We start from the raw sequence: 144,179 nt of genomic DNA on the forward strand, positions 1-144,179 counted from the left end.
AAGCTGTGGGTGGAGGAGAAGGAGGAGAAGCTGTGGGTGAAGGAGGAGGTGGAGGAGGAGAAGCTGTGGGTGGAGGTGGAGGAGGAGAAGCTGTGGGTGGAGGAGGAGGAGGAGAAGCTGTGGGTGAAGGTAGAGGAGGAGAAGCTGTGGGTGGAGGAGGAGGAGGAGAAGCTGTGGGTGGAGGTGAAGGAGGAGAAGCTGTGGGTGAAGGTAGAGGAGGAGAAGCTGTGGGTGGAGGAGGAGGAGGAGAAGCTGTGGGTGGAGGTGGAGGAGAAGAAGCTGTGGGTGGAGGTGAAGGAGGAGAAGCTGTGGGTGAAGGAGGAGGTGGAGGAGGAGAAGCTGTGGGTGAAGGAGGAGGAGGAGAAGCTGTGGGTGGAGGTGGAGGTGGAGGAGGAGAAGCTGTGGGTGGAGGAGGAGGAGAAGCTGTGGGTGGAGGAGGAGGAGAAGCTGTGGGTGAAGGTAGAGGAGGAGAAGCTGTGGGTGGAGGAGGAGGAGGAGGAGGAAAAGCTGTGGGTGAAGGTGGAGGAGGAGGAGAAGCTGTGGGTGGAGGAGGAAGAGAAGCTGTGGGTGAAGGTGGAGGAGGAGAAGCTGTGGGTGGAGGAGGAGGAGAAGCTGTGGGTGGAGGTGAAGGAGGAGAAGTTGTGGGTGGAGGTGGAGGAGGAGGAGGAGAAGCTGTGGGTGAAGGTGGAGGAGGAGGAGAAGCTGTGGGTGAAGGTGGAGGAGGAGGAGAAGCTGTGGGTGGAGGAGGAGGAGAAGTTGTGGGTGGAGGTGGAGGTGAAGGAGGAGAAGCTGTGGGTGAAGGTGAAGGAGGAGAAGCTGTGGGTGGAGGAGGAGGAGAAGCTGTGGGTGGAGGTGAAGGAGGAGAAGTTGTGGGTGGAGGTGGAGGAGGAGGAGGAGAAGCTGTGGGTGAAGGTGGAGGAGGAGGAGAAGCTGTGGGTGGAGGAGGAGGAGAAGTTGTGGGTGGAGGTGGAGGTGAAGGAGGAGAAGCTGTGGGTGAAGGTGGAGGAGGAGGAGAAGCTGTGGGTGGAGGAGGAGGAGAAGCTGTGGGTGGAGGTGAAGGAGGAGAAGTTGTGGGTGGAGGTGGAGGAGGAGAAGCTGTGGGTGAAGGTGGAGGAGGAGGAGAAGCTGTGGGTGGAGGAGGAGGAGAAGTTGTGGGTGGAGGTGGAGGTGAAGGAGGAGAAGCTGTGGGTGAAGGTGGAGGAGGAGGAGAAGCTGTGGGTGGAGGTGAAGGAGGAGAAGCTGTGGGTGGAGGTGGAGGTGAAGGAGGAGAAGCTGTGGGTGGAGGTGGAGGTGAAGGAGGAGAAGCTGTGGGTGGAGGTGGAGGTGAAGGAGGAGAAGCTGTGGGTGGAGGAGGAGGTAGAGGAGGAGAAGCTGTGGGTGGAGGTGAAGGAGGAGAAGCTGTGGGTGGAGGTGGAGGAGAAGAAGCTGTGGGTGGAGGAGGAGGTAGAGGAGGAGAAGCTGTGGGTGGAGGTGGAGGAGGAGAAGCTGTGGGTGGAGGTGAAGGAGGAGAAGCTGTGGGTGGAGGTGGAGGTGAAGGAGGAGAAGCTGTGGGTGGAGGTGGAGGTGAAGGAGGAGAAGCTGTGGGTGGAGGTGGACTTCTCATAGACTTCTAAACTAAGCATCCAGAGGAGTCGCCCCCTGGTGGCCGCCACAATAAATGCATGTGAAGCCGTCATGGAGGCTGTGGTGGATCAACCCTCACTTCAGGACATGGTGTGCTTACATGGCACAAGATAATGACTAATTGATGGATTATTGGCTCCAGGTATTTCATCAGTTCATCAGGATCAGACATGTGTTCTAAGAGATGACTGGTTCTTTGTTTTTTAGGTTGTCATTTTGCATGTGTACCTCTTAGAGACGAGTGTGTAGCAGACACAGATAAGGACAGAGTGAGGCGCCTTTTACTAAAACCACACAGACATTGCAGAAGTGAAAGTACAGTCAGAGCAGAGAGCAGAAAGTCCTCCTGTGAAGCAACGAGCAGCAGCACCATGAACACACACACTTCCATGCGCACATGCTCAGCCTGCAATCCACAAAAAAATACACACAATACACAATACAACATTATATGGGGGGAGATGAACACACAATACAAAGCTACAGCACAGCACATTAAAAATAAGTAATACAAATCGTTAAAAGTAAGTGAGACAAACCATAAGAATGCATGAACAAGGACTTCAGCCAAAGAGTGCTCTGCTGTGCTCAGAAGAGTGAAGTATGAGAAGAGAGAAGTGGGGAAACCCGTAAAGCTCTGAGAGCCAGTGAGAATGTGACAGAATGCTCATGCCACCATGTTGAGCGTGTTCACGCTACGAGAGCCAAGGAACAAAACCACAGCGACTAGTGTACACCGGGTTTAGTATTTATTCCAAAAAGACAATATTCCTGATATGCTGTTTACATGCCTGATGCAAATAAATATGCTCCTTGTATTGCTGTTTACATGCAGCGTTCATATTTAGATTATGGTAAAACGACCCCATGCCGCCTGTGATGACGGTTAGTGTATCTCTCTAAAATAGCAACACTATTAATAGTATAGTCCTGCATTCAAATGTTTACTTCCAGTGCAGGACGCTATCAGTACAATGTACTCCAATGTACGCAATGTCTGCTCAAGATGTAATGCTGAATAATAATACTTCAGATATGATTCTGTATTTTGTGAGTAAAATCATGTAAGCAGTCTTTCTGTCAGGTAAATGTAGTACAACAATGTTTTCCTCTGAAGACACTTCTAGGCACACTTAGTAGTAAACAGATGAGTTGCATATTTCTAGGCGCTTTTGGGCCTTTTGTAAGAGTCAACATGTTTCACACTGAACATCATAAATCTATAACTGTTCGAGGCCTTTCAGTGGGGGACGGATTCAATGTGTGTGTGTCTCTCTCTCTCTCTCTCTCTCTCTCTCTCTCTCTCTCTCTTTCTCTCTCTCTCTCTCTCTCTCTCTCTCTCCCTCTCTTTCTCTCTCTCTATCTCTCTCTCCCTCTCTGTCTCTCTCTCTCTCTCTCTCTCTCTCTCTCTCTCTCTCTCTCTCTCTCTAACTGGGAATGTTGATATCGGCAGTAGAAGTAAACTAAGAAACTAAAAGTACATTGTGCATTATCAGCAGTTGGTGGAGCTTCAATTTGAATATGATACTGACTAGTTTGATGAATAATAATGCATCATACTTCCCAGCTGTCATTGGGCGGAGGCAGTGTGAGCCGGAGACCCTGGACCGGTGTCCCGTTCCTCTCAGGGCTCACACTGAGACACACAACCGTTCTCGCTCACATTCACACCTACGGGACATTTAGAGCCTCCTGAACCTGCGCTGCATATCTCTTGCTGTGAGGGGGCAGTGATGGCCGCTACACCACATCAGACTTTGTTTCTTATTTTTTATTGAGCAAATATCTGAATCTGCAATGTAAACCTATCTCTTTCAGCTAAAAGTAGTACTGCAAAGTTTTCCTCTGAGGTGGAATGATACAGTTATAGTTGTAGAATACAGTTCAGTTGTATTTCGTTTCCTAAGTGTTTTGGGGGTATAATGAGAGAGAATAGTTATGCTTTTCATTTATAAATCTAATAATAGTTCTATAGTTGTTTGGGCCTTTAGCTGTTGTCTACTGGTGTTCCTTTCCCGTGATGAGGCTGTAGGTCGACTACAGCTGTGATGGCGGGGCAGATGTCCTGCTGAGGACCAGAGGAAACTCAGTGGGAACTCGACTGGCTCTCCAGAAAACTGCAAGCAGCAACACCACAGGCCAAACATTGTTAATGGCCACTGTGCTAGTAATTATAATTGGTCATCATTGTAACTCCCAGAAATGTCATCCTAAAATGCTAAGCTGATGAACCACTCATCATGACCCATCATGGGACGAGGAGCCCTCACCACGAGTCCTCCTCGTCCCATGATGGGTCATGGGGGTCATCTCAGCCTCTGATGAAGCTGCAGCTGTGGAGTTTGACAGACGTGGGCTTTAACAGTCAAAACAGATTCTAGCTGCTTCACGCAGTGCAGTGTTTTCCCAACTTGACCCGGACTAAAAGTCAGGATCTCATGTGTCTTGTGAGTCCGCCATCTTCTCAGGGCAAGATGGCGGACTCACAAGACACATGAGATCCTGACTTTTAGTCCGGGAGGATGAAGGGATGTAGGGTAAAGGATGAAGGGATGTAGGGTAAAGGATGAAGGGATGAAGGGATGTAGGGTAAAGGATGAAGGGGTGTAGGGTAAAGGATGAAGGGATGTAGGGTAAAGGATGAAGGGATGAAGGGATGTAGGGTAAAGGATGAAGGGGTGTAGGGTAAAGGATGAAGGGGTGTAGGGTAAAGGATGAAAGGGTATAGGGTAAAGGATGAAGGGATGTAGAGTAAAGGATGAAGGGATGAAGGGATGTAGGGTAAAGGATGAAGGGGTGTAGGGTAAAGGATGAAGGGATGTAGGGTAAGGGATGAAGGGATGAAGGGATGTAGGGTAAAGGATGAAGGGATGTAGGGTAAAGGATGAAGGGATGTAGGGTAAAGGATGTAGGGATGTAGTGTAAAGGATGAAAGGGTGTAGGGTAAAGGATGAAGGGATGTAGGGATGTAGGGTAAGGGATGAAGGGATGTAGGGTAAAGGATGAAGGTATGTAGGGTAAAGGATGAAGGGATGTAGGGTAAGGGATGAAGGGATGTAGGGTAAAGGATGAAGGGATGTAGGGTAAGGGATGAAGGGATGTAGGGTAAAGGATGAAGGGATGTAGGGTAAAGGATGAAAGGGTGTAGGGTAAGGAATGAAGGGATGGGCGGTAAGGGAACGAGGAGGGTAAAGAAGGTCATGGAATGATGACCCGCTGACGTCCGGTGGCTGGTGGGAACTGGAAGTGAAGACGCATTAGTGGGGCGGTCTCTTCAGAAGTCCCCCATGGTTCCTGTAATCAAGTGAGAGAGATGGAGAGAAAGAGGGAGGAAGAAATATAGGAAAAGGAGTCGGGGGGAGGGATGTTGAAGCTGAGTCGAAGAGGAAAACTGTGTCAGTTTTGCTAAAAGTACTTTGTGCAGAGTACAAGGACAATATGGTCCTTGTTTCCAAACTAAGAACATGATGTTTAAATGATAGTATCATTGAATATATTTAATTTCCTGTTAGCAACACAGTTCACCAGAGACCGACAGCCTCTGACCTCCTGGTGGAAGAGGAGTCATTGACACTGACAGTTCACACTGTATTTATTTATTTTCACTCAATCCCTCACACACAAATACTCTCAAGAGCACCTGATGTGGATTCATTTGGTGCCGAAAATTGTCCCCAACACACTGATAAAACATGACAGTGACCAGCTGTTTTAGGTCCTTTTGAGCCCGAAGCTTGGATGTGTCATCTTTCAGGTCTAAGAACCTTCTGGCTTTAAATGAAGCATCACTTTCTCTCTTAAACAGCAGTTGAAAAAGAGTACTGAGTATGTCTTTGGTTAGAAGGGATTCTCATTTTCTGCTTAAGTTGTTCCTTCACTTGGTATTTATTTTGGATAGCTTCAGTGGACATTGACAGAAAACTTGGAGATGTAAAGTGGGCCACAGGTCAGTGTGTATTATGTTGCTATAATGCACCTTGTGCTCTCCTTGTTCTGAGCAGTGTTACATTAACCTGACACAACACACTCTTGTGTTTGCTGTGTGTGTGTGTGTGTGTGTGTGTGTGTGTGTGTGTGTGTGTGTGTGTGTGTGTGTGTGTGTGTGTGTGTGTGTGTGTGTGTAGAGAGCACTCTACCCTACACCCCTTCATCCTTTACCCTTCATCCCTTACCTCCCATCACTTCATCCCTTACCCCCCATCCCACCTGTAAGAATTCACTTCCCATTAATTCACATTACCAACTTTGCTTCTTCTATGGAGTTTTTCCCATCCTACTACTCTCATTATATTAATAATTGCTGTCATATTTAAAGATAGTGCTGTAACTCTGTTATGTTGTTCATTCTGGTCACATGACATATGTTGTACTTCTGTCCATCCTGATAGAGGGATCCTCCTCTGTTGCTCTCCCAAAGGTTTCTTCCTTCTTTTTAGCCGTGAAAGAGTTTTTTGGTGGGAGTTTTTCTTTTGAGGGTCCTGGGACAGAGGATGTCTTTATGTGTACTGATCGTAAAGCCGTCTGATGCAATTAGTGATTTGTGATTTTGGGCTATACTAAATAAATTGAATTGAATCCTTTCATCCAACGAACTGTCAACCACAGCCAATACTTGTTAGTACATACATGAATTGTTGTGTTAGCTCTGCATATGGGCTTTAGTGACATGAGGAAACATAGAATATAACTAGACGGACCATTGAAAATGAAAGGCCTCCTTTAATACTATGATGTCAATATACGCTATGGCCTTCACAGATGGCGTGATGTGTTTAGACAGCACTCTTCCCCACCATCATTTGCAACATTAGACAAGGTAATGTCTATATATCTATATTTGGAAGAATGCTTCAGTAGAGTTTGACACACTCTGGTAATCTATGTCAAGGAGCACTGATGTTGTTGTGGAAGAAACACATTTTCATTGTTTTCATTGTTCTCAAATACAATGAAAAGTTCAGTTAAATAATCTGATAGAATGGCAGTGACACTCATCAATTTTGTATTTTATTTTTATTGCAAGACAAACACCCGGAATACAAAAACAAAGACGATTTAAAAAAATCAATAATGATTCAATCATTCTTAATAATTCAAATGTCCTGTTGCATCTGTTACGTGGTGTTGTTTTGTTCTAATGAGAAAGCAAAGTCATGGAAAACTGAGGATCAGTTTCACAGCCATGTTATTCTTTCTTGGAAATGAGAAGCTGTTCCATGCACATGTCAGTCAGACAGACACTGGGCGTTTCACTTGTTGACACTTGCCCCTACATGTGAGCGCACCGCCCCTCACCCGTGACACCACACTTCTACACAATCACATGTTGCTTCATCCCAGATTTCTGCACCTGTTTTTGTTCATATGTATGTTCTATTATTATGTATATATGTATTTCATTTGGGACACAAAACTAAGTGGAAATATGAAGTTTAGCTGCTGGTGAAAATTCACAGTTGAGAATAAAAGTGTGTTCTACATGGCTATAGTAAGAACTCCTGCTGAAAGCATCACACCTTGTGATCCTCTGCATCCCACCGACAGCGTTAAGCAACAAGGTCAAGACCCCTCAAGGGCTTCCTCTTGCTAGTATCACTGCCAATTGTATAAACACACAACAAGGCCAGGAAGCAATACATAAATATGTCTGCATTGTGGGTGCAGACTGGGCCGCTTCTATCCTCCTCATTCTTCTCATTCTCGTTCAGTGCTGGCACACCCGTCTCTCTCTCCCCAGTTCCAGTCTCTACACTGTCAAATAACGGCAAACAAACTCACACAGGCTCACACAGCATGGATTCGGCCACTGGAAGCCTAGCCGGCCAACCTGGACGTGCCTTATTGCTGGATCGGATCTTCTGGACAGCTGGAGTACACAGAAAGCAGTGTTACGATAATGTAACCCTAGCTATTTAAGCACAAGCACACCAAGGGGCCCTGCCACTGCTGCCGTGCTTCAGGAAGAGGGTTTGAGAGCTTAGTAGCAGGGTCTGCACATATTCAAGAAGAAACTTCCACAAATGTTCACATTTAATGTTCATGTTACTAATTATTAGGAACACTCTACGAAGTTAGAGGGGGAGGCGGCAGCGATTGGACTGTTGGAAATGTTTTGCTTCGTTGGGATAAAACAAGGTTAAAGCCTGTTATGGTTATTGCAGCCACTGTATGCTGATGCAATAAACAACATACTGGTCATCTTGTATTCTTAGAATCTAATCAGTACGTATATGTAAATGCTGTGCTAGGGTTCATCCTCTGGGGAGCAGGAATGTGCTAAGTATGGCCTCTGAGGATCATAAATACTACACTCACTTTTCTCATAAAGTCCCATGAATATCCATATTAATTTTCTTTGTAAAACTACCATAAATACCCACACTAACATCCATTGTAAACTACCATAAATATCCACACTAACATCCATTGTAAACTACCATAAATATCCACACTAACATCCATTGTAAACTACCATAAATATCCACACTAACATCCATTGTAAACTACCATAAACATCCACACTAACTTCCCTCGTAAACTACCATAAATATCCACACTAACTTCCATTGTAAACTACCATAAATATCCACACTAACATCCATTGTAAACTACCATAAACATCCACACTAACATCCATTGTAAACTACCATAAATATCCACACTAACATCCATTGTAAACTACCATAAATATCCACACTAACATCCATTGTAAACTACCATAAATATCCACACTAACATCCATTGTAAACTACCATAAATATCCACACTAACATCCATTGTAAACTACCATAAACATCCACACTAACATCCATTGTAAACTACCATAAATATCCACACTAACATCCATTGTAAACTACCATAAATATCCACACTAACATCCATTGTAAACTACCATAAATATCCACACTAACTTCCCTCGTAAACTACCATAAATATCCACACTAACTTCCCTCGTAAACTACCATAAATATCCACACTAACTTCCCTCGTAAACTACCATAAATATCCACACTAACTTCCATTGTAAACTACCATAAATATCCACACTAACATCCATTGTAAACTACCATAAACATCCACACTAACATCCATTGTAAACTACCATAAATATCCACACTAACTTCCCTCGTAAACTACCATAAATATCCACACTAACTTCCCTCGTAAACTACCATAAATATCCACACTAACTTCCCTCGTAAACTACCATAAATATCCACACTAACTTCCATTGTAAACTACCATAAATATCCACACTAACATCCATTGTAAACTACAATAAACATCCACACTAACATCCATTGTAAACTACCATAAATATCCACACTAACATCCATTGTAAACTACCATAAATACCCACACTAACATCCATTGTAAGCTACCATAAATATCCACACTAACTTCCCTCGTAAACTACCATAAAGTCCACACTAACGTTCCTCATGCCCATGCTTGGCTGTGAGCAGAAGTCCAGCTCCCTGCAGGCCTGGAGCAGCAGCCCTCACAGTGACTCACGGTAAACAGTTTCCTTATCGGTGGCTCTCAGTCGTTGCCAGACGTCAGCAGCACAGAGAACGTACTCTGAAAAGGAGAAAGAAAAGCATGCATTCCTCTGGCTGCACGGCCACAGCAGGAACACTGGCTGTAACTATCCTATAGTACGGCGTCCACTGTGACTACACAACCAAGAACATGTAGCACACACACACTGGCAGGATGATGTAACATCATACAAGAGAGGAAGAATATCCAACATTTACTAGCTTTTTAAAACACATTTTAAATCCACTCTATGACAGACGAATGAAGCGAATCATTCAAACGGTGTGATGCGTTCTCTCCTGTTGGACCTGGCAGCCTAGCGTTTCAGATCAGCTTCAGTTTAGAGGTTTGGTTGTGTGAAATGCAGCATCCATACCTGGAAGAAAACAATGCATGAAGTTCTTGTCAGTTATCTGTCAAGAACTTCATGACGAAAGTAACGGAGCGGCTTATTTATATCTTCTTAATTATAAAATAACAGAATTAGACGAGCTGGTCTAAGAAGGCTCTTGAATGTCACACCGTAATAAGAGCTTGTGCGTTGGTCAGCAATGGAGCGAGTCATAGAAGGTCTGCTGTGTGCAGAGGGATAGCTTCATGTCCAGCTGGTGACTCGGTTCTGGAGAAAACATTGTGTGGCGGGCAACATGTTTAACATGGCCGTCAGCTGGGTAAAAACCTGGATTGAGTCTACAATTTAAAAAAATTCCCACTGGTAAATGTTCTTGTCTTCTGACCAGTCAAAGTGTTTTAACACGAGTCATCACTCACACACGGATGACTGAGGTCACCATGTGGCTACCACCAGGACTATCTGACATCCACACACAGTAGGAGCAGCTACCGAGTCATGTGGGGTAAAGGACACAGCAACATGGAGTATTCAGCTGGGGATCGAACCTCCGATCCTCTGATTGAAGGACGACACAGCTCTCCACTGAGCCAGAACCTTGATGAACCGACCACTGATAAGTTACACAGCAGACACGCTCAATATTTTTCAACATTTCTTTAATAAAAAACAAACCCATAGGGTTTCATAAAAAAACAAATACTCCTTAAAAGTATCCAGAATCCATAGCAAACATACTTTCTCATAGATCAGTCTTTAACAGTGATTTTCTTAATGAGCAGAAGTTGGGAAGCCTCCCCAGTGGAGATCTCAGTGGTTTAACGTCGTCTTTGAGATCCCATGATTCTCCTCACTTAAGGTGCCTCCCAGTGAAGGAGGGTGTGTGATGGTTGGCACCCTTCAGCAAACCCACAACTGGGGTTTGGAGATCAGGGTGAGGTTCCAAAAAGTTTAGAGTTTTACCAACAGGAAATCCACATCACAAACATTCATCAAATAAAACATGGAAGTCTCGTAGGCAGTAGAAGAGCAAAATGCATCAGTCACAAAGTGCAATAAAATACAGGAATAACAAACTTTTTTTTCAAACACCAGTAGATAAGAAAATATAAATGCTGCATTAAGTTCTATTAGCAGCCAAGGAAGAGTATTTTAAATGCTGTAATTCTCAAAAGGCAACAATATTCCTGACGAATTCTTTACGACGACACAAACTGACTGATTCCTGGAGTGAGATCCCTTAAAGACACCGGGGTGGACAGGAATGTCACCGCATCACGAGGAAAAGACAAACCCACACAATGCAAAGCGGTGGCAGCGGGCTGGGGGTCGACTCGCTGGCCCCCGACTCAAAGTCTTAAAGTGGCTGGGAAGGGAAGTGAGACCCTGAAAGTTCTGAGTATGTGAAGCTTATTCAGAAGTGGAGCGCACCACAGTCTTGTAGCTGGACCTCCAGGTCCCCAACCTGAAGAGCACCAGCCGGAAGACCCAAGATCAGCGTGGGTGACGAAGCGCGGGGAAGACGGCTGACGGACCAGCGAGCCTCTTTCCAGAGTCCTGGCTCCACTTCTCCATCCATCACAACTCCTCTGGAGTTTGGACTTTCTGCTCCTTTTTCAAGTGTTTAAGAAGAACGGTCCCTGAGAGCTGGACCGTAGTGGTCGAGTTCAGCAGACCGGCAACATGCGAGCGTTGCCATTGAACTCCTCCTCGGCCTGGAAGAAAAGATTACATTAGATAAGCCCTTTCTTATCAGTTTGACAGAGAGCGTTGTGTAAAAACAACTCGTCCAGACCCCTACCTCTGTGTACGCCGGGAGCGGTGGGAACTGGAAGGTCGGGGAGTTCATGAAGATGGGGCTGTCGTCCCCGTCAAAGTCGTCCAGGAGCGGCGTGAGCGGCTGGTCCAGGCGGCAGTCGCGGGCGATGTCGCAGTAGCTGGGCGGCTCGGAGGGCATCCGGAGGGACACCCAGCTCTGGGACGCGCTGCTGCTGACCGACCCGTCCTGGCTGCTCACGCTGTTGCTGCGGCTGCCCAGACCGGAGGTACCAATGACCAGCGGCAGCTCCAGGATCAGCTTCTCACTGCCAGGGATGTGGATGTAAATCTAGCAAAGAAAGCATCACATACACATGCGTCAACTTTGACTTTCAACTCTCAAAATGCAACGACCGGAGAATTGTGCGGCTACTAAGCTCACCATGAGAGCGTATTCCACACGGATTATGTTGCAGCCCAGCATGGATGGTTTGATCTTTGGCACCCGGATGGTCTTTCCCTGCCAGGCGTCGCACATGCCAGAGATGATGTGGTTGCCGCGCACCGAAGACAGCTTCTGGCGGAAGACCTTGGTGCGGCCGTTGGCCTGGTAGGTGTGCTTGGCGATGATGGCGGCCTTGGGAACCACGATGCGGGAGCACGTGTTCTCAAACTTGGCGTTGATGCAGATGTCTTCGCCTTCGCAGAAGCCACGCCGGTCAATTTTTGCATTCAGTGACACCTGGCCATCAGGGATGAACATGCAGGTGACCTTCTTCTCCTTCATGCCGCCTGTGGGAGACTGAGGAGACACAGGAAGGTGAGACTCTACCGCATGTGCAGACTCTTTATTGGAACTATACACAAACATTTAGTGAAATCTGGGTGTAAACAGTAAAAAGTGAGTAAATGTAGTATTTAAACTAACAATGAGAATACAAAGCATACAGTAAACCTTACATGACACAAATGAATGAGACAATAGTTTGATTAAAAGAATAAACATTTATATAGATGCCTGTATGTATGCCTGCTTATATTTTGAGTCTTTCTTTTAAAAGCATATTCATTATTTCAAACTCAGCGTAAATGAACGTCATGAACACATGAAAATAACACATTTACATGACTTTTACTACACTTTTCCAGGCCTGGAAATAACCATTTTAAAATTCCATAACTGTCCCATGTTTTCCATGAGCGTAAAAGAACCCTGAATATAACTGCAGTGTGGGGACTCACCAGCAGGTCTGGGGTGTTGACATCCAGGGGCTCCTCCACCTCGAAGGGCTTCTTAGCCTCCAGAGTGGGCTGGTGGGGCCGCTCCAGCAGGGCCTTCACATAGTACTGGACGAAGCCAAACTTCCCCTTGTATGACGAGACAAGCTGCCTGTGGAAACACGCATGGAGCAAATTAAAGCCAACAGTATTCTGCAAAGTACACCACAGTGACACCCAACGATGACGTCATCGTGTTAGGAGTAAGGAGCACCTCTTACCCTTGCTGGGGCAGCTCAAACCCAAACATGTACTCGTATTTGTTGCCGGGCCTCAAGACGACGGATCCATCAGAGTCTGGAGAGGGAAGAGTGCACAAGATCAATAAAGGAAAGCAGATGTCTCCTCTTACTGATAGCACGTTGTAGTTTAACTTTATTCAAGAAATTGTACTTTCTTGATTCTTGTTGTTCTGAGTTTGTCCTCAGGGTTGAATGAATGCATTTATTGTAAGTCTCTTTGGATAAAAGCGTCAGCTAAATGTAATGTAAAAGATCAAACAGGTGTTTAGGCTGGACTCCACTAGGCTGGACTCCACTAGGCTGGACTCCACTAGACTGGACTCCACTAGGCTGGACTCCACTAGGCTGGACTCCACCAGACTGGACTCCACTAGGCTGGTGACACCAGCAGCTGTTCAGGGGATTCCCTTTCTATGTTTTTAACCCTTTCTATGTTTTTAACCCTTTCTATGTTTTTAACCCTTTCTATGTTTTTAACCCTTTCTATGTTTTTAAGTGTGGATACACACAGGAGAACTGTTTCCTAATGCATTAAAACGCGACATTGTGACAGAAAAGAACAACGTTGGACAGCAGAGTGAGGTGACAAGGAGACAAGGAGCCCAGGTGGCCGTACCTGTGGGGTGGTCGTCCAGCAGCAGCACCTCTTCGTAGCGCAGGTACTCGGCCTCCTGGCGGCAGCGCTGCTTGCCTTTCGCGTACTCCACCTTGGCGCAGCCCAGACCCACAACCCTCAGCGCGGACACGCGCGTCACCTCGTTCACCTCCACCTCCACGCGGCCAGACACCTTGTCCCCGCCGCAGTAAAACGTCTTGCTCGGGTCCGAGAAGACAATCTGGAAGCATTTCACTCGCTTCGCCATGGCCACCATGATGAGGATATCCAACACGGAGAGAAGAAGCGCGCTGTCTGTGCTCGGTCTCGTTCACTCTGCTGTCAACAAAGGCGGCGAGGCGGTTTTAAGGGACGGACCTCGCTCGGGACATGAGCGGCCCGGGTGAACGGCGTGGCTCAGCGCGTGCACAGCGCTCCCATTGGTGGAAAAGCTTTGTTTGTGTCGGCTCCAGCCAATCAGCGCCCAGAAGCGACGCGTGGACACCGCGTGGCCGCGAGAACGCAGAGCGTGCTCAGCAGATGTGTGGCAGGAAGCGTGAGCAGGCAGGGAGCAGTCCATTTGTAGTAAACAGACCTGGAGCTGGGAACAGAGTGTTATATATGAGTCTGAACAACGAGCCGTTAATGGAAGTGTTAACCAACATGAGATTACACAGCAACAACAATACAGCGTACATATATATGTAGACAGTTATAATACACTACATTATAATCAATAACTTGGCCGTTTTGGTTGCTTTATTAAGATGTGACAGGAGCAGAGGAGAGAGAGATGGAAAGGGTTTTTAAAAACAAAGAGGTTTTACACGGTTAGCATTACAATACCAAGCTAGTGCATGTGTTAACCTTCTGCACACGCAGTTTATCGGACAAAGAAGAGACGAATAAGTCAAGTGACGCTACCTAAAGGATCTCCTCGTTTACATTGCTGAATACAGTAAAGTTGTCTTGGTTGCCTGAAGTTGTTGTATTGTGACTGGGGTCTTCCTCCTCTGCAGGTTGTTGCTCAGGCCTTGAACCGTGCTCAACAAGGCCTTTTGGGGAATCTTGATCAAATTATGCTCAGATCATGCTAGATGTTCATAGTTATGATCAAAATATGGTATAAAAGTTTCATGTTTGGAAATATAAATTGTATATAAATTAACAAACGTAGTATAACTAATTTGGGGTTCATACGACTACTTGCAGAATGGGTACAGGGATCCCCAGACCCCACATGATTTATTATGGCTGCCTGTTATCACAGTGACTCTCACATCAACACAAGCTTATCCAGAGGACCGAGTGGTGTTCATATGCAGCCATAGATTGGTCCTGGAAATGCTATACTGCAGAGTTTTGGGCACTCCCAATATCCAGACAAGACCACTGATGTGGAAGCGATATAGTCCATCCTTATCTGGTTGGTTAAGAATATAACTGTGAAGTTTGGTTGAAAGACAGAAATGTCCAGCTTGACAGTTGATTCCTGAGCTTGATGAAACAAAGCTCCAGTTACTGACATGTCCTGGAGCTTCTGACTCAGTGAGGCACACACGTGAACCTTAGGAGCCCAAAGAGCTGCTCACTGTTTCTGTTATTGACAGGTTCATTGAATGCTTCTCTGGGAGTATGAACTGCTGAAGCACAATAATAGCTGGCATGATAAGCGGTTGTCTTCCACACAGCTAACCGGGGCCAGGCATAGAAAATCAGTCCTCACTGCAGAGAGGGGCCGGGATATCAGTGTTAACAATGTTAATACGGACATAGCAGCACATTTCTTCGTAAAGGACGAAGTAAAAAGATATGCATGTACATCACACACAGTATACAACCACGTAGATAGCAATCATTTAAGGTGCTAGCTTTATGTGAGTATATGCTACATCATGTGTGAGCTGAACATTTCAAAAGGTATTATATATATATATTATATAAAAGAATCCCTCTCAATCATCGCAGATACTAGAAGTGTGTGGCGATGTATCTGCAGTAACCCCGCCGTCTTCATGCGTTTCCTTTTTTCCTCCTTTCTTGCTGTGTGTGTGCATTGCTGGGCAGAGAGCATGTGGACCCCATGTGGTGAGGGTACCTGCACCCCAGTCTCTTCCCAGTCAAACATCCCTCCTGGATCAAGCTCTTTAGCGCCTGGTACACATGTTGAATGTTTACAAACAGCAGCGAACAATTCAACGACATATTATACCTTTAAGTTCCACCAAGGTATTTGAGGACGGGCTGTTTCATCAGGATGTATTATAGACACATGTATACAAGGATGGACAGATTGTAGCCGAACAAATACCAACTTCTGTTTCATTAGTAAAGCTCTGAAGCTACTGAAGCTACGACCCAACATGGAGCCTCATTCATTCCAGGAAAAGTTCTGGATCGAGACAACTGAGAACATCAGTCCCTCGACGGCTCCCTGTGGCACAACAATAACCCCAAAGTAAGCCTGCTTGTTGATGAGACTGTGTGTGTGTCACACTCAGGACATGTACTTTCTAGTTCCACAGTGGTTTCCTTTGTAATGTGGGCGTATGGTGTCATGTGACCTGCTCCGCCCTGCTGCTGGGGGCTTGGTCTAGAAGCTGTTTTTGATCTGATGAGATCACATTGTTCCCGACTGTGAACCTTCACCTACTTATTTTAGAAGTCATTATAACATTCAACTCTGAAAGCAATACTCCACCCAAATACTTAGTATTGAGGATGAATGTTCCTGCCCTCCTTAATGGAGCATACCTGGGCAAGAGCTTGTGTATGAAGTAAATATCTTTTGTTGGAAATTCAGTTGAAAAAGTAGAAATATACATAAACACAAGTTCATTGGGATGTACAACAGCCATACAATTACCCCAAAATATGTATATTTAAAAGGATTTTAAATGTTCATCAAAATCCTTTTTGGATGTTACTATCTAACATTCAAACACCGTAAGCACAGCCACGGAAGCCATTTGGGGTGAGGCGTCTTGCCCAAAGACACATCGACAGCCGGGGATCGAACTGCCGATCCTCTGAAGGACAACCCTGCTCTCCACTGATCCAGTCGACCCTTTACACACACCTGTCATGCGTGAAATTTATTGCATTTGTGTGTGTGTGTTTTAGATCTGCCCCACGAGGGTATGTCTTACGTCATGGGGAACAGAGTGGAAATAGAAAGGAGGAAACATCAACATCGGTAGCTTTGGGGCCCAAACGTTGGACTTGTGCAACTAACAATATGTTGTGGAACAATGTGTTAGCCATGAGCGCTATGGTGCTGCTAGCCTCAACTTTGACTGAAACCCAAAAGGAAATGTTGTTCACAGTATGCCACACTTCAGCTAACAGAAATATCACCTGGCAAACGAACCTATAGCAAAGCTAACGTTAGCCAATCGCACTTGTTGCCCCTACAGCGTTGACGATTGTTGGCTAATGTTAGCATAGCTTTATGCTGGTTTGCCAGATAAGTCTTTCCACCTATGGCGGGCCATTTTTTGGGGACAGTAGCTTAGGTTACAAAGGATACATTCACACCAGCATATATGGCGTCCACAGTTTTTCAAAATTGGGTAATTTTGTACAATTTGGGAGAGCGTACGCATAAACAAACCAAAGCACATCCAACAGGCTGACTTGAGAGAGAATGGGGTTGAGGTCACTGAGGCTTGCTCAGCTAAAGCAACGTCACATTACAAGGTCATTCATTCATTAATCAGCAGAATCTGTTCCTAAGGGTTTCATGTATCTCACCCACTTGTCCCAGAGTTGAATAAACACGTTTCTCTGAAGGGAAAAAGTGATCCTTTCCATAACATAGATGTTGTTTACCACATCTATCCACTCCTGTACTGTCGGGGCTCAGGAAGCAAAGAGCGCCTTGTGAGCGCTTTTTTACAGTAAACAGGTATTCATCAGGACGCCCTGTTTGGAAATCAAATTTTATTAAGAATAATGTAGAAAATTGCAGGGACAGGTAAGTGTTAATTATGCTTTTTAATGTTTTATGAAACTGCGTAGAAAGCGTGCCTTCTGCTTCAGCGTAATAAAGAAACAGATAACACACTTCCACTTTCATGAGAATTGGTGCATTTCTATTGAAATGTACACACTTCTAACAGTCCTCATATTCAGAGGTTTCCTTCTCTTTCCCATTTGTCCTTAACATATTCTGCAGTGTGTGTTTTGTTGTCAAAAGGCCTTTGTAGGATCTGATAATTCCCTTATTTTAATCATTTTGGTAGGCACTGAGAAAGATTCTCAGTATTGGGCCGTCAAGGTCCAGCCCATGTCCATGTGTCCTTAGGCAAGATGCTTGACCCCAAAATTGCTTCTGTAGCCTCAGTGTGTGAATGTTAGTTAGTCCTGATGGACAGGTGGTTCCTTCATGGTAGCTCCTCCCATCAGTGTGAATGTTAGTTAGTCCTGATGACAGGTGGTCCCTTCATGGTAGCTCCTCCCATCAGTGTATGAATGTTAGTTAGTCCTGATGGACAGGTGGTTCCTTCATGGTAGCTCCTCCCATCAGTGTATGAATGTTAGTTAGTCCTGATGGACAGGTGGTTCCTTCATGGTAGCTCCTCCCATCAGTGTATGAATGTTAGTTAGTCCTGATGGACAGGTGGTTCCTTCATGGTAGCTCCTCCCATCAGTGTATGAATGTTAGTTAGTCCTGATGGACAGGTGGTTCCTTCATGGTAGCTCCTCCCATCAGTGTGAATGTTAGTTAGTCCTGATGGACAGGTGGTTCCTTCATGGTAGCTCCTCCCATCAGTGTATGAATGGGTGAATGATGTCAATCATGTGTTAAAGCGCTTTGAGTGGTCGGAAGACTAGAAAAGCACGATACAAGTCAAAAACTTCATGTCAATAGCAGCTTTAGAAATATATTTACTGAGAAAATGGTGACGTGTTCAATACTTATTTTACCCGCTGTATATGCTTATCAGAACTATAGTTGTGAATCTTATCTTTATGCGTGTGTTCTGTTTATATTTATATATAAAGCAACTAGAAACAACATGGCTGCCTCATTTCAGTCTGGGGATCTTGCCCCTAAGAGGAAGGGGTGGGGATCCATTACATGCACAGTTCAAGCTAGTTGCTTTTGAGACTTCAGAGGACTGAATCCTGAACCCGTCAGCAGTCCTCAGTCATATATACACACACTGCTCACTAGTGGAGGCAATATGCCGCTACAGCTGGGACCTGTGATTTACCAGCTCCCTTCAGGGGTCTGGGGCACTTTAGGCAGATCTAATGACAGCAGCTTCATTCACATTGTGAGTTTGTCGCGCATATTTACGTGCAGACTGTTTTTTGTGTAACATGAACGCCAACTTGTTTTGTGCATGTTGGAATGTACCTTCCTCTTGTGTTAGCTTTCTGTTAGCATCTCTTATGTTAACGGGTCGGTTGACCCATGTCTTAAATCAGCTGTAAAATACACTAAAAACAATTATCTATCATCCAATGTGTTCCTCATCTCTTGGGTACCTTGTTAGGCTTCCTGATCCATGACAATATTGTTGTAGGTTTTAATATTTTTGGTGTGGGCCTCTGGGCCTTTTCTTTGTCCAATTTAAAAAACAAAAATGGTAAAATGAACCTCAAGAGAATCACATACATAAATATAATGTTGTTGTGTTACCTGACTATATTTTTTAATTTAAATATCATTAACTATAGTAACATTTATGGTGTTACAGGTCAATTTCGACCCATATATATTTACTTCAAGAAAAAGTCTAAAAAGTATTTTTTTCAGCAATAGAACTTTAATACAAACACAAAATGAAAAGCAGAACAAGTCATAACACAAAATATAGATTTGCAAGGTCAAACAAACAACAACAACCAATCAAATCTTATTTTTATAACTGGGTCGAAACCGACCCTAACAACACAAAGTTCATCATTTCAACCAGAGCATTTTATAATTTAGTGAAAAAAAAGTTTTTGTTTTTATTTTGTTGAAATAGAGGTTCATGACAAAGTCAAAAAGCCTTAATGCAATAAACATTTATGTGGTTATTTTATGAATTTAAAAACCTAAAACGGGTCGGTGCCGACCCGAACACAAGAGGAAGGTTAAACAGTGTATGGAAAAAATACAGCCCTTATAATTGTTGCAGTTTGAATATGATATCATATTATATTCAATATAATTATAATATAATACTAATCCTGTTGTGCTTGGGCTGGCAAGAACCTTTTGAGGCCCCTATTTTGTGAAACTCCTCAGTATACGCGTTAAACTTTTTCTAACAATGCACAAAGAGTGGGGAAAGCTTGTGAAACATACGCCTATAGAAAGGGTTTTAATAGAAATACAGGGAGGGAGCGTCAGTCATTAACAGAAATGTCTTTCAATATATTTTACATATAGTTCCTACACAATGAGCATCATTCCAAAAGTAAATTATTAATATTCCTGAAATTCCAATTAACCAATATATACATATCTGGCCCCTAATGGTTAAGCTTGAAGATTAAACCATTACCAAACAACTTATATTCAAAAAGCCATCAACTGAATCAAACATCAAACTAAACAAATATTCATAAACACAGCAAATCTAAGTCTTGTTTAACAATATTCTTCTCCAGATTTCTTCATCATCGGATCTTCTTGTGTTTACATTGCTTCTTGCTGTAAGCGCGGTTTATTTACAGGTCTCTCCAGTGTGCTGGTTTTGGTCTGCAGCTTCACTCTGCGTACAGTTCCACTGGAGTCGGTATGGTTTGGGCGATCCTTCCCATTCTCCATGTGTTTCGTGGTGACAAACTGTCAACTACTAGCACCACATCTCCATGCTTGAAGTCAGGGGCAGCTGGTGGGTTTTTTTTCCCGGTAGGGCCATCTAATCAATTTCAGCAAACATCCCAGTATGATGCAATGCAAAAAAGGTGTTAAACACGCATTACTATTTTGCAGTTAAATATTTAACATTTATTCCAACACTTTGACATAATAAAGACATCTTAATCATACAATTCAAAATATATATAGCATGTAGCATAGCCCTCCGAAAAATGGTCCTGCACTTGACTGATGATTTTAAATGTATTGATAAATTACCAAAACCAACATAAGAGCTGTGTACAAAGGCACAAAAACGATAAATGTTAGCTTACTCCTCGTTTGCATTAATACGGTAGTTAAGAAAAATGTTTATGCCCCACCGTCCCAACAAAATTGTAGCAAAATGGTCCATGCTGAATTTTATTGAAATCACTTTTTGTGACTCCTCAATCTGTGCTTTTTCAAATAATAGAATAAAGGAAAAATTGCAATCACTTTTAAGTAATCCGGATTGCTCCATCAAACAAAACAAATCAAATGTGCAATCACTTTGTTGGAACAATTTGACAAAAGAAATATCTTATTGTGGCTGCAATTAACCTGTTTCATACTGAATTGTGCCAGAGGTATTCTCGCTGGCATCAGAAAAATGATGCAACATGCCTCCTGCCATGGCGGCCCTCCTGATGCCCCTCCTCTACCTCCTTCTGCTGACATGGATCATGGTCCATGCCTACTACTCATTATTTGAATAATTTATGTAATATTCATGTAATGTGCTGTAACTCTGTTACATTATTCATTCTGTCCACATGACATCTATTGCTTCTGTCCATCCGGGGAGAGGGATCCTCCTCTGTTGCTCTCCCTCAGGTTTCTTCTCTTTTGTCCCTGTGAAAGGGTTTTCTCTATTTTTTGGGGAAGTTTTTCCAGATCCGATGTGAGGTCCCGGGACAGGGATGTTATGTGTACAGATTGTAAAGCCCTCCGAGGCAAACTTGTATGTGATTTTGGGCTATATAAAATAAACTGAATTAAATTGTTCTTTGAAATGACTTCCACACATTTGCATTACAACTATTCTAAGCTCATAATTCAAAACCCTTTACATCTTTTAATTCCAAATGAGCGCGTTGCTTGCAAAATGCTGACTATTCCAATAAGAGTCATAGTAGTCAGGGAAAGAGGTCTCTGTAGTGTTAGGGTGCAGAAATGCTAGTTTGCTAGCATCTCACAGCTTAAGATGTAAATACTAACATTTAGGAGCAAGTAAGGCAGGTGGATGTGATATACTTCAGTCATTTCATTTACATCAGTCATATGGCCCCATACATGAAATTAGGCCACTTCAACATGGAACTATGGGGAGACCAGGGATGGACCCGTGAGCCTTGCGTTGCAGGACGGCCTCCCCCCATGACTCTGGGTGACCAGACGTCCTTCCCTGCCAACGTGCAACAACCCACTTCAGATCATCCTCACCAGGAGACGTCGCCTCCATGAGGGGCGGGTTTGGTGACAGCGCTCCAAGGAGTTCAGCATATTTGATGAAGTTTGTTGGTACACGGTTCTCGGTCATATGTGACTTAATGAAAGAGTCACCTTGGCCAAAGAGCCAGCTCTAAATATTACACGTCAGTAAAACATTTGTTCAGAGACTAAAAGGCAAGAAATTATGGAGAGTTTCATATTTTATTTGTCATTGAGCACACAGTAAACAAAGCATAGGGTAAAGGTGATACAGCAACACAGCTGCCGTTAATAAATATTGGTCCTTGTGAAGGAAGTTGGTTCATCCAGACGACAGCAGCTGCTTCTCAGCCGTCACCAAGGGATCAGGACAACCTGACAGGGAAGGAAAGGTCAGAGGTTAACGCAACAGTAGTGATGTCACCAGACAGTTCATCACTTTGACGTTACAGTCATAGACAAGCAAACATGTTCCCAACAGGTCAACTCAGCAGGCTGCTGGAGAAGCCCAGTGGGATGGGTTTTGATTTCTGGTCAATTCCACAGCAGGTCAGGAATGGAGAGTCCTGAGCGCCTTGGTATATGACCAACACTGAGACACATGACTCACTACTCACAGAGAGGCTCCAGCTCCTCGGGCCACGCCTCCAGGACCGCGTCATTTCTGAAAACATTTAATTAAGTTCATTTCATCCAAAAGTTCTCACTATCAAATCAGAATTTAATGTTAATCGGCAATAGTTAATTACACCGTACACAAGAGGGTGCGTTTCGCTGAATAGTTAATTCATTTGATCACTTATTAGTTCATTTAAATAAATTGTTCTGCAGTAATATCTCATCAAGCTCATGACAGTGAACATGTGGGTAAAGCGAAACTACAGATTTATTCTGCGAGGTATTTCCAACGACACAGCCCTACAGGTAAAGGCCAGTCGGGATAGACCTCAGCTCCACTGAGCGCTCCTCGTGGCTCTGAACTCACCTCATCGTTGAGCCTCTGGAGTCTGGGCCGAGGCGCCGCTGCAGCAGAGACCTGCAGGAACAAGGAGTCAAGTGTTGACACCAACGCGGATGCAGTTTGGGCTCTTCAGTCATACAGCCATGTGGACACTTAACCAGATATGACAAATCTCTATTACACCAGATACAGAAGAAATAAATATATGTTTTCCTGGTTTACCAACTGAAGTGTGAGGAAGATATTTAACATTTCTTTGCTCACGGTGGTCAGACCTAAAGCCACCTGGAAAAGCTTAAGGAGCATTTTTAAAGTTACACAACTTGGCGAGTGTTTCAACAATCAAACCAGGACTCCAAACACAGACTGTATGGAGACCAACGATGCCAGACGATGAGTTGGTCTCGCACTGACTTTAGAACAAACCAGCTGATGAACCAACTGGCTGCAGATACAACAGTGCTGCAGTTATGTACATCAGTCATTGGACAGATACTGAGAGCACAGGAAGAAAAACCAATACACTTACTGCTGCTACAAGTTCAGAGTCCCAGCCTTCTGCCATCACAGCGGACTAAAGACAAAAACCAGTTAAGAAAACAAACATTTACAAAAACAGAAGCGATCAACCTCCTTGACTAGAGTGCATCTCAGAATAAACCATGCGTGTTATTAGCTGTACATTTAACACAGAATGCCATGAAACTGTACCTACATGCATGTATTGTCACAACAGATAGCAGGTGCGTTACTATGAGGCACTGTTCTGCAGTAATATCCCATCAAGCTCATGGCAGTGAACATGTGGGTAAAGCAAAACTACAGATTTATTCTGCGAGGTATTTCCAACGACACGGCCCTACAGTTAAAGGCCAGTCGGGATAGACCTCAGAGGACCACTTGTCCCATCGGCAACAACTTCCAGATCAACACTCACCTCTGTAGCAGGATCCAGCTGAGGTCTGGATGAGGAGCCTCGCTGCAGCAGAAACCTACAACCAGTGAGACATTCGTTTGATGCTATGAGGACAAAACAATGCAGTAGTCTAATATTATTTTGTTTGCAATTCATCGTCACCATTTGTGGTGTAGCTACATGGGACTGTATTCTGCATTTCAAGTTGTACAGCAATAAAATAACCATAATGTTGAATACACAATATAAGAAATGCATGTTTATGTCCTCTTTTAAAAAAGGAAACTACTTATTGCAGCCTCATGTTAGCATGCATATGAAGTACAGATGACAGGAAGAGAGACTCCATTACATGGTACTCTGCATCATCACAGTGCAGGTACTGATTTAGGAAGAGTGGCATCTGTGTGGACACCTTCAGTTTGTCAACACTACAACTATGAAGTCACTGCTTAACCCTGTATGCTAAGAATAAGTACATTGCTTTACAAGTGTTGTAGTGTTTCAACGATCAACCAGGACTCCAAACACAGACTGTATGAAGACCAACGATGCCAGATGTTGAGTTAGTCTAGCACTGACTTTAGAACAGACTAGCTGATGGACCAGCTGGCTGCAGATACAACAGTGCTTCGGTCAAGTCCTCGTTTATTCTCCTCAGTGTTTGGTGATGAGCGCACGGCCTCTGTACTTACAGCATGTTGCATCGGTGCAGAAGCCCCGGGCCGTGAGGAAACCTGCAGGAGGCAGAAGGATGGTGACAATGTGTTGCAGGCCCAGCCATGCTCTCCATTAGCAGGGAGACATGTCGTTCAGAGAGGCAGCTATCACTCACACATCAGAGCAGTTGAACATTTAGCCAATCATCATGACACTGGTAAAGACTACATTTATTCTGGAACACTACTTACAGAGTTGGTCTGAGATGCACAGCACCTGCCAGAGAGAAAGCACCGGTTACCGTCAACATTAACCAACAGCGACTTAAAAACACTACTAAAGTGAACATGTCAGTTCTCATAAGTAACACTGCTACAGAGCGCAGCAGTGGGTTGCAAGAGAAACAATTGCTCTGTGCACTGTATGAGCGCTACGGCCCACCTGCCAGGACCAGAGCTCACACTGTGCAACAAAGAGGGACTGCTATGTGCATTTTATGTCATGCTTCTCTTTGTGGACGAGTTCCTGGAACCAATGTCATGCAACTACCAATCTGAAGTCCTTAAGAGACGCCATCGCCTAACATTCAATGCTGGATCGAATTGTATCATTGATTTAAGTCAAAGCAATGAGTTGATATTTATTTTTTTAAGAACCGTGACACCGACAATTAAGTTTACAAAGAACTAAAAGATTAAATAAATAACTTACCTCACGTCCCAGAAGGGCAGCCCAAACAGTAGGATAAGGATCCCTCCATCACTTGCAGCAGCAACGTCATATCCTGCAGGGAGATGAATTTAATATAAAACGTTTCAAAATCTACAAGTAAAGCAGCTTGTAGAGGGAGTACTGAAGTACTTAATATAAATGCATTCCATGCAGAGTATTTTATTAACCAGCCAGTAGTGTGAATGTGCCAGGCCTCATTGTCACAATTCAGCAACGGACAGTGCAGAGGTGAAAGCAAAACCTGACATTAACGATATAGCCACAGTGGTGTTGGGATCAGCCACTGCACAGGACCATCCCACCGTATGGACTGTGGCCGTAGGACATACTCATCAAGATGGCTGGCTCAATGAGTTTCCATTTGTACTTCGTATTTTAAATAACGTACTCATTCCCCATATTTGTCAGACACCTGCAAACATACAGAAGCTCCATAGAACAACGCGGCTGGCTAAACACGTGATTCAGCACCGTGCTAACAGGTAAAAGCGTCACGACGTCACTGAACGCGCATGGTGACAACCTGGTTGTCTCCCACGTGCACTGACTAGTGGAGCATCTTTAACAACTTCCAAACTATGAAGGCTGTTTAGTCATCAGGAGTTGGCACACTACTCGCCAAATGTGACTTTATTTGTACTAGTACTTAGGAACGACCAGTGACCGTTCTTAGTCCAGTGTAAACCTTTTACGTCAGCTTTACGTCACCTTGTGGTTAGTTTTTTGCATAGTTACTTTTTTCTAGTCCATGTGATTTCAATCCTGCTCAACTTGAGGCAGAATATAAGTTTGAATCATGTAACAAGGCCTTAAATGCAGGTGGGAAACAGTGCATGCCGGTGCGCACGAGCAGCTTACGGTCCGGCCTCGGACCCACCGGTATCCCATCAGTCACTGCGCGACCTCGTGTCGTCAGTCGTTAACAAACAACGCTTAAGTGCTTGTTTATTAACGTTACGCTCAAAGCAAGTGAAACCATAACCCTATGAACTTGCTTTGAGTGTAACACGTATTATAGTCACATGAGGAAGCCATTTGCTACTTTAGCGACACGCTAGCTACCAGCTAGCTTGTTCGGTATCAAGAAGCTAGCGAAGTACAACGCGGTGCGCAAAATGAGAGTCCGGCCCGTTTCAAACAAAAGCTAAACACAAGCACGTGAAGCTTAAGGTATTTTAAGGTTTGTGTCGAGCCTGTTAGAGATTAAATTTAGTCACTCGCGTTTACCTGAAGGCAGTGGAGTCTCCGGTGCGGACTTCCAGTCAGAGAACCGCGGTAAGAGGGACATACGGCGTGACGCAAGCCTTTTTATAGGGGCAGTTACGTCAGTTAAAACCATTTTCGGCATCCGCCCATGCGTTCAGGGCAGCTCGGAAATTCTAATACCGTAAATTGTGTTGGGCCGAATATCAAATCTGTTGGACATCCAGGTCCGTGAACGTTTTATTGTATTGTTTTTCTTCTCGAATGAACCATAAAACAAACGTACACGGACCTACTTGGCATACTCATTGTTGGAGCCCTGGGGAAATAGGATCTGCCTTATTATTATGATGTCAGTCTATGTTGTGTTTCGTGGTGAATATTCCTAAACAAAGTTACAATTAATCAAAGTGCCACAAACAAATAGGGGTCAGTTTTGCCCAGCTAGTTAGTAATCATAGTTTTTGTGGTGCAGTCTATTGCATTTCCTTTATTTGCTATTAAATAATAATAATAAACTGTCACATGACATCTATTGCCTCTGTCCATCCAGGGAAAGGGATCCTCCTCTGTTGCTCTTCCCTTTTTTCCCTGTGAACGATTTTTTTTTCTGTTTTTTGGAGTTTTTCCTGATCCGATGTGAGGTCCCGGGACAGGGTTGTTATGTGTATGTACAGATTGTAAAGCCCGCTGAGGCAAATTTGTATTTGTGATGTTGGGCTATATAAAATACATTGGATTGAATTATACAGCACTTTTCAAAACAAAGGAAAAATGTTTGTTTTTAAGTTTAGTAGTGGTTAGACAGATGACGTGTTCACCACTTTAACAGCAGATATTCTTTCAACAGATATATGGTACTGTATGTCACTGTTCCAACATATATACTGTATGTAACTGTATGTAACTGTTCTAACAGATATACTGTATATAACTGTTCTAACAGATATACTGTATGTAACTGTTCTAACAGATATACTGTATGTAACTGTTCTAACAGATATACTGTATATAACTGTTCTAACAGATATACTGTATGTAACTGTTCTAACAGATATACTGTATGTAACTGTATGTAACTGTTCTAACAGATATACTGTATGTAACTGTTCTAACAGATATACTGTATGTAACTGTTCCAACAGATATACTGTATGTATCTGTATGTAACAGATATACTGTATGTAACTGTTCCAACAGATATACTGTATGTAACTGTTCCAACAGATATACTGTATGTAACTGTTCTAACAGATATACTGTATGTATCTGTATGTAACAGATATACTGTATATAACTGTTCCAACGGATATACTGTATGTAACTGTATGTAACTGATATACTGTATGTAACTGTATGTAACAGATATACTGTATGTAACTGTTCCAACAGATATACTGTATGTAACTGTTCTAACAGATATACTGTATGTAACTGTATGTAACTGTTCCAACAGATATACTGTATTTAACTGTATGTAACTGTTCTAACAGATATACTGTATGTAACTGTATGTAACTGTTCCAACATATATACTGTATTTAACTGTATGTAACTGTTCTAACAGATATACTGTATGTAACTGTATGTAACTGTTCCAACATATATACTGTATGTAACTGTATGTAACTGTTCCAACAGATATACTGTATTTAACTGTATGTAACTGTTCTAACAGATATACTGTATGTAACTGTATGTAACTGTTCCAACATATATACTGTATGTATCTGTATGTAACAGATATACTGTATGTAACTGTTCCAACAGATATACTGTATGTAACTGTTCCAACAGATATACTGTATGTATCTGTATGTAACAGATATACTGTATGTAACTGTTCCAACAGATATACTGTATGTAACTGTTCCAACAGATATACTGTATGTAACTGTTCCAACAGATATACTGTATGTATCTGTATGTAACAGATATACTGTATGTAACTGTTCCAACAGATATACTGTATGTAACTGTTCCAACAGATATACTGTATGTATCTGTATGTAACAGATATACTGTATGTAACTGTTCCAACAGATATACTGTATGTAACTGTTCTAACAGATATACTGTATGTAACTGTTCCAACAGATATACTGTATATAACTGTTCTAACAGATGTACTGTATGTAACTGTATGTAACTGTTCCAACAGATATACTGTATGTAACTGTTCCAACAGATATACTGTATGTAACTGTTCCAACAGATATACTTTATGTAACTGTATGTAACTGTATGTAACTGTTCCAACAGATATACTGTATGTAACTGTTCCAACAGATATACTGTATGTAACTGTTCCAACAGATATACTGTATGTAACTGTATGTAACTGTTCCAACAGATATACTGTATATAACTGTTCTAACAGATATACTGTATGTAACTGTATGTAACTGTTCCAACAGATATACTGTATATAACTGTTCTAACAGATGTACTGTATGTAACTGTTCTAACAGATATACTGTATGTAACTGTATGTAACAGATATACTGTGTATAACTGTATGTAACTGTTCTAACTGATATACTGTATGTAACTGTATGTAACAGATATACTGTATGTAACTGTATGTAACAGATATACTGCATGTTAGTGATGTGTCCTTTCGTGTCGAGGTATCGATGCGCGTGTCGAGTAATCCAGATAGATTTTGGTGAAGCGCATATCGAGGCTTGTGTCGATGACGTATGCGGTGACGTTCGAAGCCTCGCGAGCCGGCCGTACCACGTGACTGATTCAGAAAATAGTTTGTGGGTTTGCCGTGCGATTTGAAATATAAGAGGCAGAGAAACTCAATGGATTTCCCCCCTTCCTCTCTGTACCCAGCTTCATGTGTGCCTGTGAAAGGGTATTTTATAAAGCAGGCGAAATAGTCTCAAAAAGCCCAGCACTGTGGAAAAGTTCTTATTTTTAATTTTAAAAAATTGGACACATCAACAAGCGGAGCTGAGGCTTGAAACACCAATCCTCTGACTGAAAGTCAGATATTCTAACCACTGACCCACAGTCACATCACAACCCTCTCCCAATTTGTTTCGAGTTTTGATTTTGACCCCGCCAATATATCATAAAGATAGACACAATATTAATAAGTTAATAATTGATGTATTGGCGTCACAAACATAATTTATTCCATTTAAAGCTTCACACACCAAAGCCATGGTGTCGTTATGATCACTGTGCCTGTTTTACATCTATTGTCCACTTGGTGGCGCAGTAGATCAAATGAAGCTCCATGAAGCTTCGGTACATGAGCGAACCAATTGGATGGAAAGCTTCAATGCTTCAGGAAGCTTCATCTCGCCATCACTACTGTATGTAACTGTATGTAACAGATATACTGTATGTAACTGTTCTAACAGATGTACTGTATGTAACTGTATGTAACTGTTCTAACAGATGTACTGTATGTAACTGTATGTAACAGATATACTGTATGTAACTGTATGTAACAGATACTGTATATAACTGTTGTAACAAATATACTGTATGTAACTGTTCTAACAGATATACTGTATGTAACTGTTCTAACTGATATACTGTATGTAACTGTTCTAACAGATATACTGTATGTAACTGTTCCAGATATATTGTATGTAACTGTATGTAACTGTTCTAACAGATATACTGTATGTAACTGTTCCAACAGATATACTGTATGTAACTGTTCCAACAGATATACTGTATGTAACTGTTCCAACAGATATACTGTATGTAACTGTTCTAACAGATATATTGTATGTAACTGTTCTAACAGATATACTGTATGTAACTGTATGTAACAGACATACTGTATGTAACTGTTCTAACAGATATATTGTATGTAACTGTTCTAACAGATATACTGTATGTAACTGTTCTAACAGATATATTGTATGTAACTGTATGTAACAGATATACTGTATGTAACTGTTCTAACAGATATATTGTATGTAACTGTTCTAACAGATATATTGTATGTAACTGTTCTAACAGATATACTGTATGTAACTGTATGTAACAGATATACTGTATGTAACTGTATGTAACAGATATACTGTATGTAACTGTTCCAACAGATATACTGTATGTAACAGATATACTGTATGTAACTGTATGTAACAGATATACTGTATGTAACTGTTCCAACAGATATACTGTATGTAACTGTTCCAACAGATATACTGTATGTAACTGTTCCAACAGTCCCAACCAACGGCCCGACAGTGAGCACACAGAGGTGAGCGTGGAAGGAAGAGTGTCTGATCAGCGGGAGATTAAAACCAGAACATCATTGGTTCTATGTCCTGAGCATTGTGGTATTGGTGAGCTCAAAGCATATTACAAGAAATACCCACCCAGCCACAGCTCGTCACCCTGCTGCGACCTGGCAGGCGTTACACAAGTCCTCCACATCGGAGTATTGTTTTGTCTTTTTTATGCATATTTTCTTATGTAGCATAACTGGACAACACTGTTTCAGTACAACCCTGTTGTGCCATGTATTAAACATCTAAGCTCCCCTGAACTAAAGCCGTTGTGTACCAAGGAGCACATTTTTTTGGACTACACCATTACTGGCTAATTTAATAATCGATCACAACATTTTAACTCACTCCATTTTTACTCAATGCCATTAATTCATTCAATTGACACAATTAGGGAAATCCTTTCCATTTAATTAAAACCTATTTCACTTGCTTTGGATAATGTCATACAAATGCTCTCAAGTACAAGTTAAGTGTCAGTCGTCCACTGAAGAATGGCGACAGGTGGAAGATACAGAGGAACAAAATACTTCAAAGTACTACATATTTTAAATACAAAACAATGGCAAATGGAAACCCTTTTGATTACATTCTTTTAACAAATATTTTTAGAAAAGTTTTGCATTGCAAATGTTGCCAAGACAAGCCAATGAATTAATCCTCAAAGGTCGGAGCACACTAGTGCTAAAATCACATGTAAAATAAGTTTTAAAAAAAACAAACAGGTGAAACAGAAGTTTAAAAACAACATCACCGAGATCATTGACCATGAAATATATCCGCCCCAAACGTTCAAATGTTTTTAGGTCATATATATATAAAAAAAAGGGAATAATAATAATAATAATTATAAAAAATGATGTCTACAGATGCAGTTTGTTAATGTTTAAAAAGGTCCCTACACACACGCACACACACACATTCCAGATTTAAAAGGGAGTTTGCAGGAGCAGGCTGATGCAGAATTGAGTAGTGGTCGAAGCACAAACAAGGGAGACCTTGATTTCCTGCTGTTCCAAAGCCAAGAGTCCTGGACTGTCGCCACTCATCTAAATTACAAACATAATAAATTCTGAGCCCATTAATCTGGTGAAAAACTACAATACATGTGCGAGTTCAGTTGTACAGTTCTGCAGTGACTCTACACGCGTCTGCTTCAGAGTCCTTCACGGTCACTCCATACTGTCGGGGTCTGCCTGGGACATGTAGGCGTCCAGCTCGGCGTCCAGGTGACCTTTGGTCTTCGACATGTAGGCGTCCAGCTGGTTGTCTAGTTGTTCACGGGTCACACCTTGTCCGGCAACGCCTCGGCCTCGTCCGCGGCCACGCCCACCTCGGCCAGCAAAACCAGCACGTCCACGCAGCCCACCACGGCCTGTCCAGTAATGATCAAGAGCCGACAATTAAACTCAATGTCTATTGAAGGGAAGTACAATTTGCCCCACTAGTAAGTAAAAGCACTGACCTCTGGCTGCTACTCCTCGCGCCGCTCCTCTGGACAGAGCTCCTCCTCTGCCAGGAGGTCCTCCGCGGTTGCGGCCTCCTCTACGCATCGCCAGACGGCCAGCAGAGCCACGGCCTCGCATGGGTCCACCGGTAGAAAGTACTCGCTTCCCTGTGCAACACAAAGACAAAACGCCGCTCAATGCAAACCCAGGACCAACGGTAAATACCATGAGCCGAGTTCAGATACTGTGACGGCTGTGGATGCACACCTCTCAGGGACAGGGCTCCCCTCATCACTCCTCCTCTGGCTCGGCCCCGGAGGCCGCCCCTGGTCATCCCTCGCATCCCCCCTCTACCGACGACAGCTCCTCCACGCATCAGACTCCCGATAGGCCGGCCCAGCCTGGCCTGGATGTTGCTCTTCCCCAGGCGCTGCTTCAGGCTCTGACACAATTTATTCACAGATGCAATGATGGCAAAACGAAATCAGACAAACGAGGCGGGCAATTCTGAGGAAAGGTCCTACGCGTGGTGGTTACAGGTTCAAACGACAGCAGAAACCAGAGGACAGACGCTCAGAACTCTGTAGATACATGACTAAAACTGTGTACGCATTAACACTGGCATATGCAGACATTTCATTACACCCAATTCTTATTTATAAATCGTAATCATCACAAGCCTCGTTTCCACTCCCACAGTTTGCCATAAACGGATGTTCAAACAACGTTGGTATATCAAAACTTCACTCGCTCATTAGGCCGGTCTATGCTGGCTGTGACTTTGTCCTTTTGTGGCGTACTCGACTTCGAACCTCATGGACATGTTCAGAGTGCATAATTCATCAATATCCAACCACACAACTAAACAATTGTTATGGTAAGAAAAGTCAAACTGTTATTTCTATTTTATTAAACAAGAATTAATCAATTTTGAGTCACTAGGTAGCATAAAAACCCATAGCAGCTGAATAGTCACATATAATATGAAATGGTTTCACCAGACCAATTTCTGTATTTTTCCACTCAGTAACTACCGGGTGACGCTAGGAGCCGTCCGGACATGAGGTAAAGCTGCAGTTTAGCTGAGCTGATGTTGTTTAACTGGGATTGGCACACCTGAGACCAGTTATGTCCCTGGCTGATATTGTATTTAGTAAATCAAGAGGTTAGAAAAGGAAGTGGAAAGATGCCACTCAAGAGTCCCATGATAACTGCCATGTCATGGTGGAATGAGCTCCCCATTGACAGCAGAAAGTCTCTACATATTCCACCGTGAACTAAAAACACTTCTTTTTCAACTATACCTTCAATAAAGAAAGTAGCACCGTAGTAGCCCTTACTTATACCACTTTCTTGATTCTTGTTGTTCCGAGTGTGTACTCATGGTTGAATGCACTTATTGTAAGTCACTTTGGATAAAAGCATCAGCTAATGTAATGTAATTAGCATAAACTTTTTCCTTCTTACTTCAGAGGGTTGAATAATCAAATGGAACCAAATTCCCATCCCTAATCTTAACATTACCGAGTAGTCTTTTCTCAAACGAGTAACTCTTGACAAAAACATAGCAACTGTGCAGGCCAGTCTACATCTTAAAACATGGCTCTCTGCAGTAAAAAGGTCCACTGAAACTCAGCTGGTCTGCTCGTTGCCCTCACCTGCTTGTGATTCAGCGCTGCTTGCACCGAGGGCCGGTTCTCCATCTGCTGGGCCAGGCGGCGATTGCGAGCACTGGCCAAATGCTGCTGTTGCATTGTGGCTCGCAGGCTCACCGCAGTGGGCTGCTTGTTCTTCAGCATGTTAGTGAAGCTTTGGAGTTGGGGAGGAAAAAGAGGGAGGAAGTAAAAGAGGGGGACAGGGGAGGAGGAAGCAGGGTTCCACGTCAAGTAAATGTCTCATAGAATGGATGAAGCCACACAGACTGTGGAGGCTCTTTGGTTATGCAAGACTTCTGTTTCACTTGATGGCACTCACGTTCTCTCTCAATGACATGACCATCCAGAATGATTTAAACTTGAATTTAGCATGTGTTTTTAAACAAGCACAAGAAGAAAGGCAAACTAAAAGAAAAACTCACAGTGACTGAGGGACAGAAGCAGAAAGAAGGTGACAGAAGAAGAGCGCAATGTGCCACTTACAGGCCTCCAGCTGCCTGGCTGGGGTGTCATCATGCGGCAGCAGCAGAGGCCCTGGACCTGAGAGGTGCCTAGCCACCCAGCCACTTACAGCATGGACCGTGACTTGTGGTTAAACCACGAAGAGACTCAGGGATGGAGATGTGAGTCGGGGGATGGGAGCTCTTTGTCACGTCCAAGCTAGGACTGAGTATCAGGTCTTTTATAGACTTAGAGAAGAGAATGAATGACAGAACAGGAGGACAAAAAGGAGCATGTGCTTCACGTTCACTGGTATGAGAGGCAGACAGGATTAAGAGGTGCCCCATCGTCCTGGTTTAGTTTAAGCCTTCCTCTCCCCTTTGGAGGTGTATACTTGATGTATACTGTGCCGTTTAACAGGTAGCAGGCGTGCCAGGGCATTTGTAGGAAAGTGGTCTGGTCCGGCATAAGCCAACCAAGGCTTACCCAGCACGGCACTACCCTCTCCCCTCGTCTATACGTGTGCACTGCTCACACAAGGTATTGGGCCCGGGCCAGCCCCGTCTTCGCCATGGTACAATCACATTTACCTCCGCGGGTGCATCAAAAAACACGGCCGGAAGCAACAAAGTTGAGTGAGCAGTGCACACACTGGGGACAGCCAGAATAGCATCCATGTCGGATCCGGTTCCCCAACAGTAGCCTTCCGTAGGGAGCACAAGAACCTTCACGAGCCAAGGCTGGCCCTTGCATCTGGTGTCTAACTGCTGACAGGGTGCGTGGCGCCTCACCGCTCGTTCAGGGACACTTTGGTGGTACTTTTCAGCACAACTTTTTGGGAGGAGGGTGCGCTCATTTTGGCAGACTTTGCTTGCAGGCTTCTAGAAACAGACGGGACAGAAAATAAGAAGGAAAAGTAAGCAAGACTGCAATAACACGTGGTCATCAGTGAGACATTTGACGTCACGTTGCATTATATGTATGACAGAGTTATGTTAATTGTTGATCTTATGCATTGTGGGCTTTAACTAATGCACTAACAGGGTTGATTCTCACAGCTTCTTCCATTTTGGATACGGAAACTGTTTGAAATATCAGACTTTTCTCAGTTTCATCCGGGGCTAACCCCTGCTGTCACTGGTTGAAATGGAAAATTTTACTGTGCTGCGTTTGTGCTCCGTCGACGAAAGAACATCGCTCTTTAAAACTAAAATCTGATGGACTACATGTTTTTGTAGTACCAAAACCCAGAGAGAGTTTTCATCTCTGGAGAATGATCAGCTGATTGGATCAGTCACGAGTATCCCAGCTAAACTTAAATATATCTTTAATGTTTTAAGCTTATCAACTTCATTATTCTAATGAAGCAGTAGTTGGATCAAATAGCTCACCATGTGTAGGATAAAGGGAGAGAGACACAAACACGATTCAGATCTTTGAGGGTTAGTTATTAATATCCTTAGATTCAATAAGGAATTTAAAAGGGTTTCACATTCAATGAAACACTACTGAAACTGGCTATATGCGGTGTGATTATTACTGAAAATATACATAGTATTACGAATAAAATACTGAATGGTGTAGATACGTCCTTATTCTTCCCAAGAAGATTCCCAAATCCCAAGAAACTAGCTTAAGTTGGCTAACAAAAACAAGTTAAGTTAGCTGGGCAGACGTGGACTTCTTAGGAGCCCAATGTGTCAACTCCACATGCAATAAAGAAGCTCAACTACAATGCAAGTGCCTGTAATAATAATAATAATAATAATAATAATAATAATAATATTGGTTACTTACAGTGAATGATGCGTCGGTGGAGAAAAGCCTGGCCGCCAGCTAGCGTTAGCTTCAGTAGCTAACTGGTAACGTTACCGGCGCGCTGTGTCCGTATAGTCTTGTGTTGAAATATCTCATATAACACGCTACCTTCCTGGATGAGCGCTGTATGAAATGAACAAACTCTAGCTGGATCTGGGTCTTTCTCAGACTAATCACTAAATGCTGGGAACAAATTTTACAACGAGTCTCCCTAAAATGGTGCTGCTAGCTTAATTTACAGACCACCGTAAGAAAATGGAGAGGTCTGCAACGTCACGACTACGTCACGCAGCTTCCGGTCCGGCTGCAGTGTTGTTGGTTTACTAAAATGGCGACGGCGGCTGTAGTAGCGACTTCCTCCGGTAAAGATGCTATGGCCGAGGGGCTGCTGGACCTCCTGAAACCAGCTATCCAGCAGCTAGACCTGCACGTGCACTCAGTCAGGTAGACGTGGCTCCTTTCACCCTGAACTGACGGTTTTTAACCCGAGGCCGGGGTCACATTCCCCCGCTGTCATCCGCGCGCAGCCCCCTTACTGTCTCGTGACTGTCCATCCGGTGCTGTTTATGTTCTCATCATTGAGTTGTTAACGATTTCTATACATGTATTTGTCACGCCTTTATTGTTGAAGCTTTAAAATGTCCCATTTCTCATTATGTATTCAGCTTTTGTGTGTGGTCATTTATCAAAATGTAGCCTAGTTGTGTTTACAAATGATGATAAAAACTGAAGCTGCAGCTTCAGTTTTTATCATCATTTTATCATCAAGCTACACTTGAACCTATATAATGAGTGTATTTGGTTCTTTGGATAATCTGTCCTTCCGCTGGATTAATGGTATTCTTTTCTTCTTCACAGAGAAAGCCAGGTAGAATTAAGAGAACATATAGACAATCTGGCCACAGGTAATTCATTGCATATAATAGTCTCTATTAAATTGGGTATATATATTTCAAGAACAAAATTAGTTTTTAAAGATAAACGTATGAAGTACATAAATAACGTTTTTGTTAACCGTTGGATTGGTCATGTGTGTCTCTTAATGTACATTCTTTGCAGAGTTGTGCCGGATAAATGAACACCAGAAGGTGGCTCTAGACCTGGACCCGTATGTCAAGAAGCTGCTGAATGCCAGACGGAGAGTAGTACTAGTGAACAACATCCTGCAGAATGCTCAGGTCAGTGGGGCTTTTAATGCTGCACTAATCAATATGTCTGCAGAATGTGTCACTCGCAGTGACAAACCCAGAGATTTATACCGACTCTGTAGTCCCCCTCAGCTCTACATGCTTTTTTTAGCAACTTCAACTTCAAAAAAAGCAGAAGCAGAAAACAGCAGACAGACTGTTGTAGACGAGCTGGTGGAGCCTTTAGCAGCTAAAGAGACAGGTATCCCCCCCTCAGCAGCTGGTAGAGACCAAAACGAGAGTTACTTTACCAGAGTAAAAGAGAGTGAATATTGGACCTCCATTCAACAGGTGGACATAAAGACTCCACATGTTCGCCTGGCCTGTTCCACTGTTAATGAAGCTACTGTTACTGCTAAGATAAACACTGCAACCATTGCTAATACCTTTCCCACTATTAGTACTACAACTAAAACTTCCATTCCGGCATGTTTGTGATGTCTAATGTGACACACTAGGAAAAACAAACCCAGACATGCATCCTTGTCTACTGGCAATTGTAAAGGTGTATATTGTCTTTTTTTTTTAGCAGGTTTTCCCATGTTTAAAAAACCTGCATACACTTGCTAATTTAGGGGGTGGGGGGTTGTACTACTGTACTGCTACAACTCCTGCTAATAACTACTGCTATTACCCCTCAATGTTTAAAGTTTAAAAACAGAAAACAATATATGAAACAACCACATCACCGAAACGTTCTTTCCCCAGGAACGTCTGAGGCGACTCAACCACAATGTGGCCAAGGAGACGGCTCGACGGAAGACCATGCTGGAGGCTTCAGGAGTGTTCAGCTCGCGCTCGCCCAGTAAACCCTGAACCGCCTCCTGCTCTGGGAAATGTCTGACTCATCATTACTGGAAACTGAAACGCGAGGAGCACCAGTCTTCCTTTGATTTACTTAGCTGTTTGTCCAGTGACATGCTCACCTGCAATGCTTTGTCCGATGTTGTAATCAAAATAAAAATCCTGGCTGCAATCTGTTCAGCGTGAGGCAGCTGTGAAATGACAAAATCCAACAGAATCAGTGTTACAGTTTCACCAGATCATACATTTGTTCTACAGATACATTAACTACTTAAACCCACAGGTACAATGTTAATAATGGCCGCAGCCTGGGGTAATGTTGTAGACAAAAATAACAGATCCTTGTTTCGCTGCCGGAAGGTTTGTTGTTTTTAATAGTTTAGCTAAACCGGAGAACACCAACACCCCGTAGCACGCTCGTATTAAGATGACTATTATGCATACATAGCTTGATACCCAACAACATTGACACAGCCACAAACAATTAATTCCACTAAATTGTTTTTTGTTGAAACATCTCAAAACATTTACAATGCAAATAAAATGTATTTAGCATGCTCAGCATTCACAATTGGTCAAAGGAAATGACTGTCACCAAAAGAGTACTGGCACAAACTATAGGTGTGTTGTTTGTGTTTTACAACATGTGGGATGCTGTTTCTTTTGTGTTGTTGTTGCTGTTTTTTTTATTATCAAGAGCCGCATGGAGGACTTTACCCTTGAAACACAAGAGGACCACTAACTCAATATGTTTATCTTTCATTTTTTATGTAAATTAAAAATAATACAAACTATGTCATCAATAAAGCAACATTAAAAAACAAATGTACTTTCTTTTTGTGTTGATTTTTGCACTGGGGGAGCAGCGAGTAAAAGCGTGGCCCCTGTCCGGAGGAGGAGGCGGGGCCAGTTCTGGGTCTATCCATGGAGGCATGACTTACTTTGATACAACCTCTATACACCAGATGGACCTTCATGAGTTAATAGCGTTGGTTATAATGAAAGTTTCACAATTTTTTTATTTCAATAAAAAAAAAAACTCAATCACAAATTTTATTTGGACTGATTATAGTTGTCTCCAATCTGAAAATCTCAACTGGTCAGAAGATGTCTACTTTTGATAGTGTAATTAAGCAATATTGTCCTCCAGGAGAGCGCTATTGGTTCCCCAGCTGATGTGACAAGTCAACGTTGATGTTATTGTCACGAAACTGCTTCAGTGACGGCACTCCTGCTGTTATTTGAACCCAAACAACGGGTTTTCCTAAACCTATCAAAGTGGTTTTATAGCCTAAACCTAACTAAGTATTTCCAAATCTTCTCCTCAACCGAATTAAGTCGTTTTATTGACGAAACTGAATTAAGTTTGTTGCCTAAACCTAACTGAGTGTTCTGTGAAGACAGCATTGTGTTGAAAAGACCGTGCACGAGCAAAAATGGACACGCGTATAGGCTTTTGGGGAAAAATGCATGAAAAATGAGAAGTACCTTCTCGTAGATTACCATATGAACCATTGTATGAGGATATGTTGCATTGTTATCTGTATGACTGTTGAATAACAGCGGCCCAAGATCACATGTCATGGCAATCTGGATGTATAGGCACTGCATTCTTACGCTTGTATTTTAAGCTGTAAAATAAATTATAGTACTGCCCCGTGGCTCAACTCGCCATCTACTGTTTTAAATCAGCTCTGAACCGTGCGAGGCCAATACTGAGATAGAGTGGACAGGGTGGGACTTATCTATATCATGAAAGTATAGAAGAAAGTGAATGACCAACTCCTGCCTCAAAATCCATATCCTCTAACGGGCCGCTGCAGTCTACACGTCAAAGTGTCCTTTTGCTGTGAGTGTGCATGTGGATGTGCACGTGAGTGTGCATGTGGATGTGTAATGCTCCTGAGGAACAGGTGGCACCTTGTATGGGAGACTCTTCCACCAGGGTACTGAATGGGTTAATGCTGGCTTGTCTTGTAAAGTGCTTTGAGTGGGTGCTACCACGAGAAAAGCGCTATATAAATGCAGTCCAATTACCACCCCCATAGGTTTGGTTCCTAAAAAGACTAACAAGACACATATAACTATACTATAATCTCTTTCTGTGCTGACATACATTTGTATCACTGCTATGAATAATTTTAATGTCCCCTCTCTGGGGATGAATGTGGTTTGAACATATTTGCCACAGTTAGGGGGACCATGGCTCAATATTAAGGGGCCTACCCTTCTGTCTAGATTAGAACATCCCCTGGTTTAAATTAATCTTCGGTTAAACTGTGTCTGTTACAGGTCTAAGTTAAACTTCATTTAAACTGGTTCTGCAGGGTCTTATTTCCCCTTCCATTGAAAGTGCAGACATGTTCCACACACGTGAAAGCTTTGTTTAAAGCTCTGCTGACGGAAACATGTTGTAAAAGCAACACAAAGCAGAACGAGTGATATTAATCTGGTTTGATATTAGATGATGAAAAGTGTGGCAAACTGCTTGTGCTTTTTGGGGTTTTGTGTGATGTTATTGGCTGTTTCATTATTGTGCTAAACTGTTTCTTACATTACTCGTTTGTCAACGAGCTTTTGAAAATAAGGCAAAAGCTGAAATGTTCATTGTATCCCACAACATGAAGGTATTGGGCAGAATTCATAACACATTGATAATTTCTTGACAAGCAATGCTGTCCTGGAGGATAAGTGCTAGACCAAAGGCCACCATTCAATAGAAAGAGATCAAGAGGAAAGGAAGCATGACCTGACCTGACATGGCTTCATGGCGGAATTTGGAAGATTTGTTTAATTAAAGGTGTTTATTCATTTTTATTATCAGAAATAAACATTCACTCTGAATCACAGTCTGTGCTATTACTGAGCTATTACTAAACCTGAGGAAGTGGTCATGCTAAACGCATTGTTGGTCATACATGTGTACATTTTGAAAGACTGAACTCATACATTTGCTCCATTATCACCTGAATATGGAAGGTCACAGAATATAGCGTAGTGTTCTTGAGTAGGTTAACTGCCCATTATTGAGTGCTCAAGTAACAGTTGCAGTTCGTGTGTGTGTGCATGTGTGTGTGCGTGTGTGTGTGTGTGTGTGCGTGTGTGTGTGTGCGTGTGTGTGTGTGTGTGTGTGTGTTGGGGTGGGGGTGGGGGCTAATCTCAGCGGCGCCACCTTAAAAAAACAGTCTCGCGGACCTGTCAATCTCGACGAACCAGACAGACCCTGGCTCGCGGCCCTGCTGTGAGAGCCGCGCCGCCATTGGTCCACAGCGGGTTCCCCGTGAGAGCTGCCCGCCCATTGGCTGCGGCCCGTCGAGACACTGACGCGCACGACGTCTCCCCTCTATTGTTATTGTGGCGTGCGCGAGGGGAACAGACAGGATGCACGAGTAGACAGTGGGGCTGATAAAAGGATAAAACAACCGAGAAACACCAAGCTAACATCAAGCTAGCACCGCGCAGCCGTACGAGGACCCGTAGCACCCGTAGCTCGCGACGTTACCGGGGTTCGAGACGCAGAGACGGGCTGCTACAAAGGAGTATGAACACAGAGAGCAGCGCGGGGCAACACACACAACACGTACAGCTATCTTGACTACATCAGCGATCTTTTTGTCCAACTTCTTCTCTCAACTCTGGCTGATGTGTAAGTACAAACTATTAATGTCCACCTCGTCTTCCTCCGGCTCTCCAGGGCTGCAGCCAGGCAACACGACGGGAAGTCGGGACATTAGCTAAAGGGTCGCTGACTGTAACCTGCTTTTTATCCGCTGCACATGCAGTGCTGCTCGGTTCTGCTGCCCCGGGTCTCCCGATGATACCGCTCATAACCTCCATCTACACACACGTCTGGTTTCAACTTCAAGCCGCCAGACAGACGAGTCCTCGTCCAGATATATGGTGTGTGTGTGTGTGTGTGTGTGTGTGTGTGTGTGTGTGTGTGTGTGTGTGTGTGTGTGCACTGGTCACATTAGCGGGGTCTGGCCATGCTGAGGACGGGTTCGGGTCCGCCTGTCATCGGTGACGTGAATGCATGGCCTCGGACACCTGCTCAGGTGAAGAGAGTCACGCGACCGCATCTCCGGAGGAGTCCATTGTTGGAAGTTTCATTTGAAGCGTGGGGCCCTCCGGTTACCCGACTGGCTTAGAGGCTAGGGCCCGCACCATACACTGTGTGTGTGTGTGTGTGTGTGTGTGTGTGTGTGTGTGTGTGTGTGTGTGTGTGTGTGTGTGCGTGCGTGTGTGTGTGTGTGTGTGTGGCTTTTTGAAGTATCAATTATATTGAGCTACAATAAAACCGTATATCACTATAACCCAACTGTAACATATAAATATATATGTTACAGTTATAACATATAATATACATATGTTATAACTGTATTATACCTGTAACATATACATATATATGTTATAACTGTATTATAACTGTAACATATATATATACATATATATGTAAATGTTACAATGTGGAAACAACGTAGACAAAGCTTGTAATGTTTAAATGAGGTACATGCATGTGACATGTATGTGGCAAGTACATGTTCACATACTTTAGTCTACTGCACAGGTTTTGAAGTATGCGACTTAAGTATTCCCAGTGACACAATCGTTCTTATTATTCAATTCATTTTTGGAATTATTATGAGTTAGATACATCTTTTAGTCTTTAGAATATCAGAAAAGAAATTCCCTTCACAGGTTCTGAGAGATGTTGTGTTAACTATCATGGAGGTCTAGGACTACATTCACCTGCAAGCTGGATGTGTTTGTGGGAATCTTTTGTTTTGGCTGTTCACATGATTTTTTTAAAATGTGGCCAATATCAGATTCCAGCGTGAACTGGTCACAGTCCTGAAATGACCCGCGTGCGTAAAAGACAACAGCAAAGCAGTCAGTGTAAACACACGGCCTGTGCAGGTCACAATGCCCCCTCACGCTTTGCTGAGACGTCTAACCCGGTTCCTCCAATGCAGCTGCCTTCAAGTCTGTATTCACAGTGACTCCACCAGCGTGGAATTGTGATGAATGCATATGCACATGAAATGGTCTCTGCATTGAACCCATCCTAAGGAGCAGTGTGCTGCCGTGAGGGTTCTTGAAGCAACTGGTGGTTCAGTGTCTTGCTCAAGGACGCTTCCACATGTGAACTATGGGGAGACCAGGGATGGACCCGTGAACCTTGTGGTTGCAGGACGACCTCTCTCCCCGTGAGCCACAGCCTGCGCGGCCTGTGTTGACAGGGTGTTACGTGGTGGTGGCACGTAGTCAATTAGGATCCTTTTTCGTGGCGAAATGAAACACATTCACGTGAATATGCACCGGCCAGAGCTAGTGACGTAGTATGAACAGTGAAAACGGCGACTGACAGTGGGCAGAAGGGGAGGTGAACAAACAAACACAGGACTTTCAACCTTGGATTCACAAAGAGAACTGGATGCAGCATTGGAGCCGGCACCCTGTTCATTCTTATGGAGGTTGCTTGTAGAAAAATGTTGAAATTAAAATGAAACTCGTCAAAGCCCGGCGCTCTTGGTGAAGTTGCGTTCAACCAGGAGGTGTTCATGTGTTGTTGAGTTGGTGCCTTTTGCCCTCAACCTAACTAAGTGGGTTTGTGGCTCCAGCCTAACATGACACAGCTTCTGTACTGTGTCACAATTAAGTTTCAGCAGTAATGTCAAGTGGTCGTGGTCATGTCTCGTATTTCTGTGAGACCACGTAACGTAAAAGTCACATGAATTCTGTTATAACTGTTCAGACCGAGGTCACATTGCAAATAAATCAGACCTGTATCTGATTTAGGATCACAGGACAATGCTTGTGGCCCAAATCAGAATTAATAGATCAGAGTCCATGTGATTTGTGCTGTTAGCACGGTTATGAAAACACGTCTGAGTCACATTATGAAAAGTGATAGTGAGATCATAAAGGAAAGGGTGCAAGTCATTAAATCAAGAAGATAGCAGAAAACTATGAACCGTGTGTGTGTGTGTGTGTGTGTGTGTGTGTGTGTGTGTGTGTGTGTGTGTGTGTGTGTGTGTGTGTGTGTCAGTACCTGGACAGTGGAGGGGTGGTTGTGTATTTAGCTCCTACATCACACACTGAGGATCAAATCAGTAAAGCCAGGCTCATGTTGGATAACTTTCTTGGGCTCGCTGTCCGGGGTTCCCTAACACATGACGCCTTTCTGCCTCCGTTCTCAGGTTCTGGTCAGATTGAAGGCAATTCCGGCTTGTTTCTCAAACCCGACCTTTAAAACAGACGGTCGGTACTGTTATTATCAAGTCATTAGATGGGCTCCGTGTGTCCTGAACTCAGCCAGCTGTCTGCATGGATCCCGTGGGAACATCAGTAACTACGTAGCTACGCTGGTGACGCGACCTTCCAACGCTGAAACACGAGAAGTAAAGGTGAATCATTTCGCCCTCCGAACAATCGCGCTGTAATCACACTCCTCCATTGCACCACAACAAACTCCGGAGCAGAGGGAGCTGCACGTTGTGATGCTCCATGCTGCAGTCATGAAGCCAGAGCTGCGTCCGCTAAGGGGGAGTGGTGCCGATAGGCGGCCTGTTGACCGCTGTGTGTCGTCCAGTAAATCAAAAACTGTGTTGATGATGCTGATACAACCTGCCGGCCTTTTTTATTGCCATCTTTAATTTCCTTTCACTTAGTTGACATTTGATTGTTTTTGTTTTCCTGTTCCATGTCGTGAGATATCCTTAAAACATGTACTGAAGCCCTCCCCGACAACATGCCAGCAAGCTATGTGTTTCAGTGTTCTTACATGTTGTCCTCCAGCACTCTGCCCGTAGCAGCATGGATCCCGGCACTTTCTTCTTTCTGGATTTGACACTTTGAAATCTGATTTGAGGGCCTGGACTGAGACTGAGACTGAGAACTGTAGACATCTGATTGGAATTGCATTCCAAACCACCTCCAAATGTTGCCTGGTTGTGATTGGAGGCAATCGCATTTCATGTGTACTTTTGTGGTCCAGACTTACTCACATCAATCTGGACAGTCCCAAAAATGGATTTGAGCTGGCAGTCTGAACAATGCCTTAGTGTCTCCTCTTCATTTGACTTAGCACCTCTTCAAAGTGAACTGACTTGCCATCGGCCTCTAAATAATCCACGGGATAATTCCCCATTGTGTTTAGTTTGCTCGGGTTTCCTTCAAAGACAGTGTAACCAGTGAGCATCAGGTAAACACACATGTCACGGATGAATATGCAGGGTGATTAGAGCAGTATGTACATCCCCATGCAGTTAGCCATAATGGCTGTTTAAGGGCCATTTAGCGTAGCAAGTACCATTACTTTTGATGGGTTAAGTAGATATTGCGGATAATATAAATGTGCGTTTACTTAAAGGGATAACGTTTTAATTTCACACATAAAGTACAGTGTTATAGTATTATATATAGTCTGTATGTCTGAGAAAAGCCTGAGCGATGTCATTAAGCTTTAACGTCTCCGTTTGGATGTGGAGACTAATGTACAACAAATACATTCATAACTTTGTCAAGTCAAGTGTTTTTGGAGCTTTATTCGAACCGGGGACTAATATAATAAGGCTGTTCTCGTTTTAATGTGGTATGACAACGTTTAATTGAGTAAAGGATTTAATACCACTGATAATTTTCTTTAATCTTTAATCACTGTTGGATTTTCACACCTAACTGACATCCACTAATTGCCGGTCTCCTCACTCTACTAACAGGGTCTGATTCAGAGCTGGGCCACCATGATGCCAGTGAACTTTCTGGTCACTCATTGGCAGACCAACTTAATACCAGGTAAGGAGGACAGCAAACCACTATGACAGCAAGTAATACCATTAAAGGACCAACATGACTAGCAAGGCTGCTACTAGCGATGCCTGTTACACGCTGAGCTTTGGTCTGAATGGATGAATCTACTGGAGCCGTCCTGGCTCCACAAGCCTGTTCCCAACATGGAGGGAACATGGGTGTTTCGTCTGTAGTTTAAAGCTGTGAAATAACTATATGTATTAGAGAATTACTCTATGATATAACTGATTGTGCTGTGAGCTGGTCGACCCGTCATTCCACTGACACTGTAAATATTCACCAAGACACAGGAAGCAGCAGAAATGATATGATGTTGGCAGATAGAGTCCAGTCTCACCCATGCCAGGATCTTCTTCAGAAAATTGTAGATTACAGGTCCATATTTCCTATTTTCTGAGCATTCTGCTGTCCTGGTTCCTGGCCAAGGCTGCCTAGTATATGCAAATATAGACGTTCTTTAGGGAGATTCTTTAACATACAGGTACAGTAGCTTGTTTCCTCCCTGCCCCAGAAGAAACATGATACATCCCCAATTACCATCAATTCCACTCAATATGCTTTATTGGCTGGAGTGTAACAATGACAACACTGCCAACGAGTCATGTAATAATGAGATTAAAACGGTAAAGGTGCAATTCATGTGTTTGTCTGTGAGATAATGTGAAAGTGTGTGTTGATGTGGCCGTCAGACCTACGGTTTAAGAGGAGCTGTCAGGAATGTGTTTTTCCCAAAACTCAAAACTCAAAATGTGTGCCTCAAATGTCAAGTCAATCAGACTCTGTGACGTCACTTTTCTCACATTTGGGGATTTCCCTCGGTAAATATGTGAGTTTCTGGAATCTGTTGTGTTTTGTAGCTGTCTGGCTCAGGAGGGAGAGGGCTGTGATCACATGGCAGAGCGTCCTTGGGGAAATCCCTGATAGGCCGGTTAGCACCTTGTATTTCAGCCTTTGTCATCAGTGTATGAATGTGTGTGTGTGTGTGTGTGTGTGTGTGTGTGTGTGTGTGTGTGTGTGTGTGTGTGTGTGTGTGTGTGTGTGTGTGTGTGAATGAGGACATACATGTCAATGCTCACACATTCATACACTGATGGCAGAGGCTGAACTACAAGGTGCCACCTGCCCATCAGGATCTAAACCAATGCACCTTCACTCATGGACACTTCAACATGCAGACTGGAGGAGCCGGGGATCAAACTGTTGATCTTCTGAAATATAAGCGGGTAAAATAAGTATTGAACACGTCACCATTTTTCTCAGTAAATATATTTCTAAAGGTGCTATTGGCATGAAGTTTTCACCAGATGTCAGTAACAACCCACGTAATCCATACATGCAAAGAAAACCAAACATAAGGTCAGAACTTAAGTTGTGTAATTAAATGGAATGACACACTGACGGAAAAGCCTTTGTTACGACATACTGATAGTATTGGTTATAGGAGGATTTCTAAACTCTTTCCATTTCATTTAGCTGACGCTTTTATCCAAAGCGACTTACATGTTTGCTCTATGCACCGCAGACACAACAACGGGCAGCAATTAGGGGTTATGGGTCTTGCTCAGAGACACAACGACGAGGACTGGCAGAGCCGGGGCGCGAACCACCAACACTGTGATTGAAAGACGGGCATGCTAACCACTTAGCCACAGTCGTCCCTCTGAATGTTCCAGTGAGCATTGTTGGAGCCATAATCCAGAAGTGGAGAGAGCATCGTTTCACCATAAACCGGCCCCGACCAGGGGCTCCTCGCTAGATTTCAGACAGTGAAAATAATGATCAGAAGAGTTGTCCAAGAGCCAAGCACCACTAGTGGAGAGCTTCAGAGAGACCTGCGATTATCAGGTCCAGTTGTTTCAAAGAAAACAAAAAGTAATGCATCAACACGTGGCCTGTGTGCACACTCACCACCAAGACTCCATTGGTTAAAAGTACCAAGACATTCTTGATAAAAAATCTGCTGCCATCTACCAGGCTGATGAAGATGAAACGAGATAATGATTCCAAACACAAGGAAACTCTCACTGGTTCCAGAGAAAGAAAATAAAGTTGCTTGAACGGCCCAGACGATCAGCTGACTGGATCCAAGAGAAGATCTATGCACAGAACTAAAGATCAGAGTTCCCACAGACGCTTCAAGATTTTAAGACTGTTTGTGTTGAAGAATGAGCCAAAATCACACGAGACTAGCTTCTCCATAGAGGAGGCGTCTTGAACCAACAAAGGCTTTTGAAAGTAGTATTAAATACATTTCAATACTGTTTCCCTGTGTCATTCCATTTTATTACACATAACTTAATCTCTGACTTTATGTTTGGCTTTCTTTGCATGTATGGATTACTTGGGTTGTTACCGACATGGCAGGATCCTACCATGCGTTTAGGATAACAGGATAGGCCTGTTTTGTATTTATTAGTTTGAGTATTTAAGTTATTTAATTTGAAATGGACCAAAATAGAAAACCAACCTAATCACAGATTCTATTACTAACATGTAGGCACAGCGTCTTTCATTCACTGTGTGTGTGTGTGTGTGTGTGTGTGTGTGTGTGTGTGTGTGTGTGTGTGTGTGTGTGTGCCACAACCACAGGAATGCAGGGTAGGGGTCATAAACTGGGTCATAAAACTCCAGTCTGTCGCTAAATATTGTTTCAGGGAGTTCGTAAACATGGCGTTGATTCATGTATATTTGAATGGCAAAGTAGTAGTTTATTTTCTGGTCTCCATAAATTCACAGTGGTTTGAAAGAAGAATCAGGGTCCTTAACCAGTAGAAGAGTCATGATTCAATCATCTGGTTTAGGTGGTGTGAATGGTACTTAATCCAGCTGTTGTCCTACATTGAGAGTTTGTCACTCAGCTGGAGTCAGACGAACTGTTGCTAGAAGTTTTAGGATACCCTCATCCTCATCATCACATTTTAATATTCTTCATCTTTCTGTCATCGCCGTCATCATCCGCAACAACATTGACAATGAGGCGAGATGTGGGACAGTTTGTCTGAAGCCAGTATTTAGAAATAGAATGTTTTCTTGATGCCAGCGAGATCTTTAGGAGGGAAGCAGCTCCCATCTCTGTAACACAGGGCTTCGAGGTGATCGGTGCCAGATGGAGGGACGGAGCTGGCACGGCCGGTCCTATGTTAAGGAATCAGAATCATTCTAAATTGACAGACGCAGGCCTGCAGTCAGCATACTGGCACGCCCACACTTCTCTATATGAGCACATACATTTGTCTAGAGGGTTATCTTGGAGAAGGCGGGAAATGTGTTGTCAAAGAGAGCGACATGCCACAACACAAACTAATATTGAAGAAATTGATGCGATGGTGTCTGAGGTGGAGGGCAGAAAGGGAACATCTCAAAGTGTTTCCACAGGGGTGACGTGATGAACAGAGTAACCGAGGTGTGTGTGTGTGTGTTGTGTTCCCTGAGATACAGACTGGCGCTCAGCTTGAATAAAAGAAATGGTTTGAGATTCAAGTTTTTTGTGAAAGAAGAATAAGAGAGCTGATGAAGAAGAAGGTAACGGGTGGAGGAAGACAGGGACATCTGATCTGTCAATAAGTAGAATATTTTCATGAAAAAGGGTGAAAAGTGAAAGTGATGACATCCAGCAAGGACTTTCTCATTTATTTAGAAGCTTCATTCATGAAGTTGACATTGTTCAATCAAATTCTAAATCAACATTTCAATGCCACGCAGTTTCTTTTTGGTTTGCATGTCTATTCATTTTAATGTAATATTTTCTTCACAGTATTTCTTCACAGTTGCAGATAAAGTTAAGGCTATCCTAATATTATTAGTATTATAATATTATTGTATTCTTTTGAATTACATTACGCCTTTCAAAAACTGCATACTCCCGTATTATCGGGGGAATGAGCAGCAATCTAACATCACCATAAATTACAATTATATAACCACAATAATATCAAATCATATGTTCTTTTGTGTGACTGCATCCTGAAATATGACTACAGTGTCAGGTTTGAAAAACCTTAATAGAAGCATTAAAATATGTAATGTATTTTAATTATAACAATAATTGATGAGGATGAAAGGGCATCAATTTCATAGTTATTTATTACATTTGGCCAATGCAATACTAAGCTAACGGTTTTAAATATGTTGTCTTTAACATGCTTTTTAAATAAATACTATAAGCTCTCTGGTGAGGTAATATGGTACTATGAGCTCTCTAGTGGGGTAATATGGTACTGTAATCTCTCTAGTGGGGTAATATGGTACTATGAGCTCTCTAGTGGGGTAATATGGTACTATGAGTTCTCTAGTGGGGTAATATGGTACTATGAGCTCTCTAGTTGGGTAATATGGTACTATGAGCTCTCTAGTTGGGTAATATGGTACTATGAGCTCTCTAGTGGGGTAATATGGTACTATGAGCTCTCTAGTGGGGTAATATGGTACTATGAGCTCTCTAGTGGGGTAATATGGTACTATAAGCTCTCTAGTGGGGTAATATGGTACTATGAGCTCTCTAGTGGGGTAATATGGTACTATGAGCTCTCTAGTGGGGTAATATGGTACTATGAGCACCTTAAGATATGACCCTGCCTGACCAATTAGGGCTTTGTAGATGTAAAGGTGGATATACAATCTTTGTCTTGATTTTACAGGGAGCCGGGGCAGATAAGCAGGGATTAATTTGACCTCTTTGCTGAACATAACAAGCCCTCCTCCTGTGTCTTGTGGCAGCAGCATCATGTCAGTGAACCCTCCGAGCAGCAATGACGCCTGCCTCAGCATCGTCCACAGCCTCATGTGTCACCGGCAGGGCGGAGAGAACGAGGGCTTCGCTAAGCGGGCCATCGAGAGCCTGGTGAAGAAGCTGAAGGAGAAGAAGGACGAGCTGGACTCGCTCATCACCGCCATCACCACCAATGGGGTCCATCCCAGCAAGTGTGTCACCATCCAGAGGACGCTGGACGGGCGGCTGCAGGTCAGTGCGCCTCTAACAGTCAACTTCCACTGTTACACTTGCACTACTTCTAGGTTCCCTTTCTTATCAACGCTGTGCAGTTGCACAAGGATTTCTCTTGACATCTCTTGAATATTGAATAGATCCCTTCCTTTCAGATTTTACAGTGAGGAATTTATCTCACGTTTCTTTTGGGATTGTTGGATTGTCAGTTTTCCATTGAAATTGTATTTAATCTTCATGATCAATGCACAGTGAATTGAAACAGCTGTCAGTTTTTTGATCTGAAGTGTCTTTTTTACATGAATTCAGTCTGACCCTGTTACATTTTGCATGTTTCATATATTTTGAATATATTTTCATTTTCAAACCCAGGGAATAAGACTGGCGCTGTGAGGCAGGGAAGAGTTGCAATTACTGCAGAAGTGGTGAGGCAGACAGGAAAGTACTTGGTGTGTTATCTGGACAGAGGAAGGAAGACACAAGACTTGATGATGGAGTGAGGAAGTGTAGGAAAGTATTCAGAGGAAGAGGTTGGCAAAGAAAAGGATAGTCAGAGAGATGAAGAAAGTAGATATGAGCACAGGGAGAGGCGGCATGAGGTGAGGAGAAAGGTGCTGAAGGCTGAGGAAAGGTTGAGAGTTGTATGATAGTTGGACACTGAGGAAGGATCAGAGGACTTGGCTAGACGGAAGGTGTGCAGCAGCTCAGGCTGAGTAAGGATGGAGATGAATAAGTGCACAAGTTAACAGACTGTACTATTTGGGTGGCTGTTGTTTCAGATCGTAATGCAATCCATATACACAGGGTAAACATGACTGTAAGCATATTGAAGAACACTGCAATAACTGAACGAATTCAAATGGAAATAAACAGAAGTATTAAGAGAAACAATACCGAAGAAATTAGAGTCTTAGGAAGGCCATTAGTGATGACCTCACTACAGAAGAATAAAAATGTGCACAAAATAAATGTGAATACAATGCTGATTTTGATCTTTGAATTTACTTTCCTGCTAAAATGGGACTCAAAAACTATGAACAGCCTTGGTGTGACCTTAACAAAACAACCAACTCATCTATATAGAACTATTTCTAACCAAATACATTTTCAGATTAGAAGAGACATTGAGAGATGGTCCGCTTGCCATTAGACTGCAGCTCAAGAATGATATGGCCTGACAGGATGTTGTCTCTATATGTCACATCAAAGGAAACCAACAAAAGTAGAAAGTCCAGTTGACATTTTCAGGGTTGACACCAGACAGTTCTAGTGTAGAGGCCAAACACTCAGATGCATATTGAATCCTGGGATCCTGTCTGGCTGACTGTAAACACGCTATGATTACATGTTGGTGAGCAAACTTTCTGCCATTCAGACAGCAGGCAGAGCGGAGACACAGAAACATATTCAACGGTATATTGATAACATTTTTATGTAGACAAACAATAATAATTAAAAAAATTGGCATATTTAAACAAAGCCAACAACTATCAACAGCCAACTTTAACAAATGTGTTGTCACTGGTTTCATTGCCAAATGACAACAATGCTAGTTAGAAGTTAGCATTAGTGACTGTCACCGTACCTCCAGTTACACTTCCCTCAATGTAACCTCGTAGGTTATAAAGAAGATGTGCAGCAGAAGGTTTTTGGAAGTGAGTGGCTGACTATAATCAGTGCATATCTATACTGTTACACCAGCCCTTAGATGACAAGCTAAATGTAACTTAAACAAACCATAACTACCATTAATTACGTTGTATGAATCTGGAAACTCGTCCATGAAATATGCTGGTTGTGCAATGAAAACGCCGTTGTTCTCGGTTTATCTCTTTTATGAAGTAACTGTGCCGACTATAGGGTAAGCTACTCTTCAACTCTTTGGCAAACCTATTGTAACCTACATATATATATATATATATATATATATATATATATATATATATATATATATATATATATATATATATATATATATATATAACATTTAATGATCCAATCTGAGCTGAGAACACTCATGGTCTAGGATGCAGGAGCTGTACAGAATACTTAGATCCAGAGGCTATAGTGACGCTGTGCTCTCTCCTCAGGTGGCCGGGAGGAAAGGTTTTCCTCACGTCATTTATGCTCGGCTGTGGCGCTGGCCGGACCTCCACAAAAATGAACTGAAGCATGTCAAGTTCTGCCAATACGCCTTCGACCTGAAGTACGACAACGTATGTGTCAACCCCTACCACTATGAGAGGGTGGTGTCGCCAGGCATCGGTGGGTCAGCTTCATACTTCAGTTTCATTTCAATCACTGATAGATAAACAACGTTGTGTAATCTTTGCTGCTAATGCTTCCTTTCCTGTACGATGTGCTTAGTCAAGTCTTCATCTCATCTTTTTCTTTCTTCTTTTCTTCTCTCACAGTCGGCCTCAGCCTTCAAAATACAGGTGAGTTCCTTTCTACTGCACCATCATGATTTAAGGTTTCTTGTTTCCCATTTGATCAAACTGTGGGACATGTTGACCTCCCTGTAGTTAAGACAAGACTTGTCTGAATCCGACTGTTTGAATGCAGTCATAGTATTTGTCACAGTTAGGGCTCTTTTGTTCTCAGATGCTGTCATTGCTATTAAGAGCTATCACACCAGATTTATGAATGAAAACATGTATAAATACAACATGCTCTTGACCATGGTCAAAAAAGCAAGCAGCAAGTTTGACTACGTCTACTAATATAGTTTGGACCGTCCAGTCTCCAACCATGGAGAACGAGGAGCAGCTGCTAAATGCTAAAGCTTCACTCTGGCACCTTGTTACATACAAGTTATGTGAATAAGCATTGGAGTCAAGTCTAAGCTGAATGTGAATAACATCGTTGTTTTTACTACCTTTCTATTATTTTAATTTCAATTTGTGCATTTACAATTAAAGTGTTGCCACTCCAGACATAAAGGATAGAAGAAGAAAACTTCTGAAGGAGAGCCCAGTTTCACGAAGTTGAGCTGTGTGTTTGTGAAATGCAGTGACTTCCATTCAGAGGTGTTCTGCCAACGATTTATGTCGTTAAGTCGGGTCTCTATTTCCAGTTGAGCAACATTGTTTGCAATGCCAGAGGTGGTGAGTGACTCCTAAGAGGAGTTTTTTTGTTTGTTCCAAAAGTGTAATCTGTTGCTGGCCATGGAGAAGATGTTATTGCAAATCAATATTGCTATATCTTTTGCCCAGTCTGTGAAGAGGACTATTTAGATAGAGTCTTTGGTTAAAGAGCAAGATATTATGTGTGATAGTTTGTTTTTGTCTGCTTGTGTTTTTGAGTTGTAGATATTGCTAAAAATATTCTTGAGCAAAATCAAACTAGCAGGTGTTGAGAGTGAATCCTTTCCCCATGAGTTAAAGGAGAAGCTGCCTTGGTTGATTACAGTCTGGCTTGTTCCAAGTCTTTTTAGGACTTACAGGCAATGACTTGTAGCAGTTATGTATTTTTTATTGTCGCTCAGAGAAATGATAAATCTTTGATGGAGAGATTGTTGCGTTTAATTTCTACGGAACGTGAGCTTTTGAGAGAATCCATTTCATGAAGTATTGTAATTGATTAGGGCATTTAAACCCCAAGCTGTTTGCTTTTCTGTAATGTTTTGAGTAGAATTTAGCGGCTTGAACAAATTGGGTGTTGATTTAATCATCTTTCTATAGATATTCAGATATTCAGAGTCCCCGTGGCCTCGTACAGTCCACCATCAGCTCTGTGTCCCACACTGACATCCCTCCTGCCTCCTGCAGCAGCACCAGGCAGCCTGATCAAAGAGGAGTACATCCACGACTGCATACAGATGGACCTCCCGCCTGGCATGCCTCTGTCGGACCACCAAGCGGCCATGAAGCTTCCTCCTCCAGACCACTACCAGCCCCTGCATCCCCCGCAGCTGTCTGAGCCCCACGGACCCCCGCCGGTCACCAGATACACCAACCTGCCCGTCTCACCCAAAGGTCAGCCGGGATTACTGTTGTATTCAGTACTGAATGGTTAACTAACTCACTCTGGTTCATTCTATGGACATTATTTGGGGCAGGCGGTATTATCAGTCCACTAGAGGAGGGCTTGAAGCACTCCTCCACCTCCGTCACCAGCAGCCATGACTGTTCCTCCTTGGTGTTCCTCGAGGTCGCCTGAGAACAGGACGTTTTGCTGCTGCATCTTGTTGGTGCGTTTTGGGCAGTTTGTCATAAGCTACGAGGAAGGAGGCTTTCCTTAAGAAGACAGGGCTTCATTGTTTGCCTCCATGGTTTCCATGTGCAAGCAGCACCAGCCTCAGGTAGCCAGCCAGCAGACAGGCACAGTATCCTGGGGTTAAAGTGAGAAATAAAAAGACTTAATTTGTTTTTTTTCACGCAATTCAAAGACATTTTTGCAAAATAGACATACCGATTAGAATTCCCGAAGAGGCCCTTCATACAAAACTCTGTAGGTCCATATTATGCATCTAAAGAGAATTATTAACCAATGATGCAGGGCAGAATAGGGGTCTACCTGCTGATATTTAACATGAAAAACAAATTGAGCCCCCAAGACACTGAGATTTCAGGCACCACAAACTCAAGAACTGAACCAAAAACAGTTCCTCTACCAGCTGAGTCTTCTTTCAGACATACAAAGCAGAGACAGACTCAGTGACCACCGTCCACTAGAGAAAGGGCCGCAGGAGAAGTCCAGGCTCCCAACAGAGCACAGAGTCTGTGGTCAGTGAGCTGGAGACAGAGGCACCTCCTCTTAATCATTGACAAACGGGTATAATACCACCAGAGGGGATACTTGCTTTGTTGATCCTAAACTGAGCGAGATGACAGTCCACAACAAAAGATTCTATTAGAGGGAAACAGTTGACCAATTCCCATCATTGGAAACACATGGGAAATGAGAGGAAGTCTTGTGAAATTATTTTAACATCATCCCATTTTCTTGTTTTTTTAATGGAGGTTATCTATCAGAGCTCCAAAACAGATAATATTTCCATCTGAAAGGGCTCAGTCATGTTCAGGCTCAAAATGACGTTCAAATGGTGAGATGACATTACATATATATGAATATTCGTTCGGTTGCTTAAGTTGACACTTGCTAGTTTGTGTTGCCTACGTCTGCAGGTGTGTTTGCATCCTTCTATAATCAATCTGACACAATTTCTAAACATGTAGAGATGAGTTCATAGATTAGTTATAGCCATAGACTGCACATCTTTTAAAGCAGACTTCTTCAGAGAGGAACATACTAGTGGTGAAGTCTGTCTTTCATACCAGCTCGAGCATCACTGAATAGGTCCTGGATGGGTCCTGGAAACGGATCTGGAGGAAAGAGTGGGAACCCTTTAAGAGGAGAGGGACATATGTACTGAGCACAATGTGTGACTGCATGTCACTAACTGAGACCCATTACAACTAAATCACTGAATGTGACTAGTATAGTGTGGGTTATTTTCTCACGTGTTGGAATAATGGTGTTGTTACACCCATCTTCATAAGTGGCGCCGGCTTTGACCCTCAGACTGACAGAGGGACTGAGTCACTGGGGCTCTGCAGCGTCATCAGCCCGTGTAGCCGACCTCCTCCAGGAGCACAGGACCTGCATAAGAGTCCATGAGAGTTACCCCTGATCACTGTTACGGCCTGCCCAGGGGTACACAGGCCTAACACACATTTATAGGGAAATAGCAACAAGGAAGGGAAACAATGAGGCGGGTGAGATATTTAGGCTGCTCAGCTTATCGTTTAACAAAAAGGCAAATCGACTAAAATGGAAGCAGAAGGCCTCAGGGTCTCAAAGGCCAAAACAAACCAAAAACCACACTAGCTAGAACACAAAGTATTTCTTGCCTATTGTTGCAAAAGGAGAAACAATACTGACCTCCCTGTCTAGCCACAAAACAGGAGAAACAGGAATGACAACATAAATGGCAGCTTCCCCCAAAATTATACCAATGTTAGCCTGAAGTCAGAGAGGAAGAGAGGGAGAGCGCTGGGTGCCTGGATCTGGGCGTCTATATCTCCAGCCCACTCCAGCGTCACCTGATGTCTCTCAGGTGACGCTGCTCCAGGTGCACCAGACCTGAAACAAGTAGACAGCAAGAGGGCGGAGTTAAACCAGGGGGCGTAACCATCACACATCAGACCACACCTTCACCCTTATTAACACACATCAACAAGTACAAATATAATCTACTCAAGTTTGTAGAGTTAAAAAAGGCCTTTGTGTTTATATATATATAAGCATATACATCCAAAGGTCTGTGGTCATCCGCCACAAAAGCTCAATCCGCTCTCAGCCACTGCTCTGTGTCTGTCATGTTTCTGTCATGTTTCTGTCATGTGTCTGTCATGTATCTGTCATGTGTCTGTTATGTGTCTGTCATGTGTCTGTCATGTGTCTGTCATGTATCTGTTATGTGTCTGTCATGTGTCTGTCATGTGTCTGTCATGTATCTGTTATGTGTCTGTCATGTGTCTGTCATGTGTCTGTCATGTGTCTGTCATATGTCTGTCATGTATCTGTCATGTGTCTGTCATGTGTCTGTCATGTATCTGTCATATGTCTGTCATGTGTCTGTCATGTATCTGTCATATGTCTGTCATGTATCTGTTATGTGTCTGTCATGTGTCTGTCATGTATCTGTCATGTGTCTGTCATGTGTCTGTCATGTATCTATCATATGTCTGTCATGTATCTGTTATGTGTCTGTCATTTGTCTGTCATGTGTCTGTCATGTGTCTGTCATGTATCTATCATGTGTCTGTCATGTGTCTGTCATGTGTCTGTCATGTATCTGTCATGGGACTTTTTTTGTAATTCTTCTAGGGCTGCAACTAACGATTATTTTAATAATCGCTTAATCTGTTGATTATTTTTTCGATGAATCGGATAAAAAAATGTTTTTATCAAAAAAGCGTTCATTTCCAACCCTTTATTCAAAAACAGAAGTGACAGTGCAAAACATCTTCAGAAAGTGCACAAACAGGTTGCTCCTTGAACATCCCTGAGCTGTTAATTAAAACAATAAAATGGACTAACACTAAAAACATACACATCTATGCTTTACATCTGCCAAATGTGAGCCCTTTTTACTGTAATTGATCCCTCCAGAGGCTGCATTTAGCATGCCCTGCGTTATCAATATGTATGAAATACTGGGACAGAGGGAAGCTGTACTGCTCCATATAGAGCGTCCTCTTCCTTAAACTCTTTCATTCTGGGTCTCTTATGACCACGACGTCACGTTGTTGGCTAAGCCCAAATACGTGATTTGCTTCATTCTACTTTGAGTAAAAAATAATAAAAAAAAAACCTGCAGCCAGATCCTCCGGTGAGCCGGTTTAACGTTAACGAGTGACAGCGTGAACTGAACCAGACCGGGGGGTGACGGCATGTTGCATCACGTTACGGTTTTTTACAAGCAAGACTGAACTGTAACGGAACATAACGGAACTTTAACGACAATACACAACCCAAACACGTTAGCTAACGCGATAGCAAGCTGACTAGCTTCCATTAAAAACAAGTTTGAGGAACATGAAGACGCTGATTGGCCAAGACTCGACTTGTCAAAGATCTTCTATTTTTGAGAAGATCACAACCTCAGCTTTTCTCGTGTCTCACTCCAATCTCAGAAACGCTGGCCGGCCAGTTGCTCTGCTCCGTTCTTTTTCTTCTTCTCCGCGACTAATTGCCCGACGTAATAATCGCGCGACACAACGAATCGATAATGAAATTCATTGCCAACACTTTTGATAATCGATTTTTATCGATTTTATTGATTCGTTGTTGCAGCCCTAAATTCTTCTCATTATTTTGGGGCCAAAAGTGATTGAACTATACTGGTTTTGTCTCTAAAATAGTCATCATTAAAGGAAAGAACAAACATGGACATACCAGGTGACCCCAAACTTTAGACTGGCAGTGTATACATGGGTCTGGTAGGGCAGTGTGGGTCCAGGACCTCCTCACATGGTAAACACACCTGAAGCCCTGCAGTTCACAGACACACAGTCAGTGCATGCAGGGCAGACATTGGCCAATACCCTCCGAAAGTTCAAATTCTATAGCGAGCCATCACATTTTATTAACACCTCCTATCAAGCGACCCCCACTCCTGCCGGTCCCAAGGCCAGCACCTCTGCAGTGGAACACAGATAAGAGTCTGAAGCTCCGCCCACACAGTGTGGCTTCAGGACAGACACCACACCATCTGGCCCAGTGGAGTCCTCTCAGCAGAAGAAAAGAATCAACGATTGGATTGAAACCACCAAATCCCAACACGAATGAGAATTCTCTTTCACCACAAACGGAGAACCTTTCGTTCCATAAGGCAGAACAGACACAGAACAGACACAGAACAGACGCAGAACAGACCACCCAGGCTGTCAAAAGGGAGGCGGAGACACAGCCTCACTTCTTACTGCACTGTAAGAACTATAAGGATTTAAGGGAAACATTCTTTGAGAACATACATTATATATATTCTGAGTTTCCTCAGAAACAGCAGTAGCGATGTGGGCAGAAACAATGTGCTATTTTAACTCCAAACTATGTTGACTATTATCATACTGTAAGAGACGATACAAGCCCTGTAGTAAATGCTTCCAATTGATTCCATCTGTAACACTGTGTGTGTGTGTGTGTGTGTGTGTGTGTGTGTTTAAAGTGTGTTTGTTCTCTTGTTATCTGTTTAGTTTTCTTGTGTAAAACGTAGTTATTCAGGGTTCTTACGGTCAGGGAAAACCTGGAAAAGTCATGGAGTTTTAAAATGGTTATTTCCAGGTCTGGAAAAGTCCTTGAAAAAAATGAAACCCCCAAAAGTTTAGTAAAAGTCATGTAAATGTGTTATATTCATGTGTTCATGTCGTTCATTTACGCTGAGTTTGAAATAATTAATATGCTTTTAAAAGAAAGACGCTCAAAATATAAGCAGGCATACATACAGGCATCTATATAAATGTTTATTCTTTTAATCAAACTATTGTCTCATTCATTTGTGTCATTTAAGGTTTACTGTATGCTTTGTGTTCTCATTGTTAGTTTAAATACTACATTTACTCACTTTTTACTGTTTACACCCAGACTTCACTAAATGTTTGGTTATGGACATTTGGTTTAAAGTCATGGAAAAGTCATGAAACCCATTGGTCAAGATGTGTATAAACCCTGTTATTCAATAATATGTAATTCAGTGTTTTGCAATAATCTAACCTGAACATTCATGCCAATAAAGCGGAGTTTGAATGAATTGACTTGAGCAAGAGAAACGCGAGAGAGAGGATGACACTAAAGGCCTGCCTCTCCCTCTGCATCCTCAGTGTCGGGCTCCGGCTCCATGCTCCCGCTGCAGGGCGGCCTCGGTGACGGCCGTCTGCAGACCGCGTCTCCACAGGCTCAAGTCATGACCTCGGCCCCGCGACCTCCGACCCCGACCCAACCCCCTCCTCAGCAGCAGGCTCAGCAGACCCAACCCTCACAGGCCGCCCACCCACAGCAGCCGGCCCTACCTCCTCCCCACCCGCACGGGCAGAACGGCTACAGCAGCAGCAAACACTCCCAGAGCCAGGCGGCCTTCCACAGTGAGTGGGCTCACGCTCACACACATGCACACTGACATATGCACAGGGATATTCTTTAATACCAATATCTGGTTTTGCTTTCCAGGGGATGGGAAACGTAAGCAATTGTTTGTTGTTTGTGTGTTTTATTCAGTCAATCATTGCAATGCAATACAATATATAATATACAAAACAGAAAGCCTGAAAAGGTATAGGTAGAAGCAAAACATGCTTATATATTCCTATCCTAAATTATTATTATCAATTAAATCTGATAATTAATTTGAAATAAAGAAAAAATTAAATAAATATATACATACATATATATATATATATATATACACATACATCTTCCATATACATGCATTTCATTCACACTTGTAACCCTCAAACATTGTTTTATAAATAATCCTTTTGACAGTTCTTACCTCCATGTATGTATGTTGTTCCATAACTGAACTCCTACAATAGAAATACTTCTTCTTTTAATCCCCTATTTAGCTTTTTGTACAATAAACTTACAAACATCTCTCATTGCCTAATAATGCAGGATAATGTAATTTATTTATGTTGAACATGTAACAAATAACTATAACAGCAAACTCCTTATACAAAAACATTCTCATGAATATTATAAATGAATGCATAAATAAATATTACAAGTCCAAAAAGGTGTAGAAAGAAGAATACACGGTATATGACCGTAACAATGAACTTAATATTCAGTAATATAGTGGAGCCTGATCTTGACAAGAAGCTGCTCACATTCAATATTGAATTAAATGTGAATATCTTAACGTCTCATTCTGCTGCTGGAAGTTGCATCATAGCGTTTGTGTTTTTGTTTTGTTGTTGTGTAAGCTGCGTAGGCTGAAATATGGCTATTTAAAACATATAAGAATAATACACTTATATGACCCGAACAATTAACTTAATTTTCATCATATTATTTATTATGAATCTGTGAGTGTATTATATTATGAATTATGATCAGCCCAAATATCCACCCATTGTCAATCAGATATAACTGTAGCAATCACCTCACGTTCACCCTCCAACCCTTCCTCATCTCAGATCATCATAAGATGATACAAACACATTCATCATGAACATGATAGATAACATGTAAGTAGAATCAACACAGTGGAAACTGATCTACTGTTATGGTGGATCTTCATGACAGCAGTGTTTACTGCAGAGCTGGACTGTTGCACAAGGAAATGCATGTTTAAGCTGAAGTAGCTGAATGATGTCATTGTGTCCTTCTTTACTTCCTGTAACGCAGCAGTGTGGACAGGCAGCAGCACGGCCTCCTACACGCCCTTAGGACCCCAGCAGAACGGGCGCGGTCATCATCCAAACCACCATTGTAAGATATGCTTCAACGTCCACTGACACTGCTCCTGGTGTTGAGGAGCTTCTGTGATGCATTTGATCTTTCTGATAAATAACTTATATCATGTAAATGTAGAAATACATTCTATACTTTATCTGTCCTCCAGGGTGATTTGGTGGTAGATATTATTTTGAGCAGTGTCAACATGCTGAAACAGAGCTTCAACTTGCTATACTTCTTATATTCTGCTATATTATTGCCCTAAGTTATTGAGTTCCAGTAACACTGCCCACACAGTACCATGAGGAGTTACCAACGTCTGAACTCACTCAGTTTCACAGCCACTCTATTAAGTGATGGGTTCAGGTTCAGCTTGGGAAAGTGAGAGTTGGGTCCAGCTTTGTGTTTGTTCTGCTTCAGACTGATGCACAGACAGATGTAGTATCTCATCTTATCTCCTCTTACTCCTCTCTGCTCTCAGGGTCCCAGCATCATGGCTCCGCCTCTTTCCCTCCGTCTGTGTCCAACCATCCAGGTCAGAGATGATGTCACTTGGATCTTAACTGTTATTGCTGACTTCACACACGTTTTTAGACTGGCATTGAACTATTTCCTACTGTTGTTATGATGCATGTGGTGCTGCACAGGGCTCCTATCTTGTTCATCATATCTGTCATTCTTATTTACAATCTGACACAGGTTTGCCCCTGTTTGTATTGATGATGCAGGAGACATCCAACAGGTGTCTGCTTCAGGCACAAGGTGGCAGGAGCTGTGATCCACCGCTCTGTTCTCGTTGCAGGACCAGAGTTCTGGTGCTCTATCTCCTACTTTGAAATGGACGTTCAGGTGGGCGAGATGTTCAAGGTGCCCTCCAGCTGCCCGATCGTGACCGTGGACGGTTACGTCGACCCGTCAGGAGGCGACCGCTTCTGCCTCGGACAGCTGAGTAACGTCCACCGCACGGACGCCAGCGAGAGAGCCAGGTGCGTCTCTTCAGAAGATCCCCCTTGATATGAAACCCCGTAGAACGCTTTCATCCTCGAGTTCATTCATTCATTTACCGACTCGCTCGCTGGTATTCTTCTCTCTGTCGTCAGTGTGTGAGGCGCACGATGATGACTTCACACGATGCACCTCTCCTCTGTTGGAATGTTGTGTGTCCCGCCTGTGAATACAGGGACAAGCCCAATACATGAAGCACTGTAATTTAAACCTTTATTTAACCAGGAGAGTTCCATTGAGATTAAAAATCTCTTTTTGGAGGGAGACCTGGCCAAGACAGGCAGCAGCTTAAGAAACATACACTACAGAAGGAAACACAGAACAAGACAAGTTAAAGAAACTAAAAGCTAAGAGACAATGACGTAACAGAGTCAATTTAAGAAACATTTACATTTTTGGGAACCTGCCTTTATTTCTTCCATTCTAGATGTAAAAGCAGTCATTCTGCAACATGTTCCAGGATGAGAGGGCAGAGTACACAAAGCCCTTTTCACATCTCCCTTCTGGCATTTGGGACAGTAACACTACCAGAGCTTTGAGAATCTGTGTTTCAATTCTAACTGGGTTAGTACGGCTAATTGTTGTTGGCAAACCAATTATGTAGCAGGATGATTGACGGGGTTTACGTTGCATATGTCGGCTCTTTGCCGGTATCCGTTGTAGTTGTCCGGCCAAAATGCCGTTGGGAAATATAAGTAGCCTCATCGGATGCTTGGCGAGATGCAAATAGTGCTTGTTAGTAAAATACTAATAACATAGTGGAGCCTGATCTTGACTATTTAAAACACATGAGTAGTTGTTCTGTATGGAATTGTGTAATGTTCAAGGCCATATTGGTCACTCTCCTCCCACTGCCTCCCTCATCTCTCTCCAAACGCCGTGTCTTGTTTGTCATTGTCACAGAACTGCAGAGCTTCGGGCCTTCATGTAATTGCACTCGGTAGTTCCCATGAAAGCAGTGGTGGGAGCCTCTCTGAATGCTCACTGTTTCTTTGGTCAAGTAGATCGTAGAAGGAAATAGCTTCTGTGTAAAGTCACCGCAAATGTAAAAAACATTAATTTGACCGTGATGAGCAACAACAGGGTACGAAGTTGACCACTCTCCTCCTCTTCGTCACCTCCTGAGGAGCACATCTGAAAATCCCTGTGCTCATCTGGGCCACAGACCTTCTCTGTCGTGTCCCACATGGTGCAAAGAGCAGAGTTATCTTGTGCTGCAGCTTCTCTCCTCACAGAGCGGCGGGTCGCTGATCCCAGATCTGCTACGTCCACAGTTATATTCCAGCTGTGGGGTCGTTGTTGCATGTCACACTCCTCTCTCTCTATGCCCATTTCCAGTCTGCCTTGACACTCATCTTCCAGCAAAAGACACAACTGACAAGTCTAATAATGGTCTTCTGTTTATTTTTGCAATAAATAAAGGGCGGTTCCACGTCTCCTGTGTTGCAGGTTGCACATCGGTAAAGGCGTGCAGCTGGAGTGTCGCGGTGAGGGCGACGTGTGGATGCGCTGTATGAGCGACCATGCTGTGTTTGTGCAGAGCTATTACCTGGACAGGGAGGCGGGCCGAGCTCCAGGAGATGCCGTGCACAAGATCTACCCCGGAGCCTACATCAAGGTCTGAATGCAGCTCACACAAAGAAATCTGAGCCTCTATTTTTAAACAGTCCAACTATTTTTGTTGATTTGAGAACACCAGTGTGTATCTTTGAGCTTCTACGTAGCATGACCCTCATGAATAAGTTGTACATCCATTTGCAATGAGCGAGTGAACCGTTTGAGACCTTATTGAGACGGATGGTGTGTTGGCCAGGTGTTCGACCTGCGGCAGTGCCACAGGCAGATGCAGCAGCAGGCAGCGACGGCTCAGGCTGCAGCCGCTGCGCAGGCCGCCGCCGTGGCCGGAAACATCCCCGGGCCGGGCAGCGTGGGAGGCATCGCTCCAGCAGTCAGTAAGTGCTGCTAACACTAATGGTTTGACGTTGAACAGTACATGTCGAGAGGCCATTTGAAATGCAGAATGTACGGTGGAGTGTTCGAGGGTCAAGGTGGAATTTATTATACATTCATTTAATATATATTAGTATATTTTATGTATTTGTCTGTTTTGATTATTGTAGCATTCATTGCCTATGGTCCTTTGTGTTTACTGATATCTAAGTTACGTCTCCTTTGCTTCTATGTAGAGCACCTTGGGAACTTTGTTTTTAAAGGTGCGATATAAATAAAGTTTTTATAGCAGGATTATTATTATACAATCCTGTGGACCGAGTTAGGTTTAAGAAGCAGCCATGAAGAGAGACTGATTACTGAAATTTCATTTATTCACATTATTAGGAAATAATTATATAATAATATGTAATAGTAAGATGTTGGTATTTAAGCCCACTAAATACCTGTCATTTGTCCTGCATTATCACCTTTCCCCCTGTAGGCAAGAGCCAGATGTTAGTGTTAGTGTCCAGTAGGAAAAGAGGCGTATGGCTTCTATGTAACACGTGCTGCTGCATAGTGGCCGTGTCCCCCTCACTTCCACAGTTCCAGTTTGATTCATTGACTAAAAAGACCTGATAGTCTGAAGCTCTGGTCACAATGTGTGATCACCTGCAGCTTTACCAGCAGCAGCCGGGGATCATCTGCCAAAGGCACAGCAGGACCTGATAGTACCAGTAAAGAAATAGGCCTCCAATGAATACAACATCAACTGTTGTCAATGGATCCCAGTGTGATTGAACAGGGACTGGTAGTGAGCACCAATCAGGGATCCTTTGTCATTTCCCTCTCGCTCCCCAGGTCTGTCTGCAGCGGCGGGGATCGGCGTGGACGACCTGAGGCGCCTGTGCATCCTGCGGCTCAGCTTCGTGAAGGGCTGGGGGCCCGACTACCCGCGGCAGAGCATCAAACACACGCCCTGCTGGGTGGAGGTCCACCTGCACCGCGCGCTGCAGCTCCTGGATGAGGTGTTGCACACCATGCCGTTGGCTGACCCAGGGCCTGCTAACTGAGGACCATGACCAAGTTCAAATTCCAATCTGGATTCTATGAATGTGCACACACAGACACACATGTTGCCAAATATGCTATCTAATTGATACACAAAGCAAATCAATGGGAACCAGGTGTTGATGGTTTTTCCAATGCTTTACTCTACAATCTAAAGTCAAACACAAGGGAGTTGGAGCTCTGAAGGTAAAGATTCTGACCATCTGTCCTAAAGACATTCGTATGCACTGTAGAGATCCAGGGATGTGTTCCAGTATTCCAGCTCCCCTTTATGCAATTTGGATTTATTCTAATAGTAGGAGTGTTCTGCACATTCATTCATGGAATATAATATACACGCGGATGTATACAAAGTTATCCAGGAGTGAAAAACACAGAAAGAGAACTGCATACCTCTGGAAATGCCGTGGGTAAATTCACACTGAACACAAACAGCTTTACAGTTCTCTTGTCATCGAATCAACAACAGAGTGATGTAGAAGTATGGATTTAGGGAACCTATTATGTCATCTCTGTGCTCGTGCTGCGCTCTTCACTGTATGTTGATCTAAACTGTTAGCATTGATAGCTGGTTAGCCCTCTTATTATGCTCAGCTCAAACTATATTATTTTTGTACCAAAAGGCTAAAAAGCCCAAAACATTTAGCTTTAAAGTAGTGTTGTTGTACTTTGTAATGAAACAGTGCTACCCTGTATGTAACCAAATGGTTGGTGTAAATCACCAAAGCCAAAATACCTCATAACTACAGTGCAAAGTCACATTTCGTTTTACGCCTAAAGCGCACACACTTTGTTCATCACTGACAGGCTGAAGTCAATCAATGGAGCCCTCTGATAGGATTGTGGCTACAACACTCCCTACGCTTTGTATTTATTGAGGTTCATAACGTGCCGTGCTGTGATGTGCAGTAGCAGTACTAGATAAGTGGACTGATACGTGTTACTGTGGAACATTAGTTATACTCTACGTGTTACAGCAGACAGACGTTGTAATGATAGTAATGAGGCAGAGCCCTGAGTGCCTGTCGGTGCTCTGGTCTGCCTGCATATCCTCTCCCGCAGTGTGGTCACTCCACAGTTTATTTGAGCTCTGGCTTGTCGGCCCTGGTACCTTCAGAGCCCGGCTCTTCAGATGTGGCTCAACCCATTCAGACTGTAATTGCTGTTATCAGGCAAAATAGTGATGTTTATTCTCATCCAACCAATTCGGTTTGGAAGAAGATGTTGATCCCGGATGAATTTATATTAAGTAAGAGTGCGCTCTTATTTTGAAATAAAGGCTAAATGAGTAGAGCGTTGACACCATGAGCAGCATTAATATGATTGGTTGAGTGCTTCGCATATGATTCCAGTTAAATGATGGGTTGCATAGATGTAAAACAGTAGATGTGACATTACATCATCACTACTGCTATCTTACCTGGGTATCGCTAAATAACTCTACAGAAGGACCAACGAGACCAGGGAGGCTGGCATCACTTTCCAGACGCCAGCACAGAGAAGATGAGAGATTCATGTGTGACATATGAGTCACCACTAAAACTACAGACGCGTTAGTGAACTCAGAGTGATTGTTGATTGCTAACTCTGATAAACAGATAAGTTACAGACAGCTACGCTAACATGTAAGCCCCTCCATGCCAATCAAGTGTAAAGTAGACATATGACATGTCCATGACACAGAGAAGTGCTTGTAATCCCGTTTCATAATGTCTCAAGGCAATCATCAGACGCCGTATTTAGAGGGCGAGTGGTCGAACGTTAACACGTCAATCATCAAATATCAACATCACTTATTCAATAAAGCAAATCAAACATAATCCATGTCTTGAACAGATGAAGTAATCCAGTCGGAGAAAGGATTTAACATTACCTTGAGATGACAGTGGAAGACTGTTTGTGGCGAGGCGATCTAAACTTAGGTTATCGCCTCAAATGAAGCTCCTCAACTTCTCCTCTCATGGTCAAAGCTAGATTGTCTAGAAGTCTAGATTGGTTTGGTTTGAGTTGTCTGGTGTTGGAGATATTGCCCATAGAGATGTCAGCCTTCTCTCAAATACAATGGGACTCAATGGCACTCAGAAAATTCCAGAAATCATGACTCTGTTCTCAAGATAATCCACAGACCGTAAAGCTGCTTCAAACAGGTCTGTGGTTCATGTTGAGTGACATCATGTAGTTAAATTATTTATTCAGAATACCAAAGGCAGTTCTTTCATGTTAAGTTAATGCAAAATATAAGTAATAATAAAGTCATTTTATGCAACACTTTATGTTCCTGAAAATGAACCAAAAATCTCATAATTGTGTCTTTACACTTTTGGTTAATTCTCGACAACTCGCTCAGTTCCTAGAATAGAAAACAATGTTGGTAGAAAAACTCAATATAAAGACAATCAAAGCCTGTTTCAGGTTCCATTTACAGCAAGTTTAAAACTGGACCCAGGTAAGATGGCCGCCATATGGTTTCCTGGAATTGCAAGTCATTTTATCATGTCATCTACTATTTTATACCCAGCATGCACGAGGGAAATCTATTCATGGACATAGGTGCCCCATTTTTCAGGTGTCGTTTTGTTCTCCATCAACAGTAGGAGTTTTCAAGTCTTTCTTAAAGGGCCAGTGTGTAGCATGTCAGGGGATCTACAGGAATGGAATATGATATTCATAATTATGTTTTCATTAGTGTATTATCACCTAAAACTAAGAATCTGCAACCACACCAAGATGCCACCAAATCCTACACACTGTCCCTTTAAGACGATCCTCAGCTGCCTCATGTACATAAAAAGAGAAGAGAGTTGCTGTAAGCATTCCTATTGGCCATGAAACCAGACCTTCGTTCCGTGTAAACATGCAGTCCAAGCTGATATAAGGAGTTAGTCAAATCCAAAGTGGATATCTTCAAAAGTAAGTCTTTGGATTAAAAGTAAACTCCCTCTTGGTGCTTCCACTGACGGTGGTTTCTGGGATGTAACGGAGGGTTAACTTCTAGTAGTTGGTTGTCGGCTTGTAGCCAGAACCAAACCTTCATGGATCTGTCTGACTGGTGAAACCTCAAATTATCTTCAGCCCAACTCGAATGTCTCTCTGCATAGAAAATGGACTGTGGGTATTTTACATCAGAAAGTATTTGTGTTTGGAGGGAAGTATGCCGAGGAGAAGAGATTACAACACAGTCCAGCAACAGTACAGTGTGTGCTGCATAAAGAGAGACATGACCGGGTCCTTTAAAGCCAAACCCAGCACCGACCGCTCACCTCGGACGTACACATCCCTGTGTCATTGTACGTACAGGGACTCACATTGAAGGAGGATACACACCAGAGTTAAGACACCAACCGGCTCTTTGGCAGCACACAGGCTGAGTGTGTAGAGAGAGGTGGCCGACCCAACAACAGGGTGCGCTGTACTTCAAAAGGTACACTCTTGTAGCACAAGAAGGTTTCTGATGTATTTCAGATGTGAGCTGGGAGGTGTCGGGGAACATTTGTCATCTGATTCAGCTGCTTAACGAAGAGCAACCATATGCATATTTTGTGATTTGTGCCTTTTGTTGTGGACCGTAGATGCACCAACACTGGAATGGAAGACAGACACACGTTTGTTTTGCTACTCATGAAGATGGATGTTACACATTGTGATTTGGTTTCCCGCTGTTCAAAATCTGTTTGGTATTCTGTGGTTCCCTCAGGTATCTGTAGTTCATCGACGAGATCGCAATGTGTCAAACTGGTTATTGACGAATCGCTCATCATACCCGAGTAGTATTATTTATTGCCTTAGTCTTTTGTGAGTGTAAAATATGAATGAGTACGCTTTGCACTGTTTTAATATTAGCATGGAACCCAAATAGATGTCATATCTGTTCTCTTCTGCCCATATTCAGGGAGGTACAAGTGTTCAAGTAGGCTTTCGCAGATAAAGAGCAAACTCATCTTCAGCATCATCATCAGAGGTTTATCCCTCTGCAATCACTCACCTCCATGTGTCCAGAAAGGCTTCACACCTCTTTCTGTGTGCACCTCTCTGTGTGTGCACCTCTCTCTGTGTGCACCTCTCTGTGTGTGCACCTCTCTCTGTGTGCACCTCTCTCTGTGTGCACCTCTCTCTGTGTGCACCTCTCTCTGTGTGCACCTCTCTCTGTGTGCACCTCTCTGTGTGTGCACCTCTATATGTGTGCACCTCTCTCTGTGTGCACCTCTCTCTGTGTGCACCTCTCTCTGTGTGCACCTCTCTCTGTGTGCACCTCTCTGTGTGTGCACCTCTATATGTGTGCACCTCTCTCTGTGTGCACCTCTCTCTGTGTGCACCTCTCTGTGTGCACCTCTCTATGTGTGCACCTCTCTCTGTGTGCACCTCTCTCTGTGTGCACCTCTCTCTGTGTGCACCTCTCTGTGTGCACCTCTATGTGTGCACCTCTCTATGTGTGCACCTCTTTCTGTGTGCACCTCTCTCTGTGTGCACCTCTCTGTGTGCACCTCTCTATGTGTGCACCTCTTTCTGTGTGCACCTCTCTCTGTGTGCACCTCTCTGTGTGCACCTCTCTATGTGTGCACCTCTCTCTGTGTGCACCTCTATGTGTGCACCTCTCTCTGTGTGCACCTCTCTCTGTGTGCACCTCTCTATGTGTGCACCTCTCTCTGTGTGCACCTCTCTCTGTGTGCACCTCTATGTGTGCACCTCTCTATGTGTGCACCTCTTTCTGTGTGCACCTCTCTCTGTGTGCACCTCTCTGTGTGCACCTCTCTATGTGTGCACCTCTCTCTGTGTGCACCTCTCTCTGTGTGCACCTCTCTCTGTGTGCACCTCTCTGTGTGCACCTCTCTATGTGTGCACCTCTCTCTGTGTGCACCTCTCTCTGTGTGCACCTCTCTCTGTGTGCACCTCTCTCTGTGTGCACCTCTATGTGTGTGCACCTCTCTCTGTGTGCACCTCTCTCTGTGTGCACCTCTCTCTGTGTGCACCTCTCTCTGTGTGCACCTCTATGTGTGCACCTCTCTATGTGTGCACCTCTTTCTGTGTGCACCTCTCTCTGTGTGCACCTCTATGTGTGCACCTCTTTCTGTGTGCACCTCTCTATGTGTGCACCTCTCTCTGTGTGCACCTCTCTCTGTGTGCACCTCTATGTGTGTGCACCTCTCTATGTGTGCACCTCTATGTGTGCACCTCTCTATGTGTGCATCTCTCTCTGTGTGCACCTCTATGTGTGCACCTCTCTCTGTGTGCACCTCTATGTGTGTGCACCTCTATGTGTGCACCTCTCTCTGTGTGCACCTCTATGTGTGCACCTCTCTCTGTGTGCACCTCTCTCTGTGTGCACCTCTCTATGTGTGCACCTCTTTCTGTGTGCACCTCTCTATGTGTGCACCTCTATATGTGTGCACCTCTTTCTGTGTGCACCTCTCTATGTGTGCACCTCTCTATGTGTGCACCTCTCTCTGTGTGCACCTCTCTCTGTGTGCACCTCTCTCTGTGTGCACCTCTCTCATGTACAGATGTGTAAGCAGCTGGAGCCCAGCTTCAGCTTCAGCTTCAGCTTCAGCTTCAGCGTCGTTGCAGCGCTGCTTCTGAACTCTGCGCTCATGCAGCTGGTTCCATCCGGTTTGTTAGCAGCACTGTGGAAGCCCGTAGGGGAGTTATGATAATGTCAACTTGAAAATGTAATACAACAATAGCGTTATAACTTTCCACATTCATATGTGTTATGAGTAACAATTCAAATGCATTTTAATTGTCACGTTGCTGTGTGGGCGTTCTATGACCGTATTCAAATGAGAACGAAAACACTGTTTGTCATTTAAGTAACAAAGGAAATGACAAAAGCCGTTTTCATTTTCAAATTCTTAGAAAATTACATTTTAATTTTGACAAAAATAATGCTTGCATAAATGGAAAAATTACATTCATTGTATCGCATTTTATTATATCAAATTTTCTATTTGGAATGTTGTCCACTGTAAGCCGAGGTACGACTTTGAAAATGTAATGTCAGCTATTCTATTTTAATATTTTAAATAAAAATGCAAATTAGATTCATTCGATTTTAATTACAGTTTTTACACAACATGTGGAAAATGATAGTGCTATTGTGGAATTACATTTCCAGGTTTACATTTTTGTTTTAGTAAAGTCCCTCATGGGCTTCCATTCTGTAATGCTTTATTTTATGTTTCTGCAATTTCCTAATCGTGTCCAAGGATGTTTCTTAGAAAGTACCGTTTTATTTTATACTAACTAAAGGGAAAGTATCTACAGACATGAGGTCTGATCTGCTAAAGACACCACTGGAATACACCAGCAATTTATTGGACTTCATTCATGAGAAGAGTACCAACCTTCAAGTGTTGTTTTTTTTACGATCACAACTAAATTAAATAATTGTCTCAAGGAAACACCTCATAAATTATAACTCACAGCTTTTTTCACGATTTCTTTCTTCAGGGTTCAAACGTGTCCACACAAAATGTGAAAGCCAACTGCTCCCCACATTGGTTGATCAATATGATTGGTTCTCACATCTTGGTTTGATTGTATCCAGTAAACTATGTATCGGCATAAAACCACATTATAATAATAGACGGATCAATGCAATCTTTGTAACCTGGCGGTGCTCTGAGGCTGCTTTCTGACACGTCGTCGTTTTGAAAAGACCAAAGTTAATTCATCAATATGTGTCTTCTGTGTCATCATATGAGACATTTACCAGTATTTAAGTGTCTTTTGTGTTTAGATAGATAGCTATGGAAAGATAATTTACCAATGTGATTATCTGAATGTAGCCACTGTCTCTTCACCCTTTGAATATATGATCAAATGATAATGATCATAACGCGAACTACATTCATCATAATGCCACACATTGGAATGCCTGACATTGAATTGGGTTGTTAAAGCTGCACTGAACAGTTCAAAATGTTGGAAAATGTAAAATCCAATTTTATAGATTGAAAAAAATCTAAATGGAACAGCAATTTCCAGAACAGGTTTGGGTTAAACATTGTTTATCTCACAAATATAATACAATAAAATCCCATCCTTAAACCACTCAAGATCCATTATCATCCACTAAAGAATTGAGTTTGGCTTCCTTAGAATATTGTTCTTTTACTTTTGTAATTATTTTATTGTAAAAATGTGCTGCTCTTGTAATGTTGACTGTATATTAAAGTATGATGAACAAATGTCATTGTCATAATTATACAACCTTTATTGATGAAGTATTGCTACTAGTAGCCATGCTTCACAATCTCCCTGAAACAAACCTCCAGCTCTCACTTCAACACACTATGACCTCACATGTATAATGATAAGAACTGTATGTATTACAGTAGAAATATTGGAACATATATTTAGAAGTAGATACAGGACATATGCAGACAGTTCAGATATCTTGCTGTGAATGCCATCATTACTTATCACAATCGATGCTGGATCTTATGGTCGCCTGTTGTTTTGGATACATCATGTATGTCCATCAATAATCAATCGCTTTACTAATAAACTCAAGTTGATGAGTCAGTCAATACATAATAGTCAATATTTCATATGAAGACCAGATTAGGCCTATCCTCTTCAGGGCTGAATACTAAATCACAAACACTTCTACTTGTGAACCCTAAAGACCGGTGGTCCGGAGAGATGGCGTCACGTGATGCTGTGGGGAACATTCACCAAGAGACGAGGACAGAAGGAACGCCAGGTGACCCACAAGGAAGGAACCCTACTTTACTGCCACGCCTCTGGGCCGTCCAGTAGGTGGCGGTAGTGTGCGCTTTTATCTGACAGTAAATACAAAGAAGAAATTGAACGGATTAGAATTAAGATTAGGATCATGTCCCCAAACCCAGGAAGAGTGTCCGGGATTTAACACTTTACATGGAATTATAGTGTCTGTGTCCACCATGACACGCCATGTGATGCCATGGGACCCAAATACACTGGTCCCTATAGACATACATTGGGAAAGAGATTTCTGGAAGTGTCTGTAAAACACTGAATTAGCCCTTATTTAATTGATAGGGTCCAAAACGTTGTAAACGGAGTAATAGTCAAATCCAGTTATTTCCCTTCCTCCTTCATGTGAATACGCCTAACAAGGCAGGCCTGCAGGGAGGCGGGGTCAGCTTTTTGGAAAGAGTAGGACCTAAAGAATCACAATAAAACACAGCATTTGGGTGTTCAAAGGAGTTTCAGTCAAAAAACGGTGTCGTTCGGTTCAAAAATTTTAAAATTACTTATTTTATATGAAAAGATTGTCAGAATGGGCCATGCTGGGATTTAAAATGGCCGTCTCCTTCCACACTTCCACACTCCTTCCACGTGGTTCTAGGAACGTAAGCAGAGCAGGAAGCCTTGAGGACGAGAAAACGTGAGACGAAGGAAGAAAAAAAAATACTCCGCCCGTTTTGTGATTGTTCAGGTACTAATAGGGGGTCTGGAAAGCTTATATTTTATATTTAGACTCCCACAAGGGTCTGATGATAGGCACACTGTTTTTAAAGGGTTTTAAAGAGCTCTATGGGCCCAGAGACTCTATAAGTGACCGTCACCATGTTGACTTTTTGCAACCAGTGAACGTAAGTGACCACATTTGGATTGGGGAGGAGTGACAAAGAGACGTCGTATACATTAGTGGGTGACTGTGTATACGGGCAGGGTCGTCCTTCAGTCAGAGGATCGGCGGTTCGATGTGTCCACTTAACCCCAAATGACACTGTTTACTGAGGGAATAAGTCAAGTGAGAAGTAGAGTCCTTTTCTTATAGACTTCTATGCAACCAGACTTATTTTTGCAACCAGAGGAGTCGCCCCCTGGTGGCCATTTGAATGAATGCAAGTTTAAGACAATTCCGCATTGGCTTCACTCTTCAGAATCAGAGGAAGTATGGATCAAGAAGAGTTAACAGGAGGGGTTGTCCCCGGCCCCAGCCCCGTCTGCAGATACCCTCCAACATCACAGCTCCAGTTCTACAAAATTGTAAGGGAAATGCTGCAAAAATAAATGTAGCGAATAATTCCTGACAACAACAAATACATTTGATTCAAAGATCTCTGACGACAAACAAAACCTACATTTCTACCGTGAAAGAGCAACATTACTGGAACGTGCTCTTCAAACACATTGCTCCATGATTGCTGACAATGATATATGATGAGTTCAGAACATATCTGAACATCAAGCGTTTCTCCTGTGGCTATTAAGAAGAGTTGGAACCCGCTGGGCTGTGTGTGTTTGCATGTTCTCTCAGCATTAGCGTGGTTCTTCTTCTTTAGTCCAAAGACATGCAGGTTGGGATCATTGATGACTCTAAATTGCCTGCGGGTGTCGAGGGTGAACCCTGCCGTCGGGGATCGTTGAAGGCATCTCTGACATACAGACACAACATCAAGAATGTGATCAATTCAGAGCTCTTCCAAAGTAAAAGTCTGACATTTCTACTATGAAATAACTACATTTCTTCTCAGATCGAAACCTTTCAGTATGCTTGTAGCCGGAGGTCTGAAAGTTAAATGTATCAGTGATGTGATGTGACAGCACCTCAAGTAAAATAACTCATTTGGGGTTCATACGACTACTTGAACACAGGGAACAAGAGCTACAGAAGGAAAAACGACCCCAATATGGGCCTATGGTACTCACAGACTTTGAGGCGCATTGAGGCGAAATGCAGCTAATTCCCTCAAAATGTGGGACTTTTATTAAAGAAAATATATTCTGTTTGCGCATCATCAGACATTATTATTACTATTACAACCAAACTATTTAGTATTTTTTGTAAAGCTTTCGTAGGTCCCAAAGCATAGTATGTCAAGTATGCACTATGCATCGCCAACACAGCAATGACCAGCTAGCTACGACTTGCTAGCTGGCTAGGTGACCTAGCTATGTTCCAGGCATAACGTCATCTACGGTTTCATCCAGCAATTCCTTTTATCAGCCAGGAAGTGAAAGTACAGCGAAACCCGATGTTCATGTGAGTACATCCCTGTATACGAAACTAACTAGCATCATAGGTCAGCGAGAGACAAGCGGCTTTGGGGCGTGAATACATTAATAATGTTAGGCTTTGGGATGAACCGATTAGCTGGTTAAATTTGTGTGTTTTTTTCAAGGTGTGCATCTTTAACCCTAAACAGAGATACGGTTAGATTTGTGTAAGACTTGATCCCGACTTGCTCACGTGGGCACTGCAGTTGCAGGAATATGTTCTTTTTCTATTATTATTCTGCTATTATGAGTGCTACAAATAATAATAATAACAATAGTAATGCAGGTTATTTTTACAGCACTTATAAGAACCAGCAACAATGACAAATACCAATACATGGCAGAGGACTAACAGATATAAAACAAGACACATATATTTATAATTACAAACTATAACAGGATGTAACTACTTTACTACTACTGTAAATTATTTGACCTGAAGTTATTTTAATCCCTGCTGCTGCCTCTTGTTTCTTGTCATTGACTACCTTAAATTAGTTTTTTTGAAATATGATCCACTAGGATCCATGCAGTGGTCCACTTGAAGAGGCGGGACTTCGCCTCTTTATACAACAGGTGCCTTTAGGCTTCCGTAGTTCTTTACTCGGAGGTTGAACTTATTTTGCTCGCCAACTTTTCCAGTTCTGTATACGTCTGTTACTCACAGTTAGACACATGTGTGAGGACAGCGAGGTGGTAAATAGATAGTTAAGCTCTACTGAGATTAAAGCTCTCCCCCAAATATTGCATTCGACTAGCGTTAGCAGAATCTAGCTAGCTGCTAACCAGTAGCTCAAGAGTTTCGGGCATAAGCAGGTAAGCTAGCAGCGGCCTCAGGCCAAGAAGAACCCGCCAGCATGGACTCCTGGGTTCGGTTTAACGCCCAGAGTCAAGCCAAGGAGAGAGTCATTAGGTACGTGTATGTTAGGTTTGCTACAAATATTCACGTAACCTTTAGTACTTGCTAGCTAGCTAACGCTACATCGCTGCTAGCATAACAATCAGACCGTGGCTAGTCTGTTGTCCTTGCCGTTATGCAGATAAACACAAACATAGAACACGAATTTACACCAAACTTGGTCTGATATTTCTGGACTAATACCGTTACAGATGTGTATTATACTAAACACTCTTTATTTGTGTGGTGACTCAGGGCTGCTCAGTATGCCTGCACTCTGCTGGGCTACACTCTCCAGAGGGGCGGGGCCACGGCGGAGCTTCACGAGACCGTCAGTCAGCTGGAAGCGCACATGAGCATGACCAGGAAGTGTGAGTGAAGCCCGTGGAGCTCCTCCTCTCCCGGCACCAGAGCGCAGGGTTTGTGGCTGATGTGCATTTGTGTCCACAGTGCTGCGTCTGGGGAACTCAGTGGAGGCGCTGCAGGCGGCCAAGAGGGCCATTCACCTTTCTGACAGCGTGCTGCGGCTCTGCCTGACCATCAGCCACCTCAACAGAGCCATGTACTTTGTCTGTGACAATGTCCTGTGGGCTGGGAAAACGGGCCTGATCTCCAAACTGGACCAGAACAAATGGAGTCAGAGATCTTTCAGGTGAGCTGCCTTTTTGTTGTGTATGTTTTAATCTATAACACATGTCAAAGTTTGCTTTGTCAATTCTTCCACATGTGCATAATACAGAAGATTTGAAAGTACGTTCCTCTCCTGTCCAACATATAGATGATAATAATAAAGTGCAAATAGGTAAGAAAAAGAACATATCGACCACATATATTTTCTAACATGTTAGAAGTTTGATAGCGTTGTCTTCATAAAATCATACTTGCTGAAAATGCAGAATTTCATAAATTGATCTGAGCTGCAGAAATCTGATCTGGGACCATGTGATTTTGTTTTCAATTTAATATATATTTTTTTTTTATGGATTTAATCCATAAAATTGATTTAAAAGCATTCAAAGAAATCAAATCAGTTTAAAACATCGTCATTTCTAAATCATGATCGTATGACGTACAACTGTGTGGTTTCCATCTGCAGGTACTACCTGTTTGCTCTGATCCTCAACCTGACTCGAGATGTGTACGAGCTCCGCCTCCTCCTCGAGTGTGAGGAGCGTTACCGAGCCTCCAAAGCCCCGCCCCCCAGCACCCTGTCAGCTGACCACCCATCTGACCCCTCCACACCTGCCACTGCAGCGTGGCTTCGCACACAGCTCCAGCTGCTGGTGACGGTGCTCTACAGCAACCCGCCGCTGCTGTTGGACCTGGCGAAGAACAGTTGTGACATCTTCATCCCCCTAGATCGGCTTGGGATTTACCCTACAGGGCGGGGCTTTGTCGGGGCCTGTGGCCTGGCCTCCTCGGTCCTCTCCATCCTCACCATGGTCCACCCCTGGCTCAAACTCAAGCCATGAAGTGGAGCTGGACCCACAAGGCGGACTAAGTTGAGAATCTAGCAGGCTAGCACACAGATTGTTCTGTAAAGAAAGCGGCTGCTGGTGTTCTGCAGAGCATTGAAAGAGGTTTTTCCACTCTGCTTCCACTAACTATCTGCTCGCAGCTGATTACTGACCTGCATGTTTAAACTGATCAAAGCTTCAGATGAAAGACAAGTTTTGACCCAGCAGTGTAGCGCCGAACCCCCGTATGCATAACGCTCGCCCTCATCCAGGATGTCGTTCTACACTCACACTACTAAGATACAAAGTCCTCTTAGTGGCACACACGGTGGGTGCAAAATAAATTAATAAAACTTGATGAACCCTGCGGTTTCGTCTAGTAAAGTCTGTAACATGCCACAATTTACATCAGGAATGAGGTTATTGTTCCATCTCAACAAACTGTTACTGTATCAGCTACCAAATCACATCTAGGAAGAGGAAAGAAAAATAAATGTGACATCTCCAATGCATCCATCGTGCTCCTGTCATTGCAAAACATGAAAAACACCTACGGAGGCTGCACAATCAAATTTGATAAAAATTACAATACGGCCTAACAATTTAAAAATCAAATTATACCTAGATTTATTTAAATTGTGCAGCTCAAACAAGTACCAACAATAAGAGGTTGGTGAGGGGCAGAACGCTTTTGCCGTCATAGAAAAAGCTCATTTGCATCCGTCCCAATATAATAATTCGTTATCGTGGCATCAAAGCATTCTCTCCACAGCACACTCAACGTGAGACGCCTGTGATATTTCAGATTGAATGTTTCATGCTGTAACATTTGGAATGTAGTCATTGATCACTGCCTGTATTACGTTACCATGCTGACTGGACTCCATGACAGTTTGTTAAATAAAAACATTCCTGTGAGCCATATCCCTTCATCAGTAAGCATGTTGTTGTGTGATGCATGTGATGTCAGACGCTACTCATTCCATTGTCTTGATTATTGCTGCTGACAATAGAGCATTAGAGTGCTGGACTGTTTGATCTACTCTCAGCAGTGACTTGATAATATCGGCTTTCAAGAAAAAGACTCAAGCTAAATAAAAAACAAAAAAGGTTTAATTCAGGATGTTACTATTACAACGAGGAAGTAAAAACCAAACAAAGGGAAAGTAAAAACGACAATAAAAGCAGACGAGTCGGGACCAGAGGCCTTCAGGTGGAACGTTTCCCCTTTTGCTGCTGTTCAGGTGCACACGGCCCAGAGAGGCTTTCTTCAAAGTGGCTTGGTGGTGGTCAGTTCATTGACTGGAAAGAGAGCAGAGCAGGTGTGAGGCCCAATGTCCCCCCAGACCCTGAACCCTCAGGGACGTGTGAGAGGCTTCAGGCCTTGATGGTGTGAATATGAATGACAGCGCTTTGCTGCAACATCACGTGCCTACATACAAAAATATTGTGTACAATTGTCTATTTATTTTATACTTTTTATTCGCTGATTTGAACGTCTTCCTCACGAGATGAGAAGTCATTTTAAATGATCCATTTACTAGTTGTCAAAACAAAATGTTTGATGAATGTTAATAAATAATTTCTGCTTGCATTTCTGATTTCATGTTTTTATGTTCCATCTTTAATCCGTAATGTTGTAGTGTAAATGTATTTTATCACGTGCCTCTTTGTTTGCCGTTTTTTAATTTTACGTCTCCATTCTTAACTGTGTTTAACGTCACATTGCTATGAATTGTGGACAATTCCCTTAGGCAAAGTCAGCATCTAATGCTGACTTACAGAAAGAGATCATAAAGGACTCAAAATGTCTGCCAGAGACTCAAACACTCTACGATGTGACAAGGGGACAGAACTTCACGGGAGCCTCAAAGTCTGAGCCCTTAAGGTGGAGGTTGAGCCCACGTGAACCGGTGACGCTCAGTTTCCTTAAACAGCTGTATTGTGGTTCACAATCTGCACCGCTCAGGCCTATATAGCCTACGTTCATTTGATTTGCATAATAGGAGATGAGACACGCCGGTCATAGACCAGTGCATATTATCCAAAAGCAACTCTAAGAACTCACCGGATCTGCTTGAATCACACGAGTGACCCACACTGCTAGGTGAGTGATGACATATCTGAATTGCTAAAGTGATGTTGGTAGAATGTGGAGATGCTCAAACCTCAAGTCCTCATTCCTGGGTCTCCATGCTCTCATCCTCTACATCTCCATCTCCTCCCTCCTCCAGAGCTTCATCCTCCTCCTCCTTTCTCTCTGGAGGCTTCTCATAGGCCTTCTCTGATGGAGTGACAATCACACCGTCCCATGTGGACATCTCCGTTGCCAAGTCTGCAACCACAGACAAACCGTGTCATTTATTCATTTGTTAGATCACAGAGCAGTTTAGACAACAAGCAAGTGGTCATATTCATTTTTATTTTCCACTTGAACTAACTCAGACTGCTGAAGTCCCATAACAGCTTCAGATGGATAGATGGCTTGAAAGCAATCATTTCACACCAGTGTGGAGTAAAATAAGGATTTAAATGCAAAGTACACGTTTCTGAAAACCTCTGGCTGATTTTTAGTACTCAAATGATTATATAGGGGGCATTTTGAAACGACACCAACATACCGTAAAAGTCAGGTTACACGCCGTTACTACCTTCGGTCAGTGTCCCCGTTTGCTCCCCGCTGTAGCCAGCTGGCGCTCATGCTAGTTCCCCACCAACTTCCGCTAGCTCCCCGACAACCACCGAAGGTAGCGTGACCAGCCCCGGCTCGACACCCAACGTGGGCAAAGGGGACGCGGCAGCAGCGCTAGCTAGCGCTGATCCTAGTTCGCGCTGATCCTAGCTTGCGCTGAGCCTAGCTAGCGCTGAGCCTAGCTAGCGCTGAGCCTAGCTAGCGCTGATCCTAGCTAGCGCTGATCCTAGCTAGCGCTGATCCTAGCTTGCTACAGCGGGACACTGACCGGAGGTAGGAGCGGCTTGTAACCCGACTTTTACGGTAGTCGAAAGGGATACGCGTCAGAGGATAAAGTTAGGAGTCCGTTTGGTCTGAAGACTCCGTGGCACTGTGTGGCAAAGTGGGATGTAGGCTTTCTGTATTTTCCTGGTACTGTGTGCTGACTGATCAACGCTTTGATGGGAGCTGCAGACTGATGGCTGTGGATGGAAAGCGCATCCCTCTGTTATGCTGATAGTTTGATTCTATGCGATAATGCATATTAAGTCATTCATTAATGAGTTAACTTTGTCTGCTAGCTTCTCGTGCTGCAGGCCAACAGCAGGAATGTAATGCCAACATTACTTTTGTATCTTTTACATTACATTTCATTTATCTGACACTTTTATCCAAAGCGACTTACAATAAGTGCATTCAACCATGAGGACAAACTCTGAACAACAAGAGTCAAGAAAGTACAATTTCAATAAAGTTAAACTACAAAGTGCTATCAGTAAGTGCCATCTAAGTGCTACTAAGATGTAGCGACTTCCTGCTGTCCTGATGTCAATGGAGAGCTCATTCCACCACTGAGGAGCCAGGACACACACAGTCGTGACTTCGTTGAGTGTTTAGCTCGCAGTGACGGAGCTACAAGCCGATTGGCAGAGGCCGAGCGGAGCGAACGAGCCGGGGTGTACGGTTTCACCGTGTCCTGGATGTAGACTGGACCCGATCTGTTCGCAGCACGATACGCAAGTACCAATGTTTTGAAGCGGATGCGGGCGACCACCGGTAACCAGTGAAGGGAACGCAGGAGTGGAGTCGTGTGGGTGGATTTCAGGAGGTTAAAGACCAGTCGAGCTGCTGCATTCTGGATGAACTGCAGAGGTCGGAGGGCACTAGCAGGTATCTTCTATACCACTACTTTTTTCTGTACTTTTAACCCGTGCTGCCTGGTTGTATTTTAATTTTTTGGAGAGTTTATCTTTTTCCTGAATCATGAAAATGTTCACAATTATGCTCTTTGTGCTGATGAGTTTGTAAACAGGAAGACAATGAAATGATCTTACAGCTGGCATCTCCCTCCAGCCCAAGGACCTTCCTGTAACCTCCGTGAGAGAGCACCCTCACCAGAGTCTGAGCTGTGAAACACACCATGTCCTGCACACACACACACACACACACACACACACACACACACACACACACACACACACACACACACACACACACACACACACACACACACACACACACACACACACACACACACACAGTTAGTACTTAGAAAGATAGAAGAAGCTCTCCAACAGCTGCCGTCAGACCTACCTGTTGTTCCAGAGTCATGACTGTGTGGACTCGGAAGTTTCCACTCTCACACGGGTCAGTGATGCCCACAGAGCCGGGCAGGAAGAGACCAGCAGCTAGCATCTGCAGGCAGCGCCTTCAAAAACACACAGGAACCAAACCAGATCTCAAAACCATGTCCTCTCTATAGTGACCGTGTCCAGATGACAGCTGCAGGAGCAGGAACCCACCTATAGGCCACGTTCAGGGACAGCGGCTGCCTGGACGGGTTGTTCATCACCGCAGAGTGGCCCTGGAACACAGACATATGACCTCATCATGCAAGTACATGCTTTTGATTTGGTTTGACATCAGGCGGTGTTGTCGGGTCAAACGTCTGGACCCGGGAGTCACGCTGCAGACTTGTGGTCTTACCAGCAGGTCCAGGATCCAGGGGGTGAGGGGATCAAAACCGGGGAAGCGCAGCCGCAGGTCTTTCAGGAGGCGAATCAGCACTTTGACCCTGAAGATTATAAAACATCAAATAACCCAATAAATGCATGCGTATAGCATATTGTGTGGCAATGCTCATGAAGAACAGCAGCCTGACGGGAGCTGAAGGAGACTTGCTCACGTGGACTGAGAGGCATTCTCCTCAAACCAGCGGGCGTGGCGGATGGCAGCAAGAGCACTCTGCAGCACCTTGATGTCCACTGGCGGGAAAGAAGAAACAATTAACCCTCGAATTAATTGTTCACTGTGTTTTTACAGGCTGAATTATGCGCCACACGCTTAGAAAACACCAAGCGTGAGCCGAATGTCCCGAGAGTCTTTAGCACAGCAAAGAGCGAGCCTGCCAATACGAGCACCAAAAAAAGAAGAAGAAGAATCCATCACAAAATAATTAAGGTTGACAAAAACATCATGTAGAGATTGGGAAGATATTGTTAGACAATAACTACTGATTGATTATAAACTTGAAAAGTCTGATACAAATACAGCAACGTTGTCAACACACAGCTGTGATTTTGGTCAAGAAAAACAAATCTCGTTTTATGATTTGCGGGGTCACGATCCCTCAAATCAAACTCGCCCTATCCTCACAAATTCTTCCCTCTCACCCGCAACATGTTTAGCTCATTCTGGGGGATCCCAGGCGCTCCCAAACCAGCTGGGAGATATAATCCCTCCAACGTGTTCTGGGTCTGAACTCATTGACCAACATGTAAAATGACCTGTATAGTAGTGCAGCAATGAGGTCAGATAATATGGCTTCTCTTCAGTTTGAGCTCAAGCTACTGTGAAACACATTGAATACACATAGCAAATCCAAGAGGGTAACCATAACGTGACATGGAAAGAAACCTGCAGCTGTGGGTTCAACATGAATGCGAGAGAGCAGGCGGTTTCCCATTTAAAAAGCACATCCAAAATAGAAGTACATTTAAAAAAAGAGGCATCTTACACCTTTCTCACAGACAGCAGAGAGATGAAGGTAACCGAGAGCCTGACTAGACTCAAGGTGGCGTGTGTGTGTGTGTGTGTGTGTGTTAGGGTGTTGAATGCCATACGTGTGTGTGTTGTGACGTGTGTACTCTTACAGTGCAGCTCAGGGTCCAGCTTGCGCAGGTTGGGCGGGACAGTGGTGATGAGGATCTTGACAGTGGCGTCAGCTGAACTGATCTCAAAGCCCGTCTCATTGGTCAGCATGGACAGCACTGGAAGCAGCAGATACACACAGTCCATCAGCAATGCTACAGAAAGACTTGGATTGGGTTAGCCTCACAGACACTGCAACTAAACCAGGTCTCAGGACCAAGTAATTATCTGGGGCATTGAACCAACAGCAGTGTGGAGCCCACCCTCCGGTTAGCTGCCCGTTAGCACCGTTAGCTTCTAGCCTTTGGCTCAGCTGTCACCAAAAGCCACGTGGAGGCACGAGATACTCTGAATTTAGAAACTTTAAAAGTGCACATCTCTGCATCCAAACCGGCCCTTGTTGAGTATACCTTCAGTAGGGTCCTGTGTCCGAAGGGTCTCCACTACTTTGTTGCCAAGGGCAGCGACTGCCTCCACTGTGGAAGAAAAAAACCCATTACATGAATCACAAATGCTCTGAATAAAGCACCAAGAGCCAAAGAAATCTTCACTGTAATGAACAGGCAACGCGACTAAGGCCGTTACCATCAACAGTAACTCAAGACCGTTTCTTCAGCCATAAGGTTATGTAGTCAATACTTTTGAAACGGGGGGGATTGAAAACTTTCAATTCCTCAAAGCTGGAATTAAATGTCTGGTCAGATTTAGTCGTAACTTTTAGTTACACTTTGGCTGCTTTCATCATTTACGATCTTTGGCTACTTTTGTTAAATGGGGAAAAGCTCTGTAGAAAAATGTGTTTACACTGCATTTCTCAGGTATTGCATCAGCACTAGTACGGAAACATTGTAAGGGATTGGCATGCCATTACACATTAGTCAATTGTGACAGAAAAACAACCCATTGCACGTATATGTGGAGCGTTATGAATCTGAGGCTCTGAACACAACCAGATTCTTTTGCCGGACTATGAATAGTCCTCTCACTGCCAGTACTATACCACATCATCTGAGTCACATCCAAAAGCCTTAAAAACGTATAACCCAATAAGTACATTACCAGCAGAGTTCTTTTAATCTTTCTTTGGATTATTACATTGATAATCTGAGTTTAATTGCTACTGATCACCCACGTGTAGGGAGGATCTTGAGGATGACAACCAGGTCCGCCACGTTGTGTCCAGTCGTCATGGTGCCCTTCTTGTAAGAGCCCACCTGACGCACTTCTTCAATTTGCTATAAAGAAACACGGGACAACATTATTAACATGCAACAGGTGCTAACCCAGTTCATAGGACCTGCAGGCTCCACATCATTCACTCAGAGTTGAAAACGTTAGATTTGGCAACAGAAATCCAACAAGCTAATCTCTAAATACTTGCACTGAACTACATGATATGCTTAATGTCAAATTCAATACGTTTAGCTATATCATGCTTGTAGTTATTAATTTAGTTCACATTGATAAACGCCGGTCTATGTGTTGGACGGTGCAGTGAAAGAAAAAGGACTCACCACTTCAAAGTTGCCTGGAGCAACGATCAGGTTGTCGATGACGTTGTTGATCTTTGTGACCAGAGACAAGATGGAGGACTGAATGCGGGAAGAAACCAATGCACATCAGTTCTGGACCAAACACGGCATGAACAGAGATCGGTGAGACAGACGGGCGTCCCGTCAGCATCGGTTGGTGGACTCACCTGTTCTGCAGGTGTGGGGCTCAGGTCCTGGTTTCTCTTCAGCAGACACTCACTGAAAGCCGTCTCATCGGGTGCAGGCTTCACTCTGGGGAAGGCCATCTCGCACTAGCAATACACAACAGCCCGCTTCAGTACGCACACTATGACACCTTTGGGACATTCGTGTACAACGGAGGGTTGGGACATAGTTTGATTAAACAGAATGACCAAACATTCAGGGGCCTCACACTTGAGTGCCCATCCCACCTAAAGACACAGATATCTTCTTCAAATATAAACAAACAAACATGTCCGTATGTTTGATGCTAAATAAATGCACGTCCAAATAAGATGTTTTGCCTTACATTTAATTAGCAAACAAAAAGCATAAGACAGTACAGTGCTTCAATAAATGTTCACTTCCCCAGAACCTTTGGGCCTCTACCTGGATCTAGGTGGTGTGCGGTTTTGGTTACACACAAATACGTTTTAAACCATTTCAGTCCACACAAGCGTTTCAGAACAGTTTTAGAAAAGATCCAGTTTTTAGAAATGGTCCATCCTGATAGAGGGATGATCCTGTTGCTCTCCTCAAGGTCTTTTTTCTCCCAGTTAAAAGGTTTTTTGGGGGAGTTTTGTCCTGTTCCTGTGCGACAGACAGAGGATGTTGTACGCACAGATGATTGCTCTGCTACGTTACGTTCACAGCTGCATGGAACATCATGGCTGCCGACTCTCCCGGGCGAGCTATGTGAGGATTTCCCTTTGTGCATCAGGTTAGCGTTTCAACTGAGCGGCTTATGAGGCTGAACTGACGACAGGTTAACAGCGTGTTGCCTTCATGGTATCAAGTGTGTTGGATCGGTGCAGTTCTGCGAGTACATGAGCACAGTATCGGTTATCGTGCACCATACTGATACGTTTCCAACACTTATATAGGTTAACATGCAGGAAAACATGTGTTCACTCCAGGACCCTGTGGCGTCACTATAGGATGTGACTACAGGTGCATCAGCGCACACTTCTGACTACACAAAACCACGTCTCAAAAGGGATGCTGGCTGCAGTCAGCGGTGACACTTTCAAGCAGAGAGCGCAGTGAAACACTGCTTTCCAGCCCGATGCAGGGCTGCTCTTTAAAGCATACGCCAGCCACATGTTGAGGCCCACAAGGTTTTTTACTCACCACATAAAAGTCAAATGGGATGTGCGGGACAAATGGACGGTACCTAAACAGGGAAGTAGAAAAGATCAGTCAATCAGTGGCCATAAGAAGAATATCTGATGTAAACAATGTGGGCATTATTTCACACCAAAGTAGTGGTAGTTGATATGGATAAAAGCTGGAGTCATTATTGTCACAACACATCAATATAGACACCATTCGGTTTCATTCAGAGTGCTCACGTTTCCATACGTTCATAATATTGGTGACAGTCTGTGTATGTATCATGACTTCAGACACTTCTTTGTTCCTTCTTATATATTGTTAAGAACTAAATAATGTTACTGCATGAGATTTTTTTTGGGAGAGAACATCCTTTTCTATTGAAATACATCTTAAGGATATTATAAGTCTCCATGATTAAATAAAGGACAGAGCAACTTTGACTAGTTTGTTTACAAACACCAACTGAGAGAAATACCTTTACATCAAGATCTTATTTTTCCAGTCTTTACCTAGACAGCGTGTTCAAGTTACACGTGACAATATTTCGAATTATCTAAATAATGGAACTTCAGCACCATCAGCTTTGTGAAAGATCCTCAATGTAATGGTACATCGTCTAAACTAGCAGTAATGTCAATATATATATATATATAACCGTGAAGTCTGTATTTATTTACTTAAGTGCAAAACGATGGGGTATGGCAGAGCTCATGTTATCCCCACGGAGAGGATAGTCTTTATTGTCCCAGGAAGGACATTTGTTTTCAAAATCACATTGATACAGAAACACTGGGACAGGGCTCCTGGTGGTAGTTTACTGGTTTAACAATGCGTTTAAAATGGACTTCCATACAAAACCAAAGTATTTATTTAATAAAACGAAGCGGGCAGCGGCTCGGTGAGGACTCACCCCTGGACCAGACCTCCACGGGAGCCGAAGCGGCCTCCCCGTCCCCGGCCGCGGTCCCCTCTGATGAAAACATCACAAACACAGGATACGTCGGGACTGCTCACACACATTTACGAATCAAAGCTATTGTTCACAGTACGGATTATGTGGCAACTCATTCGTCACTACTTGATCCCACAGCGTAAATCAATGTTATGCTTCTTTCACACCCACATCTGTATATTTCATTCATTAATGTAGCTTCTTGGCTATGCAGTTTTAGCTGCAGTCAGCCCACTGTCAAGTCATGAAATGTACCTTAACGTTACCTCTGTCAACGCAGGATACATCTCCCGCAGCTCAGGAATGAGCTACACCGCATACACGCCTCAGGGCGACGGCACATAGTGATACATGACGTTTATAACATGGCTAACGTACCTCTCTAGCATGTTAGCTCATGTTAGCACCCAGCGTGCACACAATGCACGCCGCTAGCTTCAAGTTAGCTAGGTATCGATTAGCGACTACGGTTGTAATATACTGTACAACTAAACGGAATGTAATGTTAAAAGCATGGAAATATAATTACCTCATTGCGTACGACGTTTTGATAATATAATGCAGAAAGCCTAAGAGAACTATGGACCGGCTCTCTGTGATGCTACTGCTGCTGCGGCTACACCTGATGATGCTACTGAAGCTAATGCTACTGCTACTGCTGCTGCTGCGGCTTCTTCTTCTCCTTCTCCTTCTTCGGTGCTAATAGTGAATTACCACAAGATGGCGCATTATCGCCACCTACTGTTGCATTAAGGAGTTCTTAGTTTATATTCTTTCCATCAGTCCAGTATCTTTGAGACAAGTGATAGTGTGTTTAAGAACGCCATTCCCAGTAAATCCATGTCCATAATCCCTTTTTGTTCCTATACAGTTTTTAATATGGATCTCTCTCTTGCATATACCAGACACATACAACATACATGCTCTATCGTCTCTGGTTTCAGACAGGCATCACATTTCCCATTTTAATGTTTAATATATAAACAAAGACTTTAGACACATACCTGTCTGTGTAAATGCATACATTAATGCATAAGTAAATGCATAAGTTAACAGCCATATCTGTGGGTGCCTTATCTTATTTTGAATGTTTTTTGGGACAAATATTTGTATTGTCTTTTCCACAATACACAGACAAACACAAGACAGAACAAAGCACATCAAAGTACATATGGTATTTCAGATACAGATATCAGTGGCATTTTCTTTTTGTTAGGCGTAACTGACTGTTCCTCAACAGAAAACAACAACAACAACAACAACAACAATAACAGTAGAGGGTGACAGATATGTACATGCACAGATAGATACATATTATCTTTGTATATTAGTAAAATGCTCCCACATTCCTTAAATGTGACCAGTGAGAGAAGAAAAGAAAGGACCAAACAAGTTTTAGCCCATCTAAATATATAAATACCATTCAAGTACAAGGTTTTAGTGCTTAAATCAGTCTCTGACTTTGGATGACATCGTTATACAAAAGCACAAACAGCAAACAGAGCAATACATGAGCTGAAGAAGACAGGAAGGGCTACACAGGACTACACTCTTGCTGAAGAGCTGGTCATCAGTAACAACAGGGTGGAAGGAGGTCTTCAGACCCTGGGGTGCAGCTCCCAACAGCCACATGTGTACCCGGTATGTATGAATGAGTCAAAGCGTAAAACTACTAGGTTGCTAATACAACACAATTTCTTAGGGGATTTTCACCACACATGTACTGTCTATTACAGAGGTATATGTCATCTGTGGTTTCTGATCACGGATTAAATATAGCATTTACATGTCTCAAAGTTCCCAGGTGGAGGCCCTTGACGATGACAGGGCTATACATTTGGAAAGATCTTTGGGGGAACTCTTTATTCAATTCAATTCAATTCAGTTTATTATGTGTAGCCCAAAATCACAAATTACAGATTTTCCTCGGAGGGCTTTATATTCTGTACACATAGGACATCCCTGTCCTGGGACCTCACATCAGTCAAATGCATCGGCACATCTTTTGAGCTCTTGTCCATTAACCTACTCGCGTTCCACTGAGAGATATAAAATATCCACTTAATAACAATCATAAATCATCATTGTCATAATCATCTTCACTCCTACATCCAGCTCTAGACAACACAATGTATTGTTCTTAACCACATATAAATGCAACTCAAACCGGTTCAAGCACGCCAAAGCCCACATTTTCTCAGCAGCTTGAACCACCTCTCTCACCTCATCTGAATGCTTCTCCTCAATAAATCCAAGACGCTCCCTTTTCTTTATCACACACAATAATTTGGTACTGGTGTCACTTTTGCAGCAGCACCCAGGGATTTGTGGCAGTACTAAAAAAGAAGACAATTTTAAAGTTCTCGAGACAAAAAATGCACACAATTCAGGTGATAGAGATCAATGTTATTCATGTCATCCCTCTCAACGATCAGTAGGTGTCACCATCCTGCTTAATACGTTTCAATAATACATTGTTGAGTTATTCTCTTCAGATGAGGGTAATGGGATAATCCTGTTTTTTGTTTAACGTTTTTTTTGTGTGCCATTTGTATTCAATTCAATTAAGTTTATTTTGTATAGTATCACAAATTACAAATTTGCCTCAGAGGGCTTTACAATCTGTACACATAACATCCCTGTCCCGGTATCTCACATCGGATCAGGAAAAACTCCCCCAAAAAATGAAAAAATAAAAAATCACAGGGAAAAAAGGGTAGAACCCTCCATAGAGCAACAAAGGAGGATCCCTCTCCCTGGATGGACAGAAGCAATAGATGTCATGTGACCAGAATGAATAACATAACAGAGTTACAGCACATTACATGAATATGACAGAAATGATTCATGTAATGAGTAGTAGGCATGGACCATGATCCAGATAACCACGATCCATGAAGCAGAAGGAGATATCATGGCAGGAGGCAGGGCCGAGGAGGCAGGGCCAAGGAGGCAGGGCCAAGGAAGCAGGGCCAAGGAAGCAGGGCCAAGGAGGCAGGGACAAGGAGGCAGGGCCAAGGAAGCAGGGCCAAGGAGGCAGGGCCAAGGAGGCAGGGCCCAGGAGGCAGGATCCATGGAAACTTGAGGCGAGAAAGCACAAAGACTCCGGGGAGGAAGAAGAGTTAGTGATGTGAAGAGACATGAACTCATCGAGGAGAGAGAGAAGAGGAGAGAGGAGCTCAGTGTATCCTAAGACGTCTCCCAGCAGTCTAGGCCTATAGCAGCACTTCTGAAAATTGGAGGGAAAATCTCTCCGACGTCAAATGACGAGGGAAGTCCCACATTTGTGTAGCCATAATAACACAACTAAAGTAATGATTACGTTTACGCAACTTTGTATAAAAGTAGAAGCACTTAAAAAATAACTATAGGAAGCACACATGATCACTGGAGGAGAGTATACTCATTTAAAAACCTGCTCCATTTAACATATTGACTATGAAAATGTAATTTCACTACAGGCAATAAAAAGTGACTGACTCAAAGATAAATGTGTTGTTTTGCTCAAATGCTATTAGAGTAGACAGATGACAATATTAATTATACAATATACTCAAACATAATTAGCATCTTTGTCACAGTATAAATAAGGCAAGTAACTGTCTGGCAAGAGAGATTATAATTCCACCTTCAGTTCTGTGACATTTCTTCAGTAAATGTAACTTGACTTAGTACATGCTCTTACGTGTATATCTCTTTTCTAGTCTTCTAACCACTCAAAGCACTTTTGTGATTTTAATCGTAGTAGTACATACTTATTAAGAAATCTAACTTTTATTTTATTGTCAATGAAATCACCTATCTGAACACATCTTTCTATGTTCGTGTCTTAACTAATATTTTTGTGATGAGTAACATTTACAAACAGAGCTAGATACAGGTTCATACACATAATAGCGTGTTTCAGTACATTCTTTTCCAACAAAAATGAAGCATTCTCCCAGTGCTTTTCTTTTGACGATCAACTCAGGTAACAGCATAGTACAACATGCTCCTGCTACACCCTTTTTGCAATTAAATATAATCATAGTAAAAGTGATAAAAAAAAGTCTGCACATACAAAGATATCGACGCAGGCTAAATTAAACCCTGTGTTCTAGCCAAAGTAAACCTTTGTGTGAGGCAGAATCAGAAACGTAGAGGAGATATCATTCCTTTGTGGACCAGCCTCTAATCCCTGCCCATTCTTATCCTGAATGAATAAAACCCTTGACATGGAAGATAACAACACCATTCATATAATCAACAGCAACGTAGCGCAGATCATCAGAGCAATATTGGACTAATATTCCCTGGCTTGTCTTCACCATGGTCCAACTGAGATGGCTGTGGACCGATGCTCTGTGTTTATTGACCATGGCCAGTTCAGGTAAGAAATACTCACGCATTGCTAACTGATTAGAAGAATGACATGGTTGATATGTGTGTCATCAAAGAAAGTTAGATGTCCTGCTGTTTTGCACATTGGAGCCCATTAACTTTAACACTGGTATGGTTCTCTGAAATGAGAATACTTAATTGAACATGCTCAAAAGACTAATAGATGGCAACATCTGAGTGGTAATATAGACAAGCAGGTATGAATCATGTGTCAGTGGCCTGTCAGAGGCCCTATTGTAATCTGTATAGTTTTTGGCAATCTCAACACAAAGTTCATATAGTATTCAGGAGCTTTCTATCATGTCACACAATCTTTCTCCGAGTTGTCCAGTTGCCATGGACTTGTACATGTCAACAACTCCATTCTTCTGAGCACTTTAAGTGCTAAATGCTGAGACCAGACCCATCAGACAGATTAGAAACATCAGCGTGAGTGATATTCTGGTACATGTTTTTTTCTCATATCAACCAATAATATGTCACATGAAACCTGCAGGTCTCCTGGCTCTTCAGTCTCTTCCCCAGCTTAGCTCTCTGCCAACGGACTTCGCGTTCTCTTTGCCAATGCAGATCACCAACAAAGTTTTCACATCTGCACTGTCCAACCCAGCATCTGAAGAATACCAGAGCATGTATAAAGACGTCAATGACCTGGTAAGATGAATACGAGATAATGACCTTGTTTCAGAGAATTTACAGAGAATTCACTTTTAGTCTCAAGTATATACTTAAAATTGACTTCTTTAAGTCCAAATATTCAGAATTTTTACATTACATTTTGTATTCCTGGTAGTGGGGGCAAATAAAACCTACACAAACTATTGTAAACAATATATAGTTTACAGTGGGAATTTCTCCTGCCCTGAGGACCGCGACCACATCCTATCCTATTGAATATCATTTCACTCGTGTTTGCACAGAACTACATGCCAGGGGAGAATTAAAGCCACTCCTTCTGAGCGAAGCTACATTGACTTACAGAAGGTCTACATTCGGACCTCAAAAGGGAATTTGGAATCTGTGAGATCTATAGGTGTTCCCACAAAGTGAGGGTTTGTTTGCTTGGGGAACCAAGAGCATTTAGTCCTTTGGCCTTAAATTCATTTGGTATGTCATGATAATACTGTTGCTCAGTATATATATATATATATATATATATATATATATATATATATACATATTTAGACTGCTTTAAGCTTCATATCATATGGATCGACTATGTTGTAATTTTATTATGTTGTTCATTTCGTATACATCAGAATCAGCTTTATTGCGCATGTATGCGTACCATACAAGGAATTTGACTCCATATTTTCTGTTGCTCTCAACGTACATACACAGAAATAAACAAATACAAAAGAGGACTACAAAGTAGAACAGAGGAAAGCATTTACATTTGAGCTACTATGTACACATATAAATATAAATGTATCTACAAAAGTAAATATGAACATAAAAACTCAACAACACTGGCAGTGAAATGGAGGTAAAAGTGTAATCACTGATTACTTCAATTAAATTCAGTTTATTTTGTATAGCAGACTGAAGTGTTCACATGACATCTGTTGCACTTCTGGCCATCCTGGTAGGGATTCCTCTGTTTCACTCACAGAGGTTTCTTCTTTATTGTGTGTTTTGGGGGGATTTTTTTCCTTTTCGATGTGAGGGTTGACAGGGGGTGTCATATGTTGTATATATTGTAAAGCTCTCTCAGGCAAATTTGTGATGTTTGCCCCACAGCATCACTTAAAGATTATAGTAGTCTCAGGAATGCACCGATAGAAATACTGTTGCTATACACAGTAAAGGTCAAGCTAGCTCGCTCCCCATTGGCTAGGATTGCTTCGTGATTTGAGTTTTACAAAGTCTGGATGCAATCCAGCTGCAAGGTAGGGCGAGCAGTAATTATATATGTGCTCAACATTACATTATACCGTCCATTGTCACTGCACTGGACTATTACCTCTTTACTTAAGTTAAGGATAAGTTGTTGATTTGTCTATGTTTTTTTCTTCTTCTTTTGCAGTTGAACAGCATCTATAAATGCTCTAACTCAATTACATGTCCTACAAATGACTTCTATGGAGGTGTTACCGAAATGACGTTCAGGTATCATCAATATCATTAATCTCTGAATCATAAAGGTTCAGCATGTGGATGTAAATAGTATGCCAGATGATAGTGGCAGCACAGACTCCACTTCCTGGCCAAACCATAGGCGGAACAGCAGGTTGGAGGCTGGTATTTAGTATTTTTTCTAAAGAACTACTACATTTGCATATTGATATGCAAAAAGATGTACATATTTTCCAAAAGAACATCACAAATGAGGAATATAGATGTGTTCAACTTATTTTTCTCTTACAGCTCTGGATCAGTGATCGCATTGTCAAAGGTTGTCTTTGATAACCAAATCAATGCCTTCATTGTCCAAAACCTTTTTACCAGCTATGTTGAAAATGCCCCAAACCAAACTCTCCAAATAAACTCCACCTATACCGGTAAGATATACTTTTGTGTGTATAATTCCAATTTGTTTCCCTATCTCTAAAAGCAGCGTTCTACATACATAATCAGTGGATTTTTCCTTTTTTCTTTAGTTGGCAACGTAAAGTTCGCAACAACAATGACATTGACCACAGATCCTACAACTACAACACCTACAACTACTACACCTACAACTACCACACCTACAACTACAACACCTACAACTACAACACCTACAACTACCACACCTACAACTACCACACCTACAACTACCACACCTACAACTACCACACCTACAACTACCACACCTACAACTATAACTACAACACCTACAACTACTACACCTACAACTACCACACCTACAACTACCACACCTACAACTACCACACCTACAACTATAACTACAACACCTACAACTACCACACCTACAACTACCACACCTACAACTACAACACCTACAACTACCACACCTACAACTACCACACCTACAACTACCACACCTACAACTACCACACCTACAACTACAACACCTACAACTACCACACCTACAACTACCACACCTACAACTACCACACCTACAACTACCACACCTACAACTATAACTACAACACCTACAACTACTACACCTACAACTACCACACCTACAACTACCACACCTACAACTATAACTACAACACCTACAACTACCACACCTACAACTATAACTACAACACCTACAACTACCACACCTACAACTGCCACACCTACAACTACCACACCTACAACTATAACTACAACACCTACAACTACTACACCTACAACTATAACTACAACACCTACAACTACCACACCTACAACTACAACACCTACAACTACCACACCTACAACTATAACTACAACACCTACAACTATAACTACAACACCTACAACTACCACACCTACAACTATAACTACCACACCTACAACTATAACTACCACACCTACAACTATAACTACCACACCTACAACTATAACTACTACACCTACAACTATAACTACTACACCTACAACTATAACTACTACACCTACAACTATAACTACTACACCTACAACTATAACTACTACACCTACAACTATAACTACTACACCTACAACTATAACTACCACACCTACAACTATAACTACTACACCTACAACTATAACTACTACACCTACAACTATAACTACTACACCTACAACTATAACTACCACACCTACAACTATAACTACTACACCTACAACTATAACTACTACACCTACAACTATAACTACCACACCTACAACTATAACTACTACACCTACAACTATAACTACTACACCTACAACTACCACACCTACAACTACCACACCTACAACTATAACTACAACACCTACAACTACAACTACCACACCTACAACTATAACTACTACACCTACAACTATAACTACTACACCTACAACTACAACTACCACACCTACAACTATAACTACCACACCTACAACTATAACTACAACACCTACAACTATAACTACCACACCTACAACTATAACTACCACACCTACAACTATAACTACCACACCTACAACTATAACTACTACACCTACAACTACCACACCTACAACTACCACACCTACAACTATAACTTCAACACCTACAACTATAACTACCACACCTACAACTACCACACCTACAACTATAACTACCACACCTACAACTATAACTACCACACCTACAACTATAACTACTACACCTACAACTACCACACCTACAACTACCACACCTACAACTATAACTACAACACCTACAACTACCACACCTACAACTATAACTACAACACATACAACTACCACACCTACAATTACAACACCTACAACTACCACACCTACAACTAACACACCTACAACTCACACAACTACTAGAACCATATTGCCTTCAACTACCATTACACCTACAACTGTGACTTCTCACAGTGTTTCAACTGGAAAGTCAATTGCTCCCCAGACATCAGGCGTCGGCAGCGATGGGAAAACTGACTGGGTACCTGGATGGGGTATTGCCCTCTTAGTATTGGCCGCTGCCATCTTGTTGCTAGTCATAATCATCTTCATCATGATGGTGAGTCATCAAGCAGGTACAATGATACAATATCATTTCTCATTTGTTGTGAAACTGTGTGAAACCAAAAGTTCATAACAAAGGTTACAACATTGTAACCTTAGTTCTATAATACAGGAGTAGCCCTCCACTGGACCCTATGGTCACCCATTCTCCTACTAAAGATTTGCATAAGCCTAGCCAGCCAATCAGGATATACCTACCTGAATATTTGCGTATCCCACAGTGTAAAATTCAATTCAACTTATTTTGTAGAGCCCAAAATCACAGACTATTTAGGGCTTTGTAGGTGAGGAGAAGGATTTTAAATGTTATTCTTGATTTTACAAGAAGCCAGTGGAGAGATGCTAATATGGGAGTTATATGATCTCTTTTCTTAGTTTTTGTTACTATACATGCTGCAGCATTCTGGATCAACTGCAGAGATTTAAGAGACTTATTAGAACAGCGTGATAACAAGGAAATGCAGTAATCTAGTCTAGAAGTAATAAACTCATCTTTTTGAGGCAAGATGTGCCTGAGTCCTTGAAATCTGTTTTATTCGGTACTCCTGAACAAAGATAGCTCAGAGATTCTTCACGGTGGTGCTAGATGCCAGGCCAATGCCATCTAGAGTAACTGCATCATTAGATAATAGATTTTTGTAGGTGTTCTGAGCCAATAAGGCAGCACAACCCACTGCTAAGCTCCTATACACACTCTTCAGCGAACGGAGTGGCAGGGCCCCTTCGACAGAAGACTCAGCCTGTATAGAACTAGGTACACGGTCCTGTACTTGTATAGCACTTTTCTAGTCTTCCGACCACTCAAAGCACTTTAACCTGTTGAGCCCTAGAAGCCCTAAAAGCCCTTTTATATCAGGAAAATCAAGAAGAAATCATGGTATAAATCCCTCCCCCCCAAAAAACAAACATGTTAGGTATCAAATTAAACATACAAATCAGGGCTACAATAATATATAATCCCGATATACAACCTCTAAACACAACTCAAACAATAAATAGGATTAGGGGTTAGGGTTATTAGGGTTAGGGTTAGGGCTTAAAGGGCTACCACGTATACACTGCTGGGAGTGGCTAAGGTACCACCTGCCCATCAGGAGTAACTAGCTGTCATACACCGTAGGCACAGCTACGGGAGCAATTTGGGGTTAAGTGTCTTGCCCAAGGACACATTGACATTGAACCACAGTTGCCCCCCTAACTAGGGTTACCATATTGTAACCTTTGGTACAGTCAGACAGTCTGTAAATATTTTACGTGAATATGCAACCCAGTCGCGAGTATAACATGTGGGCTTCCTCAAATATCAGCCTTCTTTTGCTCAAATGTGGAGGTCATAACTTGTGTAGCCTTTGTGGCTTCAAAATCCAGTCAGAGCTGATTTCATTATGGTCTAAGTGTGACCAGAGGCCTGTACTACGAAGCAGGTACGAAGCAGATTTGGGGTTAGCGAAGTAACTTCAGGGTTAACTCTTCTTACAAGGATAGATCACCATAATTGCTCAGGCTTAACACCTAACTTGCTCCAGAGCAGGTTATGTTTGAGATAAGAGATCAACTCGTATAAAAGCACTGCTTACTGACCAATCAAAGTTGCTTCATGGATTGTTAGATATGATTCCTCAAACAGGAAGAAGTTTATGTCATAATGCAATAAAAGACACATGCAAAAGAGACAGCTGGCAAAAAATCACAGACTGTGTAAATAAACATATTTATGATATCGCTGCTTCATCTAGTGCACGATAGATCTGATTATATTCACATGTATGTAATATATTAAGTTATAATGTTGCTTCATATGTGTGTATGACAATATGTTAGCCTCCTTCCTTCAGACGCAACCCTGGCCGTGTGAAACAGACTTGGGATCAAATCAGTATATATTCTCTCAACATATATTCATATCATATAGTCACTACGTGTGTCAGCTTCTTGAGCCGTGAGTTGCAGTGTGACGAGTCGTGTCTTACAGCACAGACTGCATGCCGTGTTAACTTGTTTCATGCTGTGATGATTATGAGTTACGGAAGGAAACCTTTGCACCGCTTTCAATTATGAATAAATATAGTTTTTATTTGCGCCCAAGTCCGTTTCACACCACTGAAGTTGCAGCTGAAAGAATAAGAACACATCTAAGCAACACATTAATTTAACTAAATACACACTTGTGATTATAGTCAGATCTATCGTGCTGTACTTGAAGCAGTGATATTGTAAATCGGTTAATTCACACAGTCTGCAGTTTCTTGCCACATGACCTTCCTGCATTTGGCCGTTGCTTTCAGTCTGAATGATGCATTTGACTTCTTTGTATTTGTCTCATACATTAGTTTTCTCTTTATTTCTAAAATGCGCCGCTCTCCTTACAGCAGACCTGTCCATGGTTGTATAGCTTCCTGGTGTGGTTGTTTACTCTACTTCTACTGTCTGAACTCTGCCTCTATGCTCTGTCGTTTCAGTTGATCCGATGGTGTTGTATGAAAACAGAAAGCAGTCAAATGACCACCACAGAGGATCCGTATTACACTGGAAATAGACCACCGCCTCAGAGCCCTCTGCCTGTGTACTCACCTCAAGCCCCAGTGGCACAGAACCCAGGGTATACCCCTCCCATCATTGTAAGTACTGCAAGTTAGTAAGACCTGTGCAGTGTGTATACATTGCTTATATATTTGTTTCATTCTGTATGTGATACATGCATGTAAACACATTTGGTTCTCTCATGCTTTTCCTACAGGAGGGCACACCCAAGAAGAACCGATCAGGGTTCTATGCAGTAAATCCCTGAAATTATCTGGATGAATGGAAGGCACCAAGCAACAGGTAGCACAACCCTTTTAGATCTGTAATGTCTGCCTGGTCCTTTTTGTCTTATTTATCAATAAATATATCAAAAAATGTCCTTTTGGCAGAATTATTTTACTCATTGATTTCAGGAGAAATGTAGCTTTCCAAATCTGGCAAGTATTTGTCATTATTATATGTCACAAAAGCTTAAAACACGTGTGTAAAAACTAAAAAATATAGAAACATATTTTAATTTTCATCATATTTCTCTTTTAAACAATTGAAAATGAACATGAGCAAAGCTTTTGAGATTACAGAAATGAAATCAAATGTATTTTACATCTCTCAAACTGTTTTGTTTGCATAGAGCATTCAGTGTCCATGATATAGGTTTATATGTGTCCATGTCCAGGCGTTTTAGAGATTTGTTTATCTCCCTGAAGCAGTTCCTGTCCAGAACCCATTATTGCCCTCCTCACACATCCAGGCAGCTTTTACAGGCAGCTAGTACACTGTTTCCTCCCCAAAATGACTTTCTGCCTGTCCTTTTCCCACTGTGCTTCTTTGTGTTCATGGGGACAGGAAAGTGGCCTTTAGTGGGGTTTAGGTGAGCCAGCAAGTGGCAGAACTCTCAGAAACCATACTAATACTATTATTTACAACCCAACATATTATTTCCAAAGAAAACGCCACTCAAAGGCCAGTGAAAAGCAGTGAAAGGCCAGTCAAAGTCTCTCCCCTGCTCTCTGCAGCTGCTCTGCTTTCGTCCACCCCTCCCCCACAGAAAAGCTTGCCGCTGTTTTCTTTTACCATTACCGTGAGTTTACCATTAAACGTTCATGCCGTAAATATTCAAGGAGTTACGGTAACTTTAACTTTGCATCCTGTTTTGGTACGGAGCTGTCACCGGCGACAGAAAGTCTGCTATGGATTGATGCAAAACAGGATGCAAAAAAATCGCCGGTGACAGCTCCGTACCAAAAGGGTAATTCCGTATATATATCGTTTTTTGGGGGAGAGTTTTTCCTGATTCGATGTGAAGTCCCGAGACAGAGGATGTCGTATGTGTACAGATTGCAAAGCCCTCTAAAGGAAAATTGCTCATTTGTGATTTGGGGCTATACAAAATAAATGTAGTTATGTATATATATCAATGATGGGCTGCCAAGGTATTTGGTAACACTCCTTTTGATTCAGAACCAGTGTCCACAAGTACCAACTTTGTTTACAACAGTCACCTCGTTTGCTCGGAGGCTGTAGTCATTTCTGTTTTAAAGAAACATCTAATTGCCTTTGCTTTTTACCTGTATCCATGAAGTACTTAAATGATCAGGTGAAAAAGTTATTGTTTAGTATTTAAACATTTTAAACTAAAGAAAGGCATGTGTATGAAAATGTGTATGGAAATGCTGTTCCTCCATGTTTGGTGTTACTCAGTGAAGCAGCACATTCTCTGTTATGGGTTTAAGGATTGCTCCTCTCTATCAGACTCATGAAGCTAATGCACAACCAGGCATTGTCACTGAGCTAAGAGTTGACATGTTACAAGCTTCTTCTTTTTATCAACATCAACATTATAATGAATGACTAAATAAATAAATGCAGTTAAATTTGGAGTGCATGTTTAGTAACTGCTAGTTATCTAATGCTGTGTTGTAATTGTGTCTCTGACCCCTCCTACTCTCTCAACAGTATAGATCCTAATCACCGCTTACTCATTACAGTATTTGTTTGATACTCACACCAAGGCGCTGTCTCACAATAAAGGAGGCTGGGCATTGTGTGTTCTGCTATGGATTGACCAGTTTATTAAACAAAGGCATGGCTTCTATAAATGCAAATGGCCTAAGAGAGGGTTTAAAGTGCACAGTTCAACCAACACAAGTCCACAACACAGGTGTCACTAAGGGCGCATTCTCACAAGCCTTGTTTAGTGCGGTTGGACCAAACCCCGGAGCGCTTACACTCCTGGTGCAGACTTAATAACTAACAGCGTAACGCTTCATCCATACACTCTTGTCAGAGGGTAGGAAAGCACATTGATGTCACCATAAGAGGGATATGTTTCTGTACGTTAGCACTAAAGCACGGTGGAATTAGAAAGCTAGCTAATTGGCCTTCTGCTAAATTAGTAGAAGTTTACAAAGCACACCAACCTGTATAGGCAACGGTTGAGCTGTATAGGCAACTATGTTGAGCAACATTTACACCACATGGCTTTTGTTTACAATTTTTATACTGTTTGAGTTTTACCTTTGGGAAAGCAAACCGGACGAGTTGGAAAATGTAAACGATGTATCGCCCTCTAGTTTGGTTCGATGGAGGAATCTGACCTTTAGGCGTGAACCCACTGAAACGCTCGCCAGGTTTAAGAAGACAAATGTGTGAGCAGTTATGTCTAAATGAGGGCTATGAATTACACTGTGGGATTTTGCTAGAACACCCAATCAGTCATTTCTGGTAAACTTGTAGGTTTTTTAAGTCTGAAACATAGCTCAGGTCTGTAGTTTTTTAGTTTGTACGTTTAATTTTAATCAGTGTGCAAGGGTATATAATACTGCTATTTGTTAGTATTCATTATTACTATTTATCCACTATGCCTGTATTAGTGACCAAAATAAATGATTAATTAAACACAGACATTTCAAACACACAAAACCACACAATCCCCCTTTCTGTGTCTATATTGATTGCATTCTTCCCAACTGTTAATTGTAATGGCACAACTGGTAACATATATAGCGGTTGTATGCAACAACATTATCAAGGAAATGTTTCACTTGTTTTTGTTCTACAAATGGAAACGGCAAATTGTAGTTTGCATAAATGCCAATACCTTTACACACAAAAGGCATGACTGAGATCAAAAGCATTGACAAGATATTATCTGAGTTCATCAGTTTCACTCTTCTTTTTTTCACAATCAATTCCATTAAATGTTGATTGATTGTTGTTCAGCACATTGTTGTTGTGCACACGTTGTTGAACACAAAGGTCCTTTTTATAACAGCTAGATTCTGCATCCCTCACACAGACCTGGTGGAGCCCTGCACATCATCATGTGACATGCATCATGTGACATGTCCGTGTTCATCCCTCCAACTGAACCCTGTTTGTGCTTCCAGGCAGACTGCAGTGAAGAACCACGACTCCATCAACATGGATTGACAATTATCAAGATGTTATTTATTGCATCGTTTTTCAACAGAAAGCTGATATATTTAATGTTACAGTTTTCCTTAGTTGTTTACGAATACTTGTACAATTATCACAACCTGGAGCTCATTTACCCAAAAACTGAACGGTTTGACATGCTCGTGTTTTACAGTGAGCTCACCACCGTTCAACTGCTTCTCATAAATATCAGTTTCATCACGGTGTGTGCTTTAACCACAACATTTTTGAGAAGACATGACATTGTTTCCTTTTGCAGAAGTTTCCTTTTGCAGAAGATTTATGGAGCTTTGCCTCTTGTGTATGTGTTTTTGGATTTGTGTGAAGAGTTTTGTAAAATATGAGGCATGCTTTTAGAAAACATGTAAAGCTGTACTAATATAAAAAAATGAAAACATTATTTCTCTGCTCAACAATTATTCACGACAAGCCAATGATGAATTAATTCACAAAATAAATTAATAATTGTTAGCATATTTGTTACACATGTCAGATGTTTGTTCAATGTTATATATTGGGAAAAAATAAATAAATCGGTCTCACTATGATTAAAGTAACATGCTGATGTTTGTGTTTTTTTTTTGTTGCCATTTTACTTTTTTTTTTTTTTTTTTTAACATTTTTATACCAGTTGGATTATTTTCATCCAAATATGCATAAATAGAACATAGCAAGACATAAGAAAATCACTAAATAGATTAGAAATCAAGGCTTGGTTCACCAGCAAGGATTAGTCAGTTCATGTTTTGTTGTAAACCAAAGTTTAGATTTAGTTTAGATTAATTTCTATTGCAATTTTTTAATTAAAATTACACTTGAGATGGTTTCACTTTAAAAAATGCTGCCTGGGTGGATTAAGCAAAAAGAACCAAGTTAAGGACAGAACAAAGTGAGTTTTGAAAACTATTCAATAAATTGTTCACAAAATGTCACATGCATGGTTCATGTGATCTGATATTTCGTAAGTCATTTTTTGGGATCGTAACGCTCCTCCATTATCCCCGAGAGTCTCGGGCAGCACAAAGGAATTTGCTGGAACGCTGGAATTTGCGGTTATTCAATTCAATTCAATTCAGTTTATTTTGTATAGCCCAACATCACAAATACAAGTTTGCCTCGCAGGGCTTTACAATCTGTACACATGCCATCCCTGTCCCGGGACCTCACATCTGATCAGGAAAAACTCCCCCAATAGAGATAGTAAAAACCCTTTCACAGGGAAAACAGGGAAGAAACCTGAGGGAGAGCAACAGAGGAGGATCCCTCTCCCCGGATGGACAGAAGCAATAGATGTCATGTGACCAGAATGAACAACGTAAGTTACAGCACATTACATGAATATGACAGAAATTATTCATATAATGAGTAGTAGGCATGGACCATGATCCAGATAACCACGACCCATTAAGCAGAAAGAAGTAGAGAGGAGGGGCATCAGCAGGGCCATGGCAGTAGGTAGGACCGGTTCCAGTCAGGCACGAATCCATGGAAAAAGAAATTAGAGTTAGTAATATGCATTGAAGAGACAATCATTTATCCAGAAGGAGAGAAAGAAGAGGTGAAGAGGAGAGGAGGAGTGAAAGAGGAAGAGAAGGAGAGGAGGAGCTTAAGTCTACTCTTAAATGAGGTGACTGTCTGCCCCCTGGACTGAAAGTGGAAGCTGATTCCACAGAAGAGGAGCCCGATAACTGAAAGCTCTAGCCCCCAACCTACTTTTTAACACTCTGGGAACCACAAGTAACCCTGCATTCAGTGAGCGTAATGCTCTCGTGGGGTAATATGGCACTAGAAGGTCCTTAAGATATGATGGTGCATCACCAGTTAAGGCTTTGTAGGTAAGGAGAAGGATTTTAAATATGATTCTTGATCTTACAGGAAGCCAGTGGAGAGCAGCTAGTACAGGAGTAATGTGATCTCTCTTCCGCGTCCTCATTAGTACACGAGCTGCAGCATTCTGGATCAGTTGGAGAGATCCAAGGGATTTACCGGAGCAGCCTGATAAGCAGTTATCAATGCTTTTACTTTATTTACGCTCGTACTGGCCCCTGAGCGTTAGTACTGGCCCCTGAGCGTTAGTACTGGCTCCTGAGTGTTAATACTGGCCCCTGGGTGTTAGTACTAGCCCCTGAGCGTTAGTACTGGCCCCTGAGTGTTAATACTGGCCCCTGGGTGTTAGTACTAGCCCCTGAGCGTTAGTACTGAACCCTGAGTGTTAGTACTGGCCCCTGAGTGTTAGTACCTGAGCATTAGTACTGGCCCCTGAGCGTTAGTACTGGCCCCTGAGCGTTAGTACCTGAGCATTAGTACTGGCCCCTGAGCGTTAGTACTGGCCCCTGAGCGCACTACCTTGTCCTTTCCCCGGCTGCTTCGCCTCTGTCTACTCTGCCTCTCTTGACAGGCTCCGACACCTTACCTCCCTTTCCATTCCTCAGTCGCTGCTACTGTTTTTATCGAGAGCCACACACAGATTGACCCCAGCTGAGGCTGATGACACCTCTTCCCGGCACCGTTCCCTGATCCACTCCCTCGCTCAGTTCCTCTGCAGTTGAGCCTAACCACGCCCTGCCGCCACATTGATATCTCTACTTTTCTAATGACACTGTCTGGGTTTGATTTATGTTCAGAGATATTGTTTGAGTAAAGTATTAATTGACCGAACACAACACACAAGACAAATACTGTCAAGACAAATACCACAATTATTTATTTCTCTCCACATTGTACAAATTAGTCAATACATCAGCGCATTTCCAAAGGTGGTATTTTTCACTGAAAATCAGAACAGATTCTAAATACTGTAGAATTAAGTACATTAACACGGCAAACATATTGTTGAGACAAAAAAGAGATTACAGCAGTTTTTAATTACAAAAACACGTTTTTAAAAACCAGCCTCTTGCTACTTTGTTGAAATCCATTGTTGTAAACAGGTAAGTAGACCTTTGGTCTTTTTTAATAGTTCTTACATTCTGATTGATACGTTAACAATCAAACAAAGGCATTTAGCCAGGTGGAACGATGCCTTTGGAAAATTGGTCCATAGTTGTGGCATTTTGAAATAGCAAACGCGTTACTTTATGTCAGAATCCTTTGTCTTATGGAGAGAACTGTGTGCGGTGTGTTGTAAAAAGTGACATGTTAAATTACAAATTTGGGGCAACAGCAGAATATGTCTTCATTGTTGTGGACAGACCTGCAAACTCATGAGGGGTGAAAAAGGTGACACCAGCGGGCGGGGGGTGTATATATATATACGTATATATATATATATATATATATATATATATACATATATATATATATATATATATATATATATATATATATATACGTATATATATATATATATATATATATATATACGTATATATATATATATATATATATATATATATATATATATATATATATATATATATATATATATATATATATATATATACTACCGTTCAAAAGTTTGGGGTCACCCAGACACATTTTCAGTTTCTTTGCAATTTCCTGCATGGAATAGTCTTCATTTCTAAGAACAAGAACAGACTGGTGAGTTTAACTTGAAAGTTCTCTTTTTCTGGCCATTTTGAGAATATAATGAACCCACAATGTCATGCTCCAGATACTCAACTAGCTCAAAGGAAGGCCAGTTGTAAAGCTTCTCTCACCAGCATAACTGTTTTAAGCTGTGCTAACATAATTGCACAAGTGTTTTCTATTCCTCCATTAGTCTTCTATGTGATGAGCAAACACAATGTACCATTAGAACACTGAGTGATAGTTGCTGGAAATGGGCCTCTATACTCCTATGTAGATATTTCATTAAAAACAGACGTTTCCACCTAGAATAGTCGTTTACCACATTAACAATGTATAGTGTATTTCTGATTCATTTTATGTTATCTTCATTGAAAAAAAGTGTGTTTCTTTTAAAAATAAGGAAATTTCTAAGTGACCCCAAACTTTTGAACAGTAGTGTGTTTATACACAGTAGTGTGTATATATAGTAGACTTAATACTTACAATATGCAATACTGCTGTACTATACTGAATATTGTTTTGCTACTACTACATTTCACTTCATAATATTACACTTATATGCCATAATATGTATAATGTACCAGCCTTTTTATTTTAATTTTATTTGACCATATTATGCCATACTGTTATACCACTTTACTTTGAGGAGATGTCACTGTTAGTCTAGAACACTGAATAATGTTTCAACCAGGTAAACCTGAACATGCACACCTCTCTCTGTGTGACAGCGATTATAACCGCATAACTATAGTATAATAGAGTATAATTAACTGGAAGATACACTTTTTTCTACAGGTAGATCATAAACCCTTGAATATAAACAGTAGCCCGGCCACTCTACGGAGGAAACTCATTTCGGCCACTTGTTTTTTAATTAAAATACAAATTGGATAAAATCTCCACTTGTCCTCTCGGTAGGTAGAACTGCAGCGCCGCTGACTCGCCGCTCTCCTGGCTGACGCCTCACGGTGCCACGGACTCTCCGCTGCCAGTAATCGCACTCGCTGTCTCTCCAACAACGTTAGCTAACGTGTTAGCAAGCGGACTAGCTTGCCATTAAAAAACTGGTGGGAGGGAAATGAAGCCGCTGTAGACATCTTAACGCTGATTGGCCAAGACTCAACACATCAAAGATCTTCTATTAAGAAGATCACAACCCTTATCTATCACACTCAAGTCGTTAACGACAATAAGTGGAATTATTAGGGGAGAGGAGGAGTACAAACTATCTTTTTATGCTGATGATTTATTATTGTACATATCAGACCCTGTTCTAAGTGTACCTCACATTACCCACACTTTGTTAAGATTTGGTAAGTAAGATACTGGAGAAGGTAGTCGCAAACCAGTTGTGTGACTTTTTACATAACAATAGTTTATTTGAGGAGTTTCAGTCAGGATTTAGAAAGCATCATAGCACAGAGACAGCACTGGTGACAATTACTAATGACCTTCTAGTTGCATCAGATAGGGGACTTGTCTCTGTACTGGTCTTGTTTGACCTTAGTGCAGCATTTGACACCATTGACCATGACATCTTATTACAGAGACTAGACCAGTTGATTGGTATTAAAGGTACAGCACTAAGCTGGTTTAAAGTGCTTTGGGTTACAGCAGGGGTGCCCACACTTTTTTGGCTCACGAGCTACTTTTAAAATGACCAAGTCAAAAAGATCTACCTACATTAATAATGCTTATATATATATATATATATATATATATATATATATATATATATATATATATATATATATATATATATATATAAAGCATTATTAATGTATACATATACAGAGTATATTTTATATTTACAATATTGGCGTACCTTGCATAACTGCATGAACCCTTATGACACAATACAATTCTGTAGATTTTTGGTCATTACATTTTGCTCTGATGGCTTCACTGCATGGAACCAGCAGGGTTGCATAGTCCGGACAGCAGCTGCTGGTAGTCAGCGTCAGGCAGACCAAATGGTCATCAGTCATGGTGGAACGGTGTTTGGACTTAATCTTTTTCATGTGGGAAAAGGCTGACTCTAGGGCTGCAACGAACGATTATTTTCATAAACGACTAATCTATCGACTATTTTTTCGATTAATCGACTAATCTAATGACTATTTCCCATAGAAAATTAAGAATAGTAACTCAAAATGTTGGAATTTGAACTTCAAATGTATTTGAGTAACAAGATCTGAACATCAGAACATCATCATAACAAATACATTAAATAGTAATACAAATTAAAGTGCAAATATGCTTTAAAAGTAAAGAAAAAGTACAAGTAAAGCTTTAAAGGTAACTCAACATAGCAATCAAGCCTCTGAAAGTGCAAAATAACTACAGAATAACTGGGCTGCAAGTGCCATTCAAAGTCCAAAAGTTTAAAAAAATTGTCCATCCTACCCGATAATTAAAGCGCAAGGGTTTAAAAGTAAATCAAAATGACTCATTACAGTCCCACGTCTTGCCGCTCCCTCCTTCAGGGGACACACAATTGACACACGTTTTAAATTGTAATTCAGAAACGTGAGCATATCGACATGCTCTTAGTTGGTTGTATTCTGCATGTTTAACAACATGGAGAAACTCCTGTGTCTCCGGACAGAGCTCTATAAGCCGTCTCACATCAGTGTGCAGCAGGAGGTCAGAGTGGCTGCAGTCCTTCTCCAGATGCGCACAGAACATCCGTCTTTGAAGAGCTCTCGCTCGATTAGACGATCTTTGTTGCCACATCCGTGATCCCTTTCATGTTTAGCGTTGCAGCGCATAATGCTTGTTGGTGTATTATGCAGTGGTAATGAAGGAAGTCGGGGAAAACATCTCCCTGTACTTGGCAATACATCCATTCAAGCGGCCAACCATTGTGGGCACAGCTTCCGTAGTGATTGACATTAATTTGCACACTGGGAGCTGGGTTTTGTCGCTAAAGTTTTTTAAATTTTTTTTAATTATTTTTATTTTTTAAATGGCATACGATCTACCCGCACTACCTCCGCGATCGACTGGTAGATCGCGATCGACGTATTGGGCACCCCTGGGTTACAATATGTCATTTGTCTAAACTTGAGGCACACTTGTCAATACGACTTAAGTAGGTGGTTGTACACCAAGCCATGCTAATTAGAACTAGCAGGTTTATTAGCTAGTTTAGTCTTTTGTATGGTTGTATTTAAAAACATTTTTTATTAATTTAAAAAAAATAGTTGAACTCACTTGTTTAGAAACCGGAGGTTTCATCTTCTAACTAAAAATGTCAAATACTGAAATGAAGTAGATGTCTTGAATACTGACTTCAATGAAAACATGTCAAATCTGAAGTGTCATGGAAAGTCATGGTCTTAAATTGAAAGAACACGCTCATAAATAAAGACATGAAAAAAGCTCTATAGTTGTGTTTCCATCACTTTAAAGGACCATTGACATTAATTCCCTGGAGATTTACCCTAACTCAGTGGTTCTCAAACTGTGAGGTCTAGTGGGGCGTGGGGGTATTACAGATGGGGTGTGGGGAGGAAATGCAGAATTTATTTATTTCAAGACCTTTATTGAGAACTTAACATATTACAAAGGTACACAGACATACAACGTCATTAATAAAAATACATGGCAAAATACCTGTACTTTCGCGGAAATGTTTACGTTACACCATTAACATGTTATGCCGTTAATATGTTACGCTCTTATTAATATGTTATGCTGCACATGTCAGCGATTCTTGGCGTTTTGCCAAAAGCCGATCTCTGTGAGACCTCTGTGAGGTCGGCTTTTCTGCTGTGGCGTCTCTCAAATCAGAATACAGATCTAAGTTAAACATTGAGCATGAATTGAGAGCGGCGGTATCAAGTCTCCAACCCCATTTAAAAAAGATTTGTAGAGGAAAGCAGCTCATTACAGCCACTGACACTGATAACACATGATGGCTCACATATCTGCACTCATTCTGTTTTGTTTGGCACAGGTTGCACATTATTGTTATTGTCTTGAAAATATATTCAGTGTAAAACAGGTTAATTACAGCCACAATAAGCTATTTTTTCTGCCAAGTATTAGTTATTTTTTGCACAGAACTTTATTTACATTGTTATAACAAAGTGATTGCACATTTTGGAGCAATCTGGTTTACTTGAAAATTATTGCAATTTTGTAATTATTTGAAAAAGCACGGATGGAGTCACAGAAAATTATTTCAATAACAATTCAGCATGGACCACTTTGTTACAATGTTGTTGGGGTGGTTGGGCATGAACATTGTTCTTCCTCCAAAGTGGGGCGTGATAAAAAAAGTTTGAGAACCACTGCCCTAATTCTAACCATATCTGCTATTTGCCTAATCCTAACCTTAATATGATTAAAATGTACGCTAATAACGGACTGCTTTATTGATTAGCTCTGTGATAGATGTGCGACTCCTGTTCTTCTAATGAAGTTTCATAGTGTATGACCGAAACTGAACCCAGTTATTTGTCATTCACCATATCTTTTGAATATAAAAGAATGTAGGTGACGTGAAAAGGTGCATCCTGCTTTGAAGAATGTAAATATTTGAGTGTGATGCATTTTTCAGGGTTATACAGGGATGTGTGACGTTGGCATACAAACACATACCTGCCTGGAAGTTTTTGTCTCATTGCAGCTATTGTTCAAAGGGCATTGTGGTACCACAAGTACTGGGCAGGTAACACTAGTGACAACTTTGTTCTCAGCTCTTTTCACCGGTCAGTTGCTTATCAGTCCATGAATCACAATGCTAAAATACTGTGTTGTGTATACGTCACTATATATTCCTTGTTTGAGGAACAACATTTATTCTGAGCTTTTAATGAGAAGATTAATTGCTGCTGCATTGTCAGCAGAACAGTAGAGCATGAAAAGGAAACGGCACAATGCAGGGTGTAACCAAATACAATACAAATGTGGCCACTTGAATGCACCTAAACCACACACACACACACACACACACACACACACCTACACACACACACACACACACACACACACACACACACACACACACACACACACACACACACACACACACACACACATAACCAACAAAGGACTATAATGCTACTTCAACCACATGTGGAGATCTGTTTCTGGTCATTTTGAAAAAACAGAAATGGAATAGAACATTCTTCTGCAAATATGCTTTTTAATAATACAAAAAATAAATTGCCAAGAGGGGACTTGCATCCTTGAGTGCTGTCTGCATATCAAAGACGGAACTTCCATTGATTGCAGTGGAACTGCCTGTTCACTGTAAACCCGATTTACTAACTCATAAGAATATAGGTACAGAAATCAAAACCAGTTAATCAGTTAACCCAACATTAAACTACAACATTGAAGGAGTAATGCGGTTTTAATTGTATTTGAATCAATGTATGAGTACATATTGATATCTAAATGATAACTTCTGAATGAACAGTGACGTAGCATCTGACGTCATTGATGCTCGTTCTTGGCGTTCCCCGGAACTTCAAGATGGCTACCCTGTGGCGAGCAAGACGAACTGCGGTACTTCCCAAGTGTCTTATTTTGCATTCCCTTTGTCCTTGATCCTCGCTTGGACTGTAAGTTGTTCTGTGCCGCCATATTGATGTCCGTCCAAAAGCTCTTATTTCTCCTCCGAGGAGCCAGGAGGGATCTCCGAGGAGCCATGAGCGAGGACATGAGAGCCGGCTTCCAGGAACCGACACGCCCCCTCATTGTTTATCAGTTATTTGATTGGACGCTGCAGCTGATCGGACTGATTACTGGAGTTTCATAACAGAGTGAAGAAAGATCACAAATTCAATTCTCTATTTGATTTGTTTTCTTATTCACCATCTGGTTTAATTATCAATTTATTGTAAGTCTGAACAACAAAAGGATCACAATGTAAATGCCACACACTGTATATAAATACTCAGTGCAGTTTGTTAAACAGGAAACAGGCTTAAAGAGAGATAACATCTCTACTCGTACAGTGTCTGTATTAGTATTAGTACAGTGATCATGTGTGCAGACACAAACTCCATCAAAAGTCTCTCCAGCTGTTAAATCAGCTGATCAGCGGCCGCTGTCATCAGAAACAGACGTCACTTCACGTGGCGCTTTTGAGAAAAGGATGTTGCATTTGACCTCAAAACACATTTCCTCGTTTCCTCTCTCCTTGCATGGTTTCCTTGCGTCTCTCTAGGCCAGTGATTTTCAACCACTGTGCCGCGGCACACCAGTGTGTCATGAGGCATCGTCAGGTGTGCCGTGGGAAAATGTCCAATTTCACATAATCGGTCCCCAAAAAAATTAAAAAAGAAAACAATAAATCTGTTTAAATTAGTATCTGTGTTGACACGGTTTGAGTTTTTCTTGTTTCCTGTTTTATTTTGAAGTCTGTGTCTCTTGTGTCCTGTTTCCCTGCACTTCCTGCCCCGGTGATTGTCTGCCGTATCCCTGATTGTTTCCTCCTATGTCTAATCACCTGCCCTTCCCTGTGTATATAAACCCTGTTGGTCTCCTCCCCCATTGTTGGATCATTTGTTTAAGTTTGTACTGTGTGCATGCCTAGTTGTTCATCAGTTAGGTTACTGTAGAACTGTGTCATGGAAAGGCCATTATCACGCATGCGTCCTCTCAGAAATACCTAGAAGTTTTGTAATGCATGTCACTGATAGGGACATTTCTATCAGGCTTTGTAGTTGCTGAAGAGACACAACATGTTTTGAATGTCCCATTTCTCCTTGCATCAATGGCACCTGACGAGGGGTCAGATCAGAGTTGTCCACTATATTGACAAGTGTTGACAGCCACGTCAAAGTATTTAAAAGTAATAGGCAGCCCACACCAACTGTGGCTCCTCAATCAGACAGCACACGACCCAGTCGGACCAACTGTGGTCTGCCTGTGAGGTAGTCGGTGATCCAGGAGATGGTGGACGCGTCTACCCCCACCACCCGCAGCGTCTCACTCAGCAGCAGTGGTTGGATGTTGTTGAATGCACTGGAGAAATCAAGGAAGGTGATTCTCACAGAGACATCCAGGTGCGACTGAGCTCATAGCAGCAGGGAGATGACGGCGTTGTCCACTCCCACATGGGGCTGATATGCAAATTGTAGAGGGTCCAGTGAGGATTTCACCTGCGGTCGGAGGTGGGCCAAGACCAGCCTCTTCAGCACCTTCATCACATGTGATGTGAGGACACCTGGCCGGTAGACGTTGGGATGGTAATGGTGTCATTGGTGAAATAGCCCTTTGAAGTTGAGGACTCTGTGTCCAAGCAGCTCGCCAGGGGGGGCGGAGGGGGGAAGGGAGGACGGAGGTAGTAGAGGTGTTTGGGAGGTGTAGTGTGTGGAGGAGACAGATAAGGGCTGGGAACTACATCTGTTGAACCAACAGTTTAGCTTGTTGGCCCTCTCCAGGGTCCACACAGCACATCCAAGTCCGTCGACTCGAAGCAGTCCTGCAGGGCGTTCCTAGCCTCCTGTGTCCACCTCCTCACCGTCACAGGCTGGGTCTGCACCAGAGGAGCATACTGTGGTGTTAACAGGACCAGGTTGTGATCACACTGTTGGTTCAACAGGTTTAGTTCCCAGGCCTCATCTGTCTTTTTGAGAATTTTCTCTGAAAATCGCTAGCTACCGATGGTTTGTATTTCCTCCTCTTCACCTTCAACTTAGTGCCAGCTCTGCAACCCCGACATCTTCTCCCCAGTTCCTCCGTGATTCCAGGCCGGGCAGCAGCGGTTCAATCGGGGCAATCAGCGAGATCACGAAAGTAAACAATGGGCCCGGAAATTGCTCATAGTGTCTGTCGATTGAAAGGGCGGGGGAGGGCTTCAGGTTGCTGTAAATGGTGTCAATTTTTGTTTTGGAAAAATGAGAGGAAATAGTTGCATTTGTCCACTGTGAATGATTTGTAGGTTTTGTCCCTGTGGAGAAGAGAGCCTTTGGGTTAGAGGAGCCAGAGTGTATGAGGTGTGAGTAGTAGGTGGACCGGGCTGAGATGAGAGCGTCTTTGTATAGTTGAAGGTAGTCAGAGTGGGCTTGGAGATGGACTGTTAAACCTGTTTTGACCTGAGTCTTTCAAGCTGCCGTTTACGGGATTTCATATGGTGGAGTTCAGGACTATACCAGGGAGCTGAGTGTGTGAATGAGACCGTTTGGGTTTTAATGGGAGCCAGCTGATCAAGACAGGAGGAGAGTGTGTTGTTGTAGGAGTGGAAGGGCAGGCAGACATGGTGGCACAAGAGGCTGAAAGAGTTGTGGGGGAGATAGTTAAGATTTCTGAAGGATATATTGCGCTTGGCTTTTGGGATGGGGATAGGGATGTCAATGACCATGGTGATGGCCAGGTGGTCGGATATATTGAGGTTGAGGCTGGAGAGCTGAGGTATTGTGAGACCAGTGGAGCAGACCAAATCCAGGATGTGACCTCGCCTGTGAGTGGGGAAGTTGACATGTTGTGTGAAGTTGAAGCATTGTAGCAGTTCCAGGAATTCTTTGGCAGATTTACAGTCAGTGTTACCAATGTGGAAGTTAAAATCACAGAGGAGGTGAACGGCAGGTGAGATGGCACAAAGCTGGGTCAGAAAATCAGAAAAGTCAGAGAGAAAGGAGGGGTTTGGCTTGGGGGAGCGGTAGATGACAGCAGTTACCAGAGGAGTGGGACCAGGGAGTGTGAAGGCTAGATGTTCAAAAGAAAGAATGGCAGGAATGGGAATGGTGGTTGTTTTAATGTCCTCCCTGTAGACAGCAGCACCTCCTCCCCGCCTCTCAGGACGAGGGTTATCAATGTATGTGATAGTGATGTGCTGTATGTGTATAGTCCATGAGTTTATGTCATGTTTTAGTGAGGCAGAGGAAGACAAGATTAGAAATAGAAGAAATAGAAAGTATCCTTTATTACTTAAGAGGACAGAAGACTGGAGGAATGATTGACGTCTGTGTTTTTCATTCTTTATAAACTTTACGAACTCAGAAATGTTATTTATTTTCAGATTAGTGTCCAGTGAGATATGAATTACTCTATATAATGACTTTGCTGTTGTAAACGCTGCTGTAGAAACAATATTTAGTTACATGTAAAATATAAATACATTTTAATCCTATTCTGAATGTATTTTCTCTTCACAAGCTTGGCAAGGGAGGGAGAGCAGAGATGTACATACTCACCCTCGATGCCACGAAGTCTCACACACGGTCCTGTTGACGTGTGGTAGAGATACTGCTCTTGAGGTCACTGTCATGTACATCTATTATATATTATATATTTTACCTGGGTACAGTTTGAAACTTAACGTGAGAGTTTCATTCTGACTTAAAAATATCAAACTGACTACAAGCTCTAAATGAATAATACAGCACCTTATGGTAGTATCTGAGGTAACTTTCTACTACTGCAAAAGCTAAGATGCAAAAGCTTAAAACTGCCTTTTTAGAGTCTGCCTTTTAAGACTTTAGACTTCAGTACGGAAGGCTGTATGTTAATGTTGTGCTTTATAATCAACAGTTTCTGATATATCCACCTATCATATGACGAATCTTCTTGCTACTTAAAAGATCCTCAGATTGACCTTGACTAAGACTGTGAATAGTGCACAGCTACCATGTTGGAGTCACTTGGTTTTCTGTTAAATTGGTGAGTCAGAGGAGTCTTATCTCTTCTTTTCACAGATGCAATGCAAGTGGAATCCCGCCTACAAAGCTGTGAATGATGATTGATTCTCCAGCCATGTAAACAGCTATTGTTGACCACAGCGCGAAAGCAAATGTGGGCGGAGTCAAGTCAAATCGGGTCATACTAACTGGTATGACTTTCAAATAATCCCCTGGTGCTTCCTTGGAAAACATTTTCAATGCTTAGTTACCAAACAAAGTTTCCGGCCGAGCAAACAGGAGGAAACGTAAGCCTCAGAGGATGATTCCTAACGTTTCCTTCCTGACCTTTCCTCTTGCGCCACCATGAGGCCAAACATCTCACTTCAACACAAGAACTATTACAATTGAATGCTGTGGCTGTTCAGAAGATAGAGAAGACAATGTAGATCAATGTATTTCTCTGCCGGCCCTTGTGCTTTCTCGCTTGTTCTTCCCGTTAATACACCACTTTACTTCCGCTCGCTCCTTGTCCTACGTCATCTGCTCTGACCAAACGCCAGAACGTCCAAATGACATTTTACATATCCATGGTTTGTAGAAGGTACAATGACAACATTGACACTAGTTGTGGGTTAATTGGCTTTTAGAGTATGCGTTCTACCTCAACTGGCTGCATAATGATCAAGGTATGTGTTCTAAAAAAAGCTCACAGCCGTTTGAGTTAAAAAGTTCCGTGTTGAAGTGAGTCCTCTTCTGTTTATAAGAGCAACCTTGTAATAATAAAGTATGAGACCGGTTTGAGGACAGAGGCAGTGGTGGATGTCCTCAGCATGAATATTGAAGACATCCAGTCTAATGTTACATAGAGTGTAGCAAAACAAATTGTGCTAACTATTTGTGTTCACGGTGCCAGATCAATGGAAATCTAAAATCATCACATCATCATCACACACACACACACACACACACACACACACACACACACACACACACACACACACACACACACACACACACACACACACACACACACACACACACACACATTTCCGACATAGATAGATAGGTTCACAATGTACAGCAGACAAAACACACATTACAAAGAACAGAAATGCCGTATGAAACAAGATTCAGTTGAACACTTTGGCGTCCTGAGTCTCACTGAATGAACTTCTGAGTCCTTTAAAAACACAGTGTAGCGGCTTTCAGAAGAAACATTCGTTTTTAACTTGGCCCTTGATCTCTTTTCCAAAGTGACCTCTAGTGAGTCCGGGGGGAGGCCAATCACTGAGCCTTTCTGATCATCTTATGGATCCTGTTTCTATCATCCACAGTGATGACAGAAGATGACACCAGCTAAGATCCCCTGATAAAACACACGAAGAAGCTTTCTGCTGATGTCGAAGGATCTAAGCTTCCTCAAGAAGAAAAGTCTTGACTGAGCCTTTTTAAATACAACATCAGTGTTCTTTCTATGACTGGACAATTTATATCTGCTGACCTGCAATCATCACAGGGGAGAACGCCTCCTCCTTCCTTCTGAAATCAATGACCAACTCTTTGGTTTTTCCGATATTTAGTTTTAAGAAATTGCCATCACACCAGCTGACAAAAGATTCAACCTCCAGTTTATAGGCCAGGTCATTGCCTCGGGTAAGAAGACCAACCAGAGCAGTGTCATCTGAAAACATTTGAATGTTACAGGTCACGTGGCTCTGCCTGTAGTCAGCTGTGTAGAGAGAATAAAAAGAGGGATAAAACTGTTCCCTGTGGTGCTTCAGTTTCAGTTCAAGTTTCAGTTCAAGCCTGACAAACTGTGGTGGAGATAAAAGGTAATCCAAAACCCACACAATAGTTATATTGTGCAGTTTAAAAGTCATATGTTTTTTAGCTAAAAGGTGTGGTTGAATTGTATTAAAAGCAATAGAAAAGACAAAAAACATGATCCTAACAGAACTGGCGGTGGTTTCCAGATGACTATACTGTGGAGCATGAAGCAGTGCATCATCTCCCCTACACCTTACTGTATGCAAACTACAAGGGATCCTGGAAGACTGAGACCTGCCTACTCAGGTGACCCAGGACAACCCTTTCAAAACATTTCATTACGTCAGGCTATAGGTCTCAGGTTAGTGAGACTATGACTCCTCACACGTTTGTCTTTGGGATAGGAACTAAACAAGATGTTTTCCACATTACTGGGATTTTTGAGGAAAACAGAGACAAGGAAAATATATCGTGAAGGACTGAGCACAGCTGGTCAGCACAGACCTTCAGGGTCGACACAATAATTAAAATAACTGGTGACTTTGTCAGAGATACTGTCCAGATCCTTGTCATCCTCGAGAAACACAGTCCAGTCAGTGCAATCAGAACACCCTCTTCACGTTTCACATGCGTCCTCCGTCCACACCAACAGTCTTGGATGTAATCGGCAGCTTCCGGATTAAAGGAGAACATCTGGGTGTCAATAAAATCAAATTATGGTCAGATTGTCCATCATTCCACATGGGATTTGTGGAAAGCAATGTGTGTCCCAGTGGACCCATAGTGCTGAAACAAGAGACTCTGCTGGCTCAATTATTAATGCCCATTGATTCCCATGGTCCTTTGCGGATCACTTCCACCTCTAATGCAATTGTATTGTTTAAAATGTGTAATATAGATTATACTGAATAGCCAGTTATGGTTATTCCTTAACATTCCAATCTAAATGTCATGTCTTTATGGGTTATTATTACCATGCATTAAAGTCTTCGCCCATTTCCCCTTTAACAGCCAATTTCTAACCATTATTTCATCATTCATCACTGTTAAAGAAACATCTTTCTCACCTGCTGTAATACTCTTCCCTCCACCTCAACAATGGTGTCTGTAATCACCAGCTTTTAGATGAGCTAAAGACACCATTACTGCTTGGCAAACATGTAATGCAATGTTTAACTCTGCTGCTGCAGTCAGGAGCAAACGTCATCATCAGCGTCATGTCACATGCATATTTATGACCCCATGGTATGAAGAGTGGCTGGATGGAGCAAAGACAATGGGCTAGGTTTCCCTCGTAATGTCCTCCCCACGTGACCCCACCTGGTTTGACTGTTATTCAAAGCATAAAGTATAAATTATCAATTAATTCTGTTTTACACCTTTAGTCTTACTTCAGTCCAACCCATTAACACATTTTTTTCTTTTTGTTTGGGAATTTAGGGCCAATAGACCTTGTTTATAAAAAAAGTATACTTTTTTTTTTTGTGGAAATTAAATGAAATGAATTAAATGAAATGAATTATTTTGACTTTATATTATTTTGAATATTTGACTTATTACAGACTGGTACATGTCAAAGTTTAGTGCAGATGCTGTTTTTGAAACACTTTCATTTTTCTAATGGCAGCACATAATCCCACCTGTTGTCCTCTGGGGTCAAAAATGACCCAGTCTGGTTTGATTGTTTATAAAGCATAAAGTATAAATTATCACCCAACTCTGTTTCAACTTTTTAGCCAACTTTATTCCAACTCATTACCTGACATATAAAACATGTCAACATTCCTTTCCAAAACATTTAACTTTTCAAAACTAACCTTTCAGAATATAATGTCTGAATGTGCCCTCAGTTGCATGCGAGGCAGGTAGTGATGGCGTGATCTTTGCAGATGTATGCATTGCATCGTTGGCATATTACACAGGTGATCGTTTTCCCCTGGAGACCTTCTGTCATGTCAAGGACAACCCGCATGCCCTGATTTTTTTCTGACTGCGCACCAGCAGGTTTGCCAGTGTATACTTGCACGTTCCATGCATAGCTGGACCTGGCATCGCATGCTGCCCATATCTTTATCCCATATTTCCCTGGTTTACTCGGGATGTACTGTTTGAATGGACAGCGACCTCTGAAGGGGAGCAGGCGCTCATCCACAGTCACATCAGTGCCTGGATCGTACATCAACGGCAGGAGAGACACCCACTTGTCCCAAACGTCTCGAATGGGAGCAAGTTTGTCTCGTGCACGGCGATCTGCTCTGGTGTCTTTGTCATCAAATCGAATCACTCTTGAGATTTTGTGAAACATCTTGAGTGTCATGGTAGCACGGAAAATTGCCCTCCCAGACTCGGCGTGCCATAAACTAGCCGTAGCTTCTTTACTGGATCGGTACACGCCAGCGATAATCAACAAACCCACATATGCCTGCAGGTCCATTGGATCTATCTTTCTCCACTTGTTGCCATACACACGTTTCCCCTCCTTGTTAGTCATGTTCAGCACCACCTCTTCAATAGACTTGGGCAGAAACAGGTAAAAAGTGGACTTTATATCATCGATACGAGACCTTGAATATGCGGTTGGTCCATGGTGGCTTGTCTCTCTCTGCTCTCTCTGCTGTCAACATGTGTCGTCCGTCACTGGGAGGAATGGAAGACCAGATCAAGGTTTCATCCTTTGACTGGAAATATTCTATCACAGCTGGGTCCTCTTCCTCCGATTCTTCCTCATCAGTTGATTCTTCCTCATGATAAGTGCAGTCCTCCACTTCTGACACTAATTCCATTTCAGCTTCAGAGCCTACCTCATCATGTTCCTTCACATCATACCCTTCTTCCAGTTCTGCAGCGGGTGATGTGGGGGCTTCTTCAGAGGAAGAAGTAGCATGTGGTCTGTATGTTGGATCTATATCCTCATCATTTTCCTTCTCTTCTGACCCTGAATCCTCCTCATCCGTTGATTCTTCCTCCTCATGATGTTCAGCATTGTCCTCTCGGTCATTATTTTCCCCAACATAGTTCAAAATTAGCTCACAAGCCTCCTCTGCAGTATATCTGCCTCCTCATGGTGCTGCCTGTCTCTAAATGAAATGTGTGAAATGGCCTCTGCTGCCCAACACCTGTGAGAAAAGACCTGTTTGTTGTAGTTGCTGTTGTTGTCATAACCGTTGCTTGACTCCAGACATCAAACATGCAAGATCAAAGATGTTGGAAAGCCGTGTGGGGGACAAGGTGCCCCATTACACCACTTTGTGCTGCGGGGTCGGTTTGACCCCAGAGGACAACAGACATTATTAATTGCAATAAATTAGCCATAATTCAATCAAACTACCTAAAATTAATTTTAATCACGAAGAGCATAGTATCGAACAACCCCCATTATTTTCAGACCATTTGATGAATAAAAAACATATTTTGATGGCAAAAGATTTAATTTGGGGTCATTCTGACGACAGGACAACAGGAGGGGTATTGATGTTGAGTAGTCAGGGTCAGGATAGCCTGTTGGTCATAGGACGTTTAAAACTTGAGTGTAGTTAGGATAACATATATGGAGAGTTTCCTTAAGAGTTTCCTTAAAGTTTAGCCAATCACATCGTTGCTGTCAAACTGGACACATGTTCTCCTCTCTGCTGCTGTGAGTTGTCATTTCAGCATAATCAAACGTGACCGTCCTCCTCCAGTCTCCTCCAGTCAGCATCACAGTGCTGCTGCTCATTCATCACCGGGTTACAGCAACTCCCTTCATCACCAGTGTCTCCAGGGGGAATATGCCTATCTGACCTCAGCATCACTGCTCTCATCCTACTTCAGGATGGAGTCCTGCACATTGTATGCATGTGTACCTTTTATAAAACAGACCTTTTTTAGGCCTCTGCTTAAAAATTGCATACCCAAACTAAAAAGGGTGTACCTCTGCAACCACTCTACTTGAATACCTTTGGTGTTATAATAAAATGCTACAGATGTGAGATTTTTCCCAGATGTGTAAATATAAGTCTATATGTTACTGGTTAAGAGAAACAAAATGAAAAAGTTTTAGGTTCGCCTAGAAAGAAGCACTTTCAGGATGATAATTTCTTTGGAATGATGCAGCTGTAACGCAACGCTTTTTCGCGTGAGTTTACTCGCTCGACTCTATGTGGTTAATTCGCTTCATTCGCTTTTCCGTGGTGGAAAAGGGGCGGGGCTTATCTCTGTGGCTTTTAACAGTTACCATTTCCTTCATCCACCTGGTAAATAACCACCAGTTCTGCTTTATACTTGTTGAGGAAGTCCCACACACGTGGGAACATCAAACCCCCGTGTCTGGGTTCATAACATTATCCGTAGTCGCACACAGCTCGACTCCTCCAGGACGAGCGTCTGAGTGAAGCCGCTTCCAGCGCTCCTTCAGCGGACCAGCAGCAGTTGGATTCAGCAACGACAGGACGGCGGTGATGCCGGGCGGATCATCTCAACGCTGATTGGCTTTCGCAACACGGCGTCACGCAAATATTTCGCTCGAGTTGAAATATTTCAGGCGAATTTTGAGACGAGGCACATTTGGGCACATTTTGGCACATACATTTTCTTATGTACCAAACCATATATTTCACTTGCATATTACTTATGGTTTCAATACATCCAAATGCAGCAGTTTTGCTTCTGTTGTTTAATATATTTGATTATGATTTACAGTTTAAAAGCCATAAAAAAATGCATTTTGCATAAGAGGTGACCTTTGCCTTTCATTACACCAAGCTAATATTTGTCAGTTTGTCATGATTCTGAACCCGAAATGTAAACTGTTGCATTACAGAAGCACACTAATAAGTGGAATCTGAAAATCATAACAGCGTGTACCTTTCCCAATAAGCAGACATTTCCCTGCATACAGTGCAATTACGGAATTGAGTGTACATTTATGTTCATTTTGTTGAATGCTACAATACGTTTAGTCTGCATCTCTGATGCTGTAGTGGCAACAGTCAGGCATGACATGTTCTTCTGAGCACATCCATAATGTGTGTACCATCATTACAGCATCTGTGTGTACAGGCTGCCTTTCCAGGGCACCTGAGCTCCAGGATCTAGGTCAATGGGCAAATCATTGCTGTGCATGTGCTGCTGGCAAAGTATGCATAATTCTCTGAAGCTGATTAATAGAAGTCAATGCAGACCTCATCTACACTGAATGGTCAGCCTAAAACAAAGGTCAAATAAACAGCCATGCTGCAGGCCTGTGGGCTGCATCTGAAAACCAGTTCTCCTCCCTGCCAAGGAATAGTCAACTCAACACAAAAACCTGCCAGAAACATTCTTATTAGTCAAAACAATGCAATGACATGTTTTCATAGAAAGACACCGCCCACTTGTATGTTACTGAGTGAAACTCAAGATGGAATAGTTCAACCTTTGGGAAATACTAGATTTCAATCTAGTGTGTTAAGAACAGAGCTTGAGTAAGGATGTGGTTTACCATTATTTCAGAATTCAGATGGAAAATGAACTGAGCCGAGACCAAGCTTGAGCTATTGAGTTGGGTTGTGGGAACCTGACCCATGTGCCTGTGTGTCTTCTGAATCTCTTCTGGGGATTTGAGGTCTGCATGCAGAGCATGGTTCTGAGCAAAAATACACAGAGAAAATTATCTTTTGAAAGTATATTGACATCATACCAGCAACATTACAAGTTTTGATGCGTATTTGTGTGAAATATAACACAGGCATAAAAAAGCCATATTTCTTTTGAACTTAAGACCTGTTTTGTCTCAAATTAAAAGCCCTAAAACACGGAGGCTCTGTAGTCTGATCAAGACTGTGTTACTCCTTACGACTTGATGAAGGCAGCACATACCAGGTCCATTTTTTTACTTTCACAATAAAAGCCAGAAACATGTAATATTTGCAGGCGGTATTTTGCATGTTTGTGCTGTTTATTCGTCACAACCCTGGCGTGAACGTTTGAACTGACTGTTGATCTGAACGTGTTTGCTGGCTCAATGTCTCCGCTCAGCCTCTGTGTGGACTGCAGGAAGGGGAGTGGTCCGCTCCCCCGCCTCAGTTGCAGAAGAAAAACATTGCTGACCCACATTCTAGGAATATCACCCTTCAGTACAAAACCTGAATAATGGATACTTTATCTCACACACATATGGGACGCTGTTCACAGAAGTCTGCTCAAGTTGCTTTCCATAGCCACTGGGGGCAGATCAAAGATGAAATTGAACTCCGTATAAGCTCTTTTCTAAATCTTGTATTGCCTCTTTACCACACCTTCTTTCCTATCTTTTAAGCCTCTTTTCCCCTGACACCCGTCCTCCACTACGCTTCTAGATCCTCCTTTTTTTTCCTCAGCAGATCACACTGAGTGTCATGGGGAGCTGAGCGCTAGTTAAGAGTGTGACATTTCCAATTCAACAGCCAGCTAACTGGGAACATCAATTACCTGTGTTTACAGCACGCAGAAACAAGTGACTCCTATTAACCCCGCTGTTGTCTCACAGTGGCCCTGTGCTCTCCCATTTCCCAGCATCCCCGCTGACATTGAGTGGTAATTCAATGTTAAGGCCTCGTACCTTGACAGGAGTCAAAAGCTCTGGAAATAGCTCATTCCCTTTGTCTTTCAGCACATCATCTAATCGATTTCCCCTCATCACATGCCTTGCATCCCTGAGAAGCAAGACGTGGGCTGAAGATTAAAAAAGCAAATGCAAAGTCCTACATTTTGCTAATTTGCTAAATGTCCAGCTCAGCTACAGGTGGCGTTTTGGAGGATTTGGTGTCAGGCTATCCAAGTCAAAGAGAGAAGGCTTGAAGTCCAGTGTGGAGGACACAGGCTAATGTATCACACTGAGACTATTCTTATTGGACCAGGGTACATGTGTTATGTATCTGAGAGAGGATAGATCCTAACTGGCTACAACAATCTCAGAGTGAAGACTATTTGGTCTAATAAGCTCAAGGGTAAACTCTGTAAAGCACATCACACAGTCTTCATTTAGAGAATAAAACTAGCTCACATGAATGTTCAGAGATGGTCTCTGGTGACAGATGTGAATGTCTTCCTACATCTTTTCCCCGTCGTTCACTGACTACTGGTTGCTGTTTGAACCCTTTCTTTGTTACACATGGACTATTGTTCCCAAATGTCGAGAATTAACTCCCATGCTCAAATATTGTCTCACCTTAAGACATGGGAGGAACATCCGTCAAACTTTCTTAACCTGTACATGTAGATGACCCAGGCTGTGGATTCTTTACAGACAACAACAAGCCTCTTGTTTCTGATTTTGTCGAGGATGCAACTGCACACATTTACATCGAAATTCAGAATTCTTCCAGTATGAAAGTGACAAAATAATTAAAATGTGATTCCATCAATCCCATCCAACTTCATTGATCTATCTGGGGTTGCAGGCTAAGCAAAGTATTACAGACCCTCTCCTCAGCAATATTTCCAGCTCTTGCTGGTGAACCCCGAGGCGTTCCCAGGCTATTTGAGATGTGTAATCTCTCCAGCGTGTTCTGGGTTTACCCCGGGGCTTCTTACCAGTTGGACGTGCTGGGAAGACTTCTAACTGGAAGCGTCCTGATCAGATCACTGAACCACCTCATCTGGTGGCGGCAGGCCTCCATTATTTCACACCCTGCAGGAAATAAGCAGCTTTATCATTATATGCTTATTCTTATTTGGCAATGAGGAAATACAGTTAAAAAAATGACGACTAGGGCTTCTCAAAATAGGCAGTGTATTTGTTGCATCTCAAAGCCCTAATAAAATGCATATTCATTCATTTTTTGATTAAAAGGTTTATGCAAATGTGTGGCTCCCTTGATATTATCAGACGTAGCTCTCATAATATCATTGCTCCACATACGGATCAAGCTACATTCAGTCAATACTATTTGATCACTATAAAAGCATTTCAATCAGGAGAGACTTGTTTCAGAGTTTAACAATAATTTATTACAATTGCATATATTTGAATAGTGAAAAGTTTTTGGCAATTGGACTTGAAACTATTTCAAAGTTTGACAGCAACACTGTGATTTAAACAACCCGGTTCATAGTATGAAATATGAAAGTGAAACCAACGTATTTTTCACAGTACAAAGCTACTAAACTGTCTCTTTGTTCAATTTCAAACATGCTGAATTAAATAAGTAATCCCACTAACGATGTTAGTTTATGAAACACCACACAACTCGTGTTGACTTGATATGTTTTATTGTAATGTGACAAATAGTTAAAAAGATGATAATCAGAAACATGACTCAGACTGAAGAGCTCGTCCAGTTTAACTCTTTCATTAAAGCTTCTGGAGCTGAAGTCAAATAAAATAAAAGAGTGAGGCTGAAGCTGCAGTTCAACACCAGAGAGAGAATATAAAATACAGAAGTTTGATCACTTTACAGCAGTTTGATCACTTTACAGCAGTTTGATCACTTTACAGCAGTTGCATCACTTTACAGCAGTTTGATCACTTTACAATAGTTTTTAGCAACGTTACCTCCGTAGTTTGCCAGCCGGTTTAACAGATTATTGAAAGTATTTCCAAGTTATAGCAACGGTTATTTGCATGATCTGCGTTTGTCTTCATGACCGTCTGTTCTCGTGAACGGCCGAATGATACGTCACTTTAAATGTTGCCGCCGCAAGGAATTGTGGGTTCTTTTCGCAAAGGCAGGTCCAGTGGTTCCTATGCTAAAGGAGCTAAGTTAGGAAGCATGAAGCTCCTTTCCTTTGCGTTTAGATAATTCGACCGGCACTTATCATGGCGGCCACTTATGTACTTCCGGTCATTTCACTCAGTTAGGAAGGCTCTAACTAAAAAGGACTATTCGACCGCAGCCCCGCTCTCTCGTTCCAGGCTCCTCCCTCCTCGTGTGCCGCCCTCCTGTGTGATTTCAAGCCCCGCCCTCATTGTTTCCACCTGTGCCTCGTTCCCCTGTGTATTTAGTCTATGTCAACCCCTTGTTCTATGCAAGTTTGTCTCTAAATGTTTTTTGAGCCGACCAGCGATTTTCTCCGTGTGCTTTCCCCGTTTGACCCGTTTCTGTCCACTTGTGAGTTTGCCCGCCGATTTGAATACAAAACATCAAACAGTGTTAAAGAATACTGTTAAAGAAGAAGACAAGCAAGTAAGACCATAAACTCATGTTTACAATGTTGACTGAGGTAATAAAGCAAGTGAGAAGTTGAATCATTTTCTCATGGACGTCTATACAATCAGACTTCCTTTTGAGTCGCCCCCTACTGGCCATTAGAACGAATGTGAGTTTAAAGAACTTCCGCAAAAACTTCTGCTAACTGTCTGTTATTGGCTTGTAAGCTGCAGTAATTATCCCACGTGTGTATACACTAGCTCTGTCTCCTCTGCAGGGATCCCCCAACCTGTACTGCAACATGCAGAGGCAACACCACATTAATAAAGTAGTATGACTATTTTATCTAGATGCAAGAAAAAGGTAAAAAAAAAAAAACGGCCTACAACAACATGACGGACACATTCTGTCCTGCTGCTGCCTTTTTATTGATGCGTCCATATGCATTTACATATGCAAAGTCCGGGTTTGTGAAACACAGTGGAACTGCTCGACAGAACCAAGGTTCAGGTTATCAACTTCTTCTCAGTTATAAAAAACAACAACTATATTTAGAACAAATTTGACATGATTTTAAACTACAGATCAGTTGCCTTCTGTGGTTTCAGGTGGGACTGTAAGAAGGGTGCTGATGATGCTCTATGAATCTGCTATGCTTCAATTAAGAAAAACAACTTTTTATCCCCCTTAAACTTTAAGTGAGGAAAATGGTTTGGTTGCCCCCATTTTCGAGTTGGCCTTATTTCCTTAAAAACACTCCCCGGACATCTCTGTTGTGGTCCAATTCCAGAAATGAACAACTTGGGCCAATCCTTCCTTTTTTTCATGACCTGGATTTGTCATCTTTCTGCAAGGTCCAATGGGTATTAAAAGCCCATATAAACCCACACATAATCTGTTGACCTATTTATCTATAGTCTGAGTCCTTCTCGTTCAAGTTGTAATGTATCCGATATGGATATCCATGTCACTGTCATGCTTTGGAAAGAGAACATGGAGAATAATTTACAGCTTAAATTCACTAGAATGTATTTTCATTAGCAGATTTGCTGTGGGTTTGCACAGGCTGTAAATATAATGTAATCTAATGCTGGTATATCGTGACACAGATATTGGCATTATGCTGAGCTGATTTAAGTCAGTGTTGACCACAGGCGTCCTTGGTAAAATGAAACATAAACATAGTAAGTGTGTTTTCTTTGTGTGTGCGCATGGCTTCACCAGGCAGGCAATTGTCATGCCAAGGGGTAGAAACCATGAAAACATATTGTGCACTTTGCCAATTCAGTGACTCTGTGATGTGGAATCATTCGGCGCGGAGCATGTGATTGGTGTTAAGCAGCATGACAGGCAGAGGGAAGGATTGCACCAGAGCCGGAGGTTCTTGTCTCTGGGAAGGAATGCCACTGTAGAGCTCTCATTGGTAGAGCCCCGAAGATCCTGGGGGGTCGCGGGAAGTGCAGCGGGGAGTTTGAGTGTTGGGGGATGGGGAAAGGAGGGGTTGGAAAAGCATGCAGGAGAGATGAAAAACAAGCCTGCGTGGTTCCTCCAACCTCGTTACAGCGAATATCCTGTCAACTATAATTAACGCTGCCACTTTCTAGTGTTTCTACTTCTGTGACTGGGGTCTCCACAGACCTGGTCTCATTACTACACCACTGTAACGTACCTTAAATCCTTGTTTAAGCTCAAAACAATGGCTTTTACATATAATCACAGCCAAAACAACAGCAGACAGTTAGCAGAAGCTTAATTAACGATTCCACAGTTGAAAATGTCAATGAAAACCATCTAAAAGTGTCAGAGATTGGTCTGTTTTGGGGTTTTCTGTGGTTAAAAGTGATACTAACTACTTTTCAAGAATCATCATTGTATTGCTGTGGATATATAAACATACATGATTCAATATTACATTTGATAAAAAGAGAATAAAAACAAGCTGTTAGGCGGGGCTGAACATGCTCACTCAGGACAGTCAGGAGCCTTAAAGGATGCATGCAGCACGTCAGCAGAGAAACAGCTTCAGTCCTGCGTCTGAGTCTAATACACAATCAGTGTAGCGCTGCATGTACGACTGAATACAATACTTTAAGTCTTAAAATCTAGGGAAAGCATTTTTTTTTTAAATAGAGCTATTACGATGTAGACATCTACATTTATTGAATATAGAAGTCATCATCCACATCTGTTCTCTCAGATGTGGATGTAGTAAAAACATTCCTCTTGTGTGTTCAGTAGCTCAGCTCAGTTCTGGTAAGCACTGCTAGCTCCACGCAACATTTGTGTTGCAGGTCAATGTCCCTGCTTCTGAGGTGCAATACATTCAGTACCAGAGAACCATTTTTTGTTTTCCCACCCAATTTATAATGTTGTATAACCTCTGCACTGCTGTGCTTGTCCTTGCTCCCCCTACAGATGTGTTTTACCTTACATAACATGCTGTTGCATTCAGATGTGCGCATGTGGGACTTTAATGATACCCGTCCCAGATCCACCTCCTCAGGGCAGGCATTCCAACTTACCAGTGGGAGACGCTACGCAGCAGGACAAGAACACTAACGGGTTCATCTTCTAACTCGTTTAGCCCCCCCAGACGTTTTTGAAAAGAAATCAGAAATGGTTTGCATACCCATAATAAATACAGAATATTTCCTCAACCACATGGGCTATTTGAATAATTTCAAAAGGTATAATATACAGAAAACACTTGTGAGACCAGTTAAGAGGTTCATATAGCAGTATATGTGTTAGTTGTTTATTGGTTGATGATAGAACACAGGAAACATAAAAACCAAAAAAAACTTCCTGAAAGATTCATTTTAATTATGCACATCATCGTTTTTTTCCTAATATAAAATAGCACTATGCGTTAACAGTATCTCTGCAAAGTTTGACTTTGAGTAAATTAAGTTAAATATTTTTGTAATTAATTTAGTGCAGATTTTGTGAGCCGGAGGTTTAGGTCCGCTGAAAGCAAAAATGCCCTAACTTTCTTCCTGGACCTTGAATGCCTCTGGTTCCACAACAGAGGGCTCAAGCAGATGCACCAAAACATACCAAGTATAATTTAAAGTAAGTAATATTTCATTTTTTTGGCTGGAAAAAAATGCAATGTGGAGATATCTTGCTGAGGCTTTGCCGGAATAGCCGGATTCTGTAGATCGTAAGCTTTCTATAAAGGTGCGGCAATCATGTGTGGCATCAAGCTAGGGATATACAAATTTATATTTTCATAACTTGGGGAGCTCTCTCGAGTCACTTTCGAGTCATATTCATAGTTTATGTTAATATTTATGGTTGAATTGTGTTATAAACATGGACAAATAAAATGGACTTATATGCTCTTGTAAGGCTTTGTAGATTTGTTTGCTATATCACATCAGTGGCTTTGGTATCGATTCATGGGAGTACGAGGACTTGGAGAGTGAGGAAGAGCTCCTGAGGAAGAATTCTGCCCCCATTTTTGGGGGCACCTGGGGCTTATAAGGCTAACCCGTGCAACATATCCTTATTTCAATTCGTTTTGTACAGCCAAAAATTACAAATGACAAATTTGCCTCAGAGGGCTTTACAATCTGTACACATACGACATCTTCTGTCCCGGGACCTCACATTGGATCAGGAAAAACATATTCACCGGTTATGATATCTTACGAAAAAGTAACTCCTATATTTCGTGCCTGTGACTTTCCCGCTTGTTAGCTAGAGATAGCACTACTCTCTAGGAGATGGACCTCCTCTGTTGCTCTCCCAGAAGTTTCCTTCTTTTCCCACCTATGTTTCATTTGGAAAGTTTTTGCTTTACCGTTGCGAGTGTCCAAGGACAGAGGAATGTTGTATGTTTGTAAACCCTTCTGAGGGGATATTGGGCTATATAAGTAAAACTGGATTGAGTCGAGTCAAAGCATGCAATCGAAATGAGGCATTAGATCATAGTGGAAGTAATGCAGTAAGAAAAGAAGAAGCAGTAATGTGAAACAAGGACAATTCTCATAGTTCTGCAAAATAACAACTGAAATATGTTTGTATTGCAGTACTTTACATGATTCGTGTTCGCCATGACTTCGCCATTACTTTACCCGATTGCAGATCAATTAACTCAACCCCAATCAGGTGGTAGCATACCCCATAAACGAACAGTGAGCAGGTGCTCAGTAGCACAAAGCACCTAATCAGTCACAGAGGTAGAAGTCAGATTTATGACAGATAACTGCCAGAGGCTCATTTTCAACTTTACGGTTGGGGTTTCGTAAAAAAATGTAGCGTATGTGTAGGGCTAAAACAGAGGCTAACCTACGGCGCCGCATATGAATCTCCGTATTTATGTTAAAACACAGAGGACTGGTGCACAGCTCATAGGAACGTGGTTGGTTTATGTGACGTGAGGGACATAAGTGCATATTTTACAGATTCAATGTGGACACTCCCAAAACGTTTTTTTCCTTATTCTGTCAATATGAATATGTACTAAATAACATACACAATTATGCATTATTGCAATACATTTTTCGTTCTATTTAAAAGATATATATAAATAATATACATGCATATTTGGCTATGGTCAGTGAGCCCCCTGAACAAATGCAGAGTGTAAGAGTACAATGCAGCCAGGCTGAAAAAAGGCAGAAGATTAGGTAGTTGATAAATGGACGTGCACGTCCTATCATTGACTCACTCACACATTCATGAATTGATGGCAGACGCTATCAGGACCCTAAAGTACTTCACAGTCATACACCCATGGCTCAGTCTTTGAGGAGAATTTGGGGTTCAGTGTCTCAAACTTCTGCTCCTTTCTGAAAGCATTGCAGCACATTGTCCAAAACACAAATTACAAATTTACCAAAGACTTTTCTTTAAAATAATAGGAAATAGGCTTTTACTAAATGTCTGTGTGGAGTAAAGCTTTATCATTCTATTGCGTAATTCCTTGACACCTTCCCATTCCGTGGAGCGTTGGGATGTGACCATGTAAACACAGTCAGAGCCGCACTGTGGGTCCCAGAGAGCTGACAGCTGGTGCATCACAAAGCGTCCATTCTTTGTCTTCACATCATCAGCATCCCTCGTAATTCCACTCGGGATCCCAGACCTGATGCCGGCGCTACACGTTTAGTTGCAAACAGTCCTGCTAATGGTGTTAATTAGCTTGCTAAGAATTGAATTAGTGTCCCAGTGGAGGCGACACGCAGCAGGCCATGATGAAAGGCCTCTTCACCCACGCTGCTGCGGGAGTAATTGTGTTTGTGCCGTTACAAATCAATCAATCAACCCCATGTGGAAGATACGATGAAGAAAATGAGTCAGTGTACAGTGCCTTGTGTTCATTTAATGACACTGGAATGAGTATTGGCAGCAAATGAGATTTTCAGTGAATAAGAATGTCACAGTGTAGGACATCGTGTGGACCTTATACCCTGTAACCCTCATCCTGATCCTTATAAGGGTGTTAAAGGAGCTTATAAAGCAAGACTGAATCACTCTTTCCTGAACCAATCCCCCAAACATGAGTCAATCATTTCACGTTGGCTTCACCACCACACAGTTAAAGGTTCTCCACATCTCAGATGGTCGGTGAACAGACTCTGCAGCTCTCCTATTTGCATGCAAATGTCATTTTAGCAGAATATTTAAGTTGAAGGCATCTGGCACAGAGAAGATATTCACGTTATAGGACCGTTGAACTATCTGGTCCATGTGGTCGTATTGGCTTCAGACAGTTTTAAGTGGACTACGTTGTGGTCTGCTCAGGATGGTGATTATCAGTGCTGTGCTTCGGTGCTTTTGCTGGACTCAGTCAGGGATGAAGTAAGACTCCGACAATATAGTTTACAATCAAATTACAATGCATTCTTTCAAAATAAATTAAAATCAGCAATCATTAACTTTTGGTGTTGCATGCTGTTGATCTTATTGAAATATTACCAATCACGATATGATATTTCATCAATGGCAAGAATGAATGCAGACAGTTGTACGAGACTCTCATTCCTCGTGCTGCAATGATATCCTAATGAGGGTTTTCTGAGCAAGACAACAATTTCATTTCTATGTTTCTTTTTACCTTAATCACAGAGGGAATTATGGATTTGGGACAGGGCGACTGGCACTTGTTCCTAATTTCCCCCAGACTGAGTCATTCATACTCACCACCCTGCTGCTCTCAGTTTTGGTGAATTTTCACAAATCAATTATTCGAGGCGTTCCAGTTTTCCTCAATCAATATTAAAACTACCATGACAGTTTTTCTCATTACATGTTTTCCAGTTTTACATTTATTGTGTCCTCATACCTATATATCACAGTCACAGTTCTAAATATGTTTTCGCTCTCCTGTTTGTATTATTGCTCTTTTTTGTGTGGATCTGTTTATTTTAGTAACCTGGACAGTATACATGTGATAACTAAAAACATACACATGAACAAACTGATCCCAGTATTTGTAGATTTGGTAACTTGAAGGCCAGAACAAATGGGAAGGTTCAAACAACAGTTCAACTTGAATGAATGGGAAACTCTGAAATACATATCTGGTCCAAATGTATAGAGACAGATTTCTGGGGAAACAATGACTTTTTGTAAATATGAATGTATAATTCAACTTAAATCACTTCTCTAAAATAGAATCAGTGCCTCATGAGTCCAGTCACAAATCAGGTTGACAAACAGTTAGGCCTATCTGTAACACAACGGCCTTGGGTTTGTTTGCGTGATTCTTGTCTTGTGTTTAGTAACCCAGTTAAATCCTCTTTTTGGGGGACTTTTTAAAAGCAGCCCCCCTGCCCCCTGCTTTGTTCCCTCAATCTGGTTACCGGCTCTGAGCCAATGAAGCGGAAGACAATGGAGCGGCGGATGAGGCTAAAGGCCGGTTGCAGTCGTGGCCTCCGCCTGGATGAACTCATTTCAGGGATGATTTGCTTTGACTCAGATGAGCTGCTTGGATTACTGTTGAGTCTCTTTGTTCCTGATTGGGGAAGGGGTCAAAACAAGCTCCGGAGAGCTTAGCCGTTAACATGCCCTCTGACAGATTTACATTGAACAGCAGTGCTGCTGCTCATATCTGTGCCCTGCACACGATTTCACGGTTCTGCTCGACCTCCGAGGAGAAGCAGAGATAGCTCTGCTACCTCCAACTCAACAGCAAAATCCCTGCTGTGAATTCGTTCAATTGCTGTTTGTGTTACAGTGGCTCCCAAGACTGCTTATTTTCCTCATTTGACATGAGCAAATTAACCTTTCATGGCACATGTCACTTCACATTTGAACGTAAATCTAATCTCTGATCCGTTTCTCTCTGGAGTCTTGACAAGAGGCATTGTTCCCTTTTTCTATCATTCTAAATGCGATAATTGAATTCTCGATCAAGCAAGCCAACAATAGTAAACATTTAATTACATTATGACCCGTTTTGTTCTCTGTGCTCCCTCATTGCCACCTTGTTCCTCCATCCTGCTCAATGCGATAACATTTGCATATCTGAATTGGATGTGCTTGACTGGGCCTGTAACGCTTGATGTATCAGGTCTTATGGGCTTAAGTCAGGTTGGGACTCTTATTATCCATGTATACTGTATGTGCATATACGATGGTGGCGTTCATTTTCTCTCTACCCCCTCATACCAGGTCCTTTCAGTGCCAATGCCCAACATTGCTTGTGGTGTGTTCAAGCACAACAAGAAACTTCAGATTGTCTTCTAATCTGAACTGACTTGCTGAAGAGGAAGAGAGAAAGAAAAAGAGAAACAATTAAGATGTGAAAGTAAGTAAAAAAACAAACATCCCCTTCTCATGTGTAGCCCTGTGTTATGGCAGCAGCTCTGAGTTATGATGATGCGCTACTAATGGAGACAGTAATAACTCTTTTATGTGCCTCTGGCAGCTCTCGAGTGCCGAGAGGGTTTTATTACATGGTATGTTCAGTCGCTAGCATAATGCACAGAAGTGGCGATGAGTGTTTGGAGCAATGCAATTCATGCGTTGTGCTGGATTTGGTTTGCTGTGATATGCATGTGTGTGCCTGTTGATCAGAAGCCTTCAGAGGGAGGTTTTTGCGCTGCTACACACACACACACACACGCACACACACACACACACACACCATCTCCATATCGCTCTCATCGTCATCTCACCTGATACGTCTCTATGGAGACGAGTGATATCTCTGACTCTCATCCAGACTATTCTCTTTCATGCCAATGAAACTCAATTTTGATGATGTCCTCATAGCTGTGGTGAATCCATTCAGAGGTGTCTTAAATACCAGTGTGCACCTTCACTGTCAATGGTAAAAACTCTTCATAGTAGCTGTTGGCTCAAACAGAGAGACATTGCTAAAATAGAACATAGCATTATAGTTCACGTTCTGTACATTTAGCAGGAGCTATTTTCACACGTGTGTCTTGGGACTATAACATTAATTGTGGAGCTCACCCTAAATAAGCAATATACTGCATTTTCTAATTTAAAGCAGGGGTCAGCAACCTTTTTGATTTGAAGCACCATTGTTTAATTTTCTTGTTAATTAGTGTTCCATAACAACCTCTAAGGTTAACTATATGCTATATACTATAACTATGACAGCACAACACTGAGAATATGCTTACTACGCAGAAACTTGTAGCCTCCCAAATGATAAGACAGCGTTCTCTCCACAATGGCCATCACACCATGAATTCACCTCTCCCGCCGTGCATGTTTGTACACACACACACACACTCACACACACACACACACACACACACACTGAGAACGATCAGGGGACACAAGAGACACAGGGAAGCGGCAGAGCCAACACACAGAACACAGAGGGGAGAAACTTAGGTTCATCTAGTGTTGTTGTAATTCAATATAATCTAACATTATAATCTGTTTAACTCATTATGCAGAACTGTCCTTGACTTACTGCACAGCTCTTCAACTGGTACTGCTCGTTAATATAATCTGTTTGTCATCTTAACTGTAATCCCAACCAGCAGATTCCCACTAATCAGGGTCATATTCAAACCCTTAGAGCACTGGTAAGCCCTCCTTTAGCCTAGCGCTCACGCTGGCTTTCTCCCTGCTCACTCTTCTTCCTTCTTGAGATGCCCTAGTGATCCAGTCTGACCTCTTGTCCTACCAAATGGGCCCCTGGCAGTGGGGAGTGTGTGAAGGGCCACACCATCATGCAGGAGCACCTATAGGCTCATTAAACCTCTGATGAGGGTTCCAGTAGGTTGTCTTATTAGCTGGACATTATCACAGGATTAATACTCTATATTCCATGAAATGGCATGATGCTCCTCATCAAATAAGCCATTCATTACATTGTTACATTTTTTAATTAGAAATAAATTAATTTAAAATGCAGTCTTCTGTTTTGTAGCAATTATGTTATCTTGTGATTTTAGAACATGCATGTTATGGCCATTCACAGTTTGTGTGTTTATGATTATGGCTGGCATGGGTGTCTTAACAATACGGCAGCTGGGTAGTTTGAGAAAGCGGGGGCCCAGCACGGGGGGACTGGGCTAATTTGTTGTGGGGTCCACATTGTAGCAGCGGGTGAAATGTTCCTTTATTAAGCTAATGGCTGTGAAATGACTGGAGGGGCCTAAGGGATTAGGGAGGCTGTGCAGAGACCTGAGGAGGTCTGGGGTGCTGTGGAGGTCAGGGCTGGCAGCAGGACTGTTCACATGCTGTGGCCCAATGCCAGTGGAGGAGGAGAAGCTGCTAACAGTGAACACATAACTGGTTACATACATTATTGGAATTAAAGATACTGTATGTTCAAATGAATATATGTTTGTATTGTATGGATGTTTGATAGTCTTTTTGGGACTGATAATGCTGTAGTGATTTAATCTATTTTTTATACATTCTTTACTTTGGGAAGACCATCCTTCAATTATGTCCTATTAACATTCAGTTTTCATATTAAGATTACAACTTGTTTTTATGATGAAGAATTGTTTGCGTGATCACAATACATGCTTCTCACTCAGCAAATGTGTGAGTTAGTGAGAAATGATGTCCACATGCAGGTGTTGTATATGGTTGAGTGTACGTTGTCCACAGAGGGGGTTACTAGACTTGTGACAGCTCAAAGTAATTATGTGTTGGTCCTACTGCACGGGAATGCAATTCTCAGGGCAGCTCTAATGAATAGCCCTCAAGTCCCTAATTTGTAACAACAAAGTTTTGTAAGAAACATAATGGTACCTAGGTTATGTTTGTATCAACATAATGGGGAAATGTTGAATGAATGCATTCTGTCAAACGTTCTCAGACAAATTCATCTGCTTTCAACACTGACTTGAAGCACCAGACAGAACCGGTTTACTTTTTCAATATTTAACCAAAACCACAATGGTGTTGGTAGCCTGAACCAAACACAATGTGGCAAGCAAGGTGACAAGTGTAAATACATAGCAAAGGCACGCTTCATACATGGTCACTGGGTACATTTATATCTAGCCAGTTGATAATTTGGCAGTTCTTTGAAAATCGGCATAATAATTGCTTCACTCTAAACACATCTTCACTCTGCTATTACATCAGTGAGTGAGGTGAACCTTTTCAAGTACAGTATATAAAAGCATTGGTAGCACTTTATAATCAGTACACACTATTTAGCATTAGTAGAGCATAAACAAACACTGAATTCATCATTTATAAAGCATTATTCCAACATGAACACTCACTAGTAACTCATTAGTATGCAATTCATAAACACAGTTATAACTCAGTTGTAAGTAGACCAATCCAGGTGAGATTGAACATTGAATTGAATACTCAAAAGCAATATTTTGTAACAGCAAACTGAGAAACATGCCATGTGCTACTGCCGTGCATCGGCTAACACCAACTAGCCGGCGCGGGTCACAGTGGTGACGTGTCATCAACGTGGGACACACCTTTACGCTCTAGGAGGACCCGATGTGTCCCACCATGGTGCCCGGTCAGAAATAACTCCGGCCAGGTGATGGGACTGAGACTTTCTGACCCTGCACTGTGGGACTGGTCTACTTACAACTGAGGTGGAGCGTGCCGGTCTCTGGACCAGTGACAAGCTTGCTAGCTAGCCATAGCTAGCATAACCAATAATATATAGCTATGTGCCAACAAACTATGAAACACTCGTTCCACTGACGGGCATGGCCCCCCAGCACCATCATATTAATGTTCTCTATCACTTTGTGTTGGGAACATTTTCCTCTTCTGTTGAGAAGATAACTGAGACTTCTGCTAGCGTTGAGGCACTGCTTATAAATGCTTTGTTTAGCATAAATAGTCTTTACTTTAGATTAGGTCACAGAACATACTTAACTAATACTTAACTACAGTGGCGGCGGGTGGCAATTTTGTTTGGTAGGGCCATCTAATCAATTTCAGCAAACATCCCTGTGATATATATATATCGGAGCTACCAACTCTCACGGTTTCGCTGTGTGACACACTCTTTTGCATGTTTTCACACGCACTCACGCCACACAACCAATTTCTCACGGCAAAAAAAAAATTCAGATTTTGGGCCGAGGCACGTTCGTTCCTTTTCGAACTCCCCGACGATAGATGGCGCTAAGGAGGAGCAGAGACTAATGCTGTGTTCATAGCGGACGCGACGCGAATTTGCGGTGCGACCAGTTTACATGTAAAGTCAATCCACAGACGCGCTGCGGCGCGAATTTGCGGCGAGATAGACGCGTTGGAGGCGGCGCGAACAGAACGTTTGACCTGGGGCGAACAAAGCGTGAGTTGAATTCTCCCAACTCTGGCGGAGAAATCGTGTGACGCAAAGTTGCGGCAGCCAATCAGTGTTGAGAATCAGCGTTGAGAAGCTCCGCCCGTCACCACCGCCGCCTCCCCGTTTCTGAATGAAACTGCTGCTGCTCCGCCTGAACCAGCGGCTTCATTCAGACGCTGTTGTGGGACTACGGATAATAGTATGAACCCAGACACCATGGAGTTTGATGTTCCGACATATGTGGAGTTTACACAAAAAGTATAAAGCAGAACTGGTGGTTATTTCCATGCTGGATGGCATAATCGGTATCGTTTTACGGAGATACGCGAGACGCTGTTCCTGGAGGAGTCGGTGAAATTCACCGAGCTGTGTGCGGCTACGGATGATGTTATGAACCCAAATACGAGGGCGTTTCATGTTCCGACATGTTTGGGACTTCCACAACAAGTATAAAGCAGAACTAGTGGTTATTTATTCCATGGTCGATAGCGGAAATGAAAGCTTCGTCGCTTGTCTCTCACAGAGGCAAGCGACAGAGCTAAGCCACGCCCCTTTGGTCGCGCCGCGAATTCGCGTTTTGGTGTGAACACCCTCTTTCTACTCGCGCGAGTAAACTTCCGCGGTGGACGTGGCGCCGCAAATTCGCGTCGCGTCCGGTGTGAACACGGCATAAGGCAGACCTGGGCATCTTACGGCCCGCTGCTCTCCCAGTCTGGCCCGCGTGAGGTCAATCAAAAATGGCAGAGCACTTTAAGTCAGGATCACTTCTGGATTTCTATTCTTCTCTCAAAGAGGAGAACGTTCCTCACATGAGGAAAGATGCTCAGAAGATGTTGGTTCTCTTTGGATCTACCTACATGAGAACAAACACTCTAGTGATGAAGTTCAACAGATCAGATCCTCTCTCTCTGATACCTGTCAGCTGTCCTTCATCTCCACCTCATTCAACCAGACTTCATGCTCTTGTTCAAGCAACACAGACTGGACTAAGTAAGAATAACTGAACTGGAAAACATCAAAAGCACTTATTGCTTTTGTTTAAAGTAAATAAATTGCTGGTCTTTAACATACATTTTTAAAGGTACGGTTTACATTTTTTTTTACTTTTACCCACCCCTGGACTACGGTATGTTAATGACATGTGGTTCCCAAGCGCTCTTTGGTGACGTGGTTGATTACGTTACCGTCATCATCGTATAAAGCCCGCCCTGATAATTTGATTGGTCAGAACAATTTTTGATTTTGGATAATTTCTCCCCAACATAGCAGTGCCAGACCGAACTTCCAGACCTCAAATGTTGTGGGCGGGGCTAAGTTCGGCTGGTACCAGGCTACATCTTTAGCATACCACACAAAAATCCACTAGAATGCATGAAATAACATCTACTTAAACCAAAATGTCCTGGGGGTGGACCATCAGCTATGTCTTTGCTTCACAGAATGTAACCAATGTTATCCATTTCCAGTAGGCCGCCCCCATCAACGACTTTGGGACCCACAAACCACCAGGATGCAGGATACAACATGCGGACAACGCCAAATTAATTCCAATTTCCTGATATTTGAGCCACCAACGTGTGTGGCTGCGTGCGCGGCAAAATTTTGGTCACCCCCGACAAAATCTCACTCCAAGGTTTTTTGAAAAGTTGGCAGCTCTGTGTGTGTGTATATATATATATATATATATATATATATATATATATATATATATATCTCATGTTGCATACCCCTCTGAAAGATGGTCCTGCACTTGACTGATGATTTCAAATGTATTGATAAATTCCCAAAACCAACATAAGAGCTGTGTACAAAAGGCACAAAAACGATAATTATTACTTACTCCTCGTTTGCATTAATAGCACACACACACACACACAGTTACTACTGAGTTTCCTCCGTAGGGCTTTAATGTCGCGAGCCACCTTGAAAATAAAAGCATCTCATCTTAACGCAGGTAAAAACAACATTGATTGACAAACAAAGCCAGAACACAAATTGGGTTACTTGCATATTCATATAATAACCGACAGCATGCCTTCCAACAGCTCGTTTTGTGCCGTCTTTGACCTTCCTCTTCACCGCAGTCCGGCGTCCGTGGGTAACTATGTTGACTTAGCGTGATATGCTAGCTTAGTAGCTTGACGGAGTTATCCATGTCTTTTGGTCTTCTCATGTTTTCTTAATTTTTCCGACAAGTGCTTCATGTCCCTCGCTCCCGTATCTGTCCATGCTGGATCGGTCCACGTTGATTTAAAAAGCAAGCATGGAAAGTAAAATACGGCGTTAGCACATAGCAGCTAGCATAGCCAAACCTAGCTTAGCCAAAACTGTTACAATCCACGGAGAGCAGGACCCACAAGCAGACACAGACAAGGTAGATGCTTTCAGGACAAAGTTTACTAGGCAAACAAACATCAAGAGACAAACCGGCGCAGGACAGGGAGTCGACACAGACTAAATACACAGGGGAACGAGACACAGGTGGAAACAATGAGGGCGGGGCTTGCAATCACACAGGAGGGCGTCTCACGAGGAGGGAGGAGCCTGGAACGAGAGACAAGGAGACTGACAGACACACAACAGAAACAGACAGAACTACCCAGGAGATCTGGGCATGACAAAAGCCTTCCTGTTGTAGCCGTCTCTACAGAAGCTCAAGCTGCTTCCCTTTCACGCCAGTTTGCAACCAAGACACAGGTTGAGAGAAACAACCAGGGTAGTTAGAATGTGCTCTAATAATAATGACCATGGTTGAAAAAGCAGAATGGAAATGAAGTTTAAAAAAGATAGTTAAAAAATTGTCAAGTGAGAGAACAGCGATGAACTATTAGCACCAAAGGTGTATAGATACTGTAAAGTACCTGTAATGAAGACCTCTACCTTTCCCATGGCTGGTTTGTGGGACTGTGATGACTGACATTGTTCATTTGATTTGCGGACCCACCTGCTGCTGATCAAATTTATGATCTGCTTTCATTAAGTGCAGTGGTCCCCTCTCATGAATAATAAGTACCCTTTTAACCGGCCTTGGATATCATACAAGGTCAAACTGAGCCATATCAATAATTTATCCTTTATTCACACTTAAAAAAGAAATCTTTTTTTATATTTGTTTCAACAGTCATTTATCCATAGAAGAAGCAAATATAAAACACAATATTAATATTACATTTTTAGGTTAATTAATAATAATATATTCTTTCCTTATCTACCCAAACAAGTACACACTCAGGAATACACACACTTGGGACAGAGGGTGTCAGAACCTGGTCAACCTCCTGTGTACTCTGAGCAGCTGTGGATCAATACCATGTCATCTGTTCACTGCAGAACCACCACTGCTCTACAAATAACAACTAAACAAACTGGAACTGGGCTTATAAAACCATGTGGATGATTTGGGTTTTATCCGTCTATGTTTTGAGATACACCTCAATACAACAAATATGAACAGATTTATGTCTAAATGCATGTTGCTATATCTGAATACAATGTGTGTCTAATGTCTAATTATGAGAAGTTTTATTAATGATTGTATTTTGTAGTGTCCTTTCTTTGAGAACCAACCTCAGGAAAAAACTGATGACCTCTAGGAAGTGAATGTCCTCGTAGGAAACATGTACTAGCCAGATGGCATACAAAATAGATTGAGGATGAACCCTTTCTAATTTGAAGTATGTAGTTCTGCATTATTTATTTAATTATGTTATTTATTTGGCAGGGATAGTGCACAGCTTTGTTCATTCCATCAACTGTTTTTAAAAAAAACGATCAGATATATTTACATGTTCACATTCAATGCAAACTATAACCATGTATGAAAGGACAATGCCTTTAGGATGAGTGCAGTACTACAATCCAGCCACCAGACGGAGACAGTGTTGTGTTGCTAAGGATTAAAAGGTTAAAACAGGAACTGTAGGAATTAAAGCTGAATAAAGTTACATTTTGATCTTCTTCGACTGCTGGTTCATTGAGTTTTGGTCGTGGAGAGACAAGACTGATATGGTTGGATCTGCGCAGTCTCAACTTTCATATTGCCATTGTCATCTTATCCTTTGTGCAAAGCTTGCATGAAGTAGCAAACACTTGAGCATCACAATGCATGTATTGCAATTATGTTGCTGCCTGTCTTGTTCAGGTCTCCCTCGAAAAAGAGATTTTTAATCTCAATGGGACTCTCCTGGTTAAATAAAGGTTTAAATCAATTTAAATTTTTTTTTTCAGTTTTTGCTGTGTGCTCATATACTTATATACATTACCAGGGTTAGTTGGGATTTTGTTTTGTTTTGGTAAAAATGGTTAATTTGTGCTTTTAGATGAGCTTCTTTCCATTAAGCAGAATGAAGAGTTGCTACATGTTGCTACACCAGAGACTCATTTGAGACGAGCAGTGTTAGAAAGCTGTTTTCAAGTCGGACTGTTTCCAGCAGCCTTCAAAGAATACAGGAAGTCACAGAGATCTTTAACATCCTGGTTGCAGGTGATTGATTCACCTCTCAATCCACTTCTCATCCAGCTGCTGCTGCACGAGTGGCCCCAGAAAGATAGACTACCAATCCTGCCATGGAGAAAAGCACACATTGGACCAGTCTAGCGAGTGTGTGGAAGAAAGTTCTGTTTTAAAAACACTTTATTTAGGGTAGTTCAGTTCAATGCAATTTCTAGAAGGAATATTGATTTTGCAATCCTTAAAAATACATACGCAGGAATATCTGGTCGTTACTTCATATGATAGAACATGAAGATGATTGATTCCTTTGACTGAGGAGTCCGCAAGGAAGGTGTCATAGCAGCCTTCAAAGTAAACCAACATAAACATTGAAAAGGTTACAGAATCCAAGATTAAAGTTCAGTCACGGACCCTTGCAATCCATCCACCCTGAGCTTCAGTTCTGAAGTGAATCCTGCGGTGTAAGATTATTGTTGTGGGGATGTTCAGTAAAAAAATGCAAAGTCTGTTGGATCTTGCAGCCAGCATTTCAATTTCAATTGTATTCAATTCTATTTATATAGCCCAATATCACAAATTTAGCTCGAGTGCTTTAGAATCTGTACAGCACACATCCTCTGTCCTTGGACCTTTGGATCGGAAAAGGAAAATCTGGGATCCACTGGATCCCTCTCACAGGATGTGCATTAGTGCAGTAGATGTCATGCACAAAGAATGTTCATAATAAAACATAGACAGACATATATAGATAGATAGATTGATATATATATATATATATACACACACACATATATATATATATATATATATATATATATATATATATATATATATATATATATATATATATATATATATATAGTCCATATTATAAGCACAGAGACTCCGGGGGGAGAAGTTAGTATCATACATTAATTCATACAGAAGGAGAGAGGAGCTCAGTATCCTAGGAAGTCCCTCTGCAGTCTAGACCTACAGCAATATATCTAGGGCTGGTCTAGTCTAAGGCAAACCTGAGCCAGCCCTAACTATAAGCGTTAAGGAAGAGGATAGTCTGAGGCTATACTCTTAGACGTGACTGATGCTGAAGCTGCTTCGACAGGAGAGCAGCTGCATTCGTGAGTGCAGCTCTAACAGAGCAAGTAGAGTGCTTTGCTCGTACCATGTGACCATGGACCATCGCAAGAACAGTTAGATTCACTTGGTACTACAGTATATGATAACCAGCTGTAGGTGATTCTATGACACACAAACCCCATGAGGTCATATCCAATTTACTTTTGATACTTTTTGTTGACAATACTTCTGGTACCTGCAGTGGAGTATTTTCACAGTATTAGTACATTATCTGAATACTTTTTCCACCACTGACCATGTTTCCCTTTTTCCCTTCCTAGCACTGACAATATGTCATGATATGATTGTGTTGTCCATTTGACCCACAAACACACCTCCACCTGCCAGATCCAGCTGCCTCCTTCCACTGGAGTGCAGAGCAGCGTCACTGAGCCCTTTGAAAAGGGATGAGAGACGAGTGAGAGGAGGGGGGTGGAGAGGGTGGAGAGGGCGTGTGTGCATGTGTCTGTGTGTGAGAGAGAGAGAGCGAGAGAGAGAGGGTGGCGCTGCATCAACCCGGCATACAGCAGCAGCAGCAGGCTGGGCTTAGGGATCTATTGTTCCCTGTTTTATTACTGCCAGACCCTGTTCTCGCTCATTAAGGATCCA

The 144,179-nt window shown here is 42.3% G+C and overlaps 6 protein-coding genes across 6 annotated transcripts; 3 read left to right on the plus strand and 3 right to left on the minus strand.

The window, feature by feature from the left end:
- Positions 1-10,159: 10,159 nt before the first annotated feature.
- Positions 10,160-13,714, minus strand: txnipa (thioredoxin interacting protein a). The gene is made up of 6 exons (XM_079231865.1): positions 13,412-13,714; positions 12,775-12,850; positions 12,518-12,665; positions 11,718-12,077; positions 11,319-11,624; positions 10,160-11,232 (listed from the first exon to the last, which is right to left on the minus strand). Exons 1-6 carry the CDS (start codon positions 13,665-13,667, stop codon positions 11,185-11,187), a joined length of 1,194 nt encoding a protein of 397 aa, XP_079087991.1. The 5' UTR covers positions 13,668-13,714; the 3' UTR covers positions 10,160-11,184.
- A 17,028-nt stretch (positions 13,715-30,742) lies between these two features.
- On the minus strand, positions 30,743-34,817 carry chtopa (chromatin target of PRMT1a). Its single transcript, XM_079231896.1, has 5 exons — positions 34,735-34,817; positions 33,506-33,656; positions 32,115-32,289; positions 31,865-32,014; positions 30,743-31,774 (listed from the first exon to the last, which is right to left on the minus strand). Exons 1-5 carry the CDS (start codon positions 34,797-34,799, stop codon positions 31,572-31,574), a joined length of 744 nt encoding a protein of 247 aa, XP_079088022.1. The 5' UTR covers positions 34,800-34,817; the 3' UTR covers positions 30,743-31,571.
- Positions 34,818-36,081: 1,264 nt separating this feature from the next.
- snapin (SNAP associated protein) lies at positions 36,082-38,565 on the plus strand. The gene is made up of 4 exons (XM_079232110.1): positions 36,082-36,205; positions 36,620-36,666; positions 36,821-36,939; positions 37,657-38,565. Exons 1-4 carry the CDS (start codon positions 36,090-36,092, stop codon positions 37,762-37,764), a joined length of 390 nt encoding a protein of 129 aa, XP_079088236.1. The 5' UTR covers positions 36,082-36,089; the 3' UTR covers positions 37,765-38,565.
- Positions 38,566-41,274: 2,709 nt separating this feature from the next.
- On the plus strand, positions 41,275-65,421 carry smad10a (SMAD family member 10a; the record flags this gene model as incomplete). Its single annotated transcript, XM_079232133.1, has 13 exons — positions 41,275-41,398; positions 45,474-45,549; positions 50,281-50,524; positions 52,597-52,771; positions 52,921-52,944; positions 54,277-54,483; positions 59,836-60,096; positions 61,361-61,444; positions 61,893-61,946; positions 62,214-62,397; positions 63,866-64,034; positions 64,230-64,368; positions 65,210-65,421. The coding sequence occupies exons 1-13, from the start codon at positions 41,395-41,397 to the stop codon at positions 65,419-65,421; spliced, it is 1,833 nt and encodes a 610-aa protein (XP_079088259.1). The 5' UTR covers positions 41,275-41,394.
- Positions 65,422-76,070: 10,649 nt separating this feature from the next.
- On the plus strand, positions 76,071-78,724 carry pex11b (peroxisomal biogenesis factor 11 beta). Its single transcript, XM_079232312.1, has 4 exons — positions 76,071-76,322; positions 76,563-76,678; positions 76,758-76,959; positions 77,404-78,724. The coding sequence occupies exons 1-4, from the start codon at positions 76,267-76,269 to the stop codon at positions 77,777-77,779; spliced, it is 750 nt and encodes a 249-aa protein (XP_079088438.1). The 5' UTR covers positions 76,071-76,266; the 3' UTR covers positions 77,780-78,724.
- Positions 78,725-78,855: 131 nt separating this feature from the next.
- On the minus strand, positions 78,856-87,998 carry ilf2 (interleukin enhancer binding factor 2). Its single transcript, XM_079232311.1, has 15 exons — positions 87,916-87,998; positions 87,345-87,404; positions 86,450-86,492; positions 85,285-85,389; positions 85,100-85,177; positions 84,718-84,820; positions 83,996-84,061; positions 83,588-83,704; positions 82,621-82,699; positions 82,422-82,509; positions 82,238-82,299; positions 82,029-82,143; positions 81,770-81,860; positions 79,933-80,099; positions 78,856-79,066 (listed from the first exon to the last, which is right to left on the minus strand). The coding sequence occupies exons 1-14, from the start codon at positions 87,918-87,920 to the stop codon at positions 79,942-79,944; spliced, it is 1,170 nt and encodes a 389-aa protein (XP_079088437.1). The 5' UTR covers positions 87,921-87,998; the 3' UTR covers positions 78,856-79,066; positions 79,933-79,941.
- Positions 87,999-144,179: the final 56,181 nt, after the last annotated feature.

Source organism: Taurulus bubalis (genome assembly GCF_910589615.1).
Source record: "Taurulus bubalis genome assembly, chromosome: 16".
NCBI classification, from domain to species: Eukaryota; Metazoa; Chordata; class Actinopteri; order Perciformes; family Cottidae; genus Taurulus; species Taurulus bubalis.

Coding starts and splice junctions, on each gene's coding strand:
- txnipa (XM_079231865.1), bottom strand. CDS start 13,667: ATGGTGGCCATGGCGAAGCGAGTGAAATGCTTCCAGATTGTCTTCTCG. Junction 12,851..13,411: donor GCTGGACGACCACCCCACAG/GTACGGCCACCT, acceptor TTCCCTCTCCAG/ACTCTGATGGATCCGTCGTC. Junction 11,233..11,318: donor CGCTCCCGGCGTACACAGAG/GTAGGGGTCTGG, acceptor CTTTTCTTCCAG/GCCGAGGAGGAGTTCAATGG.
- chtopa (XM_079231896.1), bottom strand. CDS start 34,799: ATGAGCGCACCCTCCTCCCAAAAAGTTGTGCTGAAAAGTACCACCAAA. Junction 33,657..34,734: donor AAAGTGTCCCTGAACGAGCG/GTGAGGCGCCAC, acceptor CCAACTCCAAAG/CTTCACTAACATGCTGAAGA. Junction 32,015..32,114: donor GGGAGCCCTGTCCCTGAGAG/GTGTGCATCCAC, acceptor TGTGTTGCACAG/GGAAGCGAGTACTTTCTACC.
- snapin (XM_079232110.1), top strand. CDS start 36,090: ATGGCGACGGCGGCTGTAGTAGCGACTTCCTCCGGTAAAGATGCTATG. Junction 36,667..36,820: donor TATAGACAATCTGGCCACAG/GTAATTCATTGC, acceptor CATTCTTTGCAG/AGTTGTGCCGGATAAATGAA. Junction 36,940..37,656: donor ACATCCTGCAGAATGCTCAG/GTCAGTGGGGCT, acceptor TTCTTTCCCCAG/GAACGTCTGAGGCGACTCAA.
- pex11b (XM_079232312.1), top strand. CDS start 76,267: ATGGACTCCTGGGTTCGGTTTAACGCCCAGAGTCAAGCCAAGGAGAGA. Junction 76,323..76,562: donor GCCAAGGAGAGAGTCATTAG/GTACGTGTATGT, acceptor GTGGTGACTCAG/GGCTGCTCAGTATGCCTGCA. Junction 76,960..77,403: donor TGGAGTCAGAGATCTTTCAG/GTGAGCTGCCTT, acceptor TTCCATCTGCAG/GTACTACCTGTTTGCTCTGA.
- ilf2 (XM_079232311.1), bottom strand. Junction 85,390..86,449: donor TCCCATTTGACTTTTATGTG/GTGAGTAAAAAA, acceptor GTGTATTGCTAG/TGCGAGATGGCCTTCCCCAG. Junction 81,861..82,028: donor TCATGACTCTGGAACAACAG/GTAGGTCTGACG, acceptor GTGTGTGTGCAG/GACATGGTGTGTTTCACAGC.